Source organism: Thermobia domestica, chromosome 9 (genome assembly GCF_964235325.1).
Source record: "Thermobia domestica chromosome 9, izTheDome1.hap1.1, whole genome shotgun sequence".
Classification (NCBI taxonomy): domain Eukaryota; kingdom Metazoa; phylum Arthropoda; class Insecta; order Zygentoma; family Lepismatidae; genus Thermobia; species Thermobia domestica.
This window is the reverse complement of record NC_137462.1, coordinates 159,878,468-160,011,968: the sequence shown is the minus strand read 5'-3', so window position 1 is coordinate 160,011,968 and position 133,501 is coordinate 159,878,468. Positions and strand designations below refer to the sequence as shown.

At 36.0% G+C, this 133,501-nt stretch overlaps 1 protein-coding gene across 1 annotated transcript; it reads right to left on the bottom strand.

The window, feature by feature from the left end:
* Positions 1–68,729: 68,729 nt before the first annotated feature.
* LOC145661068 (uncharacterized) lies at positions 68,730–116,245 on the bottom strand. Its single transcript, XM_081726510.1, has 5 exons — positions 116,202–116,245; positions 105,770–106,329; positions 102,443–102,547; positions 78,756–78,965; positions 68,730–69,460 (listed from the first exon to the last, which is right to left on the bottom strand). The coding sequence occupies exons 1-5, from the start codon at positions 116,205–116,207 to the stop codon at positions 69,355–69,357; spliced, it is 987 nt and encodes a 328-aa protein (XP_081582636.1). The 5' UTR covers positions 116,208–116,245; the 3' UTR covers positions 68,730–69,354.
* Between the last annotated feature and the right edge of the window lie 17,256 nt (positions 116,246–133,501).

Here is a 133,501-nt window from a genome sequence, read left to right as displayed (position 1 = left end):
GCTTTTTTATAACATGTAAGAGAAGCATCTTTTGTTGTTATGCTAAATTTTATCAAGCTTCTTGGACAGACCATTGCAACAGCCAAAAGCGATCATTATGTATCCTTTTACAAATAAGAACTGCTTTCAAGATGTTTATTTTGTACTTTCTGTTTAACTTGACAAAACTACTTTTGGTTGTGTACAAATCCACCTGCAGAACAATTCTAGAAAGAGCATGGAGCCAATTCTCCTACGCCAGAGAAACAGTGTTAGACATTTAGTTGGTGGACGCAGGTGGTGACGTTGGAAGTATCCGGTTTCCCTGAGCATAGCAGTAATGGCAGACATCGAGCCCAGGCCCGGAGGCCCCAGGAATGGCCAGGTTTTGGGCTCGGGTTTCTTCTATTCGATTATTAAACATGGAGTTCTTGGCCGCGCGTGATGGCGTTGGAAAGATCTTTGTTCCCTTAGCACATCGGTAATGTCAGAAATGGAATCAGGCACTCAAGGCCCCAGAAATGGGATCCTGAAGCTTTTGCCTTGGGTCCCTTCTATTCACCTATTAAACATGAAGTTGTTGGACGGAGTTAGTAGCATTGGAAAGATCTTGGTCCCTTGAGCATAGTGGTGATATCAGAAATCTAATCCGGACCCCGAATCCAGAAAAATAGGGTTCTGAAATTTTGGGCTCACGTTCATTATATTCGACTAAAAATCGTGGGATTCTTAGACGCGGGTGGTGCCGATGAAAAGGTCTTGATTTCATTAGCACATTGGTGAAGTCAGAAATGGAACCCGAAGCCCGAGAAATGAGGTTCCGAAATTTTGGATTCGGGTCCATTCTATTTGCCTATTAAACATGGAGTTGTTGGACGAGGATAGTAGCGTTGGAAGGGTTTTGGTTACGTGAACACAGTTGTGACGTCAGAAATCTGACCCTGGCCTCGAAGCCTCAGAAATGGGATCTAGAAGTTTTAAGCCCAGGTTCCTTCTATTACTCATTTAAACATGGAGTGTTGCACACGGGTGGTGGCATTGGAAATGTCCTAGACGTCTGAGTACAGTGTAAAACCACATGAATAGCTGAATTGATAGTTTTGTCTCTCGCAATCAAGTATTGAGATTAAGCCATTCAAAGGTTTACAAACAACCCAAACTTCGGAACCCGGACCTGATTTCTGACATCACCGCACTGCCCAAGGGACCAAGACCTTTCCAGCGCCACCACCTGCGTCCAAAAACACATTGTTTAATAGCCGAATGTAAGAGACCCGAAAGCAATATTTCAGGACCTCATTTCCGGGAGCTTGAACTCAGGGCCCGATTTCTGACATTACCTCTGACAGACGACCCGAACCTTTCCAACGCCATCACTTTCGTACAACAATTTATGTTTAATAGGCGTATAGAAGGGGCTCATGTCCAAAATATCGGGACCCCATTTCTGGGACCTCGTGGTGGGGGCCCGGTTCCTGACCACCACTGTGCTGAGGGGAACCGGATCTTTCCAACGTCACCATCTGCATGCTTAAACGAGAAATAGAGTGGACTCGAGCCCAACGTTTCGGAACCCCATTTCTGGGGCTTCGAGGCCAGTGCCCAATTTCTGACATTACCGCTTTCGTTAATCGACCCCGACCTTTCAAACGCCAACACCCTAGTACAAAACCATGTTAAATAGGCAAATAAAAGAGACCCGAACCCAAACTTTTGGGACCTCATTTCTGGTGCCTCAGGTCCCGGAGCTTTCCAACACCACAATCTGCATTCACTAACTCCATACCTAACACGGCTTCAGTATTGTAGGAAGATTTTAATGGAATTTTCTCCAGGCTCTTTACAACTATTTACAACTTTTCAAACTATCCATAAGAAATAAAATTTCAATACAGTAGAAACTATGTTCTTTTAAAATGTTCAAAATGGCTGACAGCCTTGATTTCCAGTAATAATTGTAAACTTTCGTAATTTTATTCTCTATTTGAATAGTATTTTAATTTCGAATCTTTCACGGTAAAAAATATTTTTGTGAAATGTAACGGTATACATACGGATATATACAGTGTGTATATTTTGTATGTATATAGATAGGTAAAACTATCACACAACTAGATACATATGCAGGAAAAATATCCATGGAGAAATGATTCCAATAAAAACATTCAAATTGGAAGCAATTCGTATGTCAATTGAATTTTTAAAAATCACTGGTAGTGATTAGTCTTTGGAAAAGACAAAATCGTTGGGTAAGTTATGACCTCTTAAGCCCCTATTTTACAACTTCTTCAAGTTCGAAAATATTATTATTCTTGTTTACTTTCATTTTTAAGATTCCCGCGCAAACAGCAGCTTACATGTTCTCATCACTCCTCTACTTTTCATACCTTCATTCTCACCATCGTGATTAACCCGATTGGGTAGAAAGGCGTGGTTAACTAAGCAAATTCATTACAATCAAAACACATTTCAGACTTTGACCGTTTGACTTTGAAAATGCTCCTGCATAATCTATAAGACATTACTCGGCATCTTGATATCACATCGTCATTAATAAATCATATATAATAACTTTCTTTAATAAGTAAAAAAAAAAAAAAAAAAAACTTGTGACTGTTATAGAAACGTTTGAGTTGCGAGCGTAGCGAGCAAGAAATTTTTCAACAAATCCATTTCTTTGCTAACCGACAATATTGATTTAATAGGGCGTCAGAACGTTTACGACGCGCCGCGTCGTTTATTCATTTTCAACACTTTTCCTTTCTTCTTGCTCGTTCGGCGCTCCCTTACTATCAGCGCCCGGGGCGAGCGCCCCGCTGGCCCCCCTCTAGCTACGGCTCTTACACTTTACTACCCTCTTCAACTGTCGACGGTCTCTGACGGTCAACAGACGAGGTCGGCCTGTACGCTTTTGTGCTGTACGTGTCCCTTCACGTTTCCACTTCACTATCAATCAGACACAGTGGACCTACAGATGTTTAGGAGTGTGGAAATCTTGCGTACAGACTTCTGACACAAGTAACACCCAATCATCTGACCACGTTCGAAGTCCGTGAGCTCCGCGGAGCTCCCCATTCTGCTTTCTCACGATGTCTAATGACTACTGAGATCGCTGAAAATGAGTACCTGGCAGTAGGTGGCGACATAATGCACCTAATATGAAAAACGTATGTTTTGGGGGGGTGTCCGGATACTTTTGATCACATAGTGTACGTCGCCGTTTTAAAACAAAACATCCTTTACTTTTCGAGACTATGCACTACATAGCGTTACATCCTACACCTACCCGGTATTTGCACACTCCATTATCTCTTCTGTTTACATTATATCGTTACACTCTTCCTCCCGATGATCCCTCCCTTTTCTTGCTTAACGACTCATGCTCATTTGCCACTCATTTTTCCATTATTTCACGCACAGTAAATTCATCATACTATCATGGGTCCATTACGTCTCTCATCATAGCCTGGAGTCCCCCTAGGCAAGAAGATAACTGCATCTGTCTGCTAATATTTTCCTATGTGTTGTCCCGTGCTTCGCACCTCATCTCATCACTCACCTCCATTGATCATTATAACGTTATACTCCCACGAACAATCACTTATCTTTTGCTTTCTTCAGATTTATATTTATGATATTTGTTTATATAATGATTCTAATTTATTATTGTTACTATTTTTCATTTCTACATTGCTATTCATAACACACACACACACACACACACACACACACACATATATATATATATATATATTGTGTCTACCTTTGCACCTAATGTTAAGGAGCGCAAAGTTCCTTAAGTCTCTTACTCTTATGAATAAAGTATCCTAAATCACTTAGACCAACCACAAACCTCTTACTCCTCAATCTCTTAAAACCGCTTCCCTAAACGAGGGCGTAACCCTCTCAAAGCTAGCTAGCATTTCGCTAGCAATTAAAAAAATAAAGAATTAAAAAATATGTTTGTCACTCAATTCTTTGCGGTATTTACGGTACATTTCTTTTTGGAAGGCATTTATGTTCTGCCTACATGTTCGTGAAATATGTATTAATACGTCAACTAATTAGACGCGATAAACTTAGACGTTTACAACAGATAGAAACCTATATTCTAGTGAAAGTAGCCCTGAAATACAGCCAATGAGTATGATAACTATATTTTAAAAAGACGTAGAAACAGTCTGTAATAAGGAACACTTCTTGAAACTTGTGTGATTAAAAAAAGAGAGAGAAAACTAGAATAGAAATTTAAACAAAGATAAATTTAGTCCTCTTTGAAAGAAATTTTTGGCATTGAAATCACAAACAATTCTGCTACTATTAAATATCCAGTAATCAATCAGCTTTTTATTCTACTGATTATTTCCCACATCCCTAGTTTTTACCTAAGCAAAAGTAACCTTACAGTAGATCTATAGTTTTTCATTACTAAATTAAAGAAATGTATCAATTTCGAGTTTTAAAAAAATTGCTTCAGAACTAGTAAAATTGTATTAATTTTTAAAATTGTATATTTTTCGTACCATTGTTGAGGTTGATATATACAGTAATGGTTTGGAAGTTAGTTACTGAAACCAGTATCCTATGTCTGGGACTATTAGCGTGATAGTATCTACATGTATCAGAATGTGTCGAGTAAGTATCTGGTTCGACGACAGGAAAACTTATTGGTTGGCTTTAAACATCGCACAAGGTTGAACTTTTAAATGGACCTATGGCGAATGTTAACTGTGTATATAAAGTATATGTGGATTATACAACTGAGACCAAAAGATCCTTACTCTCACCATGATAGAGAAGTGTAACTAATATAAAAATTTGCACAATGATAAATTGATATCATACTATTATATACGCTAATTTGTGTCTTTACAGGACCTGTTGAAAATGATGCTACAGCCGGAATACCATCAGCATCATCTTCGCCAAAATCGAGTATCGAACTAGAAATTAGTTCCTCCCTCATCTTCAAGGAAAATTGGCACAAATACATGAAATAATAGATGAACAGATGTTAGATGTGTATGGTGAGGAATGCCCATTTTGTGATAGTGAAATGCTGGAATTCAAATGTGGTCGCACAAGTTTATAGAATGGTACAACAGACTGTCGTTCCACACTGGCTACAGACTTCAGTGTGGTGGAAGAATGTGCAATTGCTTGATGATAGATATGAGGCTATTTATTAATTGTTTGGAAAATAAATGAACATTAGGTCCGTTAACACCATATTTTATGACATTCTACGTATGAACAAAGTCTCAGCAAATTAGGTTCTCCGATTCTTGACACCTGTTCACAAAAGCAGCAACGTGTGCAATGTGCATAAAGCATTTTGGACCTAAATCGCAAGGATAAGGATGCTTTTGCAAATAGATTAGTGACTATGGATAAATCCTGAGTGTATCTTTTTGATCCTGAAACCAAAGAAATTAGTAAAATATGGGAACATGCTTTATTTTCCACCTCCAAAAGGCTAAAGTACAATACTCATCCAGCAAGGTCATGTTATCCATAAAGTTGTGATTTTGACTGCTTAAGGAAAGAGGACTACAATCACAACAGCATATCACAGTTTGCCATTTTATTTTCAGATCGAGAGCTAGGAATGTCTAGTTCATATTTAAACGGATACAAATGTGCTGCTACGTTCAAACCCTTCGGAGTAACTCCAAAGCCCTTGGATTCCAGATATTTTACTCTATTTGATAATTTATTTTTTCTAAATCACTAGTCAACAAGCTTCTATCCCCCAAAATTTCAACAATTGATTCAAATGTCTTGACACAGCATCGTCAAAGCTTTGAGAAATAAAAGTGCTTCATCCTTTACCAATTGCTGCAGGTAACTAGTAGCTAAAAATGATGTGAAAGCTGATCCATATATCACTGTCTTTAGTTAGTAGATCTGAATTAGTTCATCACTTGATTTCCGGCTGAAAATACCCTGCACTGGCGTATTATCAAGGTGCACTCTGCAGGAACCTACTACAAAAGTTATGGGATGCTATCAAAGCAAAGAGACACTGCTTCCTCCTGAAAGTTGTAGTGCTTCTAGCGGACAACGCAACAGTACAGCGGGCAGTAGAAACACTTATTTTTCTATGCTTGCACCTATGCGACTACAAGCCTTTACTCCACCCACCATATTCACACAGTCGGACAAAGTACTGTCCCATTACTTCCTTTTCTCAAATATGAAAAAAAAAAAAGATTTGAGAAGTAGGCGTTTTGTAGAAGATGGGGTCATTAATATGGTGAAAACCTGGTTTCCTCCAACTCTGCAGTTTATTAAAATGTAGATTTCATTAATCGACTCTCAGCGAGAGCTCATGTGGTTCGGATTCCACGTTAATCAGTAGGTCTCGTCTTATATAGCCTCTCTGCTGAAAGGGACGTTAAACTCAAATTCAACTCAAATCAAATGATGCAGAGTTCATTAAAAGACTGATTCGTATATAGGTAAGGCAATACAAAACGAATTTGTAGAGAACTATGAGTCCGTAGACCAAATTGCTGATCAGTAGTTAATCTTTATTATAGTGAGAGTAAGAGCTTTCAGGGCTGCCCACGTATTGAATTCAAGTTAACAACCTTGTGAGAAAGATATCGATAGAAAGGCCAAAATAATAAAAAGTATAAAAGCATTGTGATTCTTTAAGAACTAGTGACAACAATTGACTTGGACAGTACTTTATATTCCTATTGTGACACTCTTTTGGAATTCTTAAATTATGGGATTAGTCAGGAAAACAAATTGCTACCTTTTGGGACATTTCGATGTCCCTCGAGCCGTATGGATGTAAGGGTTTCTATTTTCTTGATTTTGGCACTTAGCAACATTTTCCTGCTGCCTATGTCTCCAAATTTTCCCAAATGTTCATTTAACAGAATAGAATCGAACTCTTGAGCTGTTTTGGAACGAGGATAATTCTATAAATATAATTCAATTCGACAATCCTCTTCCACCGGTAGATGAACTCTGCCTATTCAGTTGATAATTAGAAACTACGTCGCAGCTCCTATTTAGGGTTGGTAAGTAGATGAAAACACTGTTCGTAAACAAAATACGCTCCTATATTCTTATGTAGACAGGTAATAACCATGCTTTGATGCCTTCCAACGTGAAAGGTTGAGAACCAAATTATTACACCTCCTCGTTTAGGTTAACGGAAAGAGTAATGAAAATTTGACATATGTAATGGTGTACAAACTAACAAAAAATATTTAAACGATATAAGCTCTCTAGTCATGATTAACATGTCAAAACAGAAGCAAAACACGCTAGTTTCCGTTACAACTGGAGATAATTATTCATTTAGATCAACCTCAACCCTTCATATAATATAGCACATACCTTTGCTAATATTTTGATTAAAAATATCTTAAGCCTACTATAAATTGAACTATAAATTGAATCCACACGCTGTGTGGATTTTTTAAAAAATAAAACACAAACTAAAGACACTCCAGTTGAGTTGAGTTGACTTTGAGTAATCTTAAAACTAAATTAGTATCTAGTACCATGCCTGGAAGGGCTTAAGCCGACTGGTCGCCCTAATATGTTATGAATGCAGTACTGGTAAAATCATCTGCTTCTTTCCAATGGTCTTCCGTCCAAACGGTAGACAGACACCATAATATTGGACTATGCCATCTTACTGGATCAGATCATCCGTTGCAGCTGGACCGCTTGTTAGAATACGTTTCAAATCTTTCAAAAGAAAAGTAATATTAATATATCTGAGATTGTTCGGTGGTAAATGTTTAATAGTCAAATGTTTAATGTTTTATTTGTACCGAAAAAGTTCTATGAAATGTTTACTTAGATTTTGCTCAACTTTTAGTTGACTTCCACAAACATTTAAACATCTGTAGGTTAGTAGATGCTTAGCGAAAGATTTATTTCCAAATAGGTATTTGAACAGCTTAACCCTTTACCAAAGAGATTAATTCATAAAATGTTTCTGAATTTTCATCTAAATCTTATCGATAAACCTACAACACGACAAATATTTCGAATCTCAAACAGTATTAAACAATTAATCACTTCTTGGATTACCCGAATCATTACGTTCACAGACAGTGGCGGCGATTGGACATTAAATGTTGGGGGGCAAGACATGATCTGAATATTTGTATATCAATGTTAGTTTTCCTGGTTGTTTCTAATACTTTCCTTGACGAAAGGTTGTATAACTAATAGGATACTAACGGTATCTTTTTCAGTTAAAATACCGTATATCGTATCTCATATTTTATTAAATGACAAGAGCAGCGCAAGTAGGTACTAGCCCTTTGCACTCTTAAGCAACGAAAGTGTAAGAAGAGATTTGATTCCTTGCTCATGAACATCTTAAAATTCTGTCTGGAAAATTGTGTGATCAGATTATTTACTAACAAATTTGCAAAACAAATAAATAGAAAGGATAATATTAATCATAGTAATGAATAATGAGGCTTGTATTAATGAACAACTTATATTTTAATATCACACATGCCATTAAATGTATATTACTCTTAGAAAATGAAAGACAGTAAATACTACAAGCATATGCTACGACATTTGAAAGAATACACAATTGCAATACTAATTGTTTTGAATTGTAATTAAAACCCAAATCCTGTAACTTTCTTAACTCCACGGGAAAACAAATAACCAATACGTACTCACGCAACGGCAAATATTATTTGGCACCATTTTTTCCTATGAACCAGTAATACACACAAAAACTTCACATTTCTTAATGGAACTATGTACATTAAGGGGTCACTTGAAAAAACTGCCGCCTCTTGCTCCCCCTAATCGCCACCCCTGTTCACAGATAATATATAAATATTTAAAAAAAAAAGGTTAACTTGAATTATTCTTGGCATTATTTTTTCTTACTTTCTGGCCTGGATTAACCCGAAATTTTTCCTTGTGATATACAGAGGCATTGCACTCGCTTGTTGCCCTATAGTTGGGAGTTTAGCATAACTCTTTCTTTCTCGTGGCTTATTTAATTGTACGTTTTTTTTTTTTTTTGTTTCTGTTCAATAACAAATGTTTATAATCATCATCATCATCATAGGTATTCTGCCTTTATTGGCAGGTCACTTGCCGCAGCTGAGAAGCTTCCATGCTCCACGGTCCTCCGCTAACCTTTTCGTCTTCGCGTATGATCTTTCTGTTTTAATATCATCCATTAATTGTAGTCTCTTTCGCCCCCTCCCTCTCTTTCCCGCCACCATACCCTCTAGGACGTCCCTCATAATACAATCTCTTCTTAGGCAATGTCCCAACCAAGATATTTACCAAATATAGTGATTTTCAGCGCATATTCTACTCTTACAGTTATTGTATTTCCAACAATATTCGAGATAACCCGGGATAATCCATGTTTTTTTTTAGGTGCTATAACTTCCTAAATTTAGCTCTAAATGAAAATTAGAATTGGTCATGAAAGGACATATTTATAGATTTAAAGCATGTATTTTTTTTAAAATTACTTTTATGGATTTTTTTTCTGCATAAAATTTGACAGCTAAGTGGCTAATTGAAAATAGGAGTATTACTTAATATAGTGGTTTCCAATCTATTTTGACTGACGACACATTTACTTGAATTTTTATTACTAATAATATAAATTATAGTAGTGTAAGAATGTTGTTTCTATGAAGTAGGGACTGTATTCAAGTAATGAGCATTGTTGCTGTAACTGAAGTTGACTGGTACAGTTTGACCGAAAATTGATTTTAACTAAATATTAAAATTTTCATGTTTTTGAAATTCTAAATTTTTTGCGATACACTCTATAGGATTGCTTGACACACTTGTGTGTTGCGACACACCGGTTAGTAAACACTGACTTAATGTACTGTAAATTCATGAACTTATTTGAAGAGCATTAAGGTATTTCTTATTCGCAAAGCCAGTAAAGTGACCACAACAATTCGAGAAGCGTGGACTCTACACCAACTATAGAAATATTTTGCTTTATCTTTGACACATCAGAGAATTTCGGTAAGATTCGTTGAGCCGCTTTCCGAACGCAAACTTCATAAAATGTCAGATGGTAAAAGTTTACCAACAGTGTTGAAATTTTTTTGAAGAAATTGTGAATGAATGGCAAAAATAAAATAAAATAAATAACAGCTCTGTAAACAGACATAACACGAACTGTAACAATTTTTCGAGTTAACAGGTAAAAATAACACGAACAATAATATTAACAAAAATATAAAAGAAAATAACAAGACGAAACTTATCGGCAATTTGACAACACTGTACCGTCACAAGATGTTCTCCGCATATCACAAGAGACGAAACTGTTACAATTTCATGTATAGGGACTGATAATTGGAAGTTCTATTGGATGGTGAAATCGGTAGATCTAACAGGCCAAGCTTCACAAACAATCACGTTGATGAAATTTCCCGTTTGAAACACAATGACGCTTTCATATCCGACAAGACTTCAAAACATTCTGTATCTAGTATCGCAGGGTACCTACCATATTTCCTGTCAGAGCGCCAGCGCATATTCAAACTCAATCAGCCTCGAACTACAGCGTCTTAAATATATATATAAGTTGTCCTCTTTCGTCTCAGTAACGTAAAATGAGATCAAGCCTTGAATTTGTAAAAAAGGCGTAATGGATTATTCTTCAATAGAGGTACTTTAAAACACACAATATAGCGGCTTTACTAGTTTGTTTGGACAGTTTATATCTGCAGAGAGACGAGAAGCTCTTCTCAATGAGCAACAAAGCGATGTTTATTAAACGAAATGGTAATACACATAGACAAGGACTTATTGATAATGTTAACGTAAGCAGTTTTAAGCTACTGTCGAATTTTACTAATTTAAATATTCTGATTTTCAGGATAAATAATTCGATTTGAAGCAAGAAAATAAGCTACGTTAGTTTCTCGATCTCGAACTATGATAAAATCAAATTATAGGGATCCAATATTTAGACTAGAAATGATAAAGACTAGAATTTACTATTTAGACTAGAATTTACTATTTCCACTTTTAATAGAGGGGTAACAAACGAGATGGAGCTTATTCATAGGACACTGAATTATTATTATTATTATTAAATCATTATCTCTAAGCTTTCTACTCATTGTCAATAATCCAATATCGAAACCGAAGGGAGTTAAGTCTCCTGATCCTCAATTGCGTACTGTTCTTCCATCGTCTACTTATTTTGCAAATGTGGTGTCAATCCGATGGTTCCTTCTTCACATTGTGTTTTTGATGTCCAGCAGTGTATTTTGTGGGTAGCTCAATAAAGAGTTACAGAAAAGCGTCATAAGTTGATTCATGTGGAGCATTGCACACTAAGGGAAAATAACAGGTAATAAGAAATATACACGTAATTCGTAGTACTATTTCTGCTCTACAGATATCATTGCAATCTGACTTAGAAGTACATTTCGACCATTTTCGGTTTTAGTAGAAAGATACGAGTGAAGACAATGGTTCTCTTTCTTCAAGAAGCAGAACCGATTCCAAAAAACTGCTTCTCGCTCTGGCGATCAGAATTGAAATAGGAAATCGCTAAATTTTAAAACCTACAGTTTGAATAGAGGGTTAATGAAATAAATTAAATTGGGACGCTTAATTGATTTCAAAAGAACATTTCTTGTTATCTCCTCACATTTTTGGCACTACGGAAATCGACTTTAAAACCAGATATGGCCACTTTCTAAGACTTCTGGTTTGAATAAAAGTTTGTCAGAGGAGATGAAACCAATTCTTGGAACGCTGAATGAAAAAAAAAAAAAAAAAAAACACACACACACACCTCTTGAAATCTTTTATTGTTATTGCTTGATACCTGTTGACAAATGGGCATAGCCGTCCATAAAGTCTGGGTAGATAGGAAATTCTAAAAATTTGTTTTTGTTTTTCCAGATTAAATAATGGCTCTGTCTAAAGAAGAACGAGTCGAGTTGGTACTCTTAAGTGGACAAGGATGGTCGTATCGCAAAATTGCGGAAGAATTTAACCTTCGACACCCACATCGTCAACCTATTTGTTTTACTGGGGTCGGGAAATTAATCAACAAGTTTAAAGAAACAGGCAATGTGTTGGACAAACCCCGTTCCGAACGACCTAGGACTTGAGACGAAACGAAAGAGGCTGTCTTGGCTAAGGTTTATGCTAGCCCAAAGAAATCGCTTCGTCGGATATCCACGGAGTTGGGTGTTACAAGATCAACCATCCACAAAATCCTGGCAGAGAAGAAGTTTCATCCGTACAAGTCACAGATATTGCATTACTTAAATGAAAATGACCCCGATAGACACATGCAGATGTGTAAATAATGGTTTGCAGATAAATTGGATTATATATATATATATATATATATATATATATATATATATATATATATATATATATATATATATATATATATATATATATATTCCCTTGATTTCTTTTTCAGGGATATGCTGAAAGAGAAAGTTTACTCGATGAAGATTAGAAATTTGAAGCACCCGACACGCATTACCAGTCATTGTGGTGAAATCGACAGCAATTCAGACCTATTCCATCGAGTTCACCTTAATCTTCCAAAGCGCATGAAATTATGCATTGAACAGCGCAGAAATTGTATTAAAGATATTATTCATTAACACTAAATCTGTACCTGGGAGCATGAAGTCCAATTTTGGCGAAGATGAGTTAAAACCAGTTTTGTATGTTTCGGAGGTCTGCAACGATGGTTAGTTGTATGTTGTTCTATACGGATTGATGACGTAATAAACCAAATATATAATGTAGTATGTCCAATATGTATTTAGTGCTTAAGTAAGTGTTTCTGTTTTTTTTCTTTCTGGAAAACAAGGATTTGTGACTTACGCACTTCATGCTCTCAGATACAGAAATTGACTAAAATGTTCTTTTCCCCATGTACCCAGACTTTATGGACACCCGGTATAAGACTTCGGTATGAAGTCTAACAAGTAAGAACACCTGAAATTTGGTTTTAGAGAAGAGCGGGAAAAAATTAGTTTGTTTTAATGAGAAACCAATGACGGTTTTAAAAAAAATTGAAAAAATGTAATACTGAATTTTTTAAGAAACAGTTAAGAAAAAAAACTTTTCTGGAGGAAGGTTGGATACCGATAGAATGGAAGACTGGAAGGCGAAGAAGACAACAATTGGTCGATGATAATAACAATAATTCTTACGTTAAAACGAAAGTAAGGAGAACCTAAATGAAAGAACAGAAGCTAGTAATTAGTAGCGATTGACCTACTACTGGTACCTAAATACTGAAGACAAAAATATATATTTTGCCATTTTGCATAGAGAGTAATATCGTTTTCAAATATATTCCATACAATTGCTACTACTACTACTACTACTACTACTACTACTATAATAATAATAATAATAATAATAATAATAATAATAATAATAATAATAATAATAATTAATTGCAGGTGTTGTCTCCCGAGAAGCTGAAATCCTAAAATGCTACAGTATTATTAGCTTTGTGCTACTACACAAGGAGTACGAGTTTATTTATGGATATGGAGAACTTTGAATTCTCAAGAAAGACAAGTAACACCTAAAACCATTGAAAAGTTAGAATGATGAAAAAAACTACTAACCAAATTTATACGAGTATTATACCTCATTATATTTTCAGTATTAGAAGAACATTCCACTGCAGGAGAACAGATAAAATCACATTCAGCGATGATTGCAGTAGTATAATAAAGTATGCACAATAAAGTCACGAGTGTATACATATATAGTTACCCAACAACGAAATTATTAATTTGAATTTCAAACAATAGTCATGTACTCAGAAGTTAATTGTATTTTGCTTGCATTGTTTAAAAAAATCTAATATTTATATGTATTGGAACGTTTGTACTTTGTAAAGGTTTCTAATAAGCTCTAAGAAACGTTTATATTATGTCACATATCTTACGTATCTCTCTTGTTACGAAAACCGTTAGGATACTTTTCTGGAAGCCAAAAAAAAGATGGTAAGGTAAGGTAATACTGTACAGCAGGGCAGGCCCGTGCTGGCCCACCGGGGCCGGGACGTGTCCCGGTGCGCCCTCCGAAACATCACTGTATAAATAAAGTTACAAGTTTTTAGTAATAAATTCTTACAGTTTTATTGGTAAAGAACCCGTGCAGTGCGCCCTTTACATTAGGCGCCCTTGCGAAACCATATCAAAGATGAACAATTTTATTCACTCTTCTGTATACCACAATTCTGTACAATAAATACTTACAGTTACTGTTGGTAAAGAACTTGTGCCCTGTTGTAAAGAAAGATACAGTGTGCCCTTTACATAAGACGCCCTACGAAACACCACATTATACATAAGTGGTTTTAGTTATCCTGTACCAGGTTTGTATAATAAATTCAAATACTGACTGTTAAGAAAGAATCTGTGAAGGATACAAGGCGCCCTTTACACAAGATGCCTTGAGAAGTATCACATTATATATATACTTTTAAATTTTACTCTTCTGTATTTCAGTTTTGTATTATAAATTCATACAGTTGCTATTGGCAGAGAATGTAAAGAGTATAATCACTTACAAAAATATAAAGTTATTTAGTTATAAAAAGAAATAATGTGGTACATCAATAATAGCTCTGATAGTCAAACGTACGGTGCATTCATGAAATACTACAATGATACTAGTCTCTAATTTACGATTTTTACGGCATCGAAGCTTTCACAGTCTTAATATGCATTCATATATCCGAGCATATTAATTGGTCCTGTGTGTTTTAAAGCAGTGTTCAGATAATCAGTATCTATTATATTTCTAAAATATAGCTACATTAATTTCCGTGAAATGTGGTCTTCCTGTCACCACGGTATGGCGCGTCCTGAGGTTGTGGATCGAGGAGAAGGCTTCTAGATATAGAGGTTAGCTGCGAATATACTGAATAAGCAGTCGAGGACAGACGACAAGGGGTGATCCTCAAGCTTGGGGATTTGGTATGGGGCTAACAACGGGGATTTGGTATGGGGCTAACAACCTCATCCTGTAAAAAAAAAAAAAAAAAAAGGCTTGTTCAGATACATTCGCAGAATCTTCGGATCGGAACTGATAACTTGGCACGAACTCAGCAAAGTAAAATCGACATGAGATTTGGAACATGGAATATTAGAAGTCTTTATAGGGCAGGCTCGTTAAAATTTGTAACGAATGAGTTTAGAAATAGAGGATGGACCTAGTGGGATATCAGGAAGTTAGATGAGAAGGAAATGGAGGAATCAAGTCCGGAAATTTTACGTTCTTTTACGGGGAACGAATTAAAAATTACCAACTAGAAAAAGGGCTTTTCGTTCAAAATGAATAATATCAGCAATTACATGAGTTGGATTTGTTAATGATACATTTTCTATTACTTCTCTTAAGGGTCGGTGGTGTAATATTATTGTTTTAAATACACATACCCCAACAGAAAATAAGGATGACGATTAAAAAAAAAAAAAGACAGATTTTACGAAAGAATAAAACGGGTATTTGATCATCTCCCGGAATACTACATGAAAATTCTGTTAGGCGATTTCAATGCGAAGGTAGAACGAGAGGGTATTTTCAAACCGATTACAGGGAATAAATGTTTACGTAAGTAGTGCTCTCAAACGGGTCGGGTCAGCTATGGTCGGGTTACGGGTCAGGTCGGGTGGTCGGGTCGGGTTATTCGGGTCGGGTCAATCGTGTCAGCTCGGGGCGGGTCGACCAATATTAATATATTGGACTGTAATATTAATATCTACTCCACTTTGGAGTCTGGATTTAGAACAAAACTAGAAGTTGTTTAAGCAAGGCCAAAAGAAAGATTGGATATGGACGACCAAGCCCAAGCGGGGCCGCGATGGCTCAGTGGTAGAGAATTCATCTCTGGTGACTGGTGTCTATGGTTCGATCCCAGCTTGTGCTAAGTGGGCTTTGTGGTGGAGAAACGCCGTGTAGTGGATTTTCTCGGGGTTCTCCTGTTTCCTCCCACTTTCTTCATTCCACCATTTCATTTATTTCTCATGGTCACCATCTCCCTTAGCCTCGGTATAGAATCGAGAGACCTTAAACTGAATATTTCATTTCATTTCACCAACCCCAAGAACATCGATACAAGAACAAGATAAAGATTGGATATGCAAGACGAAGTGCATATAATCTTGCTCTTGGCCTTGTTTTGGTGATCACCAAGTAGCGATGAGCATATTTTCTTGCTTTCCGTATAGTATGAAAGACCATAATCAAAATCACACTTGGTCTTCATTTGGGGGATGCGGCACAGGATCGACACGGCACAGGATCGACACGGCATACGACCGACAATTCAGCTCAGAAACCTGTTTCGGTCCTGTGCCGTGTCGATCCTGTGCCGTTTCGGTCCTATGCCGTGTCGATCCTATGCCGTGTCGATCCTGTGCCGTTTTGCTCTCACACCGCTGCTCTGAAATAATTTAACTTTTAATCATGTGCCTAAAAAAATAATATTTTTATTATCTGTTTAATCTTTGCTCTTACAAATTATAAACTCCTGTCGATTCTATGCCTGTGCAAGTTATATGCATAGAATACGTACGATCGAAACGGCATAGAGCCGACACGGCATAGGACCGAAACGGCACAGGATCGACACGGCATAGGACCGAAACGGCACAGGATCGACACGGCATAGGAACGAAACGGCACAGGATCGACACGGCACAGGATCGACACGGCGCAGGACCGAAACGGCATAGGACCGAAACGACGCACGATCATCCCCACTGCGTAGTATCTATAAAACCAAATATTTATTTCTCATAAAAGCAATCAGAGACCTGTCAATTGATTTTAAAATATAAGAATTATAAGATATTTACTATATGAATATTAATAATTGTGAGTGACAAAAGAATGATAGTGCTAAATGGACAAAATATAATTTCTTGTGTGCTTGGTCAAAAGCATTTCTATATGTATGGAATACTTATATTTATTATTATTATTATTATTATTATTATTATTATTATTATTATTATTATTATTATTATTATTATTATTATTATTATTATTATTATTATTACGTTTTAACTCGTTTTGAAATCATGGCCTGATTCCACTAGAAAGCGAAAGCCATGAGAAATGTAAGCTAAGTAGTAATATGGAATACTTTTAATGTTGCTCAAAAGAGGAAACATGCTCGCATGTCTTCTCGTCTCGATATCGAGACCACAAGAGACTTTTTTAATAAGAAGCTCAGTTGGGAAGTAATAACTGAGCCGATGGCTCGAGCCGGCTCGCTTGGGGTGAACCATCGGCTCGAGCTGGCTTGGTTGGATGAACCATCTGCTCGGTTCGGCTCATCTGGGCCGAAGGCTCTTGCTGACACGGTTCGGTGAGCTGTTGGCTCGGCTCACTTCTCGGTTCGGGTCCATAGTGAGTGAGCTGTGAGCCCAGCTGCTCAAGTTGTTTACAATTGTAAACCCGGGCCGAACAGTTTTGAAGATATTTGGCCAGTGCCCTATAACTTTTAACAATGTTTGGCTCGAGCCCGAATACTCAACCTAAACCCTCAACCCAAATTCACAAGCTCGTGAACAATATCCTTGACTCCTAGAATTCACGACTACCGAGGTTAGCAATCAACTAGTTTTTTAGTATTCAAACACAGACCGCGTTTCTTTCATGTTTAAACACAGTGTTGTTATAATTATAATTATAATTATTATTTATTATTATTAATAATAATAATAAAAGTTGTACTAGTAGTAGTACTAGTATCATTGATAACCTATATTGTCTATGCAAGATACTTGAAGAGAATACTCGAAACTACAAACCAGATTTGGTTCGACTCGACCCGAATTCGAGTCGAGTTGGAGGAAATTTTTCGAATCGCGTTCAAAGATGTCTGTTTTTAGTCGAATCGAGTTTCAAAGAATTCTCGCTCGTACTCACTCGTGCCCATCGTAGGATGACCACATTCTAACAATCGAAAAGTAGGACACAAGTATAATAGTACTGTATATGATATCTTACTGCGTCGGCAATACGCATATCATTATTTCAATTAATGTTAACCTTAAGTTAATGAACATTTTTGTTAAGAAGAAGCACTGAACAAAATTATTAAAGGAATTAAACACAACTCCAAATGCTTTGATGAATAACAAATTGGTTTATTTTATGAACGTACAGTCAAAGTTCGTGTTGGGCTAAATAATAATAATAATAATAATAATAATAATAATAATAATAATAAATTTCGAAGCGTGGTATTATTTTAAGAAATGAAAGAAAATTTAGACCGGCACAAAGGAACTTCTATTTAACTTGGTTAGCATCACTGTCATAAGTTCAATAAGAAACCTTTCCTACTTTACCGATATCTCAACAAGGCCTTCTCAGTAAAAGCGATGTATTGTAAAAAATGGTTTGTTGATTGTTCTCCATCCCTAGTCTTCTGAGGAGTGTTAAAAAACACAGCGGTTCATCATTCAGGAAAAGAGTGTGTTTGATTCAAAATATTGTGAATAAAGAATGAAACATTAAGATACTGCAAATAAATTAACTCTGGACATTTCGCAGGACATTTTAAAGAAGAAGGATATTTCTCGATTTCCTAGACATCTTCGCAACACGCAGGACAGCTCTTTGAAAAACAGTACTGTACTGCGAAAATCAGTACGTCTGGTTACCCTAGCCCATCCCTACGAGTAACGCAGTATGGCATTTTAGCCAATGTTACCTTATATGAAAATATTCATAACTTATAGCTGTCAAGTAAAAATGTGTCCTTGCATTTACATAAAGCAATTCAGAAAGGGCAATAATAATAATAATAATAATAATAATAATAATAATAATAATAATAATAATAATAATAATAATAATAATAATAATAATAATAATAAAAGCGATAGTAATAGTAGTACGGAAAATTGAAGTGATAACATTTGTTCACATATTCTAAGTTTCAGACCTAAAAGTAACGCGTTACTTTCGAAGTAAAGTAACAGTTACTTTTTGGGGGCAAGTGACGCGTTACATTTTAGGAAAAAGTAAAGTAACTTGTAACGCGTTACATTTTTACATGTAACTTACCCAAAACTGTCCATGGGAAAATTGTTCACTGCTCGGGCCAAGATTGTTTCTGACTGTCGACGACAGATGGATGCCGTTTATGGCAGACCTTTGCCTGAAGTACTGCCCAAAGTTTGTAGTCCAACGGGTTAAGATCCGGGCTGCTAGAAGGCCAATCAGTGGTAGAAATGAAGTGAGGGACGTTCCGCGCCAGCCAGTCCTAAGTTGGTTTCGCTGTGTGGCCTGGAGCGGAATCCTGTTGGAAGGTCCACCTTTCTCCAGGGAACATGGTAGCAGATAGTGGCTACACTATAGGTGTTAGCACTGTGTTCTGCTATACCTTGGCAGATGTTTTAACACCTTGTTCGCAAAAATACAGCTGGGTTGTGCTTGAGTAGCTCACTCCCCACCAAACCATCACTGAGGCAGCATGATGTGTCGGGTGTCATCCAGAAGTCCTAAACGGCAGAACTCCTAAAAATATAGGCACTAGACCTGAATTTTAGTACTTCTGCAGTTTAGGACTTGTGGCACGGTATGATTTTTAGGATTTCTGCCGTTTAGGACTTGTGCCGCGATATGATTTTTAGGACTTCTGGCGTTTAGGACTTCTGCCTTTTAGGACTTGTGCCGTTTAGGTCTTGTGCCTTTTTCATTAACTTGCTTTAGTTCTGAAATTCGCCACCACCCCACGAAATTGCGACGATGCAGCAACTAGTTGGCAATAATGTCACGAACGTAGCTAATTCCAACAATAACAGCTATATTTGTACTACTAAGATTATTATTATCACTATCTGTTCTGCACTTATACGTGAATTACATAATACAACTTATTTCATTCTAAGAATTAATTACATAATTAGTTAAGAAATTCGTTTCTTTCGAATGGAGATACGAGAATCCCAAGACAAATTCCTAAAACAAAAATAAATAAATAAAAAATTGAAAAAATGTTTAAAAAGCATATTTTACCAGACTTCTGAAAGCAAGAAAACATTCAGAATTTCAATATATACTGTGTGGAGCGAATTTTATTAAGAGTAAGACAAAAATCCACCAAAGTTTACTTAATTAAGACAAAAGCTCACTAGACATTTCACGAGTGAACATTAAATACCAACGGTATACATAAAGAACGCAGTAGATTTAAAATTGAACAAAGAACATTTACTATGCAATACATTGGGTGACATTCATAAGTTCTAAACGGCACAAGTCCTAAAAATATAGGCACTAGACCTAAATTTTAGGTCCTGTGCCATTTTTGCAGAAATTACTACATAGTCATTTAGGGGTGTAGCCTGCAATTTTTTCTAGGGGAGCTTGATTTTTATATATTAAAAGCAAATCAAAAGTTTATTTTCAGATTACGAAAGCTTCAATAAGACAATAAATTTATACATATTACACATGTACATAAATACATAATATTATTGTATTTCCAGTTACTTCCTTTTTGAAACCTGGACCTTGACAGAGCATAAATTTAAAACCACAGCTTGTGGGAAATGTACGAATAAGTTAGTTATCAGAAATCGGAAACTGTTCATGGAAGTCCATTTGTTTGACTGTATTTATCTTCTGTACTCTTATATAAAAGAGTAAAGATGAGTGATTTTTGGGCATACTACTACAAGTAGAGTCGATAAATTTTAGTTATAAAATTATATGAAAGCAGTACATAAGAAAGAATTTTTGGAAATAAGTATCGTAAAAAGGGTGGGGTAAGATTTTTTTAAAGGGTAGTGTATCTCGCAAGTTTCTAAAGCTAGTAAAATAAAACTTGGCATATAAGCTTTCCTATTAAAAAAAAAAAAAAAAACTACATATCTGGAGAAAACTCGATTTAGAGACCGTTTGAATATTTTGTGGTAACTGATCCAAAAATTAATATTAGCCAAGATCATAATACTTTGATCCATTTTTTAGATCATTCCTAAAATTCTTGTTTTTATCCAATCTTTCTTTTAAACAGTATCACTCTCTTTGTTCTCAATTTGAAATTTATCAAGCAATTATAAAGCATTGCTTATTATCCAATTTGTATTCGGTGTAGAGCTTCAATTTTCTCAAAGTTTCAAATAAGATAAAATATGATTTACTATCGGAATTCGTGTCAGGTATTATTATTACTTTTATTGGTGTTTTCCTTTCTTTCAATTGTTAAAACAAGAAACTACCTTGCACTGTCATAAAATATGTGCTCTTTTCCAATAGCATAATAAGTGCTCATATAATTTTGAACTTTAAAATTAAGGATTGAATCAGTACAAGAAGTACAATTTGGATAACGAATGACTTATAATTGATGTTTAGTGGCGTACTGAAGTAAAGGGATTAAGGACTTTGAAACCCCCCTTGAGCAAGGTATTATGCAAAATTAAGCACGTTTATCATATTAGCACGTTTATATATATAAACACTTGATATTATATAAACTTGTGTTCCTAAAGCCCCTGAACCCCCTAAACATTTGCGTAGAGTACTGATTGTGTTTCTCTTATTATTTTAACCGTTTTATGCTTTGAACGAAATTTGAAGTGCAGGAACCCTGTGAAGGTGACCACCTTTACTATAAAAATTTCTTTAATGGTTCTTAGTTTTTCTTCAAAACAATCAATAACGAACGAAAAATAAATGATTGAGTTTGATTTTAAATCGAAATTTGAAATACCACCAAAAAGTTGGCCCACCCAACCTTATTTTGTAAATGACTCTTAATAATTTTCAAAACAAACTATTTCCTCTTCAAACCAATCAATAAGAAAGGAAAACATGTTATTAGCTTGAGTATTGAATCGATATTTAAAAGCAGAAAAAACAGTATGAAGTTGACCACCAAATGTATCCTGGAAATAGATATATTTTACTGGTTGTTTTGAAACAAGTGATTTTTTCTTCAAAATAAGCAAACCGCCCCGAAACAAATCACCTTCATCAACATTATTTCTTAATTATATTCTTATGTTTTTCGAATCAAATTACTTTTCTTCCAAACAAGCAACAACAAATCCATATCAAACGATTGATTTTGGTCTTGAATCGAAATTTGTAAGTAAAGGAATCAGATTGAATTTGATCACATTCTAAATTTATTTTGTAAATTTCTTTCTCTATTTTTTCGAAACAAGCGATTTGCTCTTAAAAACAACCAATAAGAAACGCTTGGCTTCGGTTTTGATTCGAGACTTTAAAGTGGAGGCAATATGAAATTCCATCACCCATTTCTCTTGAAAAGACTCTTTATGTTTTTCGAAACAGACTATTCTTTTTCAAAATAATTAGTAGCATACGCATATCAAACAATTGATTTTGATTTTCAATCAAAATTTTAAGTGGAGGAACAAGGGTAAATTTGGCCATATACAAACTTTATTTTGTAAACATCTCTTTATGTTTTAAGAAAGATACGATTTTTACTATTTTTCTTCAAAAAAGTCAATAACAAACGAAAAACAAACGATTGGCTTCCGATTTCAATTCGAAATTTGAAAGGAGGCAACTTCACATAGGTGCATTGATTCCCTTAAAAAATTCCAAATTTCTTAACGCAAATTCTAAGCCTACAGTTTTAAAATTGCAGTTACATGTACATACTTCAACTTAGTATACATAAAAAATTACAGCATTATAAAAATATCAGACAAATAATATTATTTATTCGGTATTGAAAACCTCGAATCAACTATTGGAGTTATTTAACGTATTTTTTTTTAATATCACAAAATTAAAGGTGTATTTATTACGGCATGGATATATTACGCACAATATTTTTATACAATTTGTATATATATATATATATATATATATATAATTTTTTAAAAAATAGACCATTTAGAATTATTTATCCTTACAATTTTTTATATCCACAAATTCAAGGTGAGGGATATGCGATATTGATATTTTCAGAAAGTGTTGTTGACCACCCTACAGAATGTCGATCCTGTGCCGTTTCGGTTCTGTGCCGTGTCGATCCTGTGCCGTTTCGGTCCTATGCCGTGTCGGCCCTGTGCCGTTTCGGTCCTATGCCGTGTCGATCCTACGCCGTTTCGTTCCTATGCCGTTTCGATCGTATGACGGTTCTCTCCTATATATCCTTGAGAAAATAATTGTTACTTAATATTGCGTAATTATAAAATAATGTATTTTTTATTATTGCGATCGTATGAAAGTTCTGCTGTCGATCCTATGCCGTGTCGATCCTGTGCCGTTTCGGTTCTGTGCCGTGTCGATCCTATGCCGTGTCGATCCTACGCCGTGTCGATCCTATGCCGTGTCGATCCTACGCCGTGTCGATCCTATGCCGTGTCGATCCTACGCCGTGTCGGTCCTGTGCATGTAACCCTTCATTTGTACCGATGAGGCGAGCATTCTTGGCTCTTGTATAGCATGAAAGACCACCAAGACTACGAAATGCAGGACAGGACCAAGACTTGACTGTGCAAGACAAAGAATAAGACGCAGTATTGATGACTAAGACCCAGGGTGCGAATTATTTGAATTTCATTTGTTGGGCTGAAAGTGATGAAATAAAATTAGTACTTTATAATTAATTATCATACTGTATTTTTAAATTTTAAATTACAAAATTCATATTATGTATCTTCTTACTTGCAACTATATATACTGTAAAATATGTTTTAATTACTAAGAAAGAAAAATCAAAGTGCCGCGGGTCCCGGAATCATAACCTATTTTGAAATGAAAGTTGAAGGGTTGGAAAAAATCACAGGTGTTCTCCCGTTTCCTCAACCCTTATCATTGTAGTTAAACGATTTCCTTCTGTCTCCGCCAAGAGACTCTTGCTACTGCCTTCCGAGAAGACCCCCTGCCTTCCGAGCAAGTGAGTACACTGACCTTGAAGAAAAATTTCGTCACATAAAACTAAAGCGAGAAAAAAAATTAAATTTCTCCCACGTCGGACATTGGTATCAATTATAAAAAGAAATAACCAAACCTCAAAAGTGCCAAATATTCCCTAGATGCATATACAAATCCCCCGCTTGATATAGCTAGTGGTTAACGTGTAAGACTTCGGTACACGTGGTCCGGATTTAATTCCCAATGGGAGTGCATTTTGGCGTTCACCCAGTGTCGTGACCATAGTGCTCTCAAACGGGTCGGATTGTCGGGTCGGGTCAGCTTGGGTCGCGTTGTCGGGTCGGGTCAATCGGGTCGGATCACGGGTCGGGTCACTCGGGTCGGGTCGGGTCGGTCTTCAACCCGACCCGACCCGACCCATTGAGAGCACTGTACGTAAGGAAAGTTGTGACAATGGTGTTAGACTCGTGAACTTTGCAATATCCAGAAACCTTACCGTGAAGATTACAAAATTCCCACATCGCGACATTCATAAATATACTTCGACTTCATCAAAAGGAAAAACACATAATCAAACTGATAACGTTTTTGTAGACAGAAGAAAACAGTCTACCACAACTGATGTTCGGTCGATCAGAGGAGGTGATTGTGATACTGATTACCACCTGGTAGCAGCGATAATAAGAGAGAGACTATCGTTGTATAAGGGAAATATTCAATATCTGAAAACGGAGAGGTTTAATTTAAAGATATTAAAGGAGAATCAGATGAGAGGGGAGCCAGATTGAAGTGTCGATTAGATTCTCGATTAGAAGGTTCGGAGTGCACCAGTGTTCAGGATACTTGGTTGAAATTAGAGATAACATTAAAATTTCAGCAAAAGAAATATTGGGGCACGCAGAAATACATAGGAAGAAACCATAGTTCAACCAGGAATGCACTAAAGTAGCAGAGAAGAGAAAACAGGAGAAACAGCGTTGGCTACAAAATCCGAACGAAATAATTACATGATATTTCATTGTCATCTGGCGGAAAACTTCCAAAACTTTTAGAACAAAGAGAGGCGATTTTTGAAAGCTAAAATTAATTATCTTGAAAATAATAGTAAAAATAGAAACATTCGGGACATCTATAAATGCATCAACGAACTTAAGAAAGGCTAATCAACCTCTGCTTATATATTAAAGAAAGTCAACGGAATAGTTCTCACTGGTCAGGATAGCATCTTAATTAGATGAAAAGATTTCTTTGACGATTTGCTTAACACATAGCCAAAAACTAATGTTCGTGGAGAAAGTGAAATGCATATAGCATAACCGTATATCCAGAACCTAACTAGACAGAAATAGAAATCGCTATTGAAAATTAAAGAAACACACATCTCTGGGTGTAGACGAAATTCTGGCTGATTTAATTTTAGCTGGAAGGGAAAAATCGTAGAGCAAGATGCACAAACTTATTCTCCTTATCTGGAACTAGGAGGAATTACCACAAAAGTGTAAAGAATCAATCATTCTTCCAGTTCAGAAGAAAAGCAACAAAACTGATTGTAATAATTATCGAGGCATTTCTCTTCTGTCGACGTCCAATAAATCCTCTTAAACATTCTATTAGCAAGATTGACTCCATACGCAGATGAAATTACTGGAGATTATCCGAACGGATTTAGATAAAATCGATCGACCAGATATTTACCATTCGACTAATCCTTTAAAAGAAATGGGAATACAATATCCTAGCACATCAATTATTGACTTTAGACTCGAGTAGGGGGGAAACATTGTACAAAATTCTTACAGAATTTGGAATACCGAAAAAGGTAGATTAATTAAGATATGTTTAAATGAACCCCAAAGTAAGGTTCGAGTAGAGAAATTCTTGTTCACGAGCTTTCACGTTGAGAATGGCCTGAAACAAATAGATGCGTTGTCGCCATTGTTATTTAACTTTGTTCTGGAGAACACTATAAGGAAAATCAAAGACAGCAATCAGGTCCTAGAGCTGAATTGTAATTACCAGGTTATGGCGTATGCTGATGATATAAATCTAATAGGAGATGATAGAACAATACAAAGGAATGCAGAAATTTTAATTAACGCTTGCAGGGATATGAACTTACAAGTAAATGCAGAGAAAACCAAATACGTGGAAGTTTGTTGGGATCGTAATACTGTATTTTATGGATGCTTAAATATCAAATAATATTTACTTTCGACAAAGTGGATACTTTCAAATACCTAGGATCATTATTAACAGACCAAAACCATAATCACTAAGAAATTATCTGTCAGGGATTTCGTGTTATTATTCAGTAAAAAAATATTTTGTTGTCGCGAATTCTGTCGAGGAATTTGTAGCTTAAAATATAAAACGATAATCATGCCTGTTGTGTGGTATGGTTGCTAAACATGGTCACTGACTGAGGGAAAGTCGCAGACAGAAAGTATTTGAAAACAAGATTCTTAGACCAATATTCGGACTCCAAGAGGAACGGGAATGGGGTATGGCGGAAACTTCATAAAGAGGGAGTGCATAACTTATACGTTCACCAAACATTGTTAGGGTCACCAAGTCTAGGAGGCTCAAATGGGTAGGTCATGAAGCCAGAATGGAAGAAATTAGAAATGCTTTCAAAGTTCTAACTGGAAATCCAAATAGGAATACAACCATTAGGAAGACCGAGGCACAGATGAGAGGACAATATTAAAATTGTTTTCGCAGAGATTGGAATATAAAGTAGAAACTGGGTCCAGTTGGCTGACAGAAATCAATGGAGAGCTTTTGTAAACTCGGCCCTGTGTCCATAAGTCATAGAGATATATTAAGTTGTTGATATATTTAGCTCCTTTCTATTTGACAGAAATGTCATTACAGGACTTTGTGGTGGACAAACACCGTGCTCGTGGGTTTTCTCGGGGTTCTCCCGTTTCCTCCCACTTTCTTCATTCCACATTTCACTCATTTCTCATTATCACCGTCTCCTTTAGCCTAACCGGCATAATCGTGGGACGTTAAACTTAAAGATTTCATTTTTTGTTATTATAGGAACTAAAAAGTTTTCCTCTAGTAAAGAGGATTTCGATTCGAGGTTTCTACAAATTAGCTATTTACCAAGGGTGGATAACTTAACGAAATCTGCAATATTTACATTTTGTTATCTGTTACGGTTACTATTTTGTAACCCATTTCTGCACCTAGTTAATAACGTTATTAGTCAGTGTAACTTTTAAAATGGTACGCTCTGAATTATGTTACGCTGAGTAACGTTACTCAATGGAACATTCTGCATTTTGGTATTGTAGTTACGGTCACCAAGGGATTAGCGTTACTCGAAATACCCACGTAGGTCGTACCTGCTTGAGATTGTTAAGATAAAACTGGTTCCACTGAATACCAGTTCTCTCTCGAACCCAATGGGTTTTGTCCCTTGATTTTAGCGATATGAAACGTATTGAAATTCTGCAGAACATTTTTGTGTAAGTAGACATATTTTTGTTATGATGAGTACCATTTTTATGTTTCTCTTTTCTTTATCGGTTACCTTTTGTACCTGTATTTCATCTTCAATTCTGATGGTCTTGGAGTTACGCTTGAGTAACGTTTAAACATCCTTGGCGACAGGGAGTCTAAGGTTGGCTTTAAGATAATCTCCATTATACTAGTAAATAAATTCCACGTTTTTCAGTCTGATTTCTTTTTCCTCATACTTAAGATTCAGTAAACACCTTAGGCCCCCCAGGCACATGTCCTTTGAGAATAGCATTACTTTGATTGCTCTGTATTTAAAAAGAGGAAAAAGAGAAATGATCAAAGAGTGAAGTTTTTAATGTAAGCTTATTGATAAGATTTTTACTTCTTGTGATGACACTGCCGATAGTTGAGTTGATTTGGAGTTTAACGTCCTTTTCGGCAGCGAGGCTTTATGAGACGGGACCTACTGATTAACATGGAATCGAAACCACATGTGCTCACGCCGGGAATCGAACCCGTTTCTTCCAGGCGAAAGGCGCGTACGCTAAGCGCTTAGGCAAAAAGGAGCTCACTGCCGGTAGTCACCATATATGTTTATTTTACAACAGTCTTGCACTGACCAATGTGGTTGAAGCTCGAGCTCACTTCCCAACAAGGATCGAACCCGGAGCTACATACACCAAAGTTACACATATACTGGCCCCCAGGGAAGCAGGAAGGCCATTTCATTTGCTTGCAAGCAATTTAGTTTATAAATCAAATACATATCAGACATCAGTGGCGTAGCGAGAAACTCATCAAGATTTGGTAGAAAGGATCTTCTGAGGGGGTGCACCAATAACTACCAGTAGGCCTACATTTGAATTGAATTGAATTTTTTTAAATGCCTTTAGCACCTGTGGTGTGAATGAGGAAATGCCCTGGAAATCCTAAGTATCTGTTCTCGGTGAATCCTTTTGTTGAACGTTTAGAAAATTGACTTAAACTATCGATTTTGCAAAACTTCCCTTTGATTTAAGCCCAAATCGAAACATGACAGAGGAAAATTTCGGAAAGTGTTGCTATTTTCACTTCTAGCTTCTCACTTTAGGTAGTGTATATTTACAAGGGAGGGGGTGCACGTGCACCTTTGCACCTTTAAAAATATTTCTATTTTATCTTATTTTTGTAAAAAAAAAAAAAAAAAAAAAAAAAAAAATCTGCCAGAGAAAGAAAATTGTCAAAAAGTGCTACCCATTCAGAAGACTATTTTCTTCCCATGTGAATGTTTTGACTTCTCGTGGCAATGTGGTAATCTACAGTTTATTTTGTCTCATTTTCTCCCTTTGATTTTTAATGTTCAATTTATTGTTTAAATGCTTATAAGTTAACTTGCAAGAAAGTGTCATAGTCGAAGGTTGTACTACTTGTAGAACTGATATTAAAAAGTAAATAAAAGAATTATCATGGAAACAAATTTTCCATGTTGTATTCAGAAAACAAACATAGGGTTCTTGCGGTTCTAAATTGCGGTTCTGAAATTAATATATCGCAGGCATTTGTTGATATAGTAGCCAACATGTTGGTTCTCACCAGGTACATTCGTGAAGTGCCCCCTCGAGTCGAGATTCGTGTAAAATTGATTTAAATACAAAGTTCTCTGCTGTCTAATGTGTATTGTACTAAATTTAGCTGCCCATGCCGGTAATTGGCATATTTATGGGCCTTCATATATCCGGAATTCTATCATACACTACCATAACGCTCGGACACAAAATTTATTTTAGTTTCTTTAGATGTTACTCACTGGACATGAATATGGGCATATGAAAAACAAATTGGATCAAGTACTGCTTCTGACACGTTACCCATCCCGGCCGCCATCTTAGATCCGCCATATTATATTTTACTTTTGGTTTTTCAAATGGAAATAGGTGCAAGTGTTACATCGGACATTTACGTTTACATTCACTGGTGTAATATATTTTACCGTAGCTTGTACCATTTGGAAGGTATTACATGTTCATTCCCTCCAGCCACTTTGCGAATAGACATTGCAGGTTAATATTAGTTACGCTTACGTTTTTGATGTTGACAAATCAAAACAATTTCTAACTGGTAAACTCCTTAAAACAATCTTATTACATTTCCATGAGTGATTGTTATTACTTCTATGTTATACTATAATAAGGAAGTATTGTATTACTGTCAAAATGCCTAATGTAGATCCAGATACGGCCAAATTTGGGTAAAGACCTACCATTTCCGCATTGACATCTGTGTGTCTGCATGTATATAAGTTCAGAGAATATTTCATCAACGATAACACATAAAAGATTGCATATACACACGGGGCCCTGCACAACTTTCTATTTGGTTCAATATGAAGTGCTTGACGTTTACAAGCTACGATAAAACTCAGTACACCAATGAAATTCCGAGAAAAGTTTACATTAATTTGATGTATCATTTGAACCTATTGCCATTTGAAAAACCGAAAGTTAAATCCAAGATGGCGGCCAAGGTGGGTAACATATGTCAGAGAAGGAGTACTTGATTCAATTTGTTCTGCATATGCCCATATTCATGTCCAGTGAAATCTAAAGAAACTAAAATCAACTTTGTGTCCGAGTGTTATAGTAGTGTATGATTGAATTCTGGATATATGAAGGCCCATAAATATGGAAATTACCGGTATGGGCCGCTTAAATTAGTACAATACACATTGGGCCACGGAGAACTTTGCATTTGAATCAATGTTACACGAATCCCGAGGGGACACTTCGCGAATGTACCTTGTCAGTCTCCGTACAACTTGGAATCGCTTAACATTAGTTTTACGGGAAGAAAAAACGACATCATTTGGAACAACTTTCCAGTTTCGATCATCTGTATTTCCTCCTTATTTATTCGGTGTAAGGACCTCAAACTTATTTTGTTGGATCTTGCTTATCGAAAGGTTTTTAAAACTGCCTTACTGCCCCCAAAGTCTGAAATTCAGGGTGGGGTGGGGGCGGATGCCCTCCTGCTCCATTGACGCCCCTATCTAGCGGCTGTCATATGAAACTATCCCACGGCCTTTAACGTGGTTTCAGTTATACTTATTGCGAACTCTTGACTGCGAAAATATTACGTTTGGAAATAAAATTCATTTGCTGAGCAAACCTGAACCTTATTGAAAATGGACTTGGATCCATAGTGCTCTGAACGCCTCAAATATTACTTTTCTTCAATGAATTATTGACTTAAAAAACAACCAATTACATAGGCTTGCAGAAAATATTCTAAAGTTAGCACAACATGAAGTGTGCTTCAAACTATCATTACTTTTCGAAAATTTATTATTTTAAGATAATTTTATTAGCATGAGTGTTCTGAAATAGTAATCAAATTTTTGCAATTAAAATTCACACCCGCCTCCATGAAACGCGATCTTAGCCCCTAAGAGCATAATTAGGAAATTTTCAGAAGCAGTAACTCCGAAAGACTTGTTTTAAGCCTAAAGTAACCGCACAAGCGTATTTCTGGTAAAGTTCTAGCCTTAAAACACGTAACATGACTCCATTTGTATTTGAAATTTTGAATTCCAATCAAAGATGGCAGCCATGATGCTTGATAGCACTATCTGATGTGTCAGACCACTTAAAAGTTTCACCTTTCTCCCTCAATCCGTTCTCAACGCACAAAGGTGGTGAGGACTTTTGTTTCACCATGCATATTGATAGATTGTGTGAAATCTCCACAGTAGGTAGATTTTAAAATCTACCTAAAAAGCTAATTACAACCAAGAAAGTACTTATGAGAATCACTGGCAAGAGGGTGTAATAAAAAGGGGTTGGAATATGAAATAAGTTGAGAATTACTAATCTATACTGAAATATTCTGTACCCAGCACAGTGTTATAAATCAGGATAAAATAAATGAAACGGTCGGTTGCTAGTAAAGAGCAAAAAGTCCTAAGAAATAAGTTATTACATGATTTTGAAACATGTTAAAAATCGTGTTTTAAACTGTTAAAAATGTTTAAAACATGTGTTTTTTTCGTCTGTGTTTTAAATCATGTTTAAAACGTTTTGAACATCTTTTTTTATGTTTAAACACATGTTTTGTTCTTTTTTTTTTTTTTTTAAAAAATAAAACTATTTTTCCAACTCTTGTCTGGTGCTTAAGTAATATAAAACAAAACCATGTACCAAATTGGTCGCCAGGTTGGAATTTTCGATCGCCAGATCGCCAATGATGACTGAATATTTCAGTTTGGCGATAGACATTTGCATAAATTATATCTTAAAAAAAAAAAAAAAAAAAAAAAAAACTATATGATCTTGTTGCTGGATTCAGACTTGAGGTTTCGTGGCGTGCCTGTAATATATAGCAAATCAATATATAGAAGTCATTACATATGCCGGCATGAAAAGGTAAGAAATATGGCGTTTGAAGCGAATAACTGACAATGTACAGGGCCAAATGAACACATTCTCACACTCAAAATTATATTTCAGCCCCTTCACCTTCCGTCAAACAAAATATATTCGTAGTTCTTTTGTTGTTGTAAAGGCGAACCTGTCCTTTGCCCTGTCGCTTTGTAAAATATAGCGATCTTTATTCATTGGACAATGGGCTATCTGCGCACCATATTTCGATTATATTCAGCCAGTAGTTACGGAGAAATAAAATAGAACATATAAGGCAAGCCGAGCCGAGCCTATCGCCGGCCGAGCTCGGCCATCACATGTAGTGATCTTTATTTCTTAGATGATTGGGTATTTTCGCATCAAGTTTGGTTTAAATTTAGCTGATAGTTACCGAGGAATAAAGTAGTACATACACACACACATAATTACAGTACATCTGGAGTAAAAGTACAACATCCGGTCAGCTTACGCCGGGAACTAAAAAGAAAAGTTCTAACACCAGGATCACAATTAGAACATACTATATGTAAGCGGAATCCACTTTCAACATCGCAATACTAATGGGGGGGGGGGGTGCTTGAGCCGGGTGATCCTCCCTGACTACGCCACTGTCAGACATGACCTACAGCTTAAGGGGATGTCTTCCCATCATCAGGGGCTTCAGAATCTTCATAAGATAACATGTAAAATTTAATTCATAAATATCTTAGAAAATACTGCATTTAGGAACTGGTAATTTTGTTGCCAAAGAGTAATACAATTCAGATGGCTGTCACAATTTTGCACCTAATTACTTAGATTAATTGTAATGCATTCTTCCGTATTGAGTTACTGCACGTAAAGAGTCAAAAGACCACTTGCAAACCTCATGAATTACTATGGATGACATTCTTTGAAGAACAAATGCTGAGGAGGGATGTACTATGATAATTTGAAAAGTGAAGCCCGTGTCTACCCCTCCAGTTTCATAATCATTTATGCCTTGAGCAGTCTCCCTTCCCACTCCCACTTCCTACTGATTTCCCACAACTTTACGACGCAACTATCTGAATGTGCTTCTTCGGTGTAAGTTGGTATGATTCACGTGTCAACAAAATACTTCGTAGAACAAATATAATGATCTTTGAAACCTCAGTACGGAATGTCTTTCCAATTGCTTTTCTACATCTTTTGTTGGTTGAAACGGATGGATTCTCCTTCGAAGCAGTAGCTTTAATCTCTTCCACTCACAAATGTACAACCAAAAAAAGTCTAAATGTTTCTTATATATTTGCCTATTTCTTTTGTTTTCTGGAAGGATAGATTTCTTTTCATTTTATAATATTTATCACAAAAACGCACACAGTACTATGTTTCTGTGGTTAGAACGGATTAATTGTGTGCAGGGATGGCAAAAATCAAGTTTTCGTTGTTTTTTTTTTTTTTTTTTTTTTGAATAACTAGAGTTTGGTTTATCAAAACTCCATTATATATTTACCATATTCGCGTGTATCCGTGTGTGACAAAAAGTAAATAAATAAATAAATAAAATATTTCATGGATCATCACCAAATTTGGTAAAAATACAAAGAGTCAAGAATTAGGAAGTGAGTTTGTTATTAAAATAGTCTTCTCAAACCGAAAGTGGTTTAAATAAACCATTTCCGGTTTGATCATTGATCATCATAGATCGAAAAACGTAATACGTATTAAGATTCGGGTTTCTGTTTCGTAAGAACATATTTAATCTCTATTATTAACTCTCTACTAAAACCGGAAGTGGTTCATTCAACTATAATTTTTCGTTTCAATAAATATTGGTCTACATAGAGCAAGAGCGGTAAAAGATAGATGAAAGCAGTATTCTCCAATCGAATAGCTCCAAAGTGTCTCAAAAGTGCAGTGGCGTAGTCAGGGGGGCTCACCCGCCTCAAGCTCTCCCCATTAGTGTTGTAATGTTGAAAGTGGATTCTGCTTACATGAAGTATGTTCCATTTGTAATGTTAGAACTTTTCTTTTTAGTTTCCTTAGTAAGCATAAGGGGGCTTGTAGTTTTACTCCAGATGTAATTAAGTATGTGTGTATGTAGTACTTTATTCCTCGGTAACTACCAGCTAAATTTAAACCAAATTAGATGTACAAGTACCCAATCATCTAAGGAATAAAGATCACTACATGTGATGACCGAGCTTGGTCGGCGATAGGCTCGGCTCGGCTTGCCTTGTATGTTCTATTTTATTTCTCCTTAACTACTGGCCAAATATAATCGAAATTTGGTGTGCAGATAGCCCATTATCCAAAGAATAAACATCTCTATACTTGGTGGCCGACTCGGCAAAGGACAGGCTCGGTTCGGCTCTGTTTGTATGTGGTACTTTATTTCTCGGTAACTATTGGTCAGATTTAAATCAAATTTGGTTTCCAAGTATCGCTTAAAGAATAAAGATCATTATATATTATGTCTGGGCTCGGTCGCCGACAGTCTCGACTCTACTTGTCTTGTACGTTGTATCTTCTTTTTCAGTAACTACTGGCCGAAATATTTTAAACAGGGACGCAAGTGGAATGCAGGACAAAAATATCCTTCTCTCCTCTTGCCTTATGTTTTCTTACTTACTTGACAAAAGTTATATTATTTTGCTTGGTGAATTCTTTTCCTTCAACCTTCAGAAAATCATGCTTTTGCAAAGCTCTGCTTTCTTTTAAGCCCCAAACAGAAACATGATGGCAAAAAGTTTCGGAATGTGTTGCTATTTTCACTGCTCGCTTCTCATTTTAGATAGTGTATATTTACAACAAACGGGGGAAGTGCACCTTTGCAGTCCCTAAATCCGGCGGGGGACTAGCTCCTATAGCCTTCCCTCGGATCAGCGCCTGTATACAAGGGCGCCAATTTCTCTGTAAAATGAGGGGGAGGGGCCTCATATAGATGCAGAAGGCATATATGAGGATTTTAAAACAAATTGCATTCAAATTATTCCAAATATTATATCTTCTTAATTACAATAAGGGGGCCCAGTGCTTTGGGGGGTCCCGGGTCACCTTGGTCCCCCAGGATCGGCGCCCATGCCTGTATATATATATATATATGAAGTGCTTGTGTGTGAACGCCCCCTTGATGAGTTTCTCGCTACGCAACTGCAAGAATACCTTTCATGTCCTCTATTGATCTTCAATTGAAACGGGAAGTCGTAGGAATGAACCACTTTCGGTTTCAATAGTCATATCCATAGAACAGGAATTGTAACAGTAAGAAGCGGTTTTCTGCATTCTATTCAGCGTTCTAAAAATAGCTGCCATCTTCTGTCTTGGTCCTCTATTCAAACCGGAAGTGGTCAAAATTCAGAAACTTCTTGTTTTAACGTTGAGAGTTATAGAATAAATCTATAATAGATAACAAGAAGCTGTTTTCTGCAATCAGTTAAGCGTCCAAAAAATATACATTTCGTCTGTATTCTAATCTCTCTACTAAAATCGGAAGTGGTAGAAATCTACTACCTTTTGGGGTTTCAATATTAATTGTGAAAATAAAAATATTGCACTACAGAAACCTACTTTGTTTTATGAACTTTTTTTTGTTTTACTTTGTTGAGTAGCCCTAACGTGTATTTTCTTTTAAAAAATGAAATAAGTCAAACTCGAGGTCATACGTAAACTAGTTTTACAGATGATTTACCAGTAGAGCACAAATTATTTACCACTCTGCTCATTCAGTACTGTCTAAGCTTGACTAAGTCAAACGGAGTAGCGCGTCTGAACAAAGGATTATGAATTAGGGAAACTAATATATAACAGTGCCGTATACTGGTTTCATGGCTTGGGCTACCACTAACCTTTATGACACCTGCACATTATTATTATTATTATTATTATTATTATTATTATTATTATTATTATTATTAATAATAATAATAATAATAATAATAATAATAATAATAATAATAATAATAATAATAATAATAGCTCTTCTTCTTTGGAGTAATGAGCAGTTGCTAGTCGGGAGTAGTTTCTCTTTAGTAACGCCTATGCTCTTCCTGCTGGTCTAAAAACCTAGAGCCCGCTCCTTTGATGGACGTGGTCCCGGGACGATTTTTGGTGGAAAAGGTTGAAGGCATTATGATGGTTTAGATCCTACCTTAGACTGTTGGTCTGCATCTCCTGTAGCCTCAGTGCTACACCGGAAGGATGTCAGTGTAGCTCTGGGAACACTGCTTTCGAACAAACAAGCAAATAATAATAATAATAATAATAATAATAATAATAATAATAATAATAATAATAATAATAATAATAATAATAAAGAGGAAGAAGAAAAAGAAATGAAATGAAATTTTTCAGTTTTACCTCACACGATTATACTGGTTAGGCTAAAGGAGACGATGATGATGGTGAGAAATGAATGAAATGGTGGAATGAAGAAGTGGGAGGAAACGGGAGAACCCCGAGAAGACTCACGTACACGGTGTTTCTCCACCACAAAGTTCACTTGGCGTGAGCGAAAATCGAACCACAGACCCCATGCACTAGAAGTGAACGCTCTGCAACTGAACCACCGCGGCCTCTTATAAGAGAAAGAGTACAGATGAAGTGTAAAATCAAATTTTTGTGCTATATCAATCATTTCCATGTCGAACAAATACAGTTTTATTGAGAAAGTGTACAAATATATATAGAGTTAGGATGTTTTGAGGGGGCCAGACCTGTTGGACCCCGTTAGTGTGTCACTGTGTGCCAGTTATAAAGAACGCTGAAATAGGCGATTAGCAACAAAGGAGCCCAGTCTACAAGAGCTAAGATGTCCGACGCAGTTCCCAAATACTCCCAAAATGCGTTGTCATTCTTGTATAACTTCATGTTACCTTCGCCCACGCCCAAAAGTGAATGCTGTATCACTGAGCCACGCGGTCCTTTGTCGTTGAACAGGATCGTGTGAAAATACATAATGGAGAACGCATAAATGCGATTGGTATTTTGTTCAAGAGTTCAAGTTAAAATGTTCTTCACATCTAGCCGCGAAATACAAAGTGCATTTGCTCCAGAAGTGGTGAATGAACACACTATATGGTATTGGTTTGTAAACTTTCGTGCCAGTGAAAACATTGAAAACTAAACCCCGCGTCCACCGACTAACAACATGTTCTGATGAGCTCCTTAGGATGACTGTGAAAGCAGATCTTCGGAAAAGTATTCCTAAAATTGTAAACGAATTTGATACAGATCATGACACTATTGTTTGAGGTTCCACACAATCAGCAAGTAGAAAAAGTTGGATTAATTGCTACATAAGTTACATCGGCTAATATCGCCGTTAAAACGTATGCCATTCTTTGAGTGTATAGAATAACCAAGAAGTTTTCCTGCATTAGATTGTGAAAAATAGATCTGCAATTGTAAACAATCAGGACTTTAGACAACAATCGAAAACGGTCAGGACAGTAGTTGGATCGTGATCACTTCAGGAACATATTTTCCAATACCACCACCCACCTACAGAAGGTGCTGATATGATAATGTTTTATGGTGGAGGTGATAGATCATGTCTTTCTGTGTCGATGAGAAATTATCACTGCGGATCGTTCAACGGCAAGAAAGTGGAAAGAAACAGAACAATTCACGCACGCAAGGTTTGTTCACCACAAAAGCCCACTTGGAGCGAGCTTGGATTGAACTGAAGATCACACGAACCAGGGGCAAATGCTCCATCACTGAGCCACCGCAACCCCCTGTCATTGAACAAAATCGTGAAAGTGCATCACGGAAGGCGCTTCGGCTAATAAATATCGAGGATCTTATACCTTTTACCATTGGTTTCTCAGTCCTCCTAAGATAACGTAAATTTTACTTCATGAATATCTAATGAAATATGGTACTCAGCAACTACAAATGCTCCAAATGTACACAGAAAAGCAATAGAAGTTGGATGATTGTTTCAATTTTACCCTTAATTTTAGATCAAGAGTAACGAACATTTTTTGGTAACATTGAAGGTTGTCGGCTCCAATTTGATCTTTGCGAACAGATGTGCTGCTCACAGGCAGGGATTTCCCTCCCCCCTCTCAAGACGTTTTCCAATTCATTCTCGTTCTGCCTCCAGCACTTTGTAGAGAATATTTTCAATGATCTTATCTGGAACCACTATGCCATTTCTAAAAGAACTGAAAATAATTTAAAATACTGCTGCTAGACCAACATTATTTAAAAAAAAAATGAAGTACAAAATAAATGTAATTCGTGCTCTACTTCCACTAAACACCAACTGGCGCTTCTAGAAGTAATACAAATCTTTATTGAGATTTTAATTCTGCGGACCCAAATATTAGTTCTTGCCCTTCCAGGGAAACTTCCTAGTTACGGCGCTGTCATCTTCATAGCTATATACTGTTGGTAGCCATACACTCAGCAATTATATACAGCCTGCGGAAGAAAAATACACAAGTATGCAATGTACTTCATTATAGCAAAGGAGAAACTTTCTAATAAACACGAGTCGTAAAACAACTTTCTTCAAAGCAAAGATGGCACCTATACTGAGACGAACAATACTGTCTCGAGATGCGACTGAGATTCGATGTGTCGAGACGAGACAGAGATAAATTTATAATTCGAGACGATATCAACCCAGTCCAGGCCAAGAATACTATTGCAAGGAGTGCGTGCTCTGTATAAATCGATGTGTTTAGCAACCTTAGAAAATAATACAGAATTTCATTTTTCTAGAAACAACGGGCATAAAGTAAAATCTCGGAGATACCCTAGTATAATAATAGTGGCTATAAATTGGCTCCGTATCTGTTAAGATTCTACTATACTGTACATAGAGTAACACAAAAATTTTATTTTTTACATTTTTGCTTCATTCGGTGTAAAAATACTAAAACTGAAACCTAAATAATATAAAATTGTTTCATGGTTTTCCCGAGAGAATTCTGAACTTCTGGGCTATTTTCCATCAGCTTAACCTCTGGATTCATTCCTTTTCAGCTGTTGTACGCAGTTATAAGTTAATAGTACATATTGATATGACATATTCGACAATCTCTGCTAAATAATTCGAAGGGGATTTTGCCATTTTAATTTTCTTGCTGACTTAAAAGAAAACTATTATTTTATTGTTAGGTATTATGTATGCACGTAATTTTAAGTGAACTAGACATATCTTGCCATTTTCGGAGTCAGCCGCAAAATGTTTAGAGATGTGTTGTCCCTTCCGTGGGTTTCCGCAGAAAAGAAAAAAGTGCTCATATTTTATCGTTAGTATGTACATATATACAAATTCAAGGTAACTGGACGTGTTCTAGCGTTTCTCTCACTGGCATTAAAATATTTCCGAAGGGTCGAAAATATTTCCCTTGAACGGGCTTTTCATGTAAAAGATAAAGTTCATAATATATTATTTTACTATTGTAATGTATGTATGAACGGAGCTATAACTGAATTAGTCATATTCTTCTACTACTTTCAGATTTAGCTGCAAAATATTTCGAGAGGGGCCATTAACTCTTTATACTAGTTTTCACAGAACAGGAAAATAAACATTATCCCTTATTTATTGTTGCTATGTTTGCACTAAGTTTCAAGTAAATTGGATATGGTTTTCTATATTATTTATTAGTTAAAAAATAAGTTCACTACCTAGTTTAAATCGAAGTAGTGGAAATGAATTTAAAGCTCAAAAAGTATATTCCATGAAAATCTAATATTTTTACGAAATATATCTTGGACATATTTCTTAATATAAAGAAAGGGGCGAGGGAGTGATTCATCACTCATTTATGACCGATTTTAATTACAAGAACAGCAGATTACGGAAAAAGTGAAAGAAAATATATATAATACTGCATCAAACCCAATGAGATTTATATAAGTTATTGTGAAACTATAAATAATCGGGGAGAGGGTAAAACCACTAAGCTATTTTTTTACTGATTTCGGCTCCATGTAGAGTGAATGATTAGGAAGCCTTAAGGAAAATATACGGCATATTACACTAAAATCGAACAGTTATAACCGGGGAAGGCGACTAAACGCCTTACCCCACACACAAAAAAATATCTATGGCATTCCCCACTTCCTAAAAAAAAAAAAAAAAAAAAAAATGGGCAAAGATAGGCTCGGAGGACGGCATGACGTCATGCAACCCCCTTCCTTTTCAGAAAAAAAAAATGAAATGAAATCTTTGAGTTTTACGTCCCACGGTTATGCCGGTTAGGCTAAAGGAGACGGTGATGATGAGTAATGAATGAAATGGTGGAATGAAGAAAGTGGGAGGAAACGGGAGCATCCCGAGAAACCCCACACACGCGGTGTTTGTGCACTACAAGGTTCACTTGGAGGGGGCTGGGATCGAACCCGGGACCCCAAGCACCAGGGGTGAACGCTCTACCACTGAGCCACCGCGGCCCCTCTTCCTTTTCAGATCCACTACCCATACACTGAGAAAAATTCGTTCTCCGGACAGCGGTATATTGTACAAATATACGGAATCCACTTGCTTACTACAGAAATCAGTAGGGAACAAACGTTATCCGTATGCTACATAGGCCCTGCCCTTAGATGTTACATCATGTCGTTGCACGATGTGGGATATCTAATAGTCTTCCTTATAATATACATATATGTATGTTACCTTCGTCAACTATATGTTATATACGTTCATTTGCATGTGAGATCCTGATAGCCTATATTGTTTCATACGGAAAGTACGTACAGATGGAATTGGAATACTTATGCAGAAAGTATTATAAAACATGCGTTTTCAGTTATACGTTTGCTGTACGTTAAGTCCAAAAACTACAGGATAATACAAATGTAACATACAATTTTACGTATCACTCATTTTTTCTCGCTGTAGTTGTAACGGAAATTATCGAGAAAAATGTTTTTTAAGTTCAGGGGGAAGAGGGTTGAAATCACCGCTCATTCTTGAGTGATTTTAATTCCAAGCACTGGGGATTATGGAAAGAGTGAAAAAAAAAAAAAAAACATTATATTGTATCGAATAAATTATAGAAAATTTACCATTGAACTCTAAAAGAAATGCACGGGGGCTGGGAGGGTAAACCCACTAATTTATTTCTTATTGCTTTTAACTCAGAGCAGAGGGAATAAAAATCGGGAAGCCTCAAATAAAAGTACGCCAAATTACCCCAAAATCGAATACTTTCTAACGAAAATTATCGTTGACCATACATATATTATTTTAAAAAAAATTATGGAGAAAGGTGAAATCTTTTATTCTTGACAGATTTTAACCTAAAATTGAGGGATATACAAGATGTCATAAAGAAAATATAGTATATACCAACTTTTGTCATAAAAATATTTTACATAGTTTAAATTGAAATATTGTTTTCCATGTACACTCATGTCCAAAATGAATGTCGCATATCTATAACTATCTTCTTGTAAGAATAGAAGTTGATAATGATTTTGCAGGGTACTTTTAATACTGATACTATGTGTATAATCGAGAAATGTATATTTGTGGTAAATTTCATAGGAAAAGAATTATAAATACGAAAATTAGAATGAGTAAAACAAAATGTCGCTAAATGGACACGAATGTTTTACTTTCGTTTTATTGTTCTTATTTACTGCTCTTTTTACATGAAATTTGTCACATACATGTCTTTGCCGATTATACACCTGCTAACATTATAAGAAATACCAGGCGAATTCGTTATCAAATTATATCCCTACAACAACTATGAATAGACATGCGACAATAATTTTGGACATGAGTGTACATGTGTAAACTTGCAACATGGGATTGAATTTACTCCCCCTTCCCCCCGCAGTATACTTTATGAATTTTAACTCTAAACAATAGCATTATTGCTGCAAGTGAAAGGAAGACACATAGCACGTAACCAGATTCCGCTAGTCTACCGTAGTCTTAACTTATGAAGTTTTCCCATTGTCTCAAGATGCTGGGTAACACTTTAGCTCCTACTGAGAATTGAAACCAGGAGCTGCGTGGGGTCTACTGAATTCAGATTCCCCGCCCTCACTAAACTTCGTAGGTTGACGAATGTTTGTGAACTTTCTTAACACAAGAATATTTGTTTCATATCGAAATGAATGATATGGCCTAAAAATTGTATTTTATATCTCTAGCACTATCATTTTTTCTGAGAAATAGGAGGCACTAATTGACAATTACTTAGTCTTTTCAGATGTTGAATAACACAGGTTAAATACTACAATATACGTATAAGACCCCCCAAAAATCTTTGGATCCAGAAAGTAATAATAATAATAATAATAATAATAATAATAATAATAATAATAATAATAATAATAATAATAATAATAATAATAATTGGACGCGTGTCTGTGTGCTCTAAACATTCATTTAATTATGTAACAATATTTCAAATACAGCCTCTAAGGCCAATTTACAACAGAATATTTTAACATCAATAGTGGAAAAAGGAAAGAAGAAAATCAGGCAGGATTTATGCTTAAAGATAACATCCCGACATTCACCTTGTGGAACCGCGAAAAAACTGGTGTAACTAGTCAGGGTAGCAAGCCACAAGCTTTGTACCTAGGATCTCCCTTTTGCGAAGGAAGAACGCTAACCACTAGCCTACGCTCGTTAGAAATAATAATAATAATAATAATAATAATAATAATAATAATAATAATAATAATAATAATAATAATAATAATAATAATAATAATAATAATATCTTTACTCAATATAGTGAACTAATTGGGGATCTGCCGGGATTAAGAATCAGCAAACTCCGCTGAAATACCCCGTGGCCATGCATCACACAATTTTCTAGCTATTTTGTGGGTTGTATAGAACTGTAAAGTTTTGTTTTAGTAATAATAATAATAATATGATTTTCACAGGCTTGCGCCCCCATTCATGGAGCAGGTTTCACATCAAATAATCCTACTCTTGTGGACAGCGAAGAGCGCTATGAAAACAAAGCAAGATGAAGAATGAAAGACATTGTCTATTTTTCCCTCCCCTTTGCCACTTTTGGCTCACTCTATGCTTCCCCCTGACCCTGCTGCCCCTTCCACGGTTCCACCTGCCTTGTGACTGACTTTCCCCTGTGATATTCACAGAAATCGATCAAGTTCCTTTTTCTCCTTACTGCTTTAGATTTGCAATAACAACATATGAAAGTGAAATTTCTTTCTGCTTCACCACCTGAAGAACGAAGTTCAATGTGACCCTCTGAAGAACAATACAATTGAAACCATGGCCAAGGAACTCTCCAAAGATCTGATAAGATCTGTAACTGATGAACACAATACCTTTACCAAACCTATCTGATCAACTTTGTTACTCATGTGGCAAATAGTCTTTGTAACGAAATAGCTTCTGTTCCGCACATTTTCGTTCCATTAGATACCCGCATAGGAAAGAATCTCATTCTGGTGGTACGAAAGCTGGATTTTTTGCCCAGAGGAGTTATAAAGCATACCAGAAACAGATTTGTTCCTTCAATTAGTTACGGTACAATAACGTTACATGCTCGAATAACGTTACGGTGTCGTAACAAAAATTGGTGGTATACCTCGTACCTACCTACATTAAATAACCAATAATTTTGTTACAGAGAGCTATTTTCGTTACGTTACAGTTACGTTAAGTTATCCACCCCTGCTATTTACGTTAATACTAAAACAAATTTGGTGGTGATTTTGATATAAAATGACACCCATACTTTCTTTAAGTTTCTATTAAGTTTAATGGCGCTTCTATTAAGTTTAGAGCAACTTTGAAGAGATTGCAATTCGATTATCAAGGTGGACGTCATACCTAGAAACGCTCTTATAACTTTTAAACTAATAGATTATATCAAAACGGTGCAATTTTGTACGCAACAGTTGGTCTAGTCATTGCTGATTGGTGAATTGGGATCAAGTGATGTTTCCTATTGGTTGTTCTAGATCACGTAGTATTTTGGAGGGAAATTTTAATTAGCCTTACCCAAGGGCGCCGATCCTGGGAGGGGGGGGGGCTATTGTATTTATGAATATACAATATTTGGCATAATTTGAATGCAATTTGTCTTAAATTCCTCATATATATACCTTCTGCATCTGAATGCCTCGCCCCCCAAGTTTACAGAGAAATTGGCGCCCTTGGCCTTACCCCCTAGGTCAAGTGGAAGTGGTTTGTGGCGAAAAACTTTGAATTCAGACCCGTGGCCCCAGCTTGTATTCCTGGGTCCGTGGTATACACTTTTGAAAGTTAAGGTGGTCCATTTTGTTTCCTAAAATTCAAATTTCGGAGGTTTTCGACCTAATTTATCATCTTCGGTGATGATTGTCTCTATGGTCTTAAATGAATATATATAATAGGGGTCTATTCTCTTTCATAGAACACGATGAGAAAGATATAAAATTGATAATTGATTTCTAGGACTCGAAATTAAATCTTTAAAAAGTCCCACTATTATGCCGGCTAAGCTAAAGATGGTGATGATAAGAAATAAATGAATTTGTAAAGTTTAAAAAATTGTAGAAGAAAATAGGAGAACTCGAGAAAAAACCCTACACACGGTGTTTGATCACCACAAAGCTCACTTGGCGTCAGTTAGTATCGAGCCAGGAACCCCACGCACCAGAGGTGAACGCTCTATCATCGAGCCAATGCACTATCTTATATTAGCAAAGTAATATATATATACGACTTATCTTTTAGGGCAATTAAAGTTCGTTTTTGTGATTTTCCCGAAAACTGCGCGCCACAACATACCTTTAAACATGCCATTTTTCTAAGTTTAATATGACCTGTCTATTGGCATATTTTTTATCTGTAAACAATATTTTAGTTAAATACTGTACAAAATAAAAGTTTAAGAATTGCTCATAAATTTTGGCTATATATCTCTTTAATGATACTACCAACTAACGTCTTATTACTTTCATAATGGAGACCATCATGACGGTATCTATTTGGGATGACCCATGGTGGAAAGACTACGGGACCACTATGGGATGACCAAAATTTTCCGGAATTTGGAATTTTCTATATTCCGGAATCTTTCTGATTTTACTTTCCGGATTCTCCAGAAAGTAAAAATTCCGGAATTCACCATCCCTAATTGATACAATGGAAATTTTTCCCTCTGAATAACTTTAAAATGAATTTTATCAAAGTCAAGACCCTTTCTCATACGTAGAAACTGTAGCTCCAGCCCATCTCATAACAACCGTCTGGCAAAATCGTTAGCCGAATGAGTTGTCTCATAAAAAATAAAATATGGAAAAAGAGTAGGAACTGACCCATGAAAAGACGCGCATTACCTGTCTTGGATTCCCATAAATTCTCAAATTTCCATTCAGCAATTGTACAAAGGCTAGTTGCAAACGATAGGGTTGTAAGTTTCTGGATAGACTCTCTACCAGGTAATCCTCAAATAAATAATAAAAAAAAAAGTGAAGAAACAAGAACTGAAGGTAGATAAAATCAAGTAATCTGGAGACCCGTCCCTTTGTTTGAATTCTAGGAATTAGTAAAATCAGAAACTCTGAAGCTCCCTCGTGGCTATATGTAGATGTCTGTGCAAATATAAAATACTGCATTCTCATCCGCAGCATCTCTATCCGCACCCGCAACATCTCTATCCGCAACCGCAACCGCTTCCGCAGATAATGACGTAGCAAATATATACAACTTAATATTCTATGTCATATTTCGAAAATATGTTTAAACACATTTTAAATAGCCATCTCTTGTAGTTTTCTGAATCAAACAAAACAATACATTATATCAGTTTCCTCGTGATCAAATACCCACTACGTTAAATAAAATGCAATATAAACCATGCAGATACAAGTTAGAAATTAATGAACGATCTATAGGGTTTTGGTTCCTGACCTCTGAGGCTGGAAAAACTTTATTTGAACACATTTCTTCATCTTTAAGGCCAATGATCTGAAAATTTTCAGCTTTATCAGATAAGCTTTGTCGGCAATTATTATTTTTCTTTTCTTTTTACAGTAGATGGTGGTACTTGAGGAATAGCGAAGGAACCTGTCGTTTCGTTCTGTTTAAGTCAGACATGTCATTTACCTACGAAACGGCTGCTAAAAATATTGAAAACAGCAATAAAAGGACAACTTTCTCATGTCATTTCAAACACACCTATTTTGATTTTACTTATTTTTCAACGGGCTTTAAAACGTTTAATACAAAGCAAACGTTTCTTAATGCTTTTTCCACCATCAACACAAATTTCACAGCGTTTTTTTAGGTAGGGAAAATGAGTAGGAAACCATATACGCAACTTTATCCGCTATCCGCACAGGAAAGAAACATATATCCACAGATACCCATTTTGATGCAGCGCATCCGCGCAGACCTCTAGCTATATGACCCAGTCACATCCCTTTGGTTCGGCTCGCACCTTAAGCTGTAGGTCCACATCTTATATAAGATCGCTACTCAAAGGGACGCTAAACTCAAATCCAACCAAATCCAGCTGAAACTGTAGACTAGAGAGGAAAAACGCAATTGCCCTACTGCTGTATTACAATTAGGTGGGTCTATTAGGGAACAATGGATGAATTGGTTGTTCTTTTAGCTTAAGGTTGGTGTAAAGGGACAAGTTTTGCCAATAGATGTCACTACAGTCTTCGTATCTCTCTCATGTGTTTTTTACCTTTCACGAAAATTTACAATTTCTCTTACAAATTTCAACCTCGAGACTTCAAATTTTTGAAGAAGGAACTTCATAATATATCGAAGGCAACGATCCGTGCCGATTTCTTATTTAGAATTTTCTTCATTGTTCAAAGAGTTATATTGTTAAAGGTTTGGATATCCCTTTCAACAAACAAGCCATTTCAACAATATCCCTTCATTCACCTGTAGTGCGACATCTTCAAATCTGAATTTAACTTGCTTAAAGTTTTGTACTATTTTTGTGATTTTCTACATCGCAATAAAAAGTAGGCCTACCATTCAAATTAACATAGGAGGGCCAAAACAAAATTTGGGGAACTTCGATTACCTTTAGTGCGACATCTTAAATTTTTAACTAGCTCAGAATCCTGTACTATTTTCGTACCGTTTTGTACCATCAAGAAAATATTTTGTATAATTAATATAAACGAATGAGGGTTATTTCAAAATTTAGGGGGCCAATTTAGCTGTGATGCGACATCTTCAAATTCGAATTTTAACTAGCTCAGAATTTTATACTATTCTTCTACCTTTTGTTAATACTTGATAAGTTCTTTAATGTCAGGGAAACAAAGTAGATGTTCTCGAAATTTTAGACACCTTTGTAGTAATAAGTTTATTTGGGATTTAGAGATCATGGAATACAACAATATAGAATAGTAGGTTACATATGCATTAAATTATATCAATATGTGTTGTGCTATGATTTGTGGTTAGATTCTTAGCCCTGAAATCAATTGAGCTACATTATCTTGAAATCCATAATGTGGACAGAGATCTTCTGAGCTCAGATATAAATTTTTAACCGACTTTATTAAGGGGAAGGTTATATATATATATATATATATTACAGGGTCCTTATTTTTCGAATTCCGAACTTTTTCGAGTCCCATGCCCTAAAATGGTTCAATATCAGACCAAAGTAAACCATGAGAATAAATAGCTCAAATCTTATATATAAAAGAGAACGTACAAATCCTTTGTTCCCTCACCACGCTAATACGGCTGAACCAATTTCTTTCATTTTTGGGGGGTTATTAGGATTTGGACCCTAGATGGTTTTTATCATATCACTTTAATTTTCAATTACCAGTGTCTTGAGATAATTGACCATTCAAGTGTCCATAACGTACAAATCCTTTGTTAGTTCATCATAGGTAAAAATAAACGTATTTATATGCAACCCGCATGACCGTGTCACTCGGCGGGTTAACATAAATGACAGGCGATATAATGTTAACATTAGTGCAATCTACTATGGTTTTTATCATATCACTTGAAAGCGAAAAAGTAAAAATTATCTAAGTAACAAAGTTTATTGCGTTCCGGGGTGACCGCAGCGATGCGGGGCGGGTTAACATAAATGACAGGCGATATAATGTTAACATTTACTGCAATCTTCTATGGTTTTTATCATATCACTTGAAAGCGAAAAAGTAAAAATTATCTAAGTAACAAAGTTTATTGCGTTCCGGGGTGACCGCAGCGAAGCGGGATGAACGCTGCTAGTAAATAATATTAAGGGGGCAGACTACTAAATATTTTTCAAAAGCTAACAATTTTTCTTTTGCCAGTTTTTCGTAAGTGAAAAGAGATAATGAAATGTAACTTACTTCAGTAATAGATAATGTTATTCTACACCCGAAAATACGAATCGGAAGAATTTTCAGTGTTGCCATCCATAGAAATTATAGTGTGACCAGAATTTGAATTACCCAAAAATCTAGGTTATGGTAGCGACTGGAAAAATGAACTCAACGGCAATTGATGACTTATCATGCTGCCTGGGTTCCTTGTTAACTACTTTTTAAATAATATTTGTATTTATTTTGTAATAAAGAGTACAAAATAAATAATTTTTAATTATCAGTATAATTAAAATACAAATATTATTTAAAAAGTAATTGAACCGTGGCAAAAATGCGAACTAAAGCTCACACCCTCATACACCCAAGTGTTGAGCCAATAAGGGTTCAGCTGTTGCTAAGCGAGAAAAAGCGAGTGGAATTCCTTCAGCAGATAGCAGCGCTTGCAACGAAAGACTAGGGATCAAGTCAATGTGGTATATCTATATAGGAGGGAGGACGTAAAAGAAACTGTATTTTCGTTCTAAAAAAAAAAAAATAATTTATTACATTTTTTACAAAATTCTTTTAGACTCTTTCAAGATACTCTCCATTAAATGCGATTCATTTCTCCCATCTTCTTTCCCACTGTTTGAAGCACCTCTGGAACTCTGGAAAACTTTTATATCGTCCAATGCGCTCTACGAAGTTCTTTTTACAGTCTCTACACCATCAAAACATTTTCCTTTTAGATTTCGTTTAATTCTCGGAAAATGTCATCATGTTGGTCAAAAAGTTTGGATCACTTTCAATCTAATTTTTCACGTCCTGGCTCAAATTCAGACGAATGATTTGATCCTGTGTGAGCAGGCGAGAAACAAACTTAGCGGCAACATGTCTCATTTGCAAAACCTCACACTGGCACGAGCTCCAACTCACTCCTGCCTGTTTTGAAATATCATCGATCATGAAACGACGATCCTCGCTGATTTTGGGGCAGATTTGTTCGATGTTTTCGTCGTTTCGAAATGATGAAGAACACCCAGAACGAGCATGATCTTCAACACTCATCTCACCACACTTAAAGCGCCCAAACCACTCAAAAAATTGAGTGCGGATCATAGTATTCTTCTTGAAAGCCTGTTGAAGCATTTGGTAAGATTTCGTTTCCGATTTTCCAAGTAGGAAGCAAACACACTCATTGTTCCTTTGAATCTGCCATAACGATTTCGCAGGCGGCAAACGAGAACAGTCGAGAAAAACAATAATACGATCAAACGTTAACCTCCTACGCAGACGCCGCTTGGTCAACTGATCTGGGAAGGTCTCTACTAGACTCACCTAGCAGGGGAACTCTCTACTACGCCTAGGAACTGCAGCGCTCTTTCAATCTGGTTTCTTTTGGGTCCCCCCTCGTACAGTCGTAGATGCGATAAAATTTTTAATACCTCTTCTTCATTTATTTGAGTGGAACAAAATTCTTTCTTTGTGGTATACAAAGGTACAAGAGCAGTACAAAATTCTGAGCTAGATAGAATTTGTATTTCAATATGTCGCACCACAATTAAATAGCCCCCCCCCCAAAAAAAAAATTGTAATGACCTCCCTTCGTTTATTTGAATGGAACAATTTTTTTCTTGGTGGTACAAAAAGGTAAAAAAAATTCTAAACTAGTTAAAATTCTAAGATACCACACTACAACTAAATGTCATTAGATTATCTGGTGTTAATTTTAATACAATTAGACATTTAGAATAAACTGTAGAAAATCATGTTTAGGTATTAGTCCTAGCTCAAACTAAATTTTCTCTAGTTTGCTATTCACTTGGAGAAATCCCGAGCGAAATAAATAAATAAATAAATAAATAAATAAATAAAACAGTGCACTTTTTAAATCATGATAGAAAAATATAGGTTTCCCCGAGATTTATTATTTACTACCAAATTTATTTAGTAATCATTTGAACAGGTTGTTCGCTCTTTTTTTAAAAAATAAAGAGAAACAAAACAGTAAAATATGTAACAATGTATCACTTTATGTAGTTAGTATAAAGTATGTAGAATAAAACTCCCCTGTCAACTTCATTATTTTAAAACAGTAACACGACTGGTAGCCTATATATAGGATTTGGTTTCAGAGACCTTGGCTAAATCTAAAATAGCAATAAATTTGCAATCGAATAGGAAACATTTAGCTGATTTGTGTGTGGTAGGGGTAAAAGTGAGGGACGCGGGCGGACGTCCTTCTCCCACTTTCAGAAATATCTTTGGCGTTCTCCCCACTTTCCAAAAAATTACAATGGACAAAGATAGGCACAGGGGACGGCGTGACGTCAAACGTCCCACTACCTTTTCAGATCCACTTTTACCCCTGGGGTGTGGAGGGGTACTGATGTCGTATAGGTATTTGTAAATATGCCTTCAAGTAACTCTGTTCATCCCCTTCCTATACATCCACTTTCTTCTCTGTTTCATATGATTAATCATCTCTCGCTACAGCTTCAAAAGTTATCCTATTTACGTCTTTTTTTTTTATATAAATGTATGTACTACGATATTTTCTAAATCAAAACATAGATGTCGCGGCAATAATATTCTATAAAATTTTAAAAATTTAGCTTCGATGGCGAATTCTAGAATATATTGACAGTGATCAGTAACTCCGCGCATAATTACGCCGCTGGCGCAAAATATTTGTGATAGAAAGAATTATTAACTGGAATGAAAATATAGGAGAAAGAATGGAAAACACAGAGGAAAGAGATGTTAGTAGATACAAAATACACGATTTCTGGCAACTTACTGGGTAGCATTTACTGGATTTCTCTTACTGCGTTTTAATGTAACAGATACTGTTAAAATTGGAATGAACTAAAATATAACAATATCACACAAAGGGAACATCTAATAAATAAACAAGTCCAGTCTTTAAGTTAACGTACTACGTTACGCCCTTTAGACTAAAGGAAAGGGTTGTTCTTCATCACAATATGCTCAGATGATCTGCGCTTAGGTAATCAGTGCTCAGATGATCTGCGATCGAACTAGGGAACCAGAGCAACAGAGGAGTGCGCTCTCCACTGAACTACCCTGAAAGCTGTCGTTTGACAATTAGACTAGCTCTGCAACAATTCAGGGGTTAAAGCCGCAGAATACGTTCAAGAATACCGAACCCAACCAAAACTAAACTAAACTAACTCAGCCTAACCTAACTAAACTAATGTAAGCTAAAAATAACCTAATTTACACTACCCTACCGTCAGTGGCGTATTTACGATTTTCTTTCGGGGGGGGCTTTGCTAACTTTCGGGGAGGGCTTTGCCTGAAAATGTGAAAATTCTGCAAGATATTTCATATACTTTACTATAGTAAGTAAGATTTCGGGGGGGGCTTAAGCCCGGAAGCCCCCCCCCCCCCTAAATACGCCACTGCCTACCGTAAACTAACATAAGCCTTAACGTGCTGCACCTACTTTGCAGCACGAAGGCCTAATTGAGACCGCAGCTCTGGGGACAAAGTTGGAACGCTTAACAACACATATCTCTTTTATCTTATTAATGCACGCTAATTCCTAATAGTAAAGTCTCAGTAATAGATGTCACTACCTGCGCTTTCGCTTACTTACTTTGACACCAATCGAGTCAATTGCAACTTAAAAACTTTATTGGTTCATTTTAATTATTTAAAAATTGGACAAGGATCGCGATCATATTTAGATTTGAGCACTAACCTAATATTTGTGTAACCGCATGTCGATGGTGGACAAACTGAAATAATCTTAAAGTAAAGTAAACAAATGTAAATTATTAGAGTTTTCAATTGACAATCTTAACCTATTATGTACAGCGTTCCGAAATCTCAGGTGCAACCGCTTTTAACTGAAGTAATACGACAGAATGTTTTATAACGTATAATTTCCAAATAACAAAAACAGTTTAATAGTACCTGAGAAGGTTCAACATTCAACTATTTGCAACGGGCTCAATCAGTGTTTTAGTTGTCTAACAGCGACGTGAAACAATACTACAGTGATTGGGGAACCATTTTACCATTTATTTATTTATTTTACACCACACGCAGCTTAGAGGCTCGCATCCACAAGTGTTTGTTGGGAGAGATCCAAGCTTTGGGGTGGGAGTGGTAGTTCAATGCTACATGCCATTACGTCTATATAGTAGACGATAAGTAATTGTGAAATACTTCCACCTATATTTTCAGGGGGAAAATGATAGAAGTATAATATTTTTATAAGAGGAAGAATACAGAAGAGGTGTAAAGTCAATTGTTAATGATTCGTCAATCATTTCCCTGCTAAACAACAATAATTTCATTGGGGAAGTGTACAAATGTATGTTGAGGTAAGAAGTTTTGGGAGGAGGAGGTCTAGACCCGGTGTACCCTCATGGATGCGCCCGTATGAAGCTATCTGTCATGTCGGCTGTCAGCTTTCCTTAACCGTACAGTAAACGTGTGCTGACGCGAGAAGCTGCGATGTAGTCCAGCAAATTTATATGTTTGGGCGAATAATGTTACGTCAAGTAAAAGTGGTTCATCTAAAAACATGTAGAACATTTTTTTGATAGATTACTATAAATCGAAATCCATAGAGTTTGCCGAGTATACGAATTAGTTTTTATTTAAAAAAAAAAAAAAAAAAAAAAGCAAAACTGACCAAAGCACTAAATATACGTATTGCCTTCATCGTTTGCAATATTATATTGCAAGAATTGTTACACAAATGTTATTAATATATAGGATGTTACAAAAATGTGTCACAAGATTTTGGGAACAGATTTTCCACATCAAAATAAGAAAAAAAGTTCATATGGACCTGTGCTCAAAAGTGGATACTTTCGAAGTTGTAGGGTGCCGAAAACGTGAAATAAGTGAACTTTCATAGCTACACTATTATCGTAGTCGAGCCGAGACATCACTGCGGAACTGGTATGTGAACTATCCAAATATCAATGTTTAAGAATGTTTCAGTACTTGCACACCAATTTTTAGAGAGGTAAGTGGAGAGTGATCAAATACTCCCAAACAACTCCTCTAAAAATGATTGTGCAAGTACCGGAGGTTCTGAAAGATGGATATTTGGATAGTTCCCATACTAGTTCCTCAGTGTTGTTTTGACGGCCGACTACGATCGGTCCTATAGTAGTGGAACTATGGACCTTTACAGAACATTTTTTTCACGTTTTCGGCATGCTATCACTACGAAACTATGCATTTCCGACCACGGGTTCATATGAACTTTTTTTCTTATTATGATGAGAGGAATCTATTTTTGTAACACCCTGTATATTTAGCGTTTTGATCAGTTTTGTTTTATTAATATTGTCGAATATTTCCAAAGCTATAATGAACAATATAGAGTAACGCTGTATTTTGGGTGAAAATTTTATACCACACGAATCAGTAAATTTTACAGCAGGACATCGTTCGTAGTTTACTAAAAACTTTCAATAACGAACACAAATGAGATTTGTCAATAAATGAGGAATGTCCGTTACAGAGAGACTACAGAAATTTGAATTACTTACAGGTTACGTGGTAATTGTAAGCAATACGCAGAAAATGCATTAAGTTAATTATAAATGTAAATAAAGACTAATATCGAAATACTGATCTCAATGTTCGAATTAGAGGAATGTCTGTGAAATCTGTGAGTTTTACGTCCCACGATTATGCCGGTTAGGCTAAAGGAGACGGTGATGATGAGAGATGAATGAAATGGTGGAATAAAGAAAGTGTGAGGAAACGGGAGAACTCCGAGAAAACCCATGCACACGGTGTTTGTCCACCACAAAGTTCACTTGCCGGGAGCAGGGTTTGAACCCGAGACCCCAAGCACCAGAGGTGAACGGTCTACCACTGAGCCACCGCGGCTCCTAGAGGAATGTCGAAACAGGGTGGTAAGAGGAAAAAATCGGTGATAAGAGGAAAAGAGCGGTAGCTCACTGGTAGTGTTCCTCTCTGCTGCGTGGGTCCCTCTTTCGATCCCAGCTAGCGCCAAGTAAACTTTGTGGTGGACAAATACCGCGTGCGTGAGTTTTCTCTGGGTTCTTCCGTTTCCTTCTACTATTCATTCCATTCATTTCTCATCATCACTGTCTCCTTTAGCCTACGGCATAATCGTGGGACGTAAAACTTAAAGATTTTTTTTCATTTTCCTAAAAGCTCGCCTGGACCAAATTTTAGATCCCAATAAAGAGGAGATGCCTGAGTAAAATGAAAAAAAAAAATCGTTTCGTGTTTCACGATTATGCCGTTTTAGGCTAAACGAGACGAATAATAAATGCAGGTGAGTGCTAACAAGAAAATAATTGATGGAATGAGAGTATATAAGAAAAGGGGAAAACCCTTAGAAAACCCACGGACATGACATTATCCACTTCAAACTCACTTGGCCTAGGATCGAACCAAGTACCCCTAGCATCAGAGGTGAGCACTTATCATTTATCAAACAAGGCTGAAAGTGAAATAAATAGAATACGTAACTCGTGTAAATAGTAAAACTCAAGACATATTCCTCATTATAGCTTTAGTTTTTAGAGATATTCAAAAATTAATAAATGCATAAATAAATAAATAAATAAATAAAATTAGTGATGAGCGCAAGAGTCTTGGTCTTGCAGTTTTTGCAAGAGTCTTGCATGCAAGACCAAGACCAAGACCAAGACCAAGACTAGGAATCCCGATGCAAGACCAAGACCAAGACCAAGGGGTGCAAGACCAAGACCAAGACCAAGACCATACCTGCAAGACCAAGACCAAGACCAAGACTCTTGCGCAAGAGTCTTGCACAAGTACCAACACTACTTGAATTTTTTATAGAATGTAAAAAGGAAGGGGAAAAATCATTACATCTTTCACGTAAACTTCTTGGCTCCAGTAAAAATACCGCCGGAGTGAATGTGTTCCCAGTAGTGTATGCAATCCATGTGAGTCGATCTGCTCCTGTAACATATAGCTACAGTATGTCGTTTTTTGAATCGGTTGTTCACGAGACGTCCGACAGCATAATTCTATGAATTGTTACAAGCTATAATAACTTGAGAGTCTGATTTACTTTGGTCATCATTTGATCATTCACAACGGCCCATGATTGGATTTTGGGAAATCATATGAAGAATAGTTGTGTCCATAAGAAGTGGATAAGCAAAAATAAACTAGAGCATGTTATAGACACGGTAGCTCAGTGGCAGAGCGTTCACCTCTGGTACATGGGGCCCTGGTTCGATCGCAGCTTGCGCTATGTGAGCTTTTTTGGTGAACAAACACCCTGTGCGTGGGTTTCCGTTTCCTCGTACTTTCTTCATTCCACCATTTCTCATCATCACTGTTTCCCTTAGCTTCAGTGTTATAATCGTGGGACGTTAAAGTAGATATTTAATTTCATTTCAAAAACATATGAATGGTGTTCTTCTTCCAAAACTAACGGGAAATGTAGCATTGAACATCGGCAATTCCGTACACCATAGGTGCCGACTACATGGGTATGGCCTTGGCTCTGAGGTTTTACATGTTTCGGTATCTCTCCTGTGAACTCCGGCCCGCAGTTGAATGGGGGTGAATTTGGAGGTTAATGCGATCGGAGTTTCACCATTGATCTCAGAAAACGCGAAAACTATTTGACACTAATATCGGTCATTTTGTATTATTTTTACGTTTCGGTACTCCCCTCCCCCGAAAGTGAACCACGGCCCGCATGCACTGGTAACTGACTTTGAAAGTCATCGCTAATGGCAGTATCATCATTGATCTCAGCGACTGTGAAAAGTATGTATTCGACACTAATATCGGTCATTTTCTACTACTTTTACATGTCCCGGTAAACGCCCCTCCTGATTCAAAATAATAAAAAAAACCTTCTTCTTGGTCTGAGGCCTGGGACATGATACTTGTCACCCAAATTTCGTAACTCTTGGACTCTCGTCTGGTCCCCAGGCCGCACACAGGCAATCAGAAATACAGGCACGCAGACACACAGACAAACAAACTCTTTCTTTTACTTAGATATGATATACAGGCGAGGATCCAAGGGGAATGTTAAAGGGGTTATACCTCCCCTTGACGCTCAGCTATACACTGTATAAAATGGGCTTCAATCCTACTTCTTTCTTTACACTGGATAAAATGTCAAACTATGGTTTAGCCCCTCCCTCGATCATATCCTGGATCCGCTTGTGTATATATATATATATTGATAGAGGGAGAGAGAGACAGAGATGACTATACACATCAGCAGTGGATTTTGTTTCGGGAGAGGCTTGAGAACGAGTAAGAAATATTTGTGTTGTACGTGCAATGCGAAAAAATGATCACAAATTTATTTCGAGAGGGGCTTCAGTCCGATAGCCATTCGCTAAATACGCCACTGAACATTAGTCAACTGTTCCCATATTACCTAATACAGCAACGAAAGAAATTTTGAGTAAAGGTCAATCTTAATAGTTGTCTATATCAATATTCGAGACGAGACCGAGACTTTCGAGACTGACCTAAATCTCGTCTCGGTCTCGTCTCGATTTATAGAGCTCCGTCTCGGTCTCGGTCTCGTCTCGGTAAATAAAAGGCCGTCTCGGTCTCGGTCTCGTCTCTGTATATAAAAGGCCGTCTCGGTCTCGGTACCATCCCTACTTGCTGCAGCTGAGAAGCTTCGATGACTGTGGTCCTCAGCTAGTCTCTTCGTCTTAACGTAGCGATTTTCTGTCTTAATATCTTTCTTCAACTACGATCTCCTTCGCCCCCTCCCTCTAGCACGTCCCTCATAATACAGTTTCTCCTCAACCAATGTCCTCCTCTTCATTACATCTAAAATTCTTCTTTTCTCCCCTACTGCTACTATTTCTAAAACCTTCGCATTCGTTTTCCGTTCAACTCAGCTGATTCTCTCCTTTTTTCTCCATGCCCACATTTCGAAAGTCTAACTGTTTCATCGTTTTTGCGTATGTTCTTATTTCTGCCCCATACAGTACATATTAGAATCAGTAAAACAAAATTTCAATATTTAATTGGGAGATTGTTCAATACAAAGATGAGCTAATCGTGGTAGGGAAGAAAAAATCTGACGCCTTTAGAGCGTAAAAATAATTTTGCAATTTATGGTATTTCAGTAATCTGTGCCGTCTTGGTTTTCTTTCATGCGTCTCACTGTCAGGGATAGCCTCCCCAGTTTGGGAACCAGTGGAGTATTAAATCTGTTAAAACATATAAAAATATTACGAAATGTTGTGATTTATCTTATAAGTAGTGAGGCGTGATCACCCATTGAAAAAAAAAGTAAAGGTCATCGCCTATGTTGTACAGTATCATCACACTTACACGAAGGTAAAATAGGTCCTATATTACATTTAGAAACATACATTGTATTTCCCTCACTATTGACGCAATGTAGGATTTATTATCCCTTATATCCAGAGTAAAATTTACTTATGAAAATCATAGATTTCTTAAAAGCAAAACTTGCAAGACTCTTGCAAGCAAGACCAAGACTGGGTGTGCAAGAACAAGACCAAGACCAAGACTAGGTGTGCAAGACCAAGACCAAGACCAAGACCGAGGGTTCCACTGCAAGACCAAGACCAAGACCGCATGTGCAAGACCAAGACCAAGACCAAGACCACCCGGGTCTTGGTCTTGGTCTTGCATTTGCTCATCACTAAATAAAATAATATTCCCTTGAAGATTTTTTTACATGTATAACATTCTTAAACACATAACATAGTTAAAATCCATGATGCACCTTCGCTACGCCACAGATGAGAATCCTTGAATTTGTCACACCACGGTCATTAGTACAGCCCGGATTTATATGTAAAATGCATGTTTATAGTAGCATGCAGAAACGTACGGAAAGTATTTTGTTTTTAATCCTACGAACTTGTAAGGATTCGTTTGGGACGCATATAATAGCGCATATAAGTGCATTATTTGAGCGAATATCGATGTGCATGCATATTTCATAAACTTCTGCAGGATACTGCATATTTCTGAATTATATTGCTGCATAGTAGCATATTTCAGAATATATTACTAGGAACACTTTGTAAGCGCAGAAGGATAAAATGTATAGGATAAAGTGTTATATCCTAAATTAGTCCACCTAACTTGTCTTGCACACGGTGTTCATCGCGTAGCAGAAACAATCAAATGCAAATATCTGAAAGTAGACGCGCTTGTATCAAATGTAAAGAAAGTATTTTTGAAAGCTCCATCGTGCGTACGTATCTCTTTCGCTAAGTTCCTGTAACATGCTTGGCTTCTACTAAATTCTGTAAATTTGACGGAAGCCAGCACAGGTCATATAGTATATATCGTGTGAAGTATAATACAAATTTGAAAAATCAACAAGTTTATTAACAAGGAAAAAATGATTTTTTTTTTTTTTACACGTTGAATAACAAATAGTGAGTTCGTGCTTATCAACAACAAGTAATATATATTTGTGAAGTTCCGAAATAGTAATTGAAATAAGGTATTCTTCGAATCATTCTTTACTATAAATTTCTTGAATACTCAATACTAGAAACAACACTTTGAATAAAATGGAAGTGAGCACAAATGATCCATATGCAAATGGCCTCGTGACAGGTTCACAATTTAGAAGGTTAATATCACCAAATATATTTTTAAATGAGGCCTTTTTATGCCGGAATGATACCATAAAACTTCCTTTCCCAAATAAAAATACAAAAAACATTTATTGGGACTATTACGTTACATTCCGAAAAATGTACCGCTACCACTGCAAACAGTTTTAACACGATGGAGCTTGTGGCTAGAAGTTGTGTCGTATGGTGCAGATAACTTAAATCAAATTAAATAGTTGTAGACTCAGTAAATCTCGTTGATGCAGCCGCTGTGTCACAAAAATGTTTCTCTAAAAATGAGGTTGAGAACAAAATTAAATACATACACAACCACTTCTCGAGAATATCTGAAATTATCAGACAGTTGGAATCCCGTATCAATGCTTTGTAGCATTCACTTTCTTTGTTGGGCGAATTATCGCAAACTTTGTCCAGTGAAACTCATGGTTTTGCGAAAATAGCTTCAAATAAACTTTGCCAAATACTATGCTAAAATCTCGCGTAGAAAACAATCTGTGACATTCAAATGTACTTAATGGTGAAAACATAAATTGGAAAAGGACCCAACACACAAAGACATTTGGTGTTTTTCATATGCACTAGCGACTTCTGCTGATATAGAAAGGAACTTTTCGATCTACAAAACATTTCTCACTGCTAAACGCAGAGGGTTTACAGAAGAAAACCTAAGGAAGACGTTCATAGTTCATTGCAACAGAGGTCATTAAGACAAGATATTTTGTACGAAATTGAAATTGTATTTTCTTAGTGTATACAGTGAAACCTCTACTAACGGACACCTCTATAAAGCGGACACCTCCCATAACGGACGTATTTTGTAATCCCCAAACACTGTAATAGGAAAAAACATATTGTCAAACCTCTCTAAAGCGGACACTCTCTAGTACGGACACGGACAGTCTTTCTTGTCTTTTATAGGTATTATTTACCTCCATATTACGGACACTTTCTATAGAAACAAGTTGGAAAGTGCAGTAAAAATACACTTTTAGTAATTCATACGTATGTCACCAAGGAAGAACATGTGGGTGTGACAACATTTTGTCTCCTTAACTCTTTGTTCAGCAATTCAGAGGAAGGGTCTCTGTTTCACAACACCCTTCTATCCTTTGCTTGCATTCCACTCCCACCCAACCTACTTCAGAAACAAAACTGATTGACAGTTGCCCACTGTTTGGAATGACACATCATTCTATTGTCCTGCTGGAATGTCTAACCAAACAGAAGACAAGTTTGGTATTTTTGACCACGGGTATGCATATTGTCTTTTTTTAAAAAAAACTCATTGCTGGACTGCAATTAACTCACAAATTAAAGTAACACACCGAAAACGTACTAAGTAGCGATAAGTGTAAAGTTCAGAGAACTATAACATTTTATTCCCATGTTGTGCCTTGAATTGGATGGCACAAGATAATGCAGGTACAGTAACATTTTGGTAATATTCATAAATACGTGATTCATGCAAAAATATTTTTTAATAATTGCATATTACCTTGTTTATTAATTTACGTAAGAAAATATTGAAACCTCTCTAAGGCGGACACCTCTCTATAACGGACAATTTTTGATTCCCCACGGCTGTCCGCTTTAAAGAGGTTTCACTGTATTTCAGTTCACATGTTAAAATTTTTAAATGCATATTTTAGTGCATAGTTTTTTTATATATATATTTCGTGCATATTTGCATACATATCAAGAAGTTGGTTTGTGCATGGAAATCCGGGCTCTAGTCGTTAGCATGCATGTATAATAAGTGAAAAGAAACCACAGTTGAAGTTTTCTGTTATTATGTATATAACAGTTGCCAAATATTTGTCACTGTTAATTTGAGATTAACCTACTCACCTTCATTAGTTAATACAACATGGTTTCAATTTTTGAATTCTATGAAGTAAAATTTTTCTTCTTTTTAATCGGCTTGACGAAAGCCCATTTGAGCTTAGTTTATTATATGAATGGCAAATTCAATTTCTTTCAGAAAATTAAGACTTGGTTTCAAAATTTACCACCAGAGGCATGTAACTTCTTGTGTGGTGTTGCCATCTAGTGAGTTTGTATTCAACTACAATGAGAATCATGTAATTTCTTCTTTCCTACAAGCAAGTCAATTTTGTTGACGGACTGACGCTTTGCTCCATATATGCAAAAGAGAAATGAAATGAAATGAAATTTTGAGTTTTACGTCCCACGGTTATGCCGGTTAGGCTAAAGGAGACGGTGATAATGAGTAATGAATGAAATGGTGGAATGAAGAAAGTGGGAGGAAACGGGAGAACCCCGAGAAAACCCACGCACACGGTGTTTGTCCACCACAAAGTTCACTTGGCGGGAGCAGGATTTGAACCCGAGACCCCTAGCACCAGAGGTGAACGCTCTACCACTGAGACACCGCGGCCCCCATATATGCAAAAGAGAAATTTCTTGGAACACTATTTTGCATTACTAGATGACATTCATAAACCCAACATTAGATGACATTTACCTTTTTTATAGATCTATTTATTAGAAGAAAACAGTAGAGTGCGCAGAATTTCATCTAAAGGAAAATCCAAGCATTTAAGCTCATATTTAACCAAGGCACGCTTGTTTTTTTGTATATGCATGTACCTGTTTTAACACATTACAATACCGTTTAACCGAATCTGATTAATCGAATTTCTGGGTTAACTGAATAGTTTTATATATATATATATAGTGGCGGATCCAAGGGGAGCTATAGGGGCTATATATAGCCCTCCTTGACGTTCAGGTATACACTGGATAAAATGAGCTTCAATCCTACTTTACACTGGATAAAACGTTTTGCTTTGTTATAATTAAATATAAACTAATTATTTGCTGAGCAAAACTATAAATATAATTTTTTGCTCAGCAAATAATTAGTTTATATATAATTGATAAAACGGCAAAATATGGTTTTGCCCCTCCCTTGATCATATCCTGGATCCGCCCCTGTATGTATATATATATATATATACATATACATGGCCGGATTTATGGGGTGCACGACACCCCGCTTTGTTGTAAATATACACTATCTAAAATGAGAAGCTAGCAGTGAAAGTTCAACACATTCCGAAACTTTCTGTCGTCGTGTTTCTGTTTGGGGCTTAAAAGAAAGAGGAGTTTTGCAAAAGCAATAGTTTAAGTCGATTTTCTGAAGGCTGAAGGAAAAGGATTCAGCAAGCAAACCAATATAAAATTTGTCGAGGAGGGAAGAAAACAGAAGCCAGGAAGAGAGAAGAACAATTTTTCCTTCATATCACTTGCGATGTTTAGGTCTAACAATTCTTTATCCAAGAATAATCTCAATGCTATAATGTGTTGGATGTATTCACCCACTACCCCATCCCCATGTATTCTTAGCCAGCGTCATTTCAGACTTTTTTTTTTGGGGGGGGAGAGGTGGAAAGACTGTATGCTGACATAAAGAGCTTCACATTTTTATTAGTAGAGTGCTAATTTAAAATATGTATTTCTGAAACTGGAGAGAGGGCAATCGTGTCCTGCCCTCCTCAAACGACACCACTGGTTTTAGCATACGTATTGAAAACATCATGTTGTCAACGTCTTTTCAAGCTGAATATGTATTAAGTATGCAGTATTGTAAATCAAAAAAACTTTATTCCGATATAACGAAATTTACATTAAGCGAAACACCATAGGTCCCGTCGAATTCAGTCAAACGGGACTACAGAAACAAATGCTTGTATTTTCATAATATTTATCTTACTCAGGGAGGGTAAAACCCAGAAATCCCTTCTTGCATAGGCGTCTGAAAGTAATATTATAATGTATATTTATATTGTACGTAAGCTATTTCTAATTTTAGATTCGAAGTACTATTTTATTAAAACTATCGGTAGTTGTTATGACCAGGTCTTCGGTTCACTGTACTATTTAGGTTAATATTGAATTTAATTAAAAACTCTAATCATTTACATTTAACAAATTTATTTGTTTATTACTAGTTGAAATATCCGTTCTTTGCACGGGAAGAATAAATTTATGGGAATTATTAGAATGCCATCAACCTTAGGATATTTATTTCAATGAAAATATAATGATAAAAGTACAGAAGATGCTCTACTTTTTGGCATAAATATTGAAATACTCTACCCCCACAAAATACGCCTTTACTCAAATTTATTGATTTAAAAACCTATCTTGAAGTTGGTATTAACGATCTTCCAAAAGTCATTTCAAATGGACCATCCGTTTTCCCAACCCAGAAAACTATGAATTGGACACAAATCTAAGTTATTTTTGACATTATATTTTTCAACTTCCCCTATCCTCTACTGGTGGGACTGAACTTGGACTTGAATGGCACTGGGAGAGTCACTATTCACTTCAGCGAGCCCAAAAATTATGAATTGCACACTAATAACAATGTTTTGCATTATTTTTACGTGTCACACCTTTCAACTCCCGCCCCTTAGGGTGTTCTCCCACAGTATTTTTCTAGACTGAAAGTCATGTTTACTAAGTTTGATTGAAAGTTCTCCAGATGTTCCGGTGCTACGTTGGTGGAATATACATTCATATACACCCAAATAGTATATGTAGATGTGCGAACAACGTCTTTGGCGTTGCCCCCATATTTCCCAATACACAGGATATGCCACTTCATGCCTAAACATGGGATTAAATGTCATCGCTTGTGTTACCTAATAACTTAGTATGGGTTGGACACTAATCTCGGTCATTTGAGATATTTTATTTTTCACCCTTTTTCACCCCTATGATGATAGGAGACAAATTTAGATTTATCACCATCGGGGGTGTGACTATTAATCTCAGCAACAACAAGAACTATTAATTCGTTTTCGAATATTTTTACGAGTTGTCAACCCCTTCCTACAAACCTAGAAGTACTAATGGAGGTTAAATAGACTTATATGGTACTGAAACTGTCACCAACCAACTTAGGGACCCCGAAGACCATAGATTCGACACTAATATTAGTTGTTTTCGATTATTTTTGTCACAATTTTTTCACCTTTATGAGTTATAATGAGGGTTGAACTTGAATTTAAACGACTTTGGAACTACTGCTATTAATCTCAGCATCCCAAAAGCTATGGACTCTACACTAATATCGGTCGTTTTCGATCAGCTTATAGTTTACCCCCTTCCACTCTCCCTAGGTGTGGTAAGGAGTCTTATCCCCTTGGGGCTGAACCTAGACTTGAATGGTATTGAAATAGTCACCAACGGATTCCGAAGACTATAGATTCAACACTAATGTTGATTATTTTCGATTATTTTTATATATATCACCATTCTCCAACCTTTAGGGGTGATAATAGGGGCTGAATTTGGAATTAACCTGAATCGACAGTGTCGCATTTCATCCTAACGAGCCCGAAGATTATGGATTCTACATTAATATAAGTTGTTGTCGATCATTTTATTTATATCAGTTATTTCAGTTATGTTTACATGTCACCATCCTCTCCAGGATTACTAAAGTGGGCTAAATTTGGATTTAAACGGCATCTGGAGTGTCACTGTTCATCTCAGCGACTCCGAAAACTACGGATTCGGAACTAATATCACCACTAGGGGCTGAACATGGGCTTAATGAGCAACATAACAGTCACTAATCAGCTTGTGAACCCGAAAAACTATTTATTCGATATTAATATCGATCGAATAATATCGGTCCTTTTCGATCATTTTTTATGTCTTCCCCTTTCACTCCTTCCTATGTGTGGTTTCATTTCTAGAACCGTAAAATTTACGTGGACGAAAAAGAAGCTTTTTTGCTACAATGCATAAGGAAATAGAAGTATTCGTACACAAGGATGGCGGCAATGCGTCAAAAGATTGAATAAATACGAGAAGGCGCTATAACCAGACATACCAGGAAATAACACCACTAAATTCTTAACCATAAGCAAAGGATGATATTGTCTTATGTAATAAGTACATTTTCACATGCGAATTAACAGTGTTCTTGTCAATATGTTATCTGATTCGATGTTACACAAAATTACAAACAGGTGACTGAGATTGTAACTCATATCAGAATTGCAATCATTGGAACATAAAATGTCTCAGTTACATGCAACACTACACGTTCGAAGTAAGCAACATTGCATAACTGGCACTACACAATGTACTCAAACTACGTTTACGATAGCTTCGTGAAATAGAGGATTATATTTTCTTTTCGCGCTTCTCCGGGATGACAGAACTGGAAGTGCCAGCTTGCTGTAAACGTGTAGCGTTACCAATACTCATTGACAAAAAATGACCATCTCGTTTGTTAGTTCTTTAAGTGTCGGCAGCAGATCGTGGATAGTGTGAGCACTGGGTGGTGTTGCAAGATGTGGAAATGGATCTTGTGTCTGTAGATATATATTGCTGTTGGTTTCTTTTGCTCTGAAACATCATTTGCACTAAAAGACGACATCGAAAATGGTATTTGTTTTGAAACAGTAGATGCCTGTAGCATTGATGCTGCAGATGAAATGCATTCTGAGGTGTTGCTGAACGAAACCAAGTCTGTGAAAAAAGTTTCGGAAAATAGAGCTTCCCAACTGTTTTTCCGGGACATGCTTGTCCATAACTGTCAACTGTTTCATTTCAGTAGACTTTTAAAATTCTTAAAAAAAGAAAAGCGTTGATCGAGCGGTTGGTGCAATGCACAGGCAAGCTAAGTACTTGAATAGCCATGCTCTCAGTAGGATTTAGAAAGGAAATATCAAGATTATTGCAATAATGATCTACTTACTATAAGTAGTACTCTGCCAGTAATCCGGTTTTTGCTAATTGTTCCAGGAATGTACGACATCCCTGTTTTGTGAGTTAGATTTTAGGTGTCATTGTGTATGTTGCACCTGGAAGAAAATCATTACCAAATTCTTGCTTTCCATATTTTCCCTTGTTTAAAACACTTGGAAAAATCCAAATTAAACTTGATTCACTGATGCACATGCAACTATACTCACAGTTTCGCCATTTGTATTCTGAGTATTCTCAGTTTTAATTTTATTTCGAGTTCCAGGGACAACACAGAAATGTGAACATGTTTTTGTATGATGTTTGATGCTTTCATTTCAATCCGTTTCTCAAAATCCTGCGGCGAATATTAAACGTACATGCAGCCCGTGAGACTTTCGTACCTTATTGGATGACCTGCTTGACGAAAATCCCTTTCAGACCATCTGGCCCGAATGTTTTAACAGTTTCTTCTCATCTAGAAAACAAAATGCTTAAAACATGAGACTTCGCATCTTTATCACAAAAGAACACTTTTTCAGACAAGTATTATTTTACATTAACAATTAAATGAAGTACCATTATTTCCCGACACGATAGGGGAGTTATTTCCCGAAACAATAGACTTGGGTTCCGGATATCCTTTCTAAACCTAAAACAGCAGTCATGAACATATTGTTTATGCTTTACTCTTTTGCAATGATCAACGTATACAAGTATTCCATTATCAATATTTAAAACTTAATGTTTCACAAACATGACGTTAACTTCTCTTGACGCGATGAAAATCTGCACGCTTTTTCTAAAGATACACGGTTACTAAGTTTACACTTCATAATTTCTATCTCTCAACTGATCCTGACTGGTCATTATTTCTTGCACACACAAAGGCAACAAGTACCACTGCATACCATACAACTGTGAATGATCGATTTACGAAACATGTGCTAGAAGAGTACAAAGTTTAATGGCGTTATTACCCGACCGGCGTTATTTGGCGAAGTTACCTTATAAAGATTGAGTTTTCTCACAAATTGATATGCGGCTACACAAATATTAATACTCAAATCTAAATTTAGTTACGGCCCTTATTTTAGCTAATAAAAATAAACAGGAAAACATGTTGATGTTCACTATCTATTTTGAAATAATTAAATTGTAACAATAAAATTTGAGTTGCAATTATAAGATAACAAAAAAGTTCTTGCTGTTCTAGAGCAGCGACAAACAAACAGCAATACAGCGGACAGTACGTATCTTTAGGTTTCGAAGTAATCTTCATTAGCATCCAACACTTTTTGCCAACGTTTCTGCAGGTGCACAATACCCTGGTGAAAAAAACTCGGAGATTGTGGATGCAAAGAAATCTGTGAGTACGTTCCGCTGGTTTCCCTTATTTGCGAGGACCTCCTACGGAGTTGGTTGTCAAGGGAATGAAAGTAATATGTTGGAGTAAGGTCTAATGAATATCGTGCATAGCCAGTGTCTCCCGCCAAGTTGTTGAAGGGTCCTCTTTGCACATGTGGTTTAGTATTGTTGTGCATAAGTAGCGCACCCTTGCGATTCACTAATTCTGGCTTCTCCTGCCCAATGCACGGTGCACCCTTTGCAACTGTTGAGAGTAGAGGTTAGCAATGATGGACTGACCATGTGGAGGAAAATCTTTACGCACCATTTGCCGACAATTTCAGCATACAGAGAAATAACCTTTCGTGGGTGCAGAGATGGTCTTGAGATGTGAGGAACGGGGTCACGTGGAAAACCAATGTCTGGTACACTTGGAAGTGTCATAGAAGACCCATTTTTCACCACCAATAAGCAAGAGATGATCAAAGATAGGTGTGTTCAGTTGCTGAGTGAGCAAGGACAAGCAGGCTGCTACTCGTTGTTCCTTGTTGGCTCCTGACAATGTGTGGGGTACTCACTTGCTTAACTTGTATGATTTCCCTATCCCATGCAGGTTCAGTCTAGCTGTTTCAGCAGGAACATGGAACCTTTCAGCAATTTCATCACACGTTAGACTGCTGTCCTCCCCAATGGCTGCTTTCAGGGCTCGTCATCCAACACATGTGGTCTGGAACCTGGTTCGTTCAGGGCATTCTCCCCAAACATCTGGCATATGCGGTGACTTGATGCGGCAGCTGATAGGCCCACTTTAAAGTCATATAACACACACATGCGAACAAGTTGCTTCGATACCTCTATTTCTCTTCGAAAATGGACGAGCTATGACACATTGTTGTGTGTGCGCAATGAACTTGTATTACTGAAGGTCGATGATCAGACTAAATATCAATCACTTGGCAGGTACGTATGTCATTTCGTTTCCTCTCTGTGAACACATGATTAATTGGACGTCAAAATCGGCAATAAACTTACTGGTTACCTTGTGAATTACCATGATAAGGCCTTTATAAAAGAATTACGAAATTCTGAAAGCCTGTCACTTGTGTGTTAAACTAATGCAATTTTTTTTTTTTTCAGACTGTGCAGAAACTCATGAAATTTGTTTCCTGGGAGGATGACGTCGCATCATCGGATTCATGGTACACAAAATGTTAGACCCTACATAGACATTTACCCTTATATGCATACAAACTGTTACAAACATTTCCGCTGAAGTACGAATCGTATGGGCCACAAAAAAAAGAGAACTCGCATAAACGATGCTAGACACACTATTTGAAGATTCCGCATTTCTCCTCTATAAGGCAACTATTTATATCGAATAGGTAAGCAAACATAATATCAGGATTTGAAGGTCCCCCAAAATCCACATGCATGCACTTTGTGGACTTTGAAACATGCAGTTTTAAAAGGAACATGTGATACAATGTTACGTACCATTCTTTTTCAGTCTTTGAACTATTTTTCTTCACTAAGATCACGGTGGCAAAAGATGTTTACCTGTATGCTTTTCATATGTTGTGCTATAGCTTGAGATCTTTCCACTAAGATATCCCATCAGAACGGTGTATCATCATGTTGGAAACAATGCATTCATAACTTTTTTTAAAGAACACAACTTTTCCGGAAAGAGATGGTCAAATTGTGTGGCTACCTTTGGACTTTCTTTGTATGGAGACATACTTACGAATAACGTTGTTTATTAGACAAAGGAATAGGAGGTCGATGACCCGAAATCGAAGTTCAAGATGCCATTTCGGCCATCACTGAGGACAATTGCTACGCACACGATTGAAACTGGTGTTTTAGCTAGATTTGTTAAGTGGAAGGGCGTACTCAGGAATTTATTTCGGAGGGGGGTTTGAAGCTTTTCGGTGGATTCCAAATTCAATTTGAGAGTAAATTACATTAAAATTTGAAAAAAGTGCCCCTAAAATTAGACTAAATACACAAAGGTCGGGATTTCGGTGATCTGGAGTCACAGGACCCCTTGCGTACGTGCCTGGTTACGAGTAGCAAATCATAAGATACAGTCTTATTAGTTTTATTGAAAGAAATAATAATGACACTTAACAAGTTTACACTTTAAATTAAATAAAATCTCAGCGAGTTGGGAATACAGAAATATTCTACCTACAATTATGCTACATATAAATTGTGACTGTAACTCAGTTTCGTTCAACAATACATACAAACGGAAACGCAAACAAAACAAATAAAAAAAAATGTTTCAAAAAACAAACAAAAATCACTCTAAAAGGTAACAAAAGTAGTATAGTGATAACAACAAAATGGAAAAATTTGATAGAAAACTTATGGGCAATATTTCTCGCAACTTCAATTCGTATTTCACAATCTCTTAACAAAAGTTATCTTAATTTCGTTTTCCAACCTTTTTAAGTGACAATTATACAATTTAGAGTACAACTTTGAAACATATTATAATATCGAGTTGTACTTACAATTAGCACTGCAAAATTTGAAAATAACAATAATTTTTTGTGTAACAAATATGTTGGAATATCATAATAAAAATTTCCAGTGCTTTAAAACTGATAGTCCAGTAATTGCTTCTTAATAGTGTTTCAAAGTAATCTGTTAGTTAATACTTAAAACAATGCACTTTTGAACAACACTATATGTTTCTTTTCCTTATATTAAAACTAGCTTGCTTTTTTCTTCTTGCACTGATACATGTCACACGTGCCCGTTCTTATAGCTTTGAACACTTCCTTCAGGTCCAGCATCTCTGCCATGCCATCCGGAGTTCTGTAACAAGAACAAAATAAAGTTAATTTGTATAGTAACTCACTTTAATACTTAAAATTTCGCCTCAAACTGACTATATATACACTCTACCTTCAACAGAAGTGGATCTTTTATTTCAACTTTTGTTACCGGGAAAGTTCACTCACTCGTTTTATGAAAACCGTATTCAATGGACAGAACTTTTGTGAACTATCGTCGATACTGCCAAGTTTGAATCAATTGGTGGTTCGTGATTATACAGGGTGTTAATGAACTATACCGACAAACTGTAAAAGGTGATTCCTCCCATCAAAATAAGATAAAAACTTCATATGTACCTATGGGGGGGGAAGTGCATAGTTTCAGAGCTAGGGCTGTCCAAATTCACGAAAAAGTTAAATTTCAACAGGCCCTATTTCGATTTCGAGAAACTATGTATGGTGGTACGGTAGTTATCAGCGTAAAGGGAGTCACGTATACGCAATCCAAAAATGCATATTCATCAATGTTCAATGCGTGTATATAGTATTCTCTGCAGAATGTATTGTAATTCCCAGACATATCGTAAACTAAATTTTCAGATGCGCTCTAATTTTATGCTTGGTCTAAAGTAGGCAAGCAATAAGCCTCGACAGCAGTTAACACGGAATCTTTTGGCGGGATGACGGAAATGTTAAGGACCGTCAGCAGCATGGTCTCTTGTGTTCGGGTAAAGGCATTCTGCGATATTTTCTTTCACACTTATAAGTGCAAAAAACGTGAAATATATCATGACGAATTCCATCTCAGCACGCGTTATTCCAAACACAAAAAAACTGTAGAGCTGCCGGTACCTAAAACTTCCGAAGCATTGGGCGTCCATTGTTATCAAGCCTTACATCTCACCTATTTGGATCCACCTTGTAATTAAGATATATCTGAAAACACTGTTGAGAGCATATCTGAGAATAACACCCTGTAGAGAAAATCCTGCACACCCATTGAACATTGATGAAATATGCATTTTTGGATTGCGTATGTGTGGCTTCGCTTACGCTGATAAGGACCACCATCCACAGTTTTTCGAATTCGAAGTAAGGCCTGTTGAAATTTTGTTTTTTCGCTGTTTTGGACAGCCCTAGCTTTGAAACTATGCATTTTGCCCATAGGTCCATATGAAGTTTTTATCTTGTTTTGATATCAGGAATCACCTCTTACAGCTTGTCGGTATAATTCATTAACACCCTGTATAGTAAATTTAAAAAGATTTATTTTCAAATTGAAACAAAAGAGAATATATTAGATTATTCAATGAAACTATTCGATTCTGACCTAAAAGTTGTATCATATTCTAATTAGAAACAAATCACCATACACTCTTTATAACAGTAAGTAACTACTAAGAATATTTTGATTGCTCTTTCCTAGACTACCTGTAGGTTCACACTCTCTTTGACAGTGATTTTCAACTTTTCCCAACATTCCCCATACTACAGTCCAATATAAAATGATGCAGCACATATGTCCTAAAGACAAATATTACGTACGTACAAATAACAAACATGTACTTTCCACAACTGTGAATGAGTGGTCCAATGGAGAGATTTAATCTAGAGTAGCGGCTGTGCAGTCTCTAAAGTGCCTACCTACCAACCCGAAAGATTAAGTTGATTGCCCATCGGGGTATGCATTTTTTCCTACTCCAGTGTGGTTAAGGGGTTCATCCAGTCTTTGTTTAATGGATATATAGAGTAAACTGGGTATAGCTAATTGTAGGACTGGTTATATCACTCAAATAAATGTCTGGAATTGGAAACTGTGAAGCATTATCTTCACATCTCCTATAAGACTGGGCCGAATGATTGACCCGGGCTGAATGAGAATCGTACCTTTCTATAAAACTGTTCTGTATTTCTGGAGAGGTTTCGTCGTTGTTCTCAGTTTTGTTAAACTATCATTGTACCGTCCGCTTATTTCTATTTACCACATTCCTACTGAATGCTTTTCATTTAAGTATCGTTTGTTCTTAGTTCGCTATTTGTTGTTTGCATGTTTTATTTGCGTTTAACTGTAATTACTACAACTAGTAACTACAAGAAGAAACACTCACGAACATTTAATCTCTTCCCCCCCTTTTTGTCTCCTCGAAATCAAAATGAAATGAAACTTTTCAGTTTAACGTACCACGATTATGTCTTATAGGCTAAGAGAGACGATGATTAAGGCAAGTGAATGATGATGAAGAATTGATGGATGCTAAAGTGGGAGGAAACAGGAGTATCCCGAGAAAAGCCACGAATACGATGTTGTCCACCACAAACTTACTTGGCGGGGGATCGAACCAGGGATAACATGCACGAGGTAAGATCACTACCACTGAGCCACTGTGCCCCCTTTTATCTCTTCGAAATGAAAGTTATAGGGAAGTCGAGTATTGCGATTGCCACCATCTGGAAGTCGGACAGAACATTTTGGGTATTATACATAAACATATAGATATCATGGCAACTACGAAGTTGTGAAGTCCCGTTATGTTAATCTATTAACACATATCTCTGACATTAGGATTTCGGTACATCTTTTTCTTTAAATTAGTGTTTACGGAAACAAATGGGTCGGAGACATGAGACTATGAAAATCTAACAGGCGTGTGTCAAGAGATTAGGCAATAAAAGAACTACAGCAGCATCAAAATAAATTCTGGGTACACAGTAAAAAGTATCACGTACTTGAAGTTTCAATTTCGTCCGGTAGATGTCAACTGCTGAGGAATATTTCTTGTCACCTAACGAACTCATAGTAGCTTTGTTTAAATAGTAGTAGTGAATGAGATATGGATCGCCATCGTTAAAGTCACCGTTACTCCATTAACGAACTGGGACGGGATAACCGTTCTAGATACCTATTACAAAGAACAGAGTACAAATTTTCGTTCACGAGTTATTGTGTGGAATAACGGACAGACGGACTAACATTACAATCTTATGCGTGCTATTAATAAACTTTAATATAGTGCAGGGTTATTTCATCTTTTTAATTGAACATTTATCATATATCTCTGAAAAATAAAACTACTTTATTTAAAATTTACAACGATGTTGTCTCTTATCCAGATGTATGGGAAATAGTAAAATCGAAAGCATAGCACCATAGTACCATGAAAATGTAAACTTATATATTATTGGAAAAGTAAGAATATAAAGTGACTTTAAAAAATACATAAGCATAATAAGAAATAATAGATATATGATGGATTATTATGGTTTTTACTGATATATGAAGTTAAAAAATCTCCCATAGTGCCGAAGGAATACATAAAAAGTTTGATTTGCCAGTCTTGGCTAAACATACGTTTATTATATGTCTTTGATAATCTAGTTTTATTCTGCTAAGTGAATGATGTTAGTACAATGGACCTTCGGGTCACGAAACTCCTTTCTTCGGGAACAAATCGGTTCACGAATTAAGTTTTGTAACCAATTTTTCCATCGGCTCACGAATACATGCATATAAATACCCATAATCCCAAGCGCTCGGTAATGTTTTAGTGTGTTTGCCGTACACATTATTTATCGGAATGCTGTGTTCAAAAATTTTACTTTTTTTATTTCACTTTTTTGCGTTATTTTAGCTTTTATTATGAGTGCTAAGAAAGTGATGAAAGAAAAGGCTTCTTCATCACAGAAAAACACTTAAAAATGAAAAAAGAAAGCAAGAAAGAGTAGAAAAGAAAAATGTCATAAAGCACTGTGTCTGTAGCTAGAACGAATAAATTGTACCTTTATCAATTTCAAAAAGAAAAATAATATCAATTTGCGAACAACGTTGCGGAACGGTTTAAGTTCGTGACCCATGGGCAGTGTCGGATTTAGGTTTCATGGGACCCTAAGCTATTGAAGGTCGCTGTTTTTTGAGTTTGAATATATGCAATATGATAACTTATGTGCCTAATAGATACCTTAATATGTTTACATATAAAATATGTATTTTATTAACTTACATATTTATCAACTTACAACAGAGAAGTTACTCATTATTCCCAATTTTGTAGTAGTTACTCGCATTGATATCAACAAAAAGAGAACTGAGCACTACTCGTCTCGGCTGATCTTGGAGAAGTCCCGCCCTTTTGAAGTAACCACACCTCTATTCTCGAGCCGAGTAACTACTCCGCGTTTGATATCAATAAAAATCAAAGACCTCTGTGATGCTAGTAGCTTCTCCAAATTTATGGAGCAAGCTAAATAGGTGACTCCGTGTTAAATATGGCAGAGTATATGATTGTTTTGCTACGTAGAAAAACTTATAAACTGCATAGAAATGTTGCAAAAACACGTAGTGAGGAAAAGATGTGGGTTTTCTTGCGTTACGTGAATGATCCGGGATTCCAGGTCGGAATGTCAGGGGATTCTGGTGTGGCTCAAAGTAATGTGTCTATGACTACTACAAGTGTAATGGATGTGATTATTGCGATATCTGAAAATTGTTTCCGAAAGTGTGCGTAATATGCAAATAGCAAATGCAGAGTGGCAAGAACAATATACATTTCCGGGTGCTATCGGAGCACTTGACTATACACACGTGGCAATAAAGAAACCCAGTACTTTGGAAAAGACGCTAATAGGAAGAATAGCTACTTCGTGGCTAAGCGGTTAGCGTACATGCTTTTGGCATGAGAGACCCGCGTTCGATTCCCAGCGGGAACTCATGTGGGTCGGATTCCACGTTAATCAGTGGGTCCCGTCTCATATAGTAGGGGAGAATACAGGAAGTATCCTGCACTTTGTGTTAAAAAGATGCCACTCGGATATGTTATTCCCCTGATCCAACTAAGCAGGAATCGAAGTGGCCCCACTTCGACAGGTGGCCAGAATCCAATATGGTGGCTATCAAAGATGGCCGCCTCTGCGAAGTCATCGTGTTGGTTTTAGAGGCCTATATCTCCTTAACTAAGAGTCCAATCTTCACGATTCAAAAACTAAACGGCGTAGAAGATAACAGGGTCTAATAAATTAGCAACAGTTTTTACCTAACACTAAAATTAACCCCTACAGAAATTATTAAATTTGGAACTTCGAATTTCTTATGATGAAGTTTACTCATATTTTTTAAAATAACAAGTAAACGGCTGGGATTATCGAAAACGATGTCGTATAACTTTTTAAAGAATGTAAAATTATCTTTAGTTTGGTGTATAGTTCATTCAGATTGGTTAATAAACAACGAAGTTATGACAATTTAAAGATTCTCACTGAGACGATTGATTTTCCCAAATTTCGAACGAGAGTTCATTTACCGTAATAAACATCACTGATGGATGCTGCATTGTACGAAACAAATCATTCTCTTGTGATATGTTCTTCATAAGTCCTATTTTCACCAGAGCATAAGACAGCCTGACCCAGCCGGGTTATATGAATCCAATATGGCGGCCATTAATTATGATCCATAAAGATAAGTCTTTTTCGAAATATTGATTGAAGTATCTAGATTTATAAACAAGTACGACAAACGTTTTTCTCTCCCTCATCCTTCTGCCCCACAGAGCAAGTTTGGGAAGGAATGAACTCCAAATCATGTTTCGAAATGCATCAAAAGAAAGAAATACATCTTAAGTGATTTTATTTCATTTCTGTTTGTTTTATTCTTTTGAAGGGAAGAATGAAGCACTAAAGATTTTTTCATGGGCGAAAAGAATGGCTTGGTACATTCTACTAATCTTTCTTGAATAATTCCTGGTACACATTAGACCCTTTTTCTTCTGCTGAATACAGAGATTGAATTATAGATGATCCGGTTTTTTTTCTTTTTTTCTTTTTTTTTAAAATAATTCTCGCTCGAATATTAAAGATTCTTTTTTGGATTTATGTCTCAGTCGTAGATATATTTGATATTTCGTTGCATTTCACTGTAATTGCGTTCAAAATTCGGCTTTCCTTCGTTTACTTTCTGGTAACTGTGACTTTGAAAGTACCACTGGAAACTCTTTTATAATATCCACAAATGCACTTTGATTGAAACTGTCGTTGCTACTTGTCCCTTCCATGGCGTCTAGGATACTGTGCCATAGGTTACCCACAACGAAATGACCACCCAACAGATGGGAGAAATGAGTAACCACTTCTTTTATTGATAACGACTCAGTGCTACGTGCAGAGGAAGCGCGAGTAAACGTTCATAAAACTGGAGCAGACTAGACCTGAGTAGTGGCTTGTTTTATTGATACGAAATTGAGGAAGGAGATTACTCCAGGTGTAGTTACTCCGATTCTCGAGCACGATTTCTCAGGAGTAGTTACTTATTTTTATTGATATCACCCAATATATTACGCAAACTTCTAATAATTATGTATAGCATTATTAATATGATATTATGTTATAACCTATACACAACGCAATTATAGTTAATAGAATACATTTATATATCAATATCAGCATAGTAGTCTATACTGTTCATATCAATATCAGCATAGTAGTCTATACTGTTCATTGGAACAGCAGATCTTTGTACCCTGTTACACTGACTTAATTGGTATAAAAGACGGTATTTTTAGTAGGGCCTAATATGTTATATTCATATAAAATATAAATAACAAAAATATTTAATGAGACAAATTACGAACGTATATTAATACATTTGCCCAATACTCATTTAACTCTATAAGTTTATCATAATTCGTTATATATTGGGTGTACAAGCGATGAACAAACATTATCTACAATAGAATGATTTTCTTCCTGTCTTTGCCAAAGCAAAGTCATTGATGATATTATCAAATGATAAACTGCATAACTTGTCACTTTCTATGTACATGAGACTGAGGTTACATAATTCATCCTGAGGCGTAGTTATTCTAAATTCATTCTTTACCCTCTTTAGCAGAGAAAAGGATCTTTCTCCATCATAATACAAAGGAACATTCTCAGAATTGCTTCTACATTAGGGAATGTTGATTGGACATTGTCATTAAATATTACTTGATTCAGATCCTGATGTCAGATTCTCATGTTTATGGCTTTTACTATGTCTAATATTTTGATGAAAATGTTTGAGTCCCCTGACATGGGTTCATGTCCATATCTTAAGGATATGTTTGGCGTACTCCTTCACGAATTTCTTCTGTAGAAACTAGTTTTGTTAGGAATGAAAACTTTTTTGCAGTATTTTAGTATACTGATGTCCTTTGTGTCAGATTCGGTTCTAATGCATCTATCACAGGTACAAATTCTTCGATTCTGAACTTCTCTCTTGACTCAAGGACATCCAATGCATCATTTTCATCTTCACCTATATGCCTTCTTCTAGATCTTCTTCTGCTATTCCTGTAGTGTGCTTCCTTACAGTGAAACATACAATTTACTACATATATCGAGGCAAGTTTTGGTGTCTTGCAGTGATTGACTAACTTCGTAAAATTCATGCAGCAAATAACTACAAACATATAACATTACCATACGTTCAAGCTCCTCCGTTTTATTCAAAAGTTTTCTGGGTTGATATCTTGTTTCATCCTTCTCTGTGGTATCAATATAAAGCCGATGCAATGCAGAAATTATTGTCAAGTACTGTACTTGTGGGCTTTGAGTGAGTTTCCCAGCTAGTCTTTGACAAAGACTTTGGAACTTTTGAATCGTCTTTAAAGAATTGACAACAGCACTGCCCATCTATGTGTAGATGATGAAATCATATATTTGTTGAATAATTTCAAAAAACGTTTACTGCATCTAAGTAGCAGTTAACTGCTGCTCTACCAACAAGAAATTAAGGAATGGCCTGCACATGGAATATACATAGCATACTTATTAATCTTCAATATTTAATATTATTTCTTGCACATCCTTGTATTTGCCTGACATATCGGCAGCATTATCATATGACTGTCCTCGACACTTAACTAATATCAATTTTACATTCATTTGTAAGATAATTATGCACCATCTTAGCTATACTTTCTTCTGAGAGGCTACCCCTCGAAGGTTACAAAACGTTTAATAGGGAATCCATCATGTGATGAGACATACCTTACAATAACAATAAGCTGATCAACTTGGGATACGTCAGGAGTGTAATTTACAGATAAACTGAAGTATTCTGCACTTTTTAAATAATCAAAAATTGATTCTCTTACTTTCAACGCCACCATTTAGATAAATTCATCATATATTCTTTTAGAAAGATAAGGTGTGACACCGATTTTTTATTTCCATATTCGTTTATATGGTTTGCTAAAAACAGGATCAAATTTTGCAATAAGTTTAAGTAGTCCAAGAAAATTACCATTGTAGGGAGAATCAAATACTTTCTCATCTCCTCTGAAAGGGAAATCACGCTCTACCAGAGTAATTAAAACTGCCACAACTCATAAAAGAACTTGTTTCCAGTACTGTCGTTCATTATGTGTCTATTCTGCTAGTTTGCAGTTAATTGTTTGGATACGTTTCCTTATAAGATATACTAATAAATCTGTCCTATGGTCTTTAGAGTTTTTGACTTTGAATTAACTAGGTATTACGCCAATCAGAAAACCCATCTGATGATAACAGTGCGAAAGAATCAAAAAATAGTTTGCACACAAATCAGTATACACGACCTGTTTCTGAAGAATATACCATAGATGGTATATTTGGTAGCAGTAGAGTTCTATCAGCATACAAATACAGGGTATCGTAACACTTATACTGTGAAGTCTTATTAAAGTAGCTAAATGTAATGGCTGGGAAACAGGAGTCCCATTGCAAGCGGAGCGCTGAAACAGAGGTCCCATTACAAGCAGAGTTGGGAAACAGGGGGCCCATTATAAGCGAGGCTTGATAACAGAGGCCCCATTACTTGCTTCATAAGTGACTAGTTCATAACAATACAAAACATCGTTGTTGTATGTGCGTTTTATATTATTTGTTTTTTCTTATTATTTGGAAATTACATTACAGCCAATTTTTCTTTAAATTTTTGGGGTCCCCAAGCTATAGCTTGTTCAGCTTATACGTAAATCCGACACTGCCCATGGGTTCACTGTATTTAACTCTTTTATTCTAGAATGCAACTTACTAAACTTCCGGAAAGAGATATTGATAAATCTTTAATATCTCTAATTCATAGTTTAACACTATGAAATTTGCCATCTCCTATACTAAGAAATTTGTCATAAAATATTCATTAACTGCTATGTATTACAACTTTCGGCATCTTCTAGAATTACTTGTGAAATATAAAATTATACATAAATAGAAGTACAGTAGCAATGTGGGGTTACATTCGTGTTTCTTAACTTTACAATGAACAATGAAACAGAGATGTCTAATTTATGATATAGGTTTGCTTTGTTTAATATACTTACTCATTGGCCATGTACCAAAATGACTTCTGGACAACGTTAGCCTCCGGGCGAGATCCAAGCCTTGCCATTTCACAGAAGATTCTGTTCTCGCACGTTGGATCCTCAAGTGCTGCAAAGCCGTATTTTTCGATCAGATCCAAAATGGGGTAGCTCACTGCTTCCTTATCTTTAGAACCATCCTCTGATCTTTGCCTCCCAGAAGTCGGAGCCCTGGAAAACAATTCATATGAGTGAAATGTCTGAAAACTTTAAAGTTATTTTCCTTAAATTGAAGAACATGATATAGAAGAAGTTTTGATAAGAATACGCTTTTCTTTGTACCGAAAATTAATGGGCGGAACGGTTCACGTATCGAATGCGCGCTCAATATCAAATTAAATTAGTACAGAAGGCAGGCGTTTATTGAAACGGTTCATAACATAGCTAGACCATTTCAAAAGTTAATCAGCAGTACTGAATAACGGTCAAAACCCGGCTTATGTATATGACGGAAGAGAACGTGTAAGTAGATAAGAGCGGAGTCGTTTGACCAGAATTCGTTCCAATGTTTCTCTCAACATTTTGTGAGAATGATTGGTCAGTAGGAGCGAATGTTGGTAGGATCTTTATGTGGTTTTAGTAATACCTATTTAGGCGAGGTTTCACAAGATAGTGAAAAAAAAGCTTTAGTGAGAACAGCCGTATAGAACAAAATACCGATAGGGCCTATTGAAGTTGATTGTTAAATTATATTATCTGCTCCAAAGAGCTGTATTATGTCGATTATGGAGATCATCAACAACATCATTACTAGTAATTGCAGTAGATTGGTTCAGTAGCATCAAGGTAGAGAGTGATTCAGTAGCATCAAGATTATTTACCATGGTAAATAGGCCTATAAACAACGGTCGGGTAGGATAGCCAAGACTGATAATGGATGTGTAAAGAGCGGAGTAGGATAAGGGATGAAGACGACATCAAAATGATTAGCGAAAGCTGTTGCTTTCTCTGCATCGGTGGTACCAAATTTCACATAAGTAAATCCCCACGCTAAGCGGGTTTGCATATCCAGGCTCCTAACTATGAAAATATTTACGATCACTCCAACCCCAATCATTTCACAGATTCAACCTGTTGTATATAAGTTATTAGGACATAAAATTGAATGTAATTTATACGAAAAACCCTTTTATGCATTGCAAGATCTGTAACGTCCAAATATTCACCACAAACTTATAGTTGTATCGACATAAACAAAACAAAAAAGTGTGGAGCAGGAAACCACTTTACAACACAAAAGTCAAAAGAGGTCACTGAAGACATACGAACTGGTCGAGCGGTTTGGGTGACTAGTCTGTCAATCAGAAGTTTATGTGTTCAAACCCTGTAGAAAATATTCGTTTTGTTTTTTTCTTAAAAGTGTGTTCCTATTTTCATCAGAGGACTGAGAACATTTCTTTGAATAAATCTTTGGAAATTACTTTTCTCTCAAATTCGATTAGAAGCGAACATTATATGAATTGCTAATCTAAAATCCACAGCTGAGAACAAAATATTAAATATGTTCAATATGTCATTACGAGGGTTGCTATATATATTTCTGGCCTAGGCAACACTAAGTGTTGCCAGGTGCAATCTGACATTTCCATTGGAAAGTTTGACATTTTGTAGCATAAATGTACTCAGAACTTTTTGACTTACGACAATTTTTTTTTCTTTTACAGGTACTTGAAGAAATCAACTTGGCAAAAAAATGGAATTAACTCGTGAACATTTTCGTGCGATCATTTTTCACAACTTTCGACGTGGATTATCACGACAAGAGTGCATCGATGAACTTAAATCTTTGTATGGCGACGAAGCACCATCCTATAGCACTGTGAAAAACTGGTACAACGAATTCAATCGTGGCCGACGCTCGCTCAAAGACGAATTCCGTGAAGGTCGTCCAAAAACAGCCGTTGTGCCAGAAAACATCGATGCCGTACGTGAACTGATAATGCAAGACCGTCATGTGACTTACCGTGAGATAGAGGCATGCCTAGGCATTTCTTCCACCAGCATACATTCGATATTGCATGAACACCTGGCCGTAAAAAAGGTTTGTTCTCGTTGGATCCCGCACAATTTGACAATCGCTCAAAAGAAAGCTCGTGTGGATTGGTGTAAAGAAATGCTGAAAAAATACGATCGCGGTGCTTCAAAAGACGTTTATAAGATCGTCACAGGTGACGAATCATGGATCTATGCGTATGAGCCCGAAACAAAACAGCAATCGACCGTGTGGGTCTTCCAAGACGAGCCAAATCCAACGAAAGTTGTTCGTGGAAGAAGCACTTCGAAGCAAATGGTCGCCTGTTTCTTCGGCATAACTGGTCATGTGGCGACTGTTCCGCTTGAGCAACGTAGGACGGTCAATTCTGAGTGGTACACCACCATTTGTTTGCCTGAAGTCTTCGGAGAAATTCGAAAAATGAACAAGAGAAGACGAATCATTGTGCACCATGACAATGCGAGCTCTCACACATCGGCTCAAACCAGCGCATTTTTGACCGGCCAAAACGTCGAAGTGATGGGTCATCCGCCGTACAGCCCTGACTTGGCACCCAATGACTTCTTTTTATTCCCACACATCAAGAAAAAAATGCGTGGTCAACGATTTTCGTCGCCAGAAAATGCTGTTGAAGCATTCAAAAACCATGTTTTGGAGGTGTCTCAATCGGAGTGGAAAAAGTGCTTCGAAAATTGGTTTGAGCGCATGCAAAAGTGTATAAATCTTGATGGAGAATATTTTGAAAAACAATAAAACCATTTTCGTTGATAAATATTCGTATTTTCATTATTAGGCCAGAAATATATATAGCAGCCCTCGTATTATCATTTGATTTGTAATTAAAAAGTAATTATAAGCATTGACGATTTCAGAAGATTCTCCCCGGTAATGGTCAAGATATGAATGAGAAAAAACTGATAAAACATTATTAGTCTACTTTGAGCATGATCGAAAATAACTTATGGCCACGAAGGGGAAATTTATGTCGACAGGGTCTCAAATTCTCCGACGGGTTATGACCTGAAATTATCATTGTTTGAAAGGTTTCCTTAACAAATAGAATATTATATTTATTTCTCCTTCTACGTTTTGAAATGGAAAAATCATAATTTTAAATAGAATTATAATACGATAAGCATAAAGATTTATACAACTAATGAAGTAAATATCCTTGTGTAAGTTATCGATTTCTATTCGGATTAAAACTCGAATATTCGTTTGCATCACATTTTAAAGTAAATCCTCTCTATATATAGTTCCTACTGGAAAGCATGTTTAACTCCAATTACTTAATCAATATTTTTAATAATATATTTTTATTGTAATACTCTTACTATTCAATGTTGTATGCACTTAATTTCCCAAAGCAAAACCTCACAAATGTATAATTGACTAGTAAATATTATCAAATAAATTATCATTTAGTTTACGTAAACATTGCATCGCCTGATTTGAAACTTCGTATTTTAAATAATAATAATAATAATAATAATAATAATAATAATAATAATAATAATAATAATAATAATAATAATAATAATAATAATAATAATAGTAGTAGTAGTAAAATCATAGCCATATCTTTATCAGAATTTTAGGCTTAGTCAATAAATGAATTCAACATAGTCTCTATTCGAAGCTCTATTTAATCGAATCAGATAGAAATACGAAGAGGAACTTCGAGAACAGGTAAAATAAAAATGTTACTTTGATGGGTTTGAAAGTAACTTTTAAGAGTTTTTTTTTTTTCAATTACAGACAAATGCCTTGGACACTATTTTCTTTTCTTTAAGTTAACTGATTCACCGAACGTATCTGACATATGAGTAACTTGTCTCTATTTTCTACTCGGTTATATACGTTTTACAGTCTTTTCCATTAACCTTGAACGACAAGAACACGAACACAAAAACATCCACGTAGGTATGACAGTTAAAATTCCTAACTTCCCCCACGGGGAATCGAACCCGGAACCACATACACCTGAGGCACACGTGCTAGCCACTAGACCAGCGGGAAGAACAAATAAAATGTATTTTGTAGTGTCTGAAGTTTATAGCTATTTCACCCTGTTGTAGTATGTCTATTGATTTTTTAATGTTTACCGTATTCGTTACTTTGAGGAATGATATATATTATTGATATAGGTTTTATTACATATTCGGCCATAAATATTATATAAATTATCAGAATTATTCATGATCTTCCATGGAAATTCACTGGTGCATGCGCAGTAGAAACAGAAGAACACAATTTTCTGATGTTGGTCAGAACGCAAATTTCTAACAGGCTGTCTGAATTCCTTGGTGGAAAGCAGTAGTTCCCAACCTAGGGACCTGCAGCTTCCTCCTGAGTAAGCATGAAGAGCGAGTAAGGTGGCGAAAGCTACTGGCATAAAAGAATTGTGCAATAAGTAAATAAAGCACTACTTATTATGACTTTCAAATTCAGCTTGACAATTTTATAATTGCCGTTTTACAAAAACATCATATTGCACTAGGAGGGTATGCAAAAGTTTTGCTGGAAATAAATATAAATTCCTGGGATTATTATTATTATTATTATTATTATTATTATTATTATTATTATTATTATTATTATTATTATTATTATTGGTCTCCTACTTCTTGGCCAAGATGTGAAATATTCACTACCTTCTTCATACCGCTAAATCAATTTCTTCACTGTTTTCTCGTCACAGCTCATACCCCTAGCTATCTGAATGGCAATTTGTCTAATTGTTGCTCGACCTATGATTTTCCCTCGCATAGTAACAGATAGTTTTCTACAGCTTTTAGAGCGAGGTATTTTGACAACCTGTAGAAATTTGCATTGTGATTCGTATTAGCAATGACAGTAAAGTGGATATTTCTGTTCCTACTGTGCATCATCAGTATCATTATACCAGAAGTATTCCGCCATTACCAGCGGGTCACTTACCGCAGCTGAGAAGCTGCCATGCTCCACGATCTTCTGTTAACCTCTCCATCTTCACATACGATTTTTCTGTTTTGATATCGCCAATAGCCTAATTCTGTTTCTATATAGTCTAATTCGTCCTCTCCCTCTCTTCCCTGCCACCATACCCCTCAAAATACTATTTCCTCCATCCTAAAGGCTCTTTTCGCCATTTCTATCCTTGCTTTTATTTCACGTTCGCATGTCAAATCATCACTAGTAATAGTACTCAGATATCGAAAACTAATCACTTGTTGTTTTTTCCCGCTCCTACTTCTATATTTCACACCGATCGCTTCGTTTCAATCACCATGGATTTTGTCTTTCTAACATTTATTTTCATCCCATATTCTTCACAAGCCTTTCTCAAGTTTTCTACATCTTATTAATTTTCTTTTTAGATTCTACAACAACAACCATATCAACCCCAAACCGTATACACCTCACCATTCTATCTTCTACGGAAATTCCATCTTCATTATGTAGACTCGTTTTCGTTATCTCTTCTAAATAGTTATTAAATAAAATATAATCGGCGGAATATAGCCCTATAATCTCTGTTGAACTCATCTTCCAATTACACTGTCTGTCTACTGCGCATGCACCAGTGAATTTCCATGGAAGATCATGAATAATTCTGATAATTTATATAATATTTATGGCCGAATATGTAATAAAACCTATATCAATAATATATATCATTCCTCAAAGTAACGAATACGGTAAACATTAAAAAATCAATAAACATACTACAACAGGGTGAAATAGCTATAAACTTCAGACACTACAAAATACATTTTATTTGCTCTTCCCGCTGGTCTAGTGGCTAGCACGTGTGCCTCAGGTGTATGTGGTCCCGGGTTCGATTCCCCGTGGGGGAGGTTAGGAATTTTAACTGTCATACCTATGTGGATGTTTTTGTGTTCGTGTTCTTGTCGTTCAAGGTTAATGGAAAAGATTGTAAAACGTGTATAACCAAGTAGAATATAGAGACAAGTTACTCATATGTCAGATACGTTCGGTGAATCAGTTAACTTAAAGAAAAGAAAAAAGTGTCCAAGGTATTTGTCTGTAATTTGCAAAAAAAAAAAAAAAAAACTAACTCTTAAAAGTTACATCCAAACCCACCAAAGTAACATTTTTCTTTTATCTGTTCTCGAAGTTCCTCTTCGTATTTCTATCTGATTCGATTAAATAGAGCTTCGAATAGAGACTATGTTGAATTCATTTATTGACTAAGCCTGAAATTCTGATAAAGATATGGCTATGATTTTATTACTACTACTACTACTATTATTATTATTATTATTATTATTATTATTATTATTATTATTATTATTATTATTATTATTATTATTATTATTATTATTATTATTTAAAATACGAAGTTTCAAATCAGGCGATGCAATGTTTACGTAAACTAAATGATAATTTATTTGATAATATTTACTAGTCAATTATACATTTGTGAGGTTTTGCTTTGGGAAATTAAGTGCATACAACATTGAATAGTAAGAGTATTACAATAAAAATATATTATTAAAAATATTGATTAAGTAATTGGAGTTAAACATGCTTTCCAGTAGGAACTATATATAGAGAGGATTTACTTTAAAATGTGATGCAAACGAATATTCGAGTTTTAATCCGAATAGAAATCGATAACTTACACAAGGATATTTACTTCATTAGTTGTATAAATCTTTATGCTTATCGTATTATAATTCTATTTAAAATTATGATTTTTCCATTTCAAAACGTAGAAGGAGAAATAAATATAATATTCTATTTGTTAAGGAAACCTTTCAAACAATGATAATTTCAGGTCATGACCCGTCGGAGAATTTGAGACCCTGTCGACATAAATTTCCCCTTCGTGGCCATAAGTTATTTTCGATCATGCTCAAAGTAGACTAATAATGTTTTATCAGTTTTTTCTCATTCATATCTTGACCATTACCGGGGAGAATCTTCTGAAATCGTCAATGCTTATAATTACTTTTTAATTACAAATCAAATGATAATAATGACATATTGAACATATTTAATATTTTGTTCTCAGCTGTGGATTTTAGATTAGCAATTCATATAATGTTCGCTTCTAATCGAATTTGAGAGAAAAGTAATTTCCAAAGATTTATTCAAAGAAATGTTCTCAGTCCTCTGATGAAAATAGGAACACACTTTTAAGAAAAAAACAAAACGAATATTTTCTACAGGGTTTGAACACATAAACTTCTGATTGACAGACTAGTCACCCAAACCGCTCGACCAGTTCGTATGTCTTCAGTGACCTCTTTTGACTTTTGTGTTGTAAAGTGGTTTCCTGCTCCACACTTTTTTGTTTTGTTTATGTCGATACAACTATAAGTTTGTGGTGAATATTTGGACGTTACAGATCTTGCAATGCATAAAAGGGTTTTTCGTATAAATTACATTCAATTTTATGTCCTAATAACTTTTATACAACAGGTTGAATCTGTGAAATGATTGGGGTTGGAGTGATCGTAAATATTTTCATAGTTAGGAGCCTGGATATGCAAACCCGCTCAGCGTGGGGATTTACTTATGTGAAATTTGGTACATATAGTGTCAGCAACAACAATAGGATACTGTGATCCGTGTTTATGGTAAATAAGTCATTTAAATAAATTGCAGAATTAGGTTTGTTTTATTGCATAATTGATATTGCAAGAAGTTCATCAGTCTAGTTGTTTCTGAGTGTTTTTCAGTTTAATGCCAAGTGATTATGTCCTTAAGGCTAAGGGAGACGGATGATTAAGGCAAGTGAATGATAATGGTAAAATTAATAAAATGAAATGTGGAAACGGAAGTAATCCGAGAAAATCTACGAACACGATGTTGTTCATCACAAACTTGCTTGGTCACGGATCGAACAAGAGAACATACGCAGCAGAAGTAAGTGCTCTACCATCGAGCCACCATATCTCCCACCCCGTTCCGAGCGATGATATAATGTTTGATCATTCACTGAAATTTGCGATGAATCAGTAGAAAGTTATGATATTTAGTTCTCCTGTATTTGTCTAAATATTCGTATAAGAGCATGAGGAGGTAAACTAGGTCGATTGAAGTGCAAACTACTTTTGGGGATTTCACGCATGGTAGCATTGACGATGAAGTTACGTAAAGATGTAGAGACGATATCTATGTTATCCCAAGATGTGATATTAGTGTTTGTAGAAGAAGTCGCTCAGAAATGCAGATACGATATTTGACCCAGTCTGCTATAGCAAAATTGTATTTCCTGCCGGAAACTCATGGTACTATTGTATGAGTGTCAGATGGGGTTATTGTAAGAAGGATGAATAAGTGATCACTGTGTACCAAGCTGAGTATCTCCACGTTAAATTTAGTTAACAGAGTGTTACTGACTATGACAACATCAGGTGTGATAATACTTTCAAGCTGAATGTCAGTCAAGCCAAGTGTGACTTAGAAGAGGTTCTCACACAGTGTCATAGCGGCGCAACCTTGTATTAAAAGTACATGATGCGCGGAAGTACGATTCCGGTTATTTTTGGGTTTCTCTTGTATGAGGTCCATTTCAGGTGGAATACCAACAAACGCACTACAATGGTTTAGACTTCATTTTAAAATGTAGTTCTGATTCCTGCACAACTTTGCTAACCATAAAGGGCGCAAATGGAAAAAAGAAATCAATCAACTACAAAAAAATGTATAATTTTTGGAATCCTCTCACTGAGCTTTTTCATAGGACACTCATCTTAAAATTAATTCAATGATGACTGATTTAACAATATGATAGTATCTGCCATACTGAATTTCACGTGACACCATTACTCACGGTAACTAATGAGATTGTAATGTTAATAGTATCATGTTAGTGGATCTTATAAGATGGTAATGTTATTAGAATCACGCTAGTGAGCCTTATAAGATTGTAATGTTAATAGGATCATGATAATGGACCTTAAAAGATTTGTGAGCCTTATAAGATTATAATGTTATTAGGATCATGCTAGTGGGCCTTATAAGATTCTAATGTTATTAGAATCATGCTAGTTGACCTATAAGATTCTAATGTTATTAGGATCATGCTAGTTGGCCTTATAAGATTGTAATGTTATTAGGATCATGCTTTTGGGCCTTATAAGATTGTAATGTAATTAGGATCACGCTAGTAAGCCTTATAAGATTGTTATGATATTAGGATCACGCTAGTGGATACTATAAGATTGTAATTTTTTTAAGGATCACGCTAGTGAGCCTTCAATATTGTAATGTTAATAGGATCATGCTTTTGGGCCTTATAAGATTGTAGTGTTAATAGGATCATGCCAATGGACCTTATAAGATTTGTGAGTTTTATGATATTGTAATGTTATTAGGATCACACTAGTGCAACTCATAAGATTACAATGTTATTAGGACCATTCTAGTGGGCCTTATTAGATTGTAATGTTATTAGGATCTGCCATATTGAATTTCACGTAACACCATTACTCATGATAAGTAATGAGATTGTGATGTTAATAGAATCATGCTAGTCGATCTTATAAGATTGTAATTGTTTTAGGATCATGCTAGTGAGTCTTATAAGATTGTAGTGTTATTAGGATTACGCTAGTGGGCCTTATAAGATTGTAATGTAATTAGGATCACGCAAGTAAGCCTTATAGGATTGTAATGTTATTAAGGTCACACTAGTGGGCCTTATAAGATTAGTGAGCCTTATAAGATCGTAACCAGAGGCGGCCCGTCATAAGGGGCCCCGATGGGCCCGGTTCTCCCAGCGTTTTTGTATTAACATAGAAAAATTTACGTATTTAAAGTTATTCTGCAAGTACTGTTGCTATAATTTCCCTCTGAACCAAAAACAGTAGTTCTGACTCCTTGAAATCATTTTTTCCATGTACTACTTACGCTTATGGGCACGTTATTCACGCGGTCAGTACAAAATAAAGGCAGAAAGAGTCTGGACTGTTTCAGTGTGGACTTGGTATCATCTCGCATTGACTCGTGTGGCGAACAACGTGAAAACGCAGCTTGAATATAGATCTCATAGGCCAAGAATCGTAGGCCCTCATCACAGCTTGCTTGTTGCCAAAATTCGTTTTGTCTGTAGAGGTTGTTGATTCCGCATTTTCAGTTGTTTTGTCCCTTGACCTTGCTCTCTTGTGTTACTTCTACTGAAGGGATCCAAATCAACAGCGTGGCGCGTGTCCCCCCTCAGTTTAGACGTTCATCTTCTTAGTGTCTTTTGTGCTATATTTCCTGCTGTGTTTTCGTGTGGTTGTAGGAAAATGAATAAAGTACGCGTGTCAAAAAATATTACGCGCGTTTCCAATAGCTGAACTCTCAGAACTTTTACACATTTAAATATTCCTTCCCGGAAAATGACGTAACACTTGTATCCTGTTCCTATCCGATGCTGAACAAAGAAAAGCTCAAATCCGAACTACCGGCCACATAGAGTAATGATATTCTTTGCGCAATTAATAACAAAAGTGATTTATTACTATTTCTGACTTAACAGATACGGTACATTTTCTGATGTTTCAAAACTGGCGGACATAGTGTTGTTGCCCTATGATTATACTTAACGTGTAAGTATGATAAGTTTTTCTGGCTGCAATTTCGAGTTTTTTAAGCAATTCACTTAATAGTAACAATAATAATACACTAGTAGTAGTAGTAGTAGCAGCGCAGCAGCAGCAGTAGTAGTAAAACCATAAAGTATTTGTCTTGAAGCTTGGCCCATCCTACCTTTTATTCCACGAGCCGCTACTGATTGTAACGTTATTAGAATCACACTAGTGCGCCTTATAAGATTATAATGTTATTAGGATCATATTAGTGGGCATTATAAGCTTTTAATGTTATTAGGATCACGCTAGTAAGCCTTATAAGATTGTAATGTTATTAGGATCACGTTAGTGCATCTTATAAGATTGTATTTTTTTAAAGGATCACGCTAGTGAGCTTTATAAGATTGTAATGTTATTAGCAGGGCCCGGATCTTGTTGACAAGTCAACTTTTTTCTGTTACGCACAGGACAAAGCAGCTTCAAATAAAAACGTTATCCGTCAACTCAAGGTTCTAAAAGTGTATTGTTTTAGGGTCAACTTTTGGTCACTTTTTGCCTTTTTGAAGTTTCAGGTTATTTTTTAATATTTTAAGGTAACTTTCAGGTCACTTATGGTCTTTTTAATCTTTCTTCTTCTACATAAGAAACACTTAAAATGAACACTGTTTACGGATTTGTAAAATACGAAGTTATATCTTTTCCTGCTTTCTGACTATTGGGGTGGAAAACTGCATTTCTAAAAAGCTATTGAACACTAAGCTGTAGCTGGTTGATTAGGGGTAAGGATTGGTACGTGTCCAAATAGATGGCTTTGGATTATTGACCACAAAGGATGTGATCACGAGAATAACTAACAGTGGATTAGAAGACTTACAGAGATTTTAAACAGTTTTTTTTTTCAAACAAAAGAAACGGTGACCAAAGCTTAAAACACACTTTAAAAAATTATAATTTATGCTTTGGACAGCGTTTCTTTTGTTAAAATAATCAATCCAAAGCCATGGATAGTCTTACTTATCGAAGTGACTCCACTTTTTTTTTTAATCTATTATTCTCATGTATTCAGTCTACACTTGCGAATTTCTATTCTTTAAGTGTGCTCCTAGTTTCAATTCGGGAGTGAATTGAGGCTTTCAATACGTACAATGCCATACAATGGACTGATCAATAGACTGTAACTAACTGAAACAAAACTTTAGAGAATGAGAAATGGTAATTAAAATCCAACAGACATTCAAAAAATGACAATGTTTACCGAAATAAACGTTTTAAAAAAAACGTAAATTTTAAGGTCAATTTTTGTGAATTTTAGGGTCATTTTACAGGAATTTTAGTGTCATTTTATAGGTCACTTTTTAGAAAATTTTAGGTCAACAAGATCCGGGCCCAGGTTATTAGTATCACGCTAATATGCCTTATAAGATTGTAATGTTATTAGGATCATGCTAGTGTGCCTTATAAGGTTGTAATGTTAGTACGTCCGTGCGTAAGTCACTCCACACGATAACTTGAACAAAAGAGATTTTTGAAATTATTATTATTATTATTACTATTGCAATAGACAACTAGAACAAATATCTCGGGCAAGTTCGTTAATCGAATCAATTCGGGTTATCATTTTAATGTATAACGGAGACTTAAACGGTGGCTATCCATATCCCATTCATTCATAGATTTATGTTTCGCGTAACGCTAAATATGAAACCCTCAAAATATTTAAGATTTACGGGTTGCATAAAATCTAGGCAAACATATTAACATATTCTTAACTAATCCTTATTATAAAACACAAGCCTGTTCATTTATAAATGAACGTTTCGCGTGATCCTCTAGTAGTTGCATTTAGTAGAACTTATTACATCATTTATGTTGCATGCGGTAGTAACAAGATTTACACAGTTATATACATTCATCTAAAAAATATCATCTTCTTTGGAGCTTAGATACGATTAATTCTAAAAAGTTTGTTAAACGTATTAATTGGTTGATTGCAGTTTAACCGTATCAGGAGGTTATGAGGTAGGATCTATTGATCGAAATCAGACCGGAAATTGTGTCCGAGACAAACACTCTCGCCGGGAAACGAGCTCGGGACCGCGAACTCAAAAATCGAGCGCTTCAGAAAAATAGAAATAACTGATTTACATGACTTATTGTATTATTGTTATTTAAGAAAGAGTGAGTGAAATTTAGCATAGCTTAGAGTAGTGGCTCTCAACCCATTTCGGACTGACTACACATTTTACTGAACCCGCGACACACTTACTTGATTTTTTATTAAAAATAACATAAATTATAGTAGTGTAAGACTATAAATTTCTATGAAGTGGTAACTCTGGGTATTACTAAGCATTGTTGCTGTCGCTGGAGGCTCTAACTGATACAGTCTATCTCAAAATTGATTTTTATTAAATAATTAATGTGTATTGATTGTTAAATTTTGAAATCCTGTGACACACTTTATGAGACGGCGTGACTCAGCAATGTGTCGTGACATACCTGTTGAGAACCACTGGCTTAAGGGTTTCATAGTATCTTTCTATAAATGATTAGCGTACGTATTGTTTCAATGGGGGTGACACCTTGACCTCATCCATTACATTTTAATGTTAGTTAAAAATAACTCCAAAAATGAAAAGGAAATTGCACTACAAACATACCTGCAATCCAGCTAAAAAAAATGTAGAATTGATTGATTAGGAAAAAAACCTGCAAACTGTTATGGAAGAATTAGAATAAAACTCCTGTGATGTATTGTACAAATAAATATGAAATTACAATGAAATACTAATGGAGATTTTATGTATTACTACAAGTAACAGAATGAATATTTATTTTGCTCATATATTTTAGTTTCTGTAAGGTTTTTGTCTAAGTGTAAAGTTTTGGAGTACAAATGGAAAGGAGGAGAAACTGCCCTCTTTTGCATCTTTTTAAGTCAACCTTGTTTTAAATTTAAACGTTTTACTTAGAAACCTCATTTACACATCATGATAAAGTCTTGCATATACAATCAGACCCATTATCCTTTTATAAACTGTCATATCATAAAACTACAATTCTTTCTGGACTCCTTTGCAAAGCAAAAAATTTAGAAAACAGATTACTACCATTTTCAGTTAAAAATTCATAAACACTTACAGTCCATATATTATAAATTGTTAATCACAAATAAAGCGATTTTTGCCTAGTTATTTTACATTTAAACTTTAACAATCAAATATACTTATTATTTGATGAGGAATGTAGCTATTTCTGTAACATAAAATATTCTGTCCAAAATTGGAAACTTTCGAAGTGAATGCCACAAGGAGTTTGGTGAGAGGAGATTGATTACAAAAGGAAAATTTCGTCCAAAGCTTTTCCCGGAGGGAGAGTTCCTAGTATCGCGGCTACGTTCCCTCTTTGCACAGCCATACTTATTCTTTGAATAAGATAGGATGAGGCTCGGGTGTCTTCTGTGTTAATAGTTATGCGGTGTCCAACTTCCTTAATGAAGTTTAGACCTTCCTGACCCCAGGACCCACAAGTTTCAATGGCTATGGTGACGAAGTGGTATTTGTCCAAGAGGTTGTTATATTTTCGTCTCTTTTCATATTCTCTGCGAGTTGCAACCGTCCCAGCTTTTGTGGACGATGAAGGAAGATTAGAGGGGGCTAGGGTATCAGTACAAGTGAAATCCCATATTAAAGCCTTCCCTCGTTTCCAAGGCACCAAAGACATTCCGTCAGGTCTCTTGCCATCAGAGCGACTACACCCTATTGGCTCTCTCACGGAAGGCGTTCCAGAGGAGATGAGGGCTCTCATAATGAGATCGTTAACAGTGGAGTGTCGAGAGTATCTGCCAGCACTGTGAACACATGATAGGCCATGTATACCTTTCTTATCCACTAAACTTCCGCAAGCAGGGCACTGGTGTTGTTCACAGACATCTGCTCCCAAACGTAACGCACAAGCGACTCGAAAACTTTCGTCGGGAAGATGCAGCCCTAGGGATGAAGATGGGATAGCTTGTAACCAGGCACCTGCTTCAGGGGAAGAAGTAGCAAGAAGACGTGCCTTATCTTCAGGATTGGTGGAGGACTGAAGAATAGAAGATAATCTGGAGTCTATAAGAGAAGCGTCCCATGAAGTTTGAAAACTTCTCTTATCAAAATCGGGTAGATCCAGTCCGCCGCACGATATCCACTGGGAGATACAATTATTTATCTCAGCTTCTGAATCCTGATGAATATCCTGGCGAAGAAGAGAAGTGATCAAAGGCATAGAGCTATACATGGATGAAAGGAAAGATGGAGTAGCCAAGTCAAGGGCTCGACGAATTCCTAGACCTCCGTGATCCACAGGGAGAGATGCTTGTAGCCATGAGTTATCTGTGAGAGAGCAGTTTAGAAGAGATTCTAGTCCATGTCGGATGGATTCATCATATTGTTCCAAAAGATCTGTCTCATGCCAGGATGGAAAACTACGAAGGAAATATAGCAATCTAGGAATGGCTAATGAGGCCCGTAGGAGATAAAAAGCTGAGTGGGTAGATATCTTAGATAGGCGAGTGAAGAAGAGATCTAATTTAGATATCTTGTCCAATAACAAAATGCGTCGAGTATCAGTGTGTAGCGCAGCACCTAAAAGGGAGGCTCTGTCGGATGATATAAGTTGAATTCCAGGTGCAACTTCGTTGAAAAGGGAGTAAAGGGTGTTAGCCTGTTCGTTTGAGACTCCCAGGAAACCGACTTCACATTTGCAGAAATTGAGCTGTAATCCAATGTCACGAGATTGAGTACGAATCTTTGACAAAGCTTTGAGGACATCTTCTTTGTCTCCAGCTATAGTCCCATCGTCGAGGTACCAAATGTTTAACTCCGTATTGATATTTCTGACAATAGAGTGAAGTGTTAACGCAAATAAGGCAGGTCCTAAGGGGTCGCCTTGTTGAACACCTCGTTGGGAGAGTATGATATCTTCACCAAAAAATAGATGACTAGGCTGTGAGTAACACTGATGTATGAAGGTGTATATATAAGGGAAATGCGTTTTAACGGCTGTAAGCATAGAGTCTCTGTTAATTTCGTTAAATGCATTCCGGAAATCTAGTTTCAAGAAAATTTTCTCCTGTTTGTGGGGATGAGAATAATACAGTCGGGCGACATGGGCCATGAGGAACGCACACTCCCAACTGATGTGGTGACAAGAAAGTAGATAACGGTTCTCTAATTCTTTGGCATACTATCTTAGCTGAAAGCGTCTCCAAACGTTACCGACAGCGATGGGGCGTATATCACCACTTTTCTTCCTTAACGCTATAAGCGACGCTCCAAAAAATAGTGGTCTAATTTCTGTAGGTACGTTTCCAGTGAGGATTATGTGAAGAAAATCACTGATAGTGCTTAACAGACGGTCGCTAGAATCGATGTCTTGGCACAGCAAAAGATCCTTGAGAATGGAAGGGCGTAAACTGTCCATACCTCCTGCAGAGCCGGAAGAGAAGGATCGAAGAGCTTTCTGTACTTCTTTGACAGAAACTCTAGGGACGGCTGGAGCGTTGTCAATGAGTGCAGGGGGTGTGAAAGTATGACTGTGTGTAGGGTGTTTGTTGCGTAATGCATCTAGCACTGTAGCTTCTGGAGGCGCCAAAGTGTCATCAGAGACGAGAAGTCTGACTGCTCCACGGACATCACCATCGGAAAGTTTGTTCTCGATAACCTTGATGTTGAAGGAGACTGGGTCTGTCACTCGGCGAGGTTTGGAGGGTCGTTGGTGGCGATAAAGAAGGGCATCGCAGCGAGAATTAGTCCAACTTGTGATTCTTTGTTTCACCCATGTAGTCAGATTGGACACTTTGTTCGTTCTTGTTGGTAAACAAAGAGTTACGTAGGGGAAGAAGAAGAGCTCCTTCCACGATTGCAAGTTATTAGTAGATATAATATTCTGCAGAACGTGACAGAGGGAGTCAGCCAACGCTGGTCTAGCTCCTCGAGGAACTCTACGAAGAATAGGCGTTATGGACTTGAGTTTTACGAGGAGGGTATTGCATTCTTCAATTGACATCTCGTTGGACCTAAAAATACAGTTGCTCAATGTAGTGTGTGAAGTAGAATTGTGTGAAGGTGAAAGCATGGTAGTGACATTGGGCGATGTGGGTTTGGCTTTGGTACTAGTGAGATGACACTTACTGTTGTGGATTGCAAGGCCTCTTGCATTGAGTCAACCTTGTATGTATCAAATTTTTGAAAATTAAGTAAATCAATGTGTGACTCTTCTGGTACAATATAATCAGGAAGCATTTTAAAACAAATATTCAAACACTAGTGCTAATAGTGTGTATGTACATAACGAAAAGTAAAATCAAGTTGTTTTTCTTCATATTGCAAATATTATTTCCTTATCTAGTTGTAATATCACATTAAGCGCCCTTTTTTTCATAAGCTATTCTAATAAGCTAAAGTTTAATGGTATTGGTATTTGCTTGTATTACTCGAAGACAATGGTACTTGTGTAGTATTTCAGTTTTGTTTCAATACGAATATTTGTTCCCCTTGAAGGTCGTACAAGTATTAGTGTATAAAAACTACGAAACCAAGATACACTTATGTATCTTCCTTGTTTTGTTTTATTGTGAACATTTCTCTTAATGAAAAATGCCTTATTGTTTGGTTAATTGACAATACATGTGTTTTGTTTCAAGGAGCTTTGAACGAATCGTGACAACTTTTTCTGTTTATCTGAAAACAGAAGTAACTTTATGACAAATAATAACCGTAGTTCTGTGGAAAGCACAGTAGTATCTGACATGAATTATTATTAATGTTTTATCACAATGACTTCTTTAAGGTTAGATGCACAGAAAAGAAAGCACGTAAAAGAATAATAGTAAGTCTAACATTTGTCAAGTAAATTGTATATTTTATTAATATATTAAAAAAAGAAAGTAGTACAGGAAGTTTTCTTGAATAGTGTTGATTATAGAATTCAGGAAGTGTCGTAGCAACTTATTATGTATTTCGAAGGTACTCGTCACAACGTTGTACCCAGGGGACAAGGGACAACTCGACAACTTCCCTCCATTTAAACTCTCTGCTGTTTAGGAAGAAAGATACTACAAGATAAAACTTTCGTTCACGAAATTATACTGTATACAAACATGAATGTACAAATGAAGCATAGAATAGGTTCATCACATCCGAAACACAACACAAAAACGCACACACCTCTTGAATAAAGAAAAAGTGTGATCTGGGACCATTTCAATAAAATATCGACTATTAGGGCCTCCCGAGATACTTTATGAAGTTTTTAAATTGTTCCAAAGATTGTCCCCTCAATTTAACTTGTAAGGAATGGAATAGGCCTACTATACTATATCCAGAACAACTGAAAACAATTTAAAATGTTGTTGTGGCCCTCTCATCTGAACAAATGTATTTCTCTTAGAGTAAGCATAAATGTATTCTGGGGCCCTACTTCAGTAAAACGCGAACTGAGTTACTAGAAATAACAAAAATGTTTATTAAAGTTTTAAATTCTCGGGGGCCAATTTTCATATTCCGTATTTTAATAGGGGACCCTACATCTTATATTTCCACGGGAGCCCTTAACGAAAATTTCCAAGTTATGGCTCTGGCTGCACCATCTTTTTTCTGAATTATAAGCAATTCAGTGACAAGAAATTAAGATGATTGGTTGAGTTTGAGTTTAACGTCTCGTTCAGTACCGAGGCTATGTAAGACATTAAAATACAGTTAAAGTTGATATCCAAACCACAGTGTTCTACTGAGAATCAAAAATGGGATTATATAGACTAAAAGAGGTGAGCCGAATTGCAGAGGAGACAGATAATTTAGCTTTCTTTATACTCATACGAGTTTGAAGTACTGATGAAATTAGTTAGCAGGTAGGAAGAAATACTCAACTCACTGATGAGGAGCTATAGCTAGCCAAAGGTAGCACGTTTAACGTGGTGGTGCGTGGTCAGTACATCAGCTCTTAGGTATCATTATTTCTGACTTTCTGGACCTGAGTTCGCTACTTCTTAATTCACGTAGCTCCCCAATTGGCTCATGATAATGAAAAAATGAAATGTAATCTTTCACTTTTATAGCCCACGCCACGATTATGCTTTGGACGCTTTGTGGCATGAATAAAGTGAGAGGGAACGGGAGAACACAAGAAAACTCACGCAATGGTGGCTGTGTACCCTAAGTCCTACTTGGCGCGAGCTAGAATCAAACCACCAGAGGGCAGCGTTCTACCACTGACCTACCGCCGGCCCTTCATGTTGATGAATCAACACCAGAAAATGTTAGTGGTCAAATTGAGAATAGAACCAAGGACAGATTATGAGGTCGCATGTGCTAACAATTCAGTTAAGCAGGTTCATAAATTAAAGAAAAAAAAAACTTGAACACACTCTGTTTCTTTACTGATGTTCTTACTCGCACACGGAGACGGTACATTTTGATGCTTAGACTGACGAGAAAGTGCTCCTTCCCCCCAAAAGAAGAGAATTCAATACATAATTAATTGTTCCGATTTGTTAAAATCTTATGTAAAGTTAAAGGAAGCTTTTGAAAAATGTATTGCTTTAGCATGACAGAACAATACTTTGTGATAAATTATAAGTAAAGTAGTATTATCGCCAATCGTAAATTGGATATACTGCATGTTAGCAGAATCAATTTTTGATATCACTATACATATATACTACAAGGGGAGTATACTTAAGCGCGTCAGACCCTTTCCTACGCCACTGATTTTCAGTGTGGATTTATGCATGCGTTTAGAATAAAATATACCAAAGATTGAATAAAATATACCAAAGATTGAATAAAATATACCAATTTCAAAGACATTTCTCACACTTCTGTCTACTGCATAAGCAGCTATATGTATTGTTTTGTTAAATACACTAATACCTCCTCTCCCGACAATTCTTTCAACCAATCGCAGCATATAAACACAGCAGCGATTCCGCCAAACAAACGCATGAACTTGTCAGATAGGTTATGCCCTCGATTAATATCGAACGTGTCCAGCCACGAATTTTGCGCAAGGTTGTCCAAAGGTGTTAGGTGAAGGTAAGTGAGATTTTTCAACCTAACTATCATTATAAAACATACTTTACAATAGAAGGAAGTAAAAATAAGCAACATTCGTAAATAATAAAATACAGTGCAATAATGAAATGTTACTTTATAATATCATTTTATGTAAAGAAATATACAATAAAAGTTATTCAGTTTAGGAATAATTTTTTGAACAACTTTTAAAAAAATACTTTTTACGAATTCAGAAAACTATTTTCTATGTCATTTTACTCATATCATAAAAATAATACAGTCACAAGTGATATCTACTCTAAGACCGAGTTACACCAATGGGAGCTTTAATTTCGAAATATGTTGGCGGCAATCATTATTATTAAGTATTCTCCATTTTGATAGGTCCTGCGACTGACGAGGTATTTTTAATTTTTAAAAAATTATTTTTTTTATTCTTTTTAATTAATTAAATTTTTAATTAATTTATATTTTATTTATTAATTTAATTGTTCAAAACAATAGGAAGTAAAAATTGGGAACATGTTTAAAATAGATTGAATAGAAAATTTTTCGTGACTGAATACCTATATCCTTTTAAATTTTTGAAAACAGTAGTCAGTTTCAGATTTTGCCACAGGGGGGAGGTGCCCATGTCCATACAATTTATTAAAAAGGCATATGTTTCTCAAACTCAGGGGGGGGACAATTACTTCCCGTTCCTCCCCAAATAATGCCCTTTGCCAGAAAATAATATCTCACAATTTATTTCACACATCTTGTAAGTATGACATAATCATCATTGATATGTTCCGCAGTTTGAAGCATAATGGTTGTTATTCACAGTCCAAGTTCGAATCAAAATTGAAATAGAAAAAAAATTCGTAGCTAGTACGTCCAAACATTCTTATGTCCTTCTAGATTAAAATAAATATATAACTCATATTTCACTCATCAGATAATAATATAATAATCTTAGTTGACAACCTCTCAAATTAGACCGGGGAGCGGCGCCAATATCAGGTGGAAATTCGAAATCCGTTTCAAATAGAACGAATGGAAAAGTTTTGGTGGCTGATACCTTGGAACATTTCCTCAAAATTTAAGAGGTCAGAGGAGAACAAGGGCACCCATGTTGTGGTTTCCAAGGGGAGGGGCAAGTATAAGCGACGTTTCAAATATACTTTCAAATTTTGCTGTAACTAATGTAAAAATTCTATTGGGTTTTCGATATTCCCAAATACAATTTCCTCTTGGGGGAGGGCGAGCGTCCCACCTTGTTCCCCCCTGATGGGCGCCCTTGGAGGAGAATATTGTATTTTTCGTGGAACACTCTTCGTAAGTGTAAATACTCATTGTAAATATATGTCAATAAATCATTTACACAAATCTTGGGTCACATTTATCAGTAGCTAAAATAATTTTCCAGTTATGTGAATTGTCACCTCTTACGGTCAGTGTAAGCGATACGCTTGATATATGACATTGCAATAACCCTGTGTTCTAGAATTGTAACTCTCATGGTAATATTAGCAATTTCAAGGTCGGAAGTTTTTGACAAAAATCTCATTCAACTAGAGAATGATAAAAAAAAGTCACGCAATCCATGGCGTAAATATTTAATCTCTTCTTTTGTTGCAGGTGATAAGTGACGATAATTAAGATAAGAAACTTGCGCAGTACAGTACCACAGTAGTGGTGTACACACATAGACTGGAGGGAAGAATTTTCATTCTGGAAAAATGCATAAATTTCAGTTGCAAAACTACGCACACGCGCATGTTATGCAGAGGCACATCCCGAGAAGGCATTTCCGAATAAGTGAACCATTAAACGTCTGTACGAGAAATTCTAGAAAACTGGGAGTGTGTCAGGTGATCCCTGAAGAGGCAAACTGACAACTCTCACCGAAGACAATTGGTGGATATCAATGAAGCCATGAGGAATAGTATTCTCATTGGGTTGCGTGATTTTTTTATCACCCTCTCGTAACTTTTCTGTCATTTGTTTCTTTTTAAAATATGAGATTCATTTCAAAAATAATGCACACTAATTTTATTGTGACTTACACGTAGAGAAGATCTCTCGAAAGGCCTTTAATATAATTTGCCTTTTTGGCAATGACAGAATCTCAACGTGCGGATAGTTTCGATATTCCATCAAGAACGCCATCTTTGTGAAACTGTCGAATAGTTCGGGTAACGGCTGTATAAAGTTCTTCCAGTCATGGAAACCCACGTCCACGCTTAAGTTGTTTCAACTTTGGGAACAGGTCGTAGTCTGATGAATTCATATCCAGGCTGTAGCGAGCATGAGGTGACATTTCCTAACCGTATGCGAAGTTTTGAACGCACAGTATTCGCGGTGTGTGGGCTAGCACTGTAGAGAATCAACTGCGTTCGAGTTTTGTACATTTTTCTGCGCAGTTTTAGCAGGAATTCACAATAATACGCTGCAGTGACGCTTCTTCTACATACAACTATGACCATTATGATAATACTTTGGTGATCGTAAGCAAAAACCATCATTTGCTTAACCTTTGAGGTCGGCGACACTTTTTTGGTCTTGGAGAAGATGAAGCTTTCCACTGGCTGGAATGTGATTTCAACTCGGCTCAAAATCTCTGATCCACGTTTTATTAATAGCAATAATGCGACGTTGGAAGTCTTAACCTTCAACGTTGAATCTTTGCTTCGCACCGTTGCATTGTCCAGACGTGTCTGCTTCTGTTCAGGAGTCAAAAAGTGGAGGACAATATGGAATCTCTGTGATGTCCTCATATGTCACACACGATCTTGTTCAAGTGCATCTGCCACAAGTTGCACACTTCTTTCATCGGTTGATGCTTTCGGCCTTCTTGGTCTTGCATCATGCTTTATGCTCACACGATCACTACGGAAATGAGTATCCCAACGAGAAATTGTACTATGGTCCACTGTTCTCTCACCACAAACTTCACGTAAAGCACAGTGAATTCCTGTGGGGGGTTCGCACGAAAAGTTTTAATCTATATATACAACTCTGATCGAGTGTCACGTTACTCGAGACACCTGCCGCTTCCATTTCCAATAATTGTCAGCCACACTGAGTTCAGTAGAGAACACACAAAAACAGGTCCAACCGTCTCAAGACATCAGCTTCAACTGACGAAATATTTGTCTCGATTGCATCATCTACTCATCAGTGTTGCCATAGTGTGCAATATTTATGAAATTACCCTCGCATATTCTTATCGAAAAAGAATCACTTGATAGCATCATAAGAATGTATCTTCGTAGCTAAGCAGTTAACGCAAGCGCTTTTGTACGCCTAGTCCTGAGTTCGGATAAAAACTCAAATGATATGGGTCTTACTTTAAGCAACATGTCCCATCTCATATAGCCTCAGTTCTGAGAAGCAATGGTGCCCATCCCCCCTTATGTCCATGACGCACCCCCCTTAATTGTCTATCCATAGGTGTTCTTCGATGAAAAAAATATTTTCTATTAATTTTTACACCCCCTCAAACATATTTATATAGATTTTTAACCCCCCCAAATATTTCAATGACGCAGTTTGCGTCATATCCCCCCCTTGTGGGCACCCCTGCTGAGAAGAGACGTTAAATTGCAATCAGTAAATTAAAGAGGAGTCGAGAAGAAATATGTGTACCAATATCGACAAGATATGCACTAGAAAAATAGCCGTCTTTCCAGGACATCAAAGACCATTCCAGGACACTCGAATCCAACAACTTCATGTCAATCTCGACCTTTTGTACTTACATGAAATTATGTTTGACCACTCAAGGAAATTTTGGAGGAACTTAGACCAATCAGAGGATTCCATACTTAACACCATAGATCACCTGGAATCTTCAAGGAATATAAATTCAATGCCTACTTCCCCATAAAAATGAACATTTACTGTATGAGTTGGCGACGGTCTGTACTCATTTATTACCGCTCTGAACCCAGGTCATTATATGTCGTTATGCTAATCACTATATGAGGCAAGGGTTCACACAATCTGGCACTCAAATATGCAATTAATTAGTCATTTACTGCTGCTAAGTATTAATAATAATTAGAATGAGATAAATGAACTTACGGAGTAGAGTTGACAGACAGGACGTTTGGAGGTAATGCCGCAAGGAAAAGACCAATAGGAATGAAAGCAGCCAATACGTTTAGGATCTTCGTCCATGGACTTACACTAGAGAAAAGTAAAACAAATTGGACATCAAAGAACAAATATTTATTCTCGAACAAATAATTAGGATTTTATAATTAACAAACTAAACTATGTACTAATAACAAAAAAAAAAAAAAAAAACTAAATTCGTGTTATATATGCAAACCAATATAGAGTATTTGTACTGCGTAGATCAGAGATATGAAACCAAGAAATACCAATTGTCAAGATATATATATATATATATATATATAGGGTGGTAGGTAATTCCACGGACAAACTTTGGGAGGTGATTCCTTATATGAAATGAAAGAAAAAAGTTCTGATAAACATAGGTCGAAAAACGTCTCCTTTCAGAGTTATGTACCGCCGAAAATTCGAAAAATCATGTTTCGAAACGCCCTGCCTTAGAAACTATAGGACCTATCCCAAGCGGTTTAAGGAATTACACAGGAACTAGTATGCGATCTATCTAAATAACCATGTTTTAACATCCTCCGTTATCGGCGAAACGAACGCGCCATTAGTACTTAAAGGAGTATCCCTATACCTCAACTTCCTTTTTACAGTTCGTTTCGCCGATAACGGACCACGGTAGAACATGGATATTTAGATAGAGCGCATACTAGTTCCTTTGTAATTCCTTAAACTGCTTGGGATCGGTACTGTAGTTTCTAAGGCAGAGCGTTTCGAAACGTGAATTTTCGAATTTTTGGCGGGTGATAACTCTGAAAGGAGACGTTTTTCGTCCCATGTTTATTAGAACTTTTTTCTTTCATTTCATATAAGGAATCACCTCCCAAAGTTTGTCGGTGGAGTTACCTACCACCCTGTATATATATATATATATATATATATATATATATATATATATATATATATATATATATATATATATATATATATATATATATATATATATATATATATATATACGCACACATATAATTAATAATAATAAAGGGGGTTAGACCTAGATGGCGTAGTCGGTGATGCGTCTGTCTCCAAACGAAGGACCCAGGTTCGTTTTCGGTGAAGGAGGGTATTCTCGTTCTAGAGATGGGCACGAGCGAGTTCGAGGGAGTTTTCATTGAAACTCGACTCGACTCGAAACAGACATCTTTGAGCTTGACTCGAGAACTCGGCTCGAAAAATTTCCTCCAACTCGACTCGAATTTGACTCGAGTATCGAGTCGAGTCGAGCCAAAACGAGCCAAATGCTTTGTGTAGTTTCAAGTACTTTCTTCAAGTATTCTACATAGACAATATGGGTAATTATTATCAATGATGCTACTACTACTACTATAACATTATTATTATTGTTATTATTATTATTATTATTATTATTATTATTATTATTATTATTATTATTATTATTATTATTATTATTATTATTATTATTATTATTATAGCAACACCGTGTATAAACATAAAAGATAGGTGGTTTGTATCTGAATACTAAAAACTAGTTGACTGCTGACTTCGGTAGTCATGAAGACTAGGAGGCAAAGACATTACGAGGTGCTGGGTTTCGGGGGAGCAAGTATCCGGGCTCGAACCAAAAATCGTTAAAAGTTAAAAGTTAGAGAGCGCTGGCCACACATGTTCAAAACTGCTTGGTCCGGGTTTAGGGTTCTCAACGGCTCGGCTCACAGCTCATTTCCTATCGAGCCGAGCCAACAGCTCACGCACCCAAACCGACACGAGCCGAAACAAACCGAGCTGATGGCTCACCCCAACCGAGCCGGCTCGAGACGATGGCTCACCTGAGCCGAGTCGATGCCTCATCACAACCAAGTTGGCTCGAGCTGTTCGCTCAATTAAACCGAGCTAAACCGGTTAACATCCCTACAGGGGTTGGGCTTCTGCTTCGGCTCAAAACTTTCACCGTGCAGGTCTCAGCCTTGGTGGTGAGAACTACAGCATATACTTATGTTAGTGCTCAAGACATTTGAGGCTCTCTCGTTATAAAAATCAATTGTCGTCTCGTTATCGAGACGAAGCGAGATTCGAGCAGTGTCTCACCTCATGAGCAACACTAAAAATATTCCACATTACTGCTTACATTTCTCATAGCTTTCGCTTTCCAGTCAAGTCAGGAAATGATTTCAAAACGAGTTAAAACGAGCTAAACGAGTCAGCCATTTTTCAAACTCGACTCGACTCGAAACTCGACCGACTCGTGCCCATCCCTATCTCGTTCTATGCTCGTCATTCTCTGTCATTCTCTAGGAGGATATTCTCGTCTCGGATATTTATCAATCTCTAGCAAACGGATACCTATGGAAACCTGATTGAATAAAGGAACTCAGCAATTTAAAGCTTTTTTATGGCTTTCAGAAAAGGTGGTTTGTGAAAAGTACCTTAAACCACCACACAAAAAAAAAAAAAAAAAAAAGCGTGCGAGACCAGTTGTTATCGCTATGTAGCCAACCTAGTTGTCCACAAACTTCTGTCGAGCACTTTCGATCCTTTAAAGCTTAGTTACGTAGTACACCATCTTGTTGAAGGAAAATGTCATCTGAGTAAGTGGCGCATTCAACAGGGATGAGATGGGGTGGATGAGATGTTATGCAAAAATAAATATTTATCGTATTAAGATGTAGATACAAACTCCTGAAATTATACGAACTTGGAAGCTTTGACACCGTTGACGAAACTCTGCGTACGCTACTCGTCTGGATAATGATTGTTCTTCAACATTTGACATTACTAGGGTGCAGGAAGTGGAGAGACAAAGGAGTATGGTGTATTTCCACCTGGCCTAATTCACATTAATATATCCTCATCGTATAGCATAACGTATTGTACGGTAAGTTGCAATAATAAATGGACACAGGTTTCAGCTAAGGAAATGGAAAACGGCAAACGTTGCATTCTTAAAAAAAGAAAAAAAAAAAGAAAAAAAAATTATCACCATTGTTTATGAATATTTAAAAGATAATTTTTTTAGAGTTGTCAGGGATACCGTGAATGCTATATTTATGAGGAAATCTAAAGAAATGTTGCCATCATCATTATTTATATTATTAAAGGTTACATCTGTTCTATATCGTGCTGAAGCATGTCCTATCTTAAAATTAGTAATTTCCAAGAAAGATTTATTGTGATAATGTGTCAAAAGAAATGGAACTTCAGAGAATTTCTGTTTCCCGCCAATGTATTAGTGATACTGTGTAGCATAGTGAGATTCCATGAATAATGATATCTGTTATTGATTAGACTGTAAATTAACGATCTTACCCGCCAACTGAGCTGAATTTACTGGTGCTGCTGGGTGTAGACTCTTTGCTACTGTAGGTACTGGTTGATGGAGCTTCGACACTGCTATAAGATGGTGGTTCATACAGGAGTCCAGGAGAGCCAATGAAATGAGTGGGAGCTACAGTATGGCTATACACATAAGGCAGTGGCTGTGAATAACCTTGGAAATTCCTGTTATCATCTGCAAACGTAGTTCCTCTGAAATCAGTTTCGAATTTAACAGGTTTTGCCGCCATTCCGCTCTTCGATTGAACTTTATCAGAATTTGAGCGTTCCTGTGTGAAATTAACAGGCGTTGTTATTCTCTCCATGTTAATGGAAGCCATGTTCCTCCATTCGGTCTGTGATGGGGCTGGTGGTGATTGTTGCAATTGATTCTGTTGGTGATTTTGGTGGAATTGATTTTGTGTTGTTTGCGATTGTTGCTGCTGATGTTGTTGGTGCTGCTGTTGCTGCTGTTTAGGGTCCTCAGAGGCCCACACAAGACCTCGAGATAACACCAGAAACCACCATAGCGTTCTATAAAGAAATCTCCTTTCCTAGAAAAGAAAACACATATAACATAAGTTTATATTAAAACTTATTACTTAATATTATTTTTTTATTTCTTAAAGTTTCATTGAAATGCTTTTCTCCTCAATAATTTTCCTGTTAGTGCCTCAGATTATTAATATTTTGCCTTATCAGTTGGTTCGTTAACTGTGAATGCAATTTTAAAAAAAATAACCATTTGTTTCCTTTATAGAAACTGATCTGTAATTATTTATGTAAAGAAAATATCTACCCACTATTAGGACAGATAATAAAAGACTGTGTGGAAGAAATGGTTCAAACTTTCTTGACTTCTGTACTCACATCGTCAACATTACGTTGATCAAATCGAGGCTGGCCAATACGCACGAAATATTTTACACAAATGTATATAAAAAGTTTTTCTTGTCCTGAATATACTGCAAAATAAGTACATATACTTTTTCAAATATCTCTATTCACTTACGCTCACTTTTTATGTGTATAGCCCCGAAATCTTTGAGTTTTACGTTCCACGGTCATTGCTATGTGGGCTAAAAGAGACTGTGATGATGAGAAATAAATGAAAAATGGTAGAATGAAGAAAATGGGAGAAAACGGGACAACTCCAAGAAAACTCACGCTCACGGTGTTTGTCCACTACAAAGTTCACTTGGCGCGAACGGATCGAACCAGGGATCCTACGCACCAGAGGTGCACGCTCTACCACATAGCCACCGCGACAGTTTCGAGTTCGGTTACTGGAGACGGTTTCTTGTCTCGAATACATACTCCAGTAGTAGTTCGTATTAGTTAGTACTGTTAAATCGAATAATAAGTTGTTATCCGAATAATTTATTCGCTATCTGAATAATTGTTCAAAGATTTATTCAAATAACGAATTTTATTCGAATATTTCAACAAATCATTATTATATTTTTTGAATAGTGAATAATTCAAATTTTAACAGCACTATTTTGTATCTTATACTATTTCGTACCGCATCGATGCTGAAAAGGGATGTCAAACTGTCATTTTCAATCAATCAATTAATTAACAGAGACTACTGTCATTACGAGATTCACTCGTAAAGGCTTCTATTTTTAGGTTGGCAAAATTTAAAATATTTGAAATTTTGTGTTTTAAAAATTTTAAAGGTTTTTGGTTAGCAAATTTTTTTTTTCAACTAAGGTTTCACGTGCCTGCTGAGGCCGTTGCAGTTTAATAACTTTAAAAAAAAAAATCTGCAATCTCATGTTCTTTGGTTATATAAAATATTTCCTTTAAAATTTAGTAGTAGTGTAAAAAAAGAGTAAAAGAGAGGAACGAGAGACGCAAACAAAAATATTATTTAAGTTACCAAAATAAAATTTCGGAGTAACTTCAAAATATAAATGAATCGTTAAACAAATTGCATTTTAAAAGTAGTTACAAGGCTAACAATATCAATTTGTATCCAATTCTTGATAAATTCAGAAATTTGCGCGCCGACTACACGAGTGCTCCGGGGCTCCAGTACCCACAACAAAATAAAATAAATATTTCACACTTGCCATTATCAAAAAAATTATAAACAATTAAAACATTGAGATGGAAGTTAAAATTTCTCACCTTTAAAACATAATTGGTTATTATTTTTTCCTGTTTCAAATGAGTTTCTGCAAAGGCAACCAAGCAACACATTTAAGTTATTTTTCAGTTTATGTTCACACCAAAGTCCTTGCGCAGTTCTTTCTGCAATATTATTGAAATTATTTCTTTTATGAAGTTTTTTTTTTTTTCATTTTAATTTGTATGAATGTGGTATTTTGTTTTTAAAAAATGAAAATGAAATCTTTGAGTTCTACGTCCCACGGTTATGCCGATTAGGCTAAAGGAGACGGTGATGATGAGTAATGAATGAAATGGTGGAATGAAGACAGTGGGAGGAAACGGGAGAACCCCGAGAAAACCCACGCACACTGTGTTTGTCTACCACAAAGTTCACTTGGCGGGGGCTGGAATCGAACCCGGGACCCCAAACATCAGAGGTGAACGCTCTATCACTGAGCCACCGCGGCCCCGGTATTTTGTTTTAGTAACGTATTGATAATATAATTGCCTCTTCCAATCATTGTGCATCCTATAAGTTGTTTGAAGTATAAACTTACTGTTATGATTATATATGTTGAGAATATTCATTACAGTAACTTATCGTTAACCTTGGGCCCGGGTTTGAACCCATTTCTCTTGTGTTTAAGTCAGCCGTGTTACCGACTGAGCTAGGGCAACGAGAACTTATCCTTATGGTACCGATATATTTTAATTTATCACAGCACAACCCTTTATGATAGTGTTCATAAAACATATTAACTAAAAGAAAATCAATCAAAGAATATCGAGATTGTCCTGTAAACAAATAACACGATCCGACATTGATATGCACCCACATAAATTTTGAAACGTCGGCGCCAATGTTCAGAGATATAAGAAGTTATTAGGTAAGATGTATATTAAGAGGACAGTACTTCCATTTCATGTTAGGTTAAGAGCGACAAGAAATGCATGTAACATATTAAAAATTGGAGCATTCTCGAAGATCGTCAGTTTGTAATTTAGACATCTAGATGGAAAATATAACAAGCTCTCATACTTTAACAGAAACCTCTTCCGAAGGCGGAGAGATGTAACAATTTTATACAAACATCAAGGAAATAGATATAATTATCTAAAGAAAATTGAAATCAACTCCTGATTAATACAAATAGTAACAAAAACCGACTACATACAAATCTAGCTAATATTAGAACACGATAGGTACACTAGTGTAATAAAATAATTCTGTCCTATCATCTCTATTAAAATACTTTCATTTTATTTACTTATTTATTTACCCCATATTATTGAATTCTACTAATTTCTATTTCCTCTCAAATTCGTAGAAAGTAAATAGCAGCATCACAGTATACTCCACAGTATGAAAGAGTTTGATTAGTCACAGTGTACACAAGGTGAAAAATGAAGTTGGAATTATTGTATTTCCCGTCATCCTCCATTCCCCACTCTAAAATTTTTAGTAAGACGAAGGAATATTTGAGAATAGGAAATATTTAAGTGTTTAGATTTGTCTAATAGAAAGTCAATTAGTTTTATTTTAGAATAGTATTGCACGAACATATTAAGATCCTGAGAATTATACTAACCCGCCAATCCCAATAGTACTGCGAGTAGGCTATCAAGCAACAGGCGATATCCTTAATTATTCCCATAACAATACATGGAAAACCGTTTGCTATTATCTAGTATAGTTTTAAATTTATTAAAGTCTAAAGTTGTATAAATGATTTAAATTCACATGGTATACTTTCATAGTGAACGATTGGAGGACTTAGTAGAAATGAAATTTCAGTTTATGCCTTCGGTTACGTTCTGTACGTTAAAGGAGACGGATGATTAATAAAAGATAATGAACATGAAATAGTAAATGGAATGATGTAGGAGGTAATGGGAAACTCCTGAGAAATCCAACGAACTCGATGTTTTCAACAACGTGGTCTGGGATCGAACCAAGAACCACTCGCACCTGACGTATGCCTCCCCTCAAGAATTTAGTATACAAGAAGTATATTAGTAAACGTTAATCGATGATTGATCATTTTCTGTTCTCATATTTCAATTGTTTTCTTTCTGTGAAAACTTCAGACTACTTTTACAAAAAGAAAATAATAATAATAATAATAATAATAATAACAATAATAATAATAATAATAATACGCATACATATGTATAAGAAATTACAAGTTAGTTTGCCTATGTATGACAGATGTAATAATGCCAACAGGGCTTCTGTATAGCCGAAGGGCGTTAAGCTTACGTTCCCTGTGATTGCCTAGTCAGATCTGTATGTTGATTTTTGCGTTGAAATACGTAATATTACTACTAAGTAACTGAAAAGTTACTAGAATCAAGAAGTAACATATTTTTGCATTAATATCACAAAATGCTAGTAAGTAATAACGGTGAACTAGATCAATACAAGTGAACTTTGTGATGGACAAACACCGTGTGTGTGTTTTTTTTTTCTCAGGGTTTTCCCGTTTCCTCCCACTTTCTTTATTCCACCATTTCATTCATTTCTCATCATCACCGTCTCCTTTAGCCTAGCTGGCATAACTGTGTAACGTAAAACTTAAAGATTTCATTTCATTTCATAGATCAATACGAACACACAACAGTAAAAAAAAAAAAAAAAAAAAAGTGGTCCAAGAAATGTGTTCCATTTTTTATTTTTTTTAAACAGATATTAGCTAACCTACCAGAGACGTTCTGCAGCCTTATGGTAATGTTTAAATACTGTTCTTTTAAAAGATAAGATGATTGAACTTTTTTTAAAAAAAAAAAAAAACTGTTCTATCAAGAGGAGATTTTTTTAAAAATATTATCCATATTGTCCACCAATGTATGGTTGAGGGGGAAAGAAGTGAAATTGGTACCGAATAAGGAGATAAAAATCTCCAATAATAATAATAATAATAATAATAATAATAATAATAATAATAATAATAATAATAATAATAGTATGATTATGATAATGAAGAAGAAGAAGAAGAAACCTATCCTCGCTTCCACAATACATTAGTGATAAAACAAACATCAAAATTTCATACAAGTACCCATCAGTTCTAAAAGGCAAGAAAGCACTTGTCTTAAACGACGTGCTCATCGTCTCCATGATAACTTGCAAGATTTATTAGATCTTAATCCGCACATTGCTTGTTCTTCTGAATGAAAAAAAAAAAAAAAAAAACTAAACAAAATCGAATTCGATATTTCAACCGATTCACATGTTGTATGGCCCATACATGCGGAATAAGTTATTCCTTATGTATGGCTATCTGTTCGTCAGTCTATTTTTTTTCCATTCATCCATTGGTACGTAAACATGCCTAGATACCAAATTTTAAAGCCTTCCTGAAATTCTACAGAGTGGAAGAGTAATATACATACTGTAAAGTGAAAATCAAAGCTCAATTTACTCGAAACCAACTCTAATAATTTTATTTAATTTTAGAAATTAATATTTCATATTGATAGAGACTATCAATATTGGAATTACCTTATTGATTTCCATGTAACGATTTTGTAGTGCTTTTACGATTTCACAATTTCGTATTGCGTATCCTTATTAATGTAGTATAAAAATTCCCTCATTAGTGCAGAAATTCCTTCGCCACTATTTTAGGCAAGATGGGATTAGGGAAGATGGGAATCCCCATCTCGCCTAAATTCGTGTCTTGAAAAAGTCAGTGACTGATTAATCGATGGGCTAGATAGGAACCTGTCTGAATTGTGAGGGGGATTATATTTAAGGGGTTTCTTTTTCTCTTTATTTTTTATTCTTTCTTTTTTTTTACTTTCTAATTTTACGAATTCTTTCAATTATCATGAACCTGCTTGTTTATCATTCGTTCTATCTTTACGCTTTTCAAACGAAGAGTTTAACTAAGAATCATATATTGTGTATGTGTGTCTGTGTGTTTGTGTATGAGGGAGAAGGGATTTATTTCGATCTTAGGTTATGTGGCTTTGTAGTGGACAATTTCCTGTCTTTATATTTTCTCTGAGTTCCCTCATTTTACTCCCACATTCTAATTCTATCAATTTTTTCATAATAATTCATTTCATTAATCATCCGTCTCTCCTTGAGCCTGCTCGACTATCTGTGGGGCATAAAACCAAAAAGATTTCGTTTTATTTATGTATGTGTGAGTCGCTCTGATTAGACAAAATCATAAAAATAAACTCATACTTTCTGAATTATTTTCATAGCATACGCAGAAACAACCCTGCCAGAAAGAGTACTAATTACTGTAACTTTATTACCGTCAATATATTATCATTCGTTTATTCAGGTATTCAATACTTTATCATTCTTTTCTTTACTATTAGCTATCAAGAAATAACATGATGACTTGCGCTTTCTATGATGATTTTTCTGATTTCTTCTTCAAATTTAGTTACATATCACTTGGTTCGTGAAAATTAAATTTTGTGATACACAGTTCTAATATTTAGTAATTAAATTTGTAATTTAAATAATCTTAATAATGTAAATTCATTTTGAGCGCATCTGTATCAAAATATGTGTGTACTCATGATTGTGCTTGTAAATGTTATGTCGGTCTCTTGCTTCCCATTGGAATCGTTCTTTTGCACTTTAGGAAATATTCTTTGCACTCCTTGAAAGCGTTCTATTGGTCCCACTGGAATCGTTATATTGCCGTCTCCTCCCTTGGAAAAAAAATCCTGGAGAAGTGCTTGGTCAAACGCATTACAAAGTGCATTGATTTGAAATTTGAAGCACCAAAGTGCAGTGTAAGATGTATCGTGTCGTGCATAAAGTAATAATTTCTCTTTTAGATTTATTTTACACCAGTGACATTTTTATCTGAATAAAACGAGGATATGCAATTAGTGATATACATTATTGCATTTCACGAATAATACACGAATCATTTTCTATTCATACATACGCAGTAAGAAAAAAAATATTGAAAAGGCTCATTTCACGTATCTCCACAATTCTCATTGGTATTTTAATCCACTGAATTCTATTGTAGCCTTAACAGCTATCACTTAACATTTCTACCTTTGATGTAAGTAACTTCGTTGGATTTCGTTTCGTTAAAAGTACATGTGCAGAAGTATAATGGGACGTACATGCACCAGCATATATACTTACCTCAAATGTAGGAAAGAACGACCGTATACGGAGGTGAATATATATTTTTTTTTTTCAAAATAGTCTAGCGCATAACCACCAAAAATTCTAGCATTGCATAAATGTGCACGTGGTATGTTAATATGTAGATTCACTTGTCATAAACTATTGAGCTAAAAATGATAGTTCAGGTCTGACCAATCAGCCAATTTTAAAGCTGTTTGTTAGATTTTAAGGATAGTCTCACCTTTCAAAACCTTGCAAAATGGAAAATATAATTTGAAACTTTTACAATGTAATTTAACAGCCAGTGTCGCCAATTAGTTCCTCATTATTGATTAGTGCGTTACCAAACAGTAATGTTGCCCCCGAAACGAGAAATCAGTTTTTTCTATTTAGTCTTCGTAAATTTTGTGAACATCGTCTTGAATCTTGAAAACTTTTCTCGTGTCGTACCGTTTCGTAAATTTATTTACAAAATTTATGTCCTAATTCCCTCCCCCTTAATTTTATCTACAAGTTACCAGAATCCTTCCGCGTTGCGAGTGGTTCAAGAATGTAACAATTTAAACCATATTTGTTAGTAAAGTACATTATGTGATTACTTTCGTATCTTTAAACGTCGATAAATTCTCTTCATTGTGTTCGTACAATCACATTATCAATTTGTAGTTTTTATATTACGAATAATGAAACATTAAATCAGTGTTCGCTATCTAAGACGTACATAAAATCTTTTTATTCACACCTTGTTCTCTTTCTCGCAAAATATCATCTCTATATAACTTACACTTCTCGAGATATGGCTGCTTAAATATCTAGAAATTTGAACTTTTTGGCTAATATCTGGGAGACGGTGGTCAGTTGGCCAGTAGACAGTTAATCAGTGGTCACTGGTTACTATTTGGTACCAAAATATTTACCATCCTCTTAGGTATTGATCAACATAACCTCTCTATAACTTATAGCTCCCAAGCTTTTTAAATATCTAGAAATTGGCCATTTTTGACCAATATCACGGGAACGGTAAGTCATAGAGAGATGATATTGGTCTTAATCAATACTTAAGAGGATAGTAAACATTTTGGTACCGATATTAATTGGTGGCCACTGGCCAAACCAGTGGCCAGTTGAACAGTGGCCACCAGTTATTGTTTTTTTATTTTTTAACCAAAATATTTACCTTCCTTTTAGATATTAATCATCACCAATACCACCTCTGTATTACTTGCGGTTCCCGAGATATGGCTCCTTAAATCTCTGGCAATTGGACATTTTTTGGCCAATATCTCGGAAACGGTAAGAGTGACGCAGAAAATTCAATCACTTTCTCTGATAGTTTTTGATGCTCTATCGAATGCAGGGTTCAAAATTGAAATAATCGCAAATAACAGACAGACGGACAGAGAGATAGACAAACAGACACACAGACATAGAGAATTCAGTAACGAACTTTTTAAGTTCATTAACGAGACGAGAAGAAATCGATGGAAGACATTGTCTTCTTTTAAGACTTGAAATTTTATTCACTGTAACTTTCAGAATATCTGAGGGTTCTGAATCCTAAATATCTCTCACCTTCCGGATCACGGACTGGCTCAAGAGTCACAAGTTACCACCGGTATAGCATTCATAGAATCTATGGAAACGCCGCTTTCTATCAGTAAAAAGAACAATATATTAAGGAAACTTTAAAGGAGCGCTACTAACTAACTTATAGCAGAAATGTATTGCTATCTTTTCAATGTATTTTGTTACGGAGGATATTTATTCCGAAGGTGATCGTCCGCCTGGTTTTCGACAAAAAGCGTAATAAAGCTACGAAAGTATAAAAATCATCAATCTTTAGAACCTTTTAAAAAGGTATAATAGAGTAGGGCAGGGTAGAGTAGAGTAGATAAGTAGCATAGGGTAGGATCCGGTTAGCTTAAGGTTAGGGAAGTTTGAACCCATTTTGTTAAAATTAATAAAATGTATAATAGTTTCTCGTATCTGGATAAGGATATCAACTGAAGCGTCTCTGTACACCTACAGCCATGTTCAGAATACAAATGCTCGTTACTTTCCCACAACCCAACCATGCAGTAATGTTGAGCGACATAGTTCCCTCCGCTTGCCAAATAGTTCCCATGTTTGCTCTCCTTACGTGTTATCAAGCACAGAAACGAGAAAATCATCCATTTCTTCCTGGGAAATTTTCAAAATTTTGCTAGAAACGGGCGACCAACTTGGGAAGTTAACTCGTAGGGAGCGTCCAATTCACAATAATTCTACTAAGTTTAAGAAATGAATATTCAAACTTTACACTCAGGGCTGCTTTTTTTTTTCTTTCTTTGTTGAAAGAATCCCTGATTAATGATTCACTTTGTTTTCCGCATAAAATTTGAATTTTGATTTCTTGAATATGGTTGAATTTATGGGAATATTGCTGTTCTCTACAAAATACATTAAAAAGGAAGAGAGAATGTGACGTCATCTAGTGACAATAGTCGAGTCTTTACATTCATCTTAATACTGATCTAGGAATAACACAGAAGAATAATGCTCTACAAATAACAATTTCTCTTAATAACCACATGAACTGCTACAAAATTACACTGTTGATATTCAAGAGCGTTCTATTAACTTTTAAAAAGCTTTTTGAGGGACTTAACTAGAATTTTCTGCGAATAGCGGTGTCGTTTCGATTTCGACGATTCTAAATTTCCTGAAGACACATTAAACGATACAGTAAATGTGAAAAAATTTCGTTGTAAAATGATTGTATTAGCCTATATTTGATACGCTTTGCAACATTTTAAAAGAACGCTGTAAACTTCAACGATCAGCTTAACACAGTGTATTGTAATGCTTCATGAAAAGTCTTTAGCTAATAATTTCTTACTTTTACGTTATTTTTTTAAAGTCACTGCTGGAGTAAGTAATATTTCGTATGTACAGAAATTCCTAGATTGAACTCATATGATTCCATATGAGTAATTTTGCATGTTACATTTTGCAAATTATACCAGACTATTGTTTCAATCTTAAAATATTTATCAACTCCGATAAATTGCAAATATATTTTCCCTTAATATATGTATATTTTAAAACAAAGTTATCATTAAATGCAAAATCCATAATACGACAGATTTTCATTTAAGCATTATAATTATTTACTCTTGATAGAGTATTATGCACTTGAAGGTTTGATGTTCTTACCTTCATTTTCAAAACAACACTTCTGTACACAATGATAAACAAATTTCACTAACTTTTGTTGTTGTATCATATCTAGTATATATACCTGCGCAACATCCATGACGCATGCGCCATTGGCTGCAGTGGAAAAAGGCGTTTTGTGGTCCGCAGGAGAAACAAGAAAAAAGAGGAAAAAGCTGCAGTTAGACAACGCACAAAGCATAAATTCTGGGTCCACGGTCTGGTTGGTCCAGAGTGGCTCTCCTTTGACTCTTTAAGCTTATCCGACTCTCTTTCACTACATCAGGGCTGGATGGATGATCTCTGGACGATACACTTCACTAAGTTTCTTTTCCTTTATGACTTCTCCACTTTCAGCAGTCCAAGACCTTTGTATAGATGAAATACATTCTGTAGTTATCTGAACTTTTCCCCACAAAACATGTATAGCATCCTAAATGTATATTATTTCAGAATATATAGAATTATCAAATATTTTTCTGATAAATATACTAGAACAATAGAAAGAAATGCAGAAGTCTTATTAAATGCTTGCTACGACATGGATTTAGAAATAAACGCAGAGAAAACTAAAAACATGGAAGTTCATCGGGATAGCAATACTGTAAATTATGGATGCATTAAAATATCAAATAATACTTTCGATAAAGTGGATAATTTCAAATATGTAGGATCAATATTAACGGACTAAAACCTTAGCCATACAGGTACCAGTGTTGCTTCCAGCGGAGCTTTGATAGTGCCCCCCGAAGGAGACCAAAATAATACTTCTATAATATAATAATAAATAGAATAGTAGGCCTACCAGCAGTGCCCCCCCAGAACAGCTTTTCTAAAAGAACGACTGATTAAAACTACACTGATTTCTCTTTATATAAAAGAAGTCCTGACGTCAGTGCCTAAGCTTGAAACTTAAAAAATTGGATAGTACATAGGATTTGCAACGTTAGGTACCATTAAGGAATGATTTTTGGAAATTCTACGTGGAAACGGGGTGATGCGGGATGAAAATAATAATATGTCCATATCTCGGAATATCGTAAGGTTAGAGATATGAATTTTTTTATGTACATTTTTCATTTAAAATAATTAAATATATGTTACAGTATTTAAAAAAATGACCTAGAAGGGAAGATAGGAGGAAGACGGTTACAATTGTTCTCGGAATCCTTTAGAGATATGAAATTCATTTGGGGTCTTCATTTAAAATGATAATTAGGGACTTGTTTAGGTATTAATCCAATGTTCTCGGGATTGCTGCCAGAGTGAGTGTTGCTGTGCTGAGCTTTCGTTACCATACAGCGGCAACATTTTCAGAGCTATTCTGAAGATGTTGCCGCTGTATGGTAACGAAAGCTCAGCACAGCAACACTCACTCTGGCAGCTATCCCGAGAACATTGGATTAATAGTAGACACCAGCAAAGCTTCAAGATCATATTGACTTGTTTAAGTTTTTCCTAACGTTTGACCTAATGAAAGAAGGAGGAGTTGTGTAGTTCTCTAATATGTCTCTACGATGTGTTCCAATTTTATTTATTTAATAAAGGGAATTGATAATTCGAAAATTCCCATATGGTATATTGACAGGCATTGAAGATTGAAAAGCAAAGAATGAGAAGTAGGTAATCAAAATAATATGATCATTTGCTCATATTAAGGCACTAAGTATTTTTATCTTATAATATGTTCGTATTTTTGTATCAGCATCTCTAAGCTTTATTTTTTTCATTTTTTATAACTTGAGTTATTCTTTATTCATTTCAAAAGTAACTTTTATTTTCTTTTTTGAATAATGGGATTGAATTTCCATCTATTGTAAGTTTGATTGATATTATACTTAACACTTTATATCATAGGTTGTTGAATTAACATTGTCTATTTCAACTCCATTCCTTTTTTGTAGTATTATAATTATGGACATCTTTCCTTTTTATTAGAAGTAAATTACTATGTATCTTATGTGCAAATACTTTATGCACACATACAACAATCAATTCTTTATTAGTAAATATCAAATGCAGGAGACTTTGATTTCAGATAAGTTCTATACGAAAGATGCAGAACGAGGAACTCAAAATTACTCGCAGCAACACGTGGGTGCATTTATTAGTTTATTATAATGTCCTTAAACTTTCTACTCGTTAAAATCTGGGGGCCGCGGTGGCTCAGTGGTAGTGCGTTCACCTCTGGTGCTTGGGGTGCCGGGTTCAATCCCAGCCCTCGCCAAGTGAACTTTGTGGTGGACAAACACCGTGTGCGTGGCTTTTCTGGGGTTCTCCCGTTTCCTCCCACTTTCTTCATTCCACCATTTCATTCATTACTCATTATCACAGTCTCCTTTAGCCTAACCGGCATAAGCGTGGGACGTAAAACTCAAAGATTTAATTTCATTTTTTCGTTAAAGTCTGCACTAAATAATCATCATTTGTGGATTTCCCCTAAGTCTAAGTCCATACTCAAAACCACTTGCGCAAATCCATGGGGGAATAAGGAAGACATGTCCCCTCCAATCTTGAAACTGGAGGGGACTGTCCCCCCAATAATCCGATTTGAAATGTATTTTTTGGGAAAAGTGTGATGATTTGTGTCCGATTGCCACAAAGGAAAGTGAGATGAAATTGATGTTCCCCCAGAATAAGCTTACAGTAAAACATGCCCGCCTCCGAATGTTGATGACAACTCTGCTCCCTGATCCTCCACAGGATTGTTCTTCAACTTCACAATTATTTTCAGCATCCCTTAAAAGAAAAAAAAGAAAAAAAGAAACGGTCTCACTTGTCCCCCCCCCCCCCAATGTTGAAGACAGATTTGCGCCGCTGCTCAAAACATTGTACCACCACAATTAACATTACAACAAAACTTCATCAATAATTTACAAAAGCGGCTAATATCAATTAATAAAACATTGTCTGCCCAGTATTACACAACACTATATTGCTTTTATAACTTCCAGCATAGTATTGTATGCTTTAACTCTTAAATATAATTGCATTTTCAAAGAAAGAATTTATACATAATAAAGAATTCACTTGAAAAGTCCTTGTGAAGTCAGAATTTGCTTTAGTTTTACGTGGAGATGTGTTAAGTAGTTTCCTGGGATCCTATTCTACTGTGTGTCCGGTCTCTGTTGATTGAGATCATTTAATATTTTTATTCAAGTTATGCACTATTTTTTTTAAGTACAGTTGGAAAAGTGATGACCAACGTAGCAAAGGTTCACTGAACAATTATTGAACTTCCAGATGATCATGATTCAAACGTGACTGTGATCTCCTTACGTGTCAAGCTGAATGTAAGTTTGTCCGTCATACGAATTCACACCGTTGGCTTGACATACTTATAGATAACTGTAGGAAAGAGATCGTAGGCGAACCATGTTTTTTGGTGTGTCATTTTGATTGATATGCTTATCTTAAAAAGGAAGAGAGAAGAGTTTAAATCCTTTTTATCCTTAAAAAGAGTTCAAATCCTTAAAAAGGAAGAGAGAAGAGAAGGGGCCTCTCACATTAGGGAGATGGAAAACTCGGTACATAAACTTCTCACTATACATAAGTTGACACACGTCCCAGTGTTTAAAAAAGAAATGCTTTTAAAGAGCGGGAGAATGGGGGTGATGGAGCCAATTAATATTTAGACTCTCCACTTTGTATTCATAAAATGACTAACGTGAGGAAACGGTTGAGTCACTTAACACGTTCGCTGCTGAGGACGCCCGTCGGCGTCCAGTACTGAATTTGGCATATGCGCCGGACGCCTCTCGGCGCTTGTCCCTGCAGCTGATTCACTTTCCCGCCAGCTCTAGTGCAGGTATTGGAGGGAAAGTGAATCAACTGCAGGGACAAGCGCCGAGAGGCGTCCGGCGCATATGCCAAATTCAGTACTGGACGCCGATGGGCGTTCTCAGCAGCGAACGTGTTAAAACAATTTTTCAGACATAGTTGACACTTGGATTTACTGAGTTTTATCAGCATTTGTTGATTGAAATCTTAAAAGGGAGAAAGGGGTTCAAATATAACCTTCATAGACCTTTCATAAACCTATTCTTCCCGTTTGAAGATTGAGCATTTCAACAAATTACATTCACCATAGGGAAGCTTGTTTTTTAATATACTTTAAGAACAATTATTTTAGGATGTTTGTAGTTATTCTTTTGACGATTTGCTAATAGAAATGTGACATGAACTATGTTAAGTTGCATTTTTAGACAGTGTTTTATTTATTTTTTGAAAATTGCCTCAAAAAATCTGGGGAAAGACCCGCAATAAGCTACACTAATGATGTTCATATCAGAGATGGAGTGGGTCGGTGGGTCAGTGGGTCAAGTGGGTAAAGTTTTTTGGGTGGGTCAGTGGGTCGTGGGTCAACAGCATGTGACTCACTGTGACCCATCACCCACCGTGACCCACTGCGACCCACCAACTCAGTATGATCTATCGACCCTCTCTGCTCACTGCATTGTAGACAGTATCTTGTGAAGATTGGTAAATTTGTCTGCGTTTTACTTTCAAGATTTTCATTTCCCTTCCTTTTCCATTTGTTTCTGTCTACTTACCTGAGGTGAGTATATCTAACCAAGTGAAAAAAGAACTTCAGGCACTTTTGGATATTGATATTTTTAATAGTAATAATAGCAATAGGACTTACACTACTACTTGGCTTTCGAGACCTGTGAGTTTTTAGAGCTAACTACTGGAAAAAATACATTTTTGAATCACTGTAATATATAAATTATTATATAAAAAATTGAATGTGCCTGATCATCATGGTCAAATTGCAAAGTCAAATGAAATTACTTGGTATATAGTTAGGCCTTAATCCAAATTGAAATGTTATATTGCTTTTATTATAATGCATAATATCCTAAGGAGGTAGTGAGGATCCGAATTTTTGCGGGGAAAAAAATAGTATCTCGCAAGCCGTTAAACTTACGGAGATGAAATTCAGTGTATTAACTCTTTATTGAAAATAAACAGTGTGTGTCCTAGGATTTTTTTTAAAATTCTCCTTTATGTGGGGGAGGGGGCACTTTCTATATATGGAAAATTGGTAGTGAATTGGTTTGTAAAAATGATCGAAAACGATCGATGTTATTTAAGAAAAAAAATTAGAAACAAAAAATACAGTGCTTGGCTTCATATATCCATTGCTTTCTGTTATAATAATTGCTGAAGCTTATGTTTATTATATCGAGCGCTTACAGCACAGGGCAATCAACCCATAAAGTTGTGAGAAAAATAGGCATAAAATTTGTACTGTAAGCTTAATTACACGGAAATTTGAAGTTTGGATTGTACGCATAATTGTATGGAAAATTTTACACTTTTTTCCCTTTACGTTGGTCTACTTTGATTTGGAACTTCGAAATTTCATCCTTTTTTCCACTGAAAAGTATTGATAATTCAACAAGGAAATAATTATACTATGATAATTTAGTTGAAATTCATCGTAATTTGGCACATGGCAAACAGCAGTGTGGTAATTGAAGTTGAAGAAGGAGGGAAATTCCCATTCACCTCTGAACACTTTCCAGGAACCTCGTTCTCTTTCGCTTTCTAGACGGGGGAGGGAACTTGGTAATGGTATCAAACCTTCATGTGTAAATACAAAAATTAAATTTATAAACAAATAAGAAATCATCAGTTTATCAGGTTTTAATTGATAATTTATTCACAAGATTCCCTATCAAAGGCGTGGAAGACGAAGTTTCTGTTCTACATGGGTCGACATTGCCAACTGACATGGTCGATATGGAAAAGATGTTGTATGGTGATAGAGAGATTATACTTCTTGCTGAGTATTTCAAACCTGACCAAGAAAAATCGTTATCAGACTTAAGTCTAACAAGTAGATTGTCGATGAGAAGTTGCAGAAATCGGGTAAAAGTATTATCAATTTCCACGACAGAATGGGAATGGGGATGGTGTCCCGACAAAACGTACCAGCGACAAAACGTACCACTTGAATTTTCGCGACAAAACGTACCACTTTTGACGACCTGTCATAAATGACAACCTATCATGGATTAATTAAAGCATTTCTGATATTTATTCCACGACAAAACGTACCACTTATATAAATTACAACCTGTCATGGACTAATTAAAACATTTCGAATATTTAATCCGCGACAAAACGTACTACTTCATGTTAAGAAACTACTTCCTCATGAACAGGTAAAACAACGGCAGTATAAGGTTGAGAAGAACAGACAGGTAATGTATCAAATTGTCAAAGTGCAGAAACTCATTGGTAAAAGAGGGCTCATTTACAGAGGAAATGTAGCAGCCTATAAACTGAAAGACACAGCTATGGATCTTGGATATTATGGAAACTTTTTGGATATTATTCCTTTCTTAAGCAAATTTGATCTTCCGCTTAAAAGTAATTTAGATAAGGTCACCGAGAAGAGTCATATACGAGGAAGTAAGCAGAATAGTGGTCGCATAACTTTTACTAGACATGGTGAATTATGTTTTGAATGCTATCAGCACACTTATCAGAGAAGATATTTCGAAAGAAGTCTCTCAAGCTTCAATATTTTCTGTTCTATTAGACATTACTTAAGATATAGTAGTTTCAGGCCAGTGCTCTGTTGTTTTACGGTACGTTGTTAAAATGGTTGTTAAACAAAGTATTGTTGTCATTGTAAAATGCATATCTACCACAGGCCAGTGTCTTTGCGGTTTACTGCTGGAAATTCTGCAGAAGTTGAACCTTGATATTAAGAAGTGTATTTGAAATTCAACCGATGGCTCAAGTAACATGCAAGGACAATATTCGGATTTTTTCAATTCATCTATGATCAGTTACACGTGTGATTCAGTTGATTTTGAGTTTAACGGCCCTTTTATCAGCGAGGCTATATGAGACAGGACATACTGATTTACGGGAAATCCGAAGCACATGAGCTTCCGCCGGGAATCGAACCCAAGTCTCCCACGGCAAAGGCGCATACGCTAACCGCTTAACTACTAAGAAACTCAGTTACACGTGTGGTGTTACGCTCATATACTCAATCATGTCATATGTGATCTGACAAAAAATTGCGTTGATTCTGTGTCATTGTTCTGCTGGTTGACTGTGCGATATTTATGCGTGAGTCTTATCAGCGATTGTACATTTGGAAGATCAAATGTTAACAAAGGCGTCTTACAATTATTGTGGAAACAAGATGGTAGAAAACACTGTTTTTCAGAAAAAGTTTGGTCATTTTTCGAACCCAAAAAGTGCTTTGTATATAGAGCTGACCATAACAATTAAGAAAATTGCTTCTACAGAAAATATCAAACCAAAAGTTAGGTGTAAAGCGAAAGGATATATAAAAGATCTTCTCAAGTTCAAAACAATTTGGACAGCAGAAATGTTCCTTAAGATATTTCAAGTGACGACCTCTCTGTCAAACTATCTCCAAATAGAGGGTGCTGCTAGTGTAGTCCTATCGGATGGTGCAGACTACTCTGTTCCAACTGAAAGAGTAGAGAGATGATTTTGAATCCGTTAAGAATGCAGCATTAAGCTTTGCAGAATGGGCCAATAACAAATTTGAAGACTTAGAACGTGATTTCTTTTTTTCTCCTGTCGACAATTCGCCTTCAGAGATGGACAAAGATTTTTCCTGTAAATATGAAGATGAAGCTGCTTCTATCCAATGACCAGGTACTGCATCGAAGCATTCAACACAAAATTGGACATGGTAGTTGGGAGTATTTCTTCAAGATTCAAGAAGCAATGTACTTTATGGATTATTTGGACCCTAGCCACTTCAACCAAGTAACAGAACTTCCAGACGTGCCTTTCGATAAACTTAGATATTTTCTGAAAAACTTCAGTTAAGAAGTTTCCAAGGATACTATAAATGTATTCTCTTGGACTTTTGAAGGACGTGGATATCCTTGAAAGTCAGTCATGATGACGAGCACAACCGAGGAAAAATGACTGTGCTGATGGTGCAAGTGATTCAGAATTAGCAGAAAATACATTTGTTTACAAGGAAAGCGAATGCAAAACGTGTTGCAAAATTGTCCAATGTGCTGCTTTTTAATTTTGCAGAATTGTAATTTGTGCAGGAATACTTATCCAGGTTTCCAGCATACAAATTTTTATTGACTTTGCCCGTAACTCAGGTAACATGTGAAAGAAATTTTTCAAAATTGAAATAAACTGAAATACATTAAAAATAGGCTAACGAGTACCATGTCTCAGGAACATTTGAAAACATTTTGTTGATGTCTATTGAAAAAGATTTATTAAAAAATATTTCGAATGCAAAAGTGATAGATACAGTAGCATCAAAAACTAGTACACTAAAACATCTGCTAATTTTGTAATATAGTATACGTTCTCCTTGAACTTCATATAATATTTTGAACAATTCAGAATAATATACTGATGAAAGAATATCAGATTTTAATTGTCAATTGATTTGTGACATTAAGATGCTGGTGGTCCTTGTGGGAGAAAGCGCCCGCGCCCCTCTAATAATGCCTATCCGTCTCTGGTCCAAAGCCTGGATAAAGTGTGATGGAAATCAGCAAATATTCAAATATTGCATATGCAAGTTTCTTGCTGGTCTTGGTCTGGCGAGAATCTTGCAGGTATGGTCTTAGTCTTAGCCTTAGTCTTAGTCTTGCATCGGTACTTTTCTCAGCACCAATCTGTCCAACTTTTAACCTTATTTTGGCCGATATATATATATACTTATATACCGTCCTATCAATTGGTACGTTTTGTCGCCTAACATTATTTGATGGCTGATTGGAAGACTCTTCGCAAGTAGCCCTCCAGGCTAGTGGTACGTTTTGTCGCTTGTCATTATTTAAAGTGTTTTTAGAAAACCCTTCACAAGCAGCCCTCAGGGTAAGTGGTACGTTTTGTCGGTGGTACGTTTTGTCGCTAGTACGTTTTGTCGCGTATTCAATGGGGATTTCCCCTTATGAATTTACAGATGACTGATATTAGAAATAGACTAAGTGCTCAAACATTGTCTAACTTGTTGTTCATCATTGTTAATGGCCCACCGCTAGACAAGCTCAAAGTAGACGAGCTAGTTATTTCTTGGCTGAAGGATGGACATCATTCCACTGCGGATGATTTACCGCCAAAAAGTTACCAACAGGAAATAATTCCGATTTCAGATTTGTTTTAAGGTGAAAAATTACGAGTTACGGGAAATGTATACTTGTATTACTAATGGCTTATTTGTGTTATTCAACTTTGTACCTAATTTTTAGTAAGTCTCTTCTTTGCTTTACGTATACTACTTTGAATAAATATTCATAATAATTGCAATTATGCATATTTGTAACTTAAATTTAACGTGGTGTTTTAGTGATTACACAAATTACAATTATGAGCATACTTTATGGAGATACTCTCACAGAGGGTACCCGAGCACCTTTATACCTTATGAACAACTGATTTTTCAAGTATTTTGTGAGAAAAATACTGTGAACTGAGAAACCATACCTTTTCCATATTGTACAGGGATATTTTCCTGCGAATAAAAGTTTCTTGTGGAATGCGTTCAGAAATTAACAACACTTGAAAAAATACTCTCTTAGTACAAGTATATTTTAGGCACACACTAATTTCCCCCCACCTCGAACTGTTTCAATTTCCTCACTGACAAACACTTTACCATTTTATATCGTAAAGGTCAGATCCACCGTTATTGTAACAGAGTGGTGCTTGAGCGATTGACTAGAAATTCAAACTCCGATTAGTGACAATTTCACAGTCTTGTTTTATTACAAGTGTAAACTCTTTAGTCAGTTCAGAAGAGGCCGTGGATCGTGTTCAGAGTTCATGACGATGGATTTTGGTGAGTCAGAGTAGGTCAAAGTGGATGAGAGTGGTTCATGGTGGGTGGTGGGTCAGAGTGGGTAAGTGGGTGGTGGGTCACAGTGGGTCATGGTGGGTGGTGGGTCAGTGGGTCGTGGGTCAAGTTTTCATTGACCCACGCCAACTCTGGTCCATATCTCGGAATCTCTTAAGGTTAGAGACATGAAATTCAGTATTTGTACTTTTCATTTAAAATAATTAGACACGATTTTCTCCATTTTTTTTATATTTGCCCTAGAAGAGAAGAAAAAATGCGTGAAGAAAAGAGAGTTGGGGTTGGAATTGTTAAAATAAGATGACCATAGCACGGAACTCCTTAAGGTTGGAGGTATGAAAAATTTTGGCATTTAGAATAGTGCGACGCACAGCGGTCGGAAACTTGAAAAAAGCGGACAAAAATAGTTTATTCCGAAACAATGGGAGTAGACGGACGTCTGTCTATTGTTCTATACGTAATTGACCTTTCTAAATTGATTGCAACTACTGCGAAAGTGATTCGATGAACCCCTGCTGCAATATGTGCAGTTATATATACAAGATGGTCTAAAAGTGTGGAAACCCCTTACATAAATGACTAATACTGCAAAATATAACCAAAGGAACAATGTAGGGAGTAATAAAAATAAGGAGAAATTGGGGAGGACACAGAACAATGAAAGCCGCCATCTTGAGATCCACCATCGTGAGTCATACATACATTTTATAAATTCAAATCATCAAATGTTGACGCCTTATGTGAATTGGACATCGTTAGCCAGTGCGAAGTTATGACAGGTGTTAATATGCATCCAAGAAGCAGTTACAGGTTCAGTGTGCTCTCCCTCTAATTGTATGTGCAGCTAATAAAAAGACGGTGTAAAACAAATGTGTGTTTGGCTTTATGATACAAAATTAAGGTTGATGGTTTTGCACTCGCACCATCTTCGAAGAAACACTAATACTTACTGGAATGTAATTTAGTCCAAAATTACGTTGTTTCAGTAAGATTAAAAGATTCAGTATAAAATCTTTTTATATACTATTCACTGACGTGTAATATACAGCAGCTCCACATGACTGATAGCTTATCACTGCAATATGTATGAGGCTTTCACTACAACTTTGATTTAGGGACGATGGGCAATCCAAATTACGTACCAGACAATATACCTTTTCCCTTTGTAAGGCTCAGATAGCGGATCCGATTGCGACCACAACAACAACATTACTAATCACGCATTTCCAGTTAGATGGGACTGAGTCCTTCAGCTGCACTTGGCTGCAGCTACTTCCAATGCTCAACCTTTGTACTACTCATGGTCAACTCAATAAACCTTATTTTGCAGATAAGCAAGGATAAGCTTAGACTGTAGAGCTATTAATATCAGCGTATATGTAACTTTTCGGTAACACTTACAAAGCTATCATATAAATGATATGCCAATGGATAACAAATAAAACTCTTCACTGAACACACATTATTTGAGTTCAATGTACTATTCAACCGCTCTCATCTACCTCAGGAACGATATAAATCGTTAAAACATATCATATGGTTTGGTTCATTTTTACTGATTTTTCGGCATTTTTATTTGTTCATGTTTACATGCATTTTATGGACAGCAAAAATATTCTTATGTCCTGAGACTCTGGGTTTAGAAGCAGGAGAGATACTTATAATTAAATATCAATACCGATTTCATAGGCGGAAAAGTTGACAAAAGCGATTTTTGATCGCTTTTTTCCAGTTTCCGACCACTATGCGACGTTAAGGTCTGGGGGCAAAGTGCCCAAGTAATATATATACGTACTTCAGCGCAAAATGTCTTGAAGGATGTGCACGATTGCTTTAATAAAAAAATGATTGATTTCAGTATATCCCTTTGGTTTTTTTTTTTTTTTTTTTTGAAAAACTGTATATGAAACAAATATCGGGTAAAATCAGTACCTGTAACAACCCTGCCATATGGCTGACGTCATTTGTAAACAAGAAAATAAGATCCCAACTTTGACACATGCACAGATAAATCAAACGAGTAATACATTTCATTTATATTAAAATTTAGTATTTAATTCCTGCATACGTCGTGTCCCAAATTTCTAATTCTTTGTCTAACCCTGCACTCCAGTTTTCACATTTCCAAATTCTCGTATAGGGCCCACAATTTAGATAGAATCATAACGGAAAAGTTTTGGACACCCTACTGGTTAATTCCTTTGCCTAGCTATATTTGGCAAAGGGTAGAGCTCGCATTCGGCTACAACTCTTAGATAAAGCTTCTTATTTGTATGGTTAGTACAAAATTTTGTAATATTATATTACTAAATTCAATTCTTTTCATCCAATTATTATTGATTATTATTTTTAACATTATGTATTGTGTTTCAATTATTCTTCCCTTGCTTTTGCAACAACAAAGACAATATTTATGTCGTTTTAATTTTAAACTGAAGCAGAGGCTGCTCATGAAGGAAGTCATACAGGTAAAAATAAAATTTTATCACTTGAAAGTAAGGGAATAAAGGTTATCTAATGTATTATTTGTTGTTTAAAACAATTAGTGCATTAACAAAATTGTCTTCTTTGAGTTTCAAGCGAAAAAAGAAATAGTTTTTACAAGTGTGACTTCCCCTACAAGCCGCCTCTGACGGTAAATTCAAATGATCTCAAAAATGGTAATTGATACCGAATAAGGTCAGTGAGGTTTAAGAAATTATTTGTAAGTGGATGCATGTGGTGTGATATACACACGCTTTCGGAAGCCATAACATTGCACTTGACATTTAAACGGCCTTTGAATCTCAAGACACAAGGCTGACAGAAGTCGTGATGGGTGACAGTGATGAGGGAAGATCTCCCATTGTTTACATTTTCATGCTTCTTGATTGTGCATCCATTAAGAAGGTGAGTAAACCATTCACTGGAACTACTGTATAAGGAGAAACATAAGCAGATGCATTGCCTACTACCATCATTTTGCAATGTAATAAAGTGTGTTGACTCATATTAAAGGTGTAGAAAGTTTGGTTTTAAAAGTCGTTATATTATGTATAACAGTTGTGAACCAGGACAAAATCAGAGATGTCATTTGGGACTTCAAGGCGCCAATATTCCCGAATTTGATGTAGATAGATATAAGCCAATTCAGTAAAATCGGAAAAATTCCGGAATCCGGAAAAATCCGGAGTTTAAAAATTCCGATTTCGGAAAAATCCGGAATTTAAACAATTTCGATTTCGGAAAAATCCTGGAAACTGAAATTTCCGATTTCGGAAAATTTTGGACATCCCTTAATCAATAGTGTAATAAATGAAAAAATGTGAAATTCTGCTTATATTGGAGATTCCTTCCTCCCCTCTCCACAAAGCAAAACCTGAAATGACGCTGCTGGGCAAAATAAGAACCACATTTGAGAGCCAGGCATATGATAATTTAAGAATATACTATGTTTACCATTTTGTGAATCTTTGTCCAATTCTATCAATATATATACCAAGCCTCTTGTTCCATGTCTCTAGGCCAATGAGTGTCTAAGCAACTTTTGAAAGTCACTCTATAAAATCGCTCTAGTACAAACGGTCTTATCTTGTTGAGTGGGATTGGTGAATGAAAGGTAAAAACAAATATTTTCATAGTTAAAAATCAAATCTGATAGCTACACTCTTCCTGTTATGGATGAAATAAAATAAAAATTAACAAACTACATATATTTTCATTCGCAAGCAGGTTGAAACACCTGGGCCACTATTTAACCACCACAATCAAATGCAGCGAATGATTGATATCACATTTTGTTCTGAAATAATTAGACTAATCTTTTTTTTTTTTTTTTTTTTTTATGGGACGATTCTTCGTTTTGAATTGCCGCTTCAAGTTCTTCAGGACTCAATTAAGACATGAGAATGTTGCAGTTTTTCAGATATTTTCAGTTGTTGTTAAGGGTATCTAATTAAAAGTGATGGATTTAATACGCTTAAAATACTATATATTTACAAAATTGTAAATTTTTTACGTCATTACAACGGATAAATATTCCGATTAAAGAATGAAAGATTGCATCCCGCATAATGTGAGCCTGGATGCAATAGGAGTAGGCTATAACCAACATCCAGGTCCAAAACATAAATTAAAACCAAATTGCAAAATAAGTATCAACTACCAATACAAATCGACAGTGCAGCATACAAGTTGGAAGCTCCGTTGTACCAGCTCCAACTATAAGCTTTGTAAAATAATTTTCAGAAGGGAATGCGAAACTTTAAGCCAATGTTCTGTAATTTTTAAATTATTGTTGGTTAAATCATTGGAAAAGACTATTGGGGGAGAAAGTGATAATGTGAAGAAGATGGATAGAAAAAGAAAGAAATACAAGAACAAAAGATTTAGGATAAAATATGGAACATAGTATCATATTACAGGGACAGAAATTAGAAAATTTAAAAGAGAAAATGAAACAAAACAATCTAGATTTGGTAGGAGTTTTTGAAGTTAGATGGGAAGGTAATAATGGGATGTTGAACAGCGAAAAATATAGAATGGTTTTCTCAGGTAATGAAAAGGGCAGTCGTAATGATGCAGAATAAGTCATGGTAAACGCTTAAAAGAGAAGGTAGTGAAAGTATAAGTTATTGATGATAGAGTTATGATATTAAAACTTAAAAAGTAAAAAAAAAAAAGAAGGATCTAGTAGTGATATAGACACACGCACCGACGACTTCGCATACAACTGAAGAAGTATGGGAAAATTATGAGAAAATAGAAGAAATTATAGACAGGGAGAAGAAGGGTGCATTTGTAATTGTAATGGGAGATTCCAATGCAGTTGTGGGAGAAAACCAGGAAAGTAGTGTCGTAAGCAAACAGGGTTTAGGCAAAAGAAATTAAAAGGGAAAGAGACTGGTCAATTTCTGTAAACAGAATTCACTAGTAATTGGGAATACTTGGTTCAACCAGCACAAGAGAAGAAGATATACATGAAAACCCCCGTATACGGCGGAAGATATCAGATAGACTATGTTATGATTAGAGCCTAAAGTTCAAATCTTCACGGATCATGTGAACAAGATCATTGTACCTAGGTTTTATTTTACATTTTTCTTTTTACATATTTTCAGGTATTTGACATAAAATCAAATATTTTAGCAGTTTCTTGTAATTTCTGGCCATTCTTTACTTGTGGATGTTGTAAGGAATACAACGCAACTGGCAGAAATGTTACTGGAATTTCCGAGGAATTTGTCCTGTCCTGCACTGCATTCCAAGCTTTAGGAATGGGGAGAAGCAGAATGTCAAACCTAATTTTAAATGTCTGACATTGAAGATTTCACTTCTTGAGGTAGTTCATTCCGTCACTATTCCAAGGAAAGTCACCCTGCCAGTTTCATCCCTCCGTCCTGTCTGACACAAAAGTATCCGCACTCTGGAAAATTTCTTCATACGAACAGACATTATCTTGTGGGCGTGTTTATGGTGGATTGAGGTTTTGTGTATCGATATTTTGTCATGGCACCGGTTGCATCATCGCTAGCATCTAAGTTAAAATCGTGAGTTACTGTAGATCATGCTTTTACAACTGATGGTAAGGTGGTGATTTGTACAGTATGTAACAAAACGATAACTTGCTCATTGAAATCGCAATTGGAACAACATATACGAACTGCACTTCACACGAGCATGAAACGGGAATCTTCTTCTCACCATCAAGTTCTTTTGACGCAGATGCGACTGGGATCGTCTTCATCAGAGAATGAGCTTTTCGCGGACATATGTGGTGCAATAATAGCTGCAAACATTCCTTGGATCAAGATTCAAGTGCCAGAATACTGGAATTTCTTGAAGAAGGATTGGAAGCAAAACATCCCGGATGAATCTACACTGCGGAAAAACTACCTCGATACTTGCTACAACAAATGTGCCCAAGCAATTCGCGCTCAGATCGATGATTCCTATATATAGGTGGCTGCGGACGAGACCATCGACAGTTTGGGACGCTTTGTAGCAAATTTAATAGTTTGCAAGTTAGATCCCAACTCACCCTTCAAATCCTACTTGATATATTGCAAGGAGCTTGAATGTGTCAATCATTCTTCCATGGTAAGGCTCATAAATGATGGACTGAAAGTGCTGTGGCCTCGTGGTGTTGAAGAGGAGAAAGTTCTTGTTTTCACACCGACTCTGCAGCATACATGGTAAAGGCAGGTAACGCACTCAAAGTTTTCTAGCCCAACTTAGTTCACTTTACTTGTGATGCACATGCACTTTAACGTGTCGCAGAGGAAGTAAGAAGCAACTTCCCTGACGTGAATAAACTTATTTCCAGTGGAAAAGCGGTGTTTTTGAAAGATCTCCAAAGTGTCCACTGTCTCAAGGAACGTTTGCCAAATGTACCTTTCCCTCCCGAGCCGGTGTTAACAAGATGAGGTACTTGGCTAGAAGCAGTGGCATTTTACAACGAACATTTTGAGGGCGTCAAATCCGTTGTAGACTCTTTCCCTTCCGACAGTGCAGTTTCCGTGCGTGAAGCACAAGCTGAGTTTTCTTATCTCGAGATGTCTTCTTTGCTTGCGTACATTACAAGCAATTTTGGTTGGATTCTGAAGAGCATCAAGAAATTGGAAACTTCTGGACTCTTGGAATCCTGAGTGTCCTGGAGGACGCGAGAAAGAAGTTAGATGTTGTTCTAGAAGAAGCTGGTGTGAATGTTGCCGCTAAGTTCCAGAGGGTGCTGGAAAGAACCTGGAGGATGTTGAAAGGAACCCTGGGTTCGTCACATTTCTCAGTGTGTGTAAAATCCTGAGTAGAGAAGTTACAGAAGATCTGCATGATATTTCTCCCGAGAAAATTCACTTCATGAAATACCCCTCAGTGACATCATGTGATGTAAAAAGGTAATTCTCTTCCTATGAAAATGTCATGTCAGACAAGCCTCTTTCTATGTCTTTTGAAAACGTCGCAAAATATATCGTGGTGCATTGTTTTTCTAAATAAGTGCCTCAGATAGTGTTTGGATTGAATTTGAACATAATAAAAATTGTAACATTTCTTAAACTGTTACACTACAAGTGATTGTTTAGAAATAAACAACGAACTGCTTTAGCTGAGTGCAGTGTACTTCTAAATCCTTGCAAGAATAGTTTTTGTAAGTACAGTGTGAAAACTTTCCATTATATTTCATATGCCCTCTACTAATATTCCAAAATATATTTTTACGAGTTGAACTGGGTTTTGTTTCATGTTTAATGAATGACCTAATTATTGGAAAGCTTAGCAAATTCATTTTCAAATTTGCTTAATTAGATGAAATACAATATGAAGTATTCAAATTGCATAAAGAAACAAAATTATATAGCAAAACATATATTTTAGCGATATTTTAATATTACATATTTGAATGATGTTACATATTTCACTACATATAATTAGCTTTTTTCTTACATATTTATGTACATATTAGGCAAAATTATATCACATATAACCCGGG

Excerpts from the sequence above, each read along its gene's own strand:
- LOC145661068 (XM_081726510.1), bottom strand. Across the intron at positions 102,548-105,769 it reads AAATTCAGCTCAGTTGGCGG|TGTAAGTCCATGGACGAAGA; the intron begins GTAAGATCGTTA and ends ACTTTTCTCTAG. Across the intron at positions 69,461-78,755 it reads TTTTGGTACATGGCCAATGA|AACTCCGGATGGCATGGCAG; the intron begins GTAAGTATATTA and ends TTCTTGTTACAG.